Source organism: Rhinolophus sinicus, linkage group LG03, assembly GCF_036562045.2.
Source record: "Rhinolophus sinicus isolate RSC01 linkage group LG03, ASM3656204v1, whole genome shotgun sequence".
Classification (NCBI taxonomy): domain Eukaryota; kingdom Metazoa; phylum Chordata; class Mammalia; order Chiroptera; family Rhinolophidae; genus Rhinolophus; species Rhinolophus sinicus.
In genome coordinates this window covers 188039599-188183777 of record NC_133753.1, presented here as the reverse complement: position 1 = coordinate 188183777, position 144179 = coordinate 188039599, and the positions used below count along the sequence as shown (strand labels likewise).

The 144179-nt window shown below is 41.1% G+C and overlaps 1 protein-coding gene and 1 long non-coding RNA gene across 3 annotated transcripts; one reads left to right on the top strand and one right to left on the bottom strand.

Annotated features, from left to right (window-relative positions):
* Positions 1 to 70672: 70672 nt before the first annotated feature.
* On the bottom strand, positions 70673 to 88347 carry LOC141570727 (uncharacterized). Its single transcript, XR_012495174.1, has 3 exons — positions 87893 to 88347; positions 73532 to 73668; positions 70673 to 70874 (listed from the first exon to the last, which is right to left on the bottom strand). It is a non-coding gene; the product is annotated as an uncharacterized LOC141570727 (long non-coding RNA).
* A 233-nt stretch (positions 88348 to 88580) lies between these two features.
* On the top strand, positions 88581 to 136963 carry BASP1 (brain abundant membrane attached signal protein 1). Of its 2 annotated transcripts, none has more exons than XM_019739659.2 (2): positions 88581 to 88769; positions 135372 to 136963. In XM_019739659.2, exon 2 carries the CDS (start codon positions 135381 to 135383, stop codon positions 136071 to 136073), a length of 693 nt encoding a protein of 230 aa, XP_019595218.1. In that variant the 5' UTR covers positions 88581 to 88769; positions 135372 to 135380; the 3' UTR covers positions 136074 to 136963. The 2 variants fall into 2 exon arrangements, with proteins under 2 accessions (XP_019595218.1, XP_019595217.1); XM_019739658.2 differs by lacking the exon at positions 88581 to 88769 and adding an exon at positions 89272 to 89500.
* The last annotated feature ends 7216 nt before the right edge of the window (positions 136964 to 144179 follow it).

The window sequence follows — 144179 nt, the reverse complement described above, 5'->3', positions numbered from 1 at the left end:
CAAAATAAAATGAATGTCTTGTCGTGTTCAGGCAGAATTTAGAGAACTATGTTTTGGGAACGAGGTGGGATGCATTCCCGTATCTGTGGGGATTTGGACTTGATAATACTGCTTACTTGAGATTTTATGAATTCCATCCAGAGCCTTCCTTCTGCTCCAGGTCTCAAAGAGCGGTGTTTTGCTTACAGGAAGTACATTTCTGGCCTCCTTCAGGCCCCCCCATGTGCTTCCCCAAATCAGAATAGGTCCTAAATAAGCGTGGTTAATGAATCTGAGGGAATGTGGAAACCCTCAATGAAGTAAAATCCAGGGTTTTCTTGCTTTCTTTAGTAGAATATTGGTGCCTTTCTAAACTGCATCCATCTTGGCGCTTTAAACCCAAACAAGTGACTCTGATGAAGGGTTTTTTAAGGTTAAGTTGGAGAGGAGGACATGCTAGAGAGCGATATCACATATTTCGGTGAACCCGGCTCCCAAACAAGAAGCATTTTGGAGTGGGATGCTTTGTGCAACCTTAATGGCCGTGGGCAGTGATATTTGTGGAAAATGAGAGGGCTTCAAAAAGGAGTATGTTTATAATGTGAAAAAAATCTGTGTGTTACACCTAGAAACAGTTCTCTCTCAGTCTCTTGGTCTTTCTCTCTCTGAATGGACCTACATAGGGTTTCTGTGTCAATGTGTATAATATGCCCAGAAGATGTGTGCCGTCTAAGCATCGCCCCCTCCCCCATGGGCACTGAGGACTGAGGACTCTTCCATTTCCGCTCTAACTCCTCCCCCCCTCCCTTCCTGGGAAATTCCTTTGGCGCAGTGCTTCAAGGTGAGGCAATGGGCGGCGACAGTGGATGGGGAGGCTGGCAGTGACCTCTAGTCCTCTGTCAGTTGGAAACTGCATTTGAAACTTGAGCCAGGAGGTGCATGTCATAATACCTCCTGCAGCTGGGAGTTAGTGTCATAACCTAGAGGACAAAAGGAAAAAAAAAGTGGAAAAAGAAACTCTTGATATGAACGCCATGTAAGTCATGGAGCAAGGGTGCTGAGTATCCAGCTACCTCTGATCGTGTCCTTTTTCTGAAATGGTCACCAAGCTGGATTCCCAAAGTAATTCAGATGATGCAGAAAAAAGATCCAGGAAATTAGCTAAAAGGCAGCGCTATCCAATGGAACCTTCTGCCACGATGGAAATGTTCTATATCAGACATGTTTCAATGGTAGTGATAGTCACGTGACTTTTGAGCACCTGAAATGTGGCTTGTGTGATTGAGGAATGGGATTTCTAATTTTAATTGATTTAAATGTAAATAGTCACATGTGACTACTGAGCATTGCAATGTGGCTAGTGCGACTGAGGAACTGATGTTTTAGTTTCATTTGCTTTTAATGAATTGAAGTTTGGAAAGGCACAGGTGGTTAGTAGCTACCGTATTGGCCAGCACAGTTTACGGGCATCTGTTCAGGACACAGCGTGCTCTACTGCTTAGATGGTTTGCTTTTTCCCTTCCCTGTGGTGATGGGCCCTCCTCTCTTGGCTGGAGAAAAACTGCTCTAAAAGCACTTGTATTCCCCATCACCGTTCTCACCCTTCAGGCATCACCTTGTTTCGGGAGCCTGTATGAAAGTTCAATGAGAAGTAATTCAGGATATGCCTTTTACCTGTGCATGTTCTCTCTGTGGACACATGGACCAAATCCAGTCTCGTACATGGCTGCTTACTGGGCTGGTGTCCTATCTGTCCATGGGGTTTATTTCTGAGAGCCCAGCCAAGCTCATTTTCTGAATTCAAGATTCTCCAGGCTCCTGCTTCCTTTCATTGTTTGCTTTAGCTGCCGTTTTATTCATCCATTTTACCCTTCCTTTCACCTCTAAGTCTATACATTGAACTGTGGTCAAACAACGTGAAGAAGCTGTCTCTTTCAGTCAGATTCCCCCTGTGTCCATGACATTGATGAGTCCCCTACAAACATCACATGGAGGGATAAGCTGAATCGTCCTGAAACGCCACGTCATTCCTGGATGACCTGTCCCGATCAGTGACACCGCTAGAGATCACGAGAAAAGAAAGGAGAAGGAGATGCTATTGATTACCTTCTAGACTGGTTGCTTCCTTCTATAGTTGAGGAAACGAGACCTAGGGGGTTTAAGAGATCTACCCAAGGTCACACAGGTGCACAGGTGTTTGCAGAACCAGGACTACAACCAGTTGGATTCCCAATCTAGTTTTTCCCCCCATCGTATCACACTGCCTCCCCAGAGGGACCAAACCCAGAAGAACAAAGTTTACACGAAGCACTATAACACTGCATGGCAGTGTAAGAAATCCGCTAAATATGACATTTATTTTCAAATGGTCAGCTTTCTGAAGGTTCCCTCCTATTGTGTGCCATTCCTTCCGGGTTTCAAGACGAACCCCTCTTCAGCGTGTTTTGTAACTGCCGCCTACTCGGCCAGGCTCACTCACATTGCATCATCGGTGGCTGCTTGCCTGCTACAATGGCAGATCATGTGGCCTCTTGGCCCGCACAACCTGAAATATTTACTACCTGTACCTTTACAGAAAATGTTTGCAGACTCCTGATGTAAATTACAACATAATGAGGTATGTTTGTTTTTTACTGTTGCTATTATAAATTACCACAAACTCAGTGGCTTGAAACAACACACTTTATTATCTTATGGTTCTAGAAGTGAGAAGTCTGAAAATGGGTCTTACTGGACTACAATCAAGGTGTCAGTGGGCGATGTTATTTCTGGCATCTCTAAGGGAGAATCTGTTCCCTTTCTTCTTCCAGTTTCTAGAGGCCACCTGAATTTCTGGCTTATGGGTCCTTCCTCCATCTTCAAAAACAGCAGTGAGACTGCATCAAATCTCTCTCTGCTTCTCTTGTCATATCTTCTCTGACTCTGGCCCTCCTGCTCCCCTCTTTCACTTATATATATAAAGACATTTGTGATTACAGAGGGCCCACCCAGATAATCCAGGATAAACTTCTCATCTCAAAGTCAGTTTATGACCACCTTAATTTGATCTCCCTTATTTTGATTTCCCTTTGCCATGTAATGTAGTGTATTTCCAGGTTCTACTGATTAGAATGTGGACATCTTTAGTGAGATCAAAATTCCGCCCATCACATGAAGAGTGATGGCATTAAGCCTCCAAGTGGTATCTGGTGTTTGTAGTGTTACAGTGATGTGAAAAATGCCAGTGTTTGTTCCATCATACATTTACTTTACGTCCTTGAGCAGGTCAGTAAGTGTCAGCTTAGATTCCTCGTTAGTACCGTAAAGACAGTAACAGCTAATTCACACAGTTGTTTGATGATGGAATAACTGAAGTACCATTCCTTGTATGTGCCTTGCCGTGTGATACTACTCAATAAAGTCGCTTCCCCTTCTTTCATGGGCTGTGTGGTTGCTCCCAAGGGATGGGTCTTTTTGTAAAAATGTTTCCTAGAACCACATAGCCTTCCCTTCTCTCTTACTGAGAAGGCATTCCAGGATTCCTTTGCATTGCATCCTGACTAGCAGCACATATCTAGTTGTACAATGCGAGATGCTTATTATTTAGCCTTTCACTCCGACTCTTATTTTTTTACAAATAAAATCTGTGGAACACTGTTGAACAAATTGTATAAACACATCATCTAGCTTTATGCTAAGGCTTTGCAGATGGCCTTATGGCAGTCAGTTGTGGGGCTGCCAGGACAAAATGACACCATCTCCAGCTGCAGGGACCCTGCCCCGCCCTGCTTTGTCTTCAGGAACAAAGAGTTGTGCCCACTCATTCAGGGCCACCTAGTCAATGGAAAACACACTGTGGAGGAACTGAGCTAAGATCTTCTTCTCCAGTTTCTCTCTGGAAATTTATTTTCTTTATGGCTAAGTGTCTAGGGACAGAAACACAGCTGTCTTACGCCTTTATAACTGAATCTTAATTACATGCACTAATGGTAGGTGAAGAGAAGAGATAGAGCGAGTAGGTGAACTCCAAGAAAATCCCCAAGTTTGACCACTTTCTCATAATCAGGATTCTGAATCGCATGCCACCCTTCATACGTACACGGCCCGGAGTAAGACTCGCATCCCCTGACCAATTGGTGGTCAGAAGAGAGGTTCCCTTTAAGCAGAGCCATCCCCGGTCTAGACAGTAGTTGAGTGGCTCTGCCTCTGTGTGAGGGCTACACAGCTGAAGTTCGGAGGAGAGAGTGTTTTCGTTTCTCTACAGTCAATACGATACCAAGTCCTTGACCTTCAATTTATGAATAAGAAGCAAAGAAATCCCAAAGCTGTTGGGAATACTAGCTACCATTTATTCGTCACATTCAATGTACCAAGCATTGGTCTAAGTGTCCTGTATTTATTAACTTGTGTAACCCTCCCATACTCCTAAGAAGCAGATACAATTGCTATTATTTCCATCAGGCAGAGGGAAGTCGAGTGATTTGCCAAAGACGCACAGGTAGTGGGAGATAAATTTCAAAATGAGGGAGGGAGCCCCAGAAACTATTCGAGAGAACTGCTGAGGGGCGGAAGGTAATGAGTGTCATCTCTTTTCTTTATCTCCTTCTCACAGCCGGAGGAAGTTCTGGAAGAGTAAGGCAGCCTTAGCCAATAGGAGTAGAAGAAACAGGAATGAGAACTAGTGTGGGTTAGATCCAGAATTTTCTAGCATGTTATGAATTAAAACCATAAAACCAAAGTTAATGTCATTTCCCTGTTCTCATTGTTATCAATCTTCCCTGATAAGTTTCTTTTCATTATTATTTGGAAGTTGTGGTGAGGGCAAGTTTGTCTTGCTTCGCGTTCTTTCCTGAAACAATGGAACCCTGTCAGCCCTTTCACCCTGTTCCCTCCTTATCTTTCTCATAGAAATTTAAATTCCATATTAGCCTTCTGACCTTATGCTGTATCAGTGCTTTCAAGAAGGAACAGGAAAGCAAGATACAACTCGAATCAACACATCCAACCTCTTGGCGTTGTACCAGCAGGATTTGCCATATGTGCACACATCGTGCTAGAAGCACATTTTACCTCAGAGCCCCAGAGCACCCACAAAATGCTGAGGCAAAATTCAAAGAAGGGCTGCCACCTACATGCACCAAGATTGTCAACAGTGCAAACGAATATGTCCGTTGTTATGAGTGGGGTGGGTCTGAAGCCTGATGAGGTAAGCGTGGTGAGCTACATGTGACTGAAATGCATTTTTTAAGTTCAGCTCATGAATACGTTTTGATTTACAAAGGCATTTACAAGGTGTGATCAAAAACTACAGTGACTTTAAATAATAAAAACATTTTTTTGCAGTAAAAGACCCATTGCCATTAATCCCCCTCAAAATACTGCTCCTCGCTTCAGCTACATTTATCCCATCATCCTTGCAACTTTCTGAAGCAGTCCTGGAAGTCCTCTTTCATGTGTGGCATGGAATCTTTCCGTTGTGATCACAAAATACAGTGAATGCGGCTGCCGCATGTCATCCAACGGAAAGGCAGGGATCTTCAATACAGGAAGCCATGTGTGGACTCTTAGTAACAATGTGTGACAAGTTTCAACTTGTTCTGTGCAGTCAGTTGGGTGTGAGTCCTGGTTGAGAGAAGGTGTGTTTTAAAGTGTGCTATAAATCATCCTCCATCATGACAATACTCCGTGTCACACATCGCTTCTGGTACATGGCAATTTCTGTTAAATAAAAACATTACGGTGTGTCGTCATCCACCTTATTCACTGGGTCTGGCACTGTGCGACTTCTGGCTCTTCCCCAAAGTCAAAATGATTCAGGACATGGAGGCAGCCAACACAGCACAACTAAAGACCCTCATGAAAGAGGACTTCCAGAACTGCTTCAGAAAGTGGCAAGAATGATGGGATAAGTGTGTTCAAAGTGAGGGGGAGTATTCTGGTGAGGATTAGTGGCAATGTGTCTTTTATTGTAATTTATTTTTTAAAATTTAAACATTCATGGTATTGTTTGATCACACCTCATGTGAAGCTAGATGATGGGTTTCCACAATTTGTTTGTGTTCTATAGATTCATGCAAAGAAGAAAAAAAAAAAGAAAAGAAAAAAAATGATATAAGGTATCCCAGAATATTGGTAAAAAAGAAATGTGAAGTCATTTGTGCGAAGCACAAACACAGAAAAACTTAAAAAATACAAGAAAGGTTGAAAGAATGACTAGTCTAATAAAAAGGATATTAGCAATGTGCCCATTGTTCAGGCTAGAGCGACAGACCTAATGCCCACTGAATCCCTTTGGGTGTGGTTCTTCCAACATTCAGTAACTGTTTATTGAGCACCTACTAACAGGGTCTAAGTGCTGGTGATACAGCAACAAACAAAGCAGTTGTCTTCTTATCCACTTTGCATTTCAGTGCAAGAGCCCATATAATATGTTAGGTCGTGCTGCATGCAGAATAAAGAAATAAAGGGGGTGGGGGTGAGAGGAAGAGTTCTAGTTTATATGGAATGGTAGAAGAAGACCTGCCTGATAAAGTGATATTTGCGTTGAGACCAGAAGGAAGACAGGAACTGAATCTGTGCAGATATTTGGAGCAAAGTGCATTTCAGGCAGAGGCACAGCAGATGCAAAGGCCCTGAGGTACAAATATACTTGGGAGTTTCCAAAAGTAGCAAGGATGCAAGGAGAAAAGTAGAGGAAGATGAGGTGGGGGTGAGTGGAGAGTGTACAGTGCCTCATGCCATCTAAAGACTGTTTTTTACTCTGAGATGAAGGCAATGAGTGGTTTGGAAGAGGAGTGTCACGATCTGGCTTACATTTTACAAGGATTACTTTTGTTCTACATGGAGCCAGACTTTGAGGAGGAAAAGACTGTGTGGCTGTGAAAATTCCCTTCCAGATCTGCAAAATGTCAATGAGAGTAACTGTTTCAAATGTTTTTATGGAAGACTCTCTCCAGATAAAAGAAACAAGGCGTTTGGCATGATCTTTAAATGACCCAAGGGGAGGGGGGGAGTACTGGGCAAATATAAACATCATTGCATTCAAGAAGTGAGGTTGAGACATGCTTTCAGTCTAGCATGTGCAATAGCCAAATCATCAGAGCACAATCAAAGCCAGCTGGGACCACGGAAGATGACTCCATATCCTGTTGATGATGTGCTTGGCACCACGTGGATGGACGCCAGTGAGGATGGGAGGGATGGAAGGGCCCGTGGCTGCTGCCAGCCTTTGTTCACAGCTGGTGAAACTTCTGATTCAGCTCAACTCTTCTGTAGCTACTAATAGCAAGGGGGAAAGGACTTGCCGGGAGCGCACTGGGGCTGCCATGATAAATGTTATACGGAGCCATTTTGATTTTTTTTTTTTTTTTTTAAACTGGTGGGTCTTTGTGCTAGTAATGCCGGCCAGCACTAATTCAGCGTTTAGTCTGTGCTGGGTGCTGTGCTACAGTTATCGCATTCATGATCTTACTAAGTTTTCACGGCCGCTCAATGGGGAAGGTGCTCTTACTATCGTCAAGTTTTTGGAAGTAGGATCGCAGGTTTGGAGACTTTCGTAAGAACTGGGATTCAGAGCCATGGAATCAGAATCCTGTCTGTACCTTGAAATAATCACACAGTGTCTCTGATTGTTACTTGTCAATATCTAGCATGAAGAATTGCCTACATGGTGGCAAAGTTTAATCGTAATTAGCTCCCTTTTAATAGATGTTGGCATACGTTTTGTATCACTATGAGGTCTGCTCCTCCCACTGCAGGGGAAAAAAAAAGGCAACCAAGTATTAGACTGATGGGAGAAAATGCATAGAACAGATATGCAAGTCCGGCTTTAAGCAAACCTGCTAATGTGAAACAATAGACTTACAAAACAGGCACTAGAAAGGCATGCTTTTACCATAAAGCTTCTCATCACTTTGCCAACGGATTTAACAGAGTATTCCTTTAAATAGCAGACTCAATAATGCACCTCGTATACAATTGACATTTATCTGAGCAAACAGTGGTTATGACAAATATAATTGTGTGATTGCCCGTGTGGAGACAGTCCATGGTTGTTGGGGAAGCAGGTCATCTAGGGTCAAAAGCCAACAAGTCTGGTGTTGACAGTAAAGCCTCACAATTTCAAAGTGAAAGTTTCCTATGGAAACACTTTTACAAGTTGGTAACTTTTAGAGATGGCTGAAAGCTGTGCTTGCTACAGGTTAGCAGAGAAGGCTTGCACTCACCATCAGGTTTGAAGTCCATGTTACTTTCATGATGTGGGGACTTTTTCTCTAGTCTGGCCTTTCATAACAATGGCTAGGTATTCATTCGTCTGATAAATATTCTGTAGTTGATCATTTAGTAATAAGCTGGCTGGAGCAAGAAAGGTCAATCAGTTCAGTCCATCCATCCTTTGGGACCTAGGGACAGATTAGCAATGGGAAGGAGAGTCGGTGAGGGCAGGGAGTTACCCCGTTTCCCCGAAAATAAAACCTAGCCGGACCAGCAACTCTAATGTGTCTTCTGGAGCAAAAATTAATATAAGACCCAGTATTATTATATTATATTACATTACATTACATTACATTACATTACATTACATTACATTACATTACATTATATTATATTATATTATATTATATTATAAAGACCCGGTCTTATATTAAAGTAAAATAAGACTGGGTCTTATATTAATTTTTGCTCGAAAAGACGCATTAGAGCTGATTGTCCAGCTAGGTCTTATTTTCAGGGAAATACGGTACTTAGCCTCTCTCAAAAGTGGGAGTGGAATAACCTCAGCCAAGACACCTGGGTTCCTCGACCTACATGAGCTACACAAGCTAGGAAACAGTCTTTGGGGGATGTAAGTGAGAAAGGGGGGAGCATGTTCAGAATCCACAGCTGAGGGTCATCAGAAAACTGTGGCATTAGCCAATTCACCCCCCTGCCCTAAAGCTGAGGACAGCAAAACGGAGGGGAGAGTTCAGTGGATGGTTTAGAACCTCATTTCTGGACGACTATCCAATGTATCTCTGTCCACTTAATTCCAAACAGAGACTACCAATCTTTTATTCAATTTAAGTTTGTTGGAATACAGCATTATATTAGTTTCAGGTGTGTAATATGGTGGTTCGACATTTATATACCTTACAATGTGCTCACCACACGAAGGCTAGTAATCATCTGTCACTGTGCAAACTTATCACAGAGTTATTGAATCTGTTCCGCTTCACCCGGGATCACCAATCTAAATTCAAATGACACAAGTGCCATGTGTAATGCAATGTGGTTTCTCTTCTAGCACCGCACATAAATCTTCCGACTTGGGCCCTGTTGGTCATCAAGAAGCTGACGCTATTGGCTGACTGACTGATATGTAGGATGAGTTCTGTTTTCCCGTTTTCTCTTCCGGGATGCTTCAACACTTCAGTCACTCGCTCCATGTTTTCCCTTAATGAGAGCAGAACTGTTGAGACACTTTCAAGAGAGTTCCCTCTTCTGGGTAACTGTGAATTCTTTTTCTTCCCTCCTTTGTAGTTTTTATTTTCTAAGTGTTGATTTTTAACAATTCAGAAGCATTTCCTCAAACATTTTGAAAGAGTATTTAAAATAAAACCAGTACGTTTTCCCCCCCTTGAAGTTTAAAAAAAGAAATAAAAAAGAAAAAAGAGAAACAAGAAAATCACTGCTTTCCTGCACTCAGCTTATATTTAGGGCAAACCTTTTATCTTCTCAGTTGAATTAGCAACAATGGCTTGCTGCATGAGAGTCATAGATATGACAGCTGTAAAGAACTTAAAACATCTTCAAAAGCTTCAGCAATTCAAATTAGTTCCAATGTATTTATTTGGAGTCAATATTTGAATGGTATGAGTTGGTAGTTTTTACTTATCAATTTTAGAAAAAGACTTCATTTTGATTACTTTTCTTTGGAGAATCAATAATATTCTGTGCTAAAAAACCATGTATTCAACTTTTAACAAAGATATACTGATGTTTTTAAAGAGAGCTATTTATGCTGATTGACGTAAGTGTAACAGATCCTTTAGCCCCTCTGGGAAGTTTGTATTTTGGCTACAGAAATCTTTCTTTGGTCTGTAAACCAACAGAATGGTTGTACTTTTTTTTTTCTTTTAATTTAAGAAGAAAAATGAAAGCAAGCAATCGTTTCCCTAACAATTAGATCTGCCAATGGAAGTAACTGTGGCCCCTACTCTGTATTCACTTTCTCTCCTGTCAGTCAAGGTGGGTGTATCTTCGAGGTCAGGTTTTCACTGTGCATTATATTTCTGGTCTAGATGTCTAAACTCCACTGATTAAGTTGGCTGAACACGCAAATAGCAACTCTGAAGCAAAAATAGCCACAGTTTAGTAGCTACTATGAATACATTATACATCAGCCTTAATCCACCATGAAGACACCCCCAATAGTTTTTAATCATTTACATATGTTCTTTCCTGAACAGAGTTTGCATTATGATGACTCTATTCATAAGCCAATGGTCTATTTAAAACAGAATATATGGAGCAAACATTATTTCAAGCTTTGTTTACCAGTGTTTTTACATATACCAGTTCCCAAATCCTATGAATAAAAGGGGTTATTTTCAAGGAAACTGCTTAACCAATCAGTATATGCCATGCATTTTGTGCGGAAGTGATATCCCTCCTGAAAGGTATTTCCAGAAGTTTATTTCTATTTAGGAACAAAAGCTTAAGCTATGAGATACTCTGACAGTGTGTGTGTGTGTGTGTGTGTGTGTGTGTGTGTGTGTGTGTGTGTTTACCATAGAAAACAATATTGTAGTGAATGTTCAAATACACAATGGCACTGTCTGCAGATAGACCCTCTCTGCAGTTTTTGTGACAGGAGGGGTAGAGTCTAAATGCAGCATGTGCGACATTGAACCAACTTCCAAGAGAGAGGGCTGCATATCACTTAGGAGAAACAGGACTTTGCTTTCAGGAAGCTGAACTAGTCTGAACATCTAAAATATGATCTATGACATCATACATTTCATTCATTGTCCTGGTCATATCTTATTAATGATGAATTACTAACCTATCTTTCAGTTTTATCCCTACACTTAGTCTGCAGATTCTAAAGGGAACTTTTATCATCTGTTTCTTATAGCAAATCCATTCAAATCTATGTCTTGAGGGGAGGAAGATGAGTAAACCGCAGTTCTGGCCAAAAAGGCTAACTGATAATTATAATGTCACTTATCTGTAAAGCCCATTTGATCTATCAACATTTTGAGATGAGGAGGGAGATTCCCTTTATTCCACAGCTTTCAGCCTTTTCTCATTGCAATGTAAGACGTTTGTCTCATTCTATGTAACTAAATGTATAGTTATATCCCATTAAGCAGACAGCAGCTCAGGGGTGGGTACTGGGGAGGGAAAGATGAAGGGAAGGGGCCCTGGCAGGATACAGGGAAGCAATAGCCTCCTCCTGTGGGAAAAACGCTGCTTTAATGTCCAGGAATTCTGGGAATTTTCTCAAGCTTCTGGGCTGCCCTGAGGAAGCAGCTTGACCTTTGTGCGGCTGGTCATTTTTGGAGATGAGATTCCAGCCTAGCGACTCCCCATTTACAAAGGCTCTGAATGTTTGCTTTCTAGTTTTTCTTTCTATATTCCCTCTGTCAAAAAAGTATCATCTGGGGAAACTTCATAAATAAACCCTTTAGCATTTTTTTAAAAAAAGTCTGTAAAATATAAGCAAATTAGAGCTGTGTAATGTCCTTAAAACTATTACCATCAACTGCAAACATTTGCTATTGATCCTAATATGCTGTGATGTCCTGAATGCTCACTATCTAGAATTTAATTTGCCACTTGTCTTACAAATGATTTTTAAAAACTGTGTACGTTATAAGCATGCTTGGATGCATTACCAAATTTATCTGTATTTCCTGTCATTCATTTAAAAAAAACACAAAAAACATAATCCCCCCAAAATTCACAGAGTAGAATAAAGTCAAGATTCTTGTGGCATTAAATACTGAAGTTTTAAATTAGCTGTCTAAATGAATATCTGTATATAATGTAGTTTAACAACATCTTTGAGTGTATAACATGACTCACTGTATTTCCCCAATCTTATCCTTATTTCCAGACCTGGGCAGACACTTAGCAAATGTTCAATAAGTCATTGTTTAGGGAATTACTATAAGTCCAAAAGAAGTGGCACTTAAGGTACATGTTTGTTATACACTGAATGGTTATACCCTGCCCCCCTCACCCCAATTCATATCTTGAAATCTAACCCCAAGGTGATAGTATCAGGAGATAGGGCTTTTGGGGAGTGATTATATTATGAGGATGGACCCCCTCATAAATGGGACTAGTGCCCTTCCAAAAGAGATCCCAGATTGCTCCCTTGACGAAGGACAAAATAAGAACTAGGCAGTGAACCAAGCAGTAGCTTGTCACTAGCACCAAATCTGTGGGTTCCTTGATCTTGGACTTCCCAGCCTCCAGAAATGTGAGAAATACAAGTCTGTTGTTTATAAGCCACCCAGCCCACAATATTTTGTTATCGCCACCCGAATGGACTAAGCCATGTCTTTATGTCTAAATGCCATTTGTCTTGGATTTACTTTTAATCTCTTTCTTGACTGCCTTAGAATTTATTCAATGGAATTAAGACAACATTTGAACGTCTTATATTTAATATTAACAGTCATACTATCAACATCACAATTATTAACAAATCCATGTCATCAGGACTAATACACTAATTTGCACCGAGGTAGACAGAATGAAATCTATCTTATTTGTAGGACGCGCCTTACTTAGAATTGGAATTCAGCCTCTTATTACCAGCATTTATCCGTCAGGCTCAGCCTGAGTGGACAGTAGCTGGTTTGGGGCTGCAAGGCCGAGATAAACAAGAGCACGCTGAGTAGAGGCCAGTCCTTCACTTGGCGGGATGTGGCCTCGCTGAGATAATACAAGTTTGCTTTCTTCAATTATATGATTTAAAGAACACTGACCCTCTAGCTCATATGGTCTTGGAGAATCTTGGAAAAACAAATTCACATTCTTTGCTCTCAACCTGACTAACAACTGTGTAATTCTAAATTCCCATGAGGCCTTGGGTTTGACTTTCTGAGACTCGGCCCATGGTCTGGAACTAGGTGGTTTCTTTATTTGATAAGTTCCCTGACTAAAGTTTCAAGGAGACTGGCAATTATTCCTGAGGAAATGCTATCTCTTTATCTTAGGAAAAGCTTTTCATACCAACTTTGCAGTGTTCTGGCTGATCCAAATATTAGAAGCAGAAGTTTTTGCTGTCAGCGTCTGGTCCCTTTAATGGTGGAAAAGAAAAACAACTTAGTTGAATTATGAGTGGGATCGTAGAGATTTTCTATTCCCAAGCCCCTTCATTTTTTCAGATGAGGAAACAGAGGCCCAGAGAGGTTAACTGAAGTGCTTGCTTTGCACTTGGGGCAGGAACGGGATCCTTGGTTTAGGGACTGAAACACGATTCCTTCAACATCCTTGCCGGCTTATAAATTGCACTTTAAGTCCCTGATTAGGTCCAGGGTCTGTGAGCTTGGCTGAGTGTTACTGTTCACAAGTGTATCTTTTTACTTAAGGATTAGAAAGTGTGTGCTGACTTAGCACAGGTGAGCTTTGATCTTGCCCAAGGTCAACGTCGAAAACTGCGTCTTTTATGAAAGAGGAACAGGAAAATCCAGTATGAGATTTCACATACATATTTATTCTCCTGATAAGCTTCACATTTCCTAATGCTCAAGCTTTTTTCACTTCCCCTGTTAATGATTTGATAGTGGGTACTTCTCCATCATGATTTTGGGATCTCTGAAACGGTATAAGTAACGGTCTAAGTCTCAATCTGTCTCTGTCATTAGATATGTGACTATGGTCTGTATCATCTATTCGCTGTTTAACATATAATACTCTGTTGGTTGCTTTTTTTTCCCTGAGTGGATTTGATACCACCCCTAAATATAAGCTACTCAAAGGCACCAGGCTTACCCGAGTGTCCTCCTCATGACTGATTCTAAATCACATTCCGGAAGCTACTTGAAAATCAAAATTCTATGAGGTGAGCTACTTAAAAGGAATTGTGGCAAGGCACTCATTTATTGTTTTGGCGAAGATGAGTTTCCACACTTCAGAATCGCACAGAGCAAGGTATTCCTACTATCGTGCAAGCTCATTTTCCCCAGGGATTTCTGTGTACAGATCAAAGCCCCACCAACATTTTGTCATCCCTTACCTGGTTCCTTTCCTCCTGCAACCAATTGCTTGAATTGTCCGCTGCTTGACCATCTTCTAGTCAGGGCTGTTTTGGAAATTGCTAGCTAGTCTCCTGTTTTTCCTAATGGGCATGTGTGTTTTTAGAAGAAATGACCGAGTATTGGCCAGTCTTTCGCGGACAATGTCCTCCAAAATTCCTGTATATTTACTTTCAGATGATGGATTGTAACTGGAGTGGGAAACACTGCCTTTGGCCTGTTCCCATCCGGTCTATATGATGATGTTGCTTGGCCACTAATCCTCTACCCAGAGGTCATTTTCCCCTTGTGGATACTCCTTTAAGACAGCAAACTAGAAGGCTTAAAGCCACCAGGTAATTCCAGGAGGAGGGTAACTTTTTTGTTGTGCTTCTGTTGACACCTCTGTTCTCAAGGTTAATTACACATTTGGTTAATTGGTTTAATTAGTTAATTGGTTTGCTGAGTCTGCCCTCCTGGTGAGAATCACAAGACCGGCAAACTGCCAATTCACACATGGATATGCCCTTCTTGTGGTCTGTCACCAAGGCACATGCACTGCTTCCTATAAACAGGTTGTTTTTTATTTTTTATTTTTCTGAGGATGCGGGCTGGGGATTTACTTCTTATTCTCTGAGACAAGTTTTCTTTTTCTTTAGGACACAGTAGAGCAGATGCCAGTCTATTGCAATTTCCAGAAAAATCTGCGTTTCTTCAGTAAGGGAGGAGGTGGGAATGGCACTTCCCTTCCCAGGAGCAGGAGATGGGCTGTGGGCAACAGTTGTGGGCCAGGGGTGGTGACTATCAGCTTTTAGGTTGGAGGTGTCATCCTCCCAGGGTGTGTAGTGTGTCCTCCCCCCTCAGCAAAGTAGATGAGAAAAAGGAACACGATTCAGTGTCTTCATTCTGAACATTAACATTTTCTCCATAACCAGTGAAAGTGAATTCTTGCTTGATTGCTGGAGGAATAAAAGGAAACAGAAACATAGTTTTTAACCATAGATGAGTGTTGCAGTTTTAGACTAACTTTCTAATTCTTTCTATTTTCAATTTGCCTAAAACTGTATTTTTCACAGGATGGCTTTATGGATGTTGAATGAATTATTAGCATGTCTTGTTTGGCGTGTAGGGACACAGCGTGGAGAAGAACAGCTCCAGGTTTCTTTTTCTTGTTGAGTTGCACTGAGGTGAGGGCTGGTTTCACCAGGCATTTTCATTCACTCGTGAGGTTCTGGAAAGAACATGGTTAAAGATTTTAAAGCTGGTCCTTTTAAGTAGAAAATGGAGGCCATTCATTTTAAGAATGATGTTGTTTTGTCCTAAGCATCTCTAATTGTTGGGTTTCTCATTTCAGTCTGAGGGTTAACAAGTTTGTAACCTCCTTTGTGAGATGCCCCTAAAAACGTCTTTCCTTTCCTCATAATTAGAGAGCTTTTTGTAATCTTTAATCAAACTTTTCTTTGAACAAGCTTAATTGCATCTCTCATTCCAGCTTTATTGACTAGTGTGGCTAATTGATCTCTCCCCCCCCCCCATAATATTGCTGTATGTGCTTTAAAGGCAATTATAGCTCTTTTCATTTTCATTCTCTCAAATGCCAAATATTCCTTTTAAAAACTGTAATTATTTTTAAAAATCATAGAAGTTATATAATAGTAGTACTGTTTGGCCTTTGTTTTTCCTTCTGAATCAGCCTTCATACTGCTCCCTACAAATCATACTTCAAGTGACATTTTTCTTTAGCTTTGAGGTTTGAAAACCAAACATGAGACCAGCATTCTATAACCAGTGCGGAAGTCCGTGGCAGAAGTTACCACGCTCTGTGCCATGTGTGGAACTCTTGTTCATACATCCCAATGTCAGAGGCCACTTCCTCTTTCGTTAGGGAGGCTTGGGGAAGAAAGGCGGGTGGCAACAGTGTCTCATGGATGACTCACGATCCCGTGTCTGTGAGCCTGGGGGAATGGCAGAGCTCTCCAGAACAGTGTTCTCAGGGTGGGCAGCCTTACTTCAGGGGGTCTGTGGGGACAGAGCCCCAGAAAGCAGTTTCCAGGCTCTCGGCCTCACATAGACAGGTGCTGGCTCAGGTAGTAAATGGCCATCGACTGTGATTGGATGGTCATAAGCTGTGGCTAGTTGGCCGTCAGCTGTAACCAGTGAGCCATTGGCCACTAATATAACTGCTGTGGCTACGCTAGCAGAAAAATGGGGGCTAGCAAGAAGATGGTGGCTGAGCTAGCAAGAGATTGCGGAGAGGCGGGTGCCGCCAGCGAGAATATAGTGGTATGACTCCCCCATCTATGGCTCCAGGGGTGTTCTTTTTTGGCCTCACCGTGTCCTGCATTCTTGTGTGGGGAGTGGGAGCAGAGAACCCACAGGCCGCCCTGCACAACAGGGTCTGATTATTTCTGCTTTTTTTAATGGCTTTCCGCTGAATTCTGGCTAGGTGTTCAAATAACATCATAACCTTAGTGAGGAAGCAGGAAATGAGATCAGGACTCAAGCAGATAGACAAAATTGGTTTAAAAAAAGAAAAAGGAAAAAAAAAGAGTGGGAAAGAGGATGATTAACGGCAGAGAAAGAAATGAGATACATTGAAACAACACAGAAAAAGGTGAAGCCTATGGAATCACTTTGGAAAAGTTACTCTTGTCCTGGTGAGTCCTGCCTTTGCATGGATGGAAAGGAGATGGTTTGGTGTCCAACTCTAAAATGCTCTAGCTGTGAATTTATGGGCCCAGACATGTTCTGGGTGAAAGATGTTTTAATTGTCTGCCGGATCTTGGCAAAGGGCATGTCAGTAAGCTCTGTGCAGTAAGGTGGGCTGTGAGGTGGAGAAAAGGCGGGGGGAGAGGATCCCCAGAGAAGGACGAGATGGTTCTGCTCGGTGGTTCCCCTCCAGGGAAGCCAGCAGCCTGGTGAGTCAGAAAAGACGAGCTGTGGGCCTGAGTTGATCAGATGTTGAAGAATAGTCCCTGGCGGCTGGAGCAGGATGAGGTGATAGATGAGCTCCCTGGGGCCACAGGAACGATGCGGTTATATGGCTCAGTTTCCTGTCGGTGGCACTTTATTTAACAGAACAGCTAGGTGTGCAAGGGTTTCATGAGATTTCGCCGATATTCCCAGGCTGCATTTTTAACCCTGTGAAATTATTAACTGTGGGCGTGACTGTCATGGTTTGTTGTAACCTAATCACCTCTTGTGATGAGAAGATTTTGTTTTCTTGCCCTTATCTAATTTTAACATAAGCTGGTAGTGTCAACTATAAACTAAAGTTAGATATTTGCCTTGGAGTCCAGGAAAGTCAGAGATAAGACCGAAACTGGGGTCACTCGTGCTCGTGGTTGCACCCTCTGAAAAACTCTCAGGAGAAGTAACGAAGGTGACATGATTCCAAACTGGCTGCCAGGCCACTTCTAGCACCGACAGTTTTTCTTATCTTACGTGCCCCGCATGCTCCTTGGTGCTAGAGAGATTAATGCTGCTGCTGGAACTACTATGTCTACTAGTAATAGAAATAATGGCAGCTAACACTACATGTGCCTACTGTGTACCAAGCACTGTCCACACACATACTCAATCATTTAATCCTTTAGACTATGAGAACATTGTGTTATACTCTCCACATTTTATAAAGAAGGAAACTGAGACGCAGAAAGGTCACAAGTGTCCGAGTCCACACACTATGCTGTAGCAGGGCAGGGATGCAAAGTTAGGGGAGTAATGGCTAAGGAGATAGAGTCACACTCTGCCTTCTGGAAGCTGATTGTCTGGTAAGGGACATGCACCATTAAACACTCAATTGCAGTTAAGTGTGGTAGTTGGTGCCAGAGCAAGAGAACCCATAGCAGAATCAACTAAATATGAAGACCAGGCAAGGCTGCCCAGAAAGACTGTCACATGAACTGTGTGTGATGGACAGGGGTGGGGGTAGGTGTCAGCAGAGCACAGGGGGAACAGTCTGTTGAGAAAGGACATTGCAAGTCCAAGGACAAAAAAAGCTGACTGTGGTTGGGATGTTAAGAATGAGGTGAGGAGTGTGGCTGTGGCCAGAGGCAGCAGCCATACTAGGGAAGGCCTCTTTAGTCACGGGCAGGAGTAGACCTTATCTTCACAGTGAAGGGAGGCCATTGTAGGGTGTTGAGTGGGGACATGATTTGCTCAGACTTGGCTGTTGTGGAAGAATTGATGGGATTTAGTTTAGAGCAGAGCAATCTGAGAAGAAACTCTTTAGTAATTGGGATGAGAAAAAATGGTTCCTTGGACTAGGGCTGTAGCCATGAGAATGGAGAGAAGAAGGACTTGAATGCTGATAAAGACGGAGGTCTGATAGATTTAATGGTTTGCTGGAAGCCAAGGATTCAGGTCTGGGCAGCTGGGTCTATGGTGGTGCCATGTGCTGAGGGAAGCAGCAGGTCCGACCCTCTCATTCCCTTCCCCTCACAGCCCTCTCACGTCCTGGGTTCGCACCTGGAAGAGTGGGCTGTAACTGATGGCGATGGAAGATGTAAGCTTCTGTGATAAACAGGGGACCCTTGGAAGACCTCTGTCGAGGATGATATGGTTGCCCTGCCCAGGCCCTCTTTGTGTGGGGGTGCCACCCGCACCTGCACAAGTGCTTGAGTGGCTAGAGGTTTACCTCTAGAGGTGTGACCCTCTCCAGGAAAATGCTGTTGACTCACAGGAACTGTCTTGATCGGAGCTGCCTGGGCGGATAGTGAAAGATCCCCTCTGCACCAGACACACACTGGGAGCTGCCCAGTGAACTAACACATATGGTGATAGCGAGGCCCCGCCTCCTTATGTCAAGGTGAGGCCACTCTTGTTTGATTGATGGTGCTGCATGTGCCCCCTGCCCACCTCACGGGCCAGGCTGAAACTGGGTTTTCCTGGAGACCATATCCCATCTCCCCCACTTCCTCTTTCTTGTCCCCCTTCTCTCACTGCCTGTTATGGAGTGAGTTGTGTCCCCGAAAAATTCATATGTCAAAACCCTAACCTTTGGTACCTCAGAATGGGACTATTTGGAGACAGGGCCTGTAAAGAGCTCCTTAAGTTAAAACGAGGCCCTCAGAATGGGCCCTCATCCAATGGACTATTGTCCTTATAAGAAGAGGGTCTTCCAGGGGAACTGGTGCACAAAAGGACCACCGTGTTAAGGGGCAGCAAGGAGGCCATCGGCAAGAAGAGAGGCCTCAGAAACTCCAGACTTGTGAGAAAAGAAAGACATTTCTGTTGTTTAAGGCCCTCGTCTGGTATTTTGTTATAGCCGCCTGAGCTGACTAATACACTCCCTCGCGTTTTCCTGAAGAGGGCTCCCTCAATAAAGTACAAGCTTGTGATCCTGGTCTGAGGCTCTGCTTCTAGGGAACGTGACCCAGGTCTCCAAAGTGCTGAGGGGAAAATGTTTGGATTGTATTCCAAATGTGTTGATTATTTTATTAACTTGATCGTGGCGAGTTAATACCCAGGAAGCAGAAAGGTGGACCAGTGTCTCCCCAGATCGCTCTGCCTTGGAGTTAGTCCAGGCTTTAGAGGAGGGTGGGGGGTCCCCCAGTTTCATCTGGGACCAGAGCCTATCTCTTTTCTCTACATCTTTTTAAAGTCCTCGACTATTTAAAGTCCAAGTTAAAATAAGTTCTAATGTGCACATAAATTAATTTGTTTGTGGTTAACATCAGAAAGAAATGATTAAAACTAATTTCAGTCTATGAGAACATAACCATCATTTTTAATTTCTTGACGAGAAGTGCTTTCCATGGGGTTGTGCCCTGTGGCTGTGCACATGGAGAGAAATGAAGGAACAAAGTGGATTCAAAAATGGTCCAGGGTCAAGTTCTGATTCAACCAGGCGTGGGATTTTAGGCCCTTTACTACAAACTCAGCTTCAGTGTGTTTTTTTTTTTTGGTTTTGTTTTTTTACAAAACTAAACAAACAAAAAGTCCACAACCTCTCTAAGTCTTTTTTCCCTTTAACATTCTGATTATTCTGACAGTTAAACCGGGATATTTCAGACAGAGGTATTGTCGCAGTTTTCGGGTCATTCCCATCAGAATAGTCTCACTTCTTTACCGTCCCACGAGTGGTCACAACGCACCCTCTGGACCTGTTTTCACTCGTGAACTTCAACTCCATTTACCTTTCTGTCCTCAATTCCCCCGGCTCACTCTGCGTGTCAAATAAACCTCTCCAAATAGACTTGGAGTCTGGCTGGGCAGTGCTTATTGAAAAGCCATTATGTCCTGTTTACTTACGCTGCAATCAGAGCCTGCACATTTCTGATACACATTAATGGGAAAGTTTTGGCCAAAGAGGGCTTGATTGTTCATGCTCTGTCCTGTTCCGTGATATCAGACATTCATCTGTGGAACCCATCTGAGACATTTTGTCCCCTAGTAGCTGCAGTGGTTAACCTTGTGTGTGTGTGTGTGTGTGTGTGTGTGTGTGTGTGTGTGTGAGAGAGAGAGAGAGAGAGAGAGAGAGAGAGAGTTAGGGATGGGCGGGTGTTGACTTTATTAACTTGGGACACTTTATGCTGTGTTTTCGAGGAACTGCCCAAGTCCCAGAAGTAAGCCTTCTAGCAAGCAGTTTATTTTCTAAAGCCTCGGCTGTCAGTGAACTGACCTACAGACCTGTAGGTCCTGAAACATTGCAGGAAAGCCGTCTTTTCATCTTTATCTAGCAGAGCGGGCTCCTTATACCTCTCTAAAAGCTGCCCACTGACCCCCATTCAAAGCGGCAGGGGCGTGATTGATGAAAACTTACTAAAATGTGGATTAGATGCACTCACTTTTTTTTTAAATGCATAATGACAGTGGAGAAAGCAGTGTTGATTTTTTAAAAGCAAGGACTTGCCAGAGATCAGTAACTCCTAAAAAGTACGTTGCTTAGCATAGCACCCCAGCCTTATTTATTTTTGCATTGTCACAGTATTGAAGCATGCTTGGCACATAGTAGGCCGTGAATAAATAAAGTGATGAGTAATGAATTGTGGCTCTGAGACTCAATTGTGGGTCATGTTCCAGCCAACAGAGCAAGATTAATCCTGCATCTTGCAACTGCCATGTTTTCCCGAAAATCAGACCTAGCCAGACAATCAGCTCTAATGCATCTTTTGGAGCAAAAATTAATATAAGACCCGATCTATTAATATAAGACCAGGTCTTATATAATATGATATGATATGATATGATAGTAGGTCTAATATAATACCGGGTCTTATATTAATTTTTGCTCTAAAAGACTCATTAGAGCTGATTGTCCAACTAGGTCTGATTTTCGGGGAAACTGGGTGGCAGTCAGTTAATTGCGATTTAAAATCACCTACTAACCTGGCACTGTGTGAAGCCAGCCTCTCCCGCCCCATTATCTTGGTTCATTTCTTCACAGCATCTCACAAATGGTCCCATACCCTCCACTGTAGGGCACTTACTATTTGTCTCTCCAAACAGAATGTGAGGATACAAACTCCGTACATTGTGTTGGTAACTGATCCTGACACCTAGATAGTCTCAGGCACATATTGATGGACAATAATAAATTCCTATTGAATGAATGAATGTGTAAATGAATGAATAAATGCAGAGGATGTAACAGCATCACCTAATTTATTAAATTAATTAATTAAATATGAATTGAGAAAGTAACGTGTGCTCTGTATTGTTAGAACCTATCAAAGGACCAGACCTTGTTTTTAAGGAATTTATAAGCTTCTTGGAAAGAAATCTCAACACCCCCTCTGGCCTTCACTCTCCCACTGAATAGACCTGGCATCCCTGACTCCATTGTCAATAGGAAAATAATTTGCCATCTACTTGCTGGAGCCATACATGTTCCTCGAGCATTGACATGAATTCACACATGATTCCACACATATCAAGTCTAGAACAGGTAAAACTAATCCATGGTGACAATTAGCTGAGCAGTGGTTTCCTTCTTGGGTAAGGAGAGGGTAGAATTGACTAGACAGTGTCACAAGAGAACTTACTGGAGTGTTCAAACTTTTCTTGATTTGGTGGTGGTTTACACGTGTGTAAGCAATTGTCAGTCCCCATCGAATCGTAAAGATGTGTGCAATTCACGATCTTTAAAATTATGCCTCAATCAATTAATTAGTGGACAATGCTTGAGCTGAGCATGACAAAGCCCATTTCCATCCAAGCACACTTGTTCCCCATTAGATCTTAATTTGTCCCTGACCAAATCCCAATGCCTTGGTGGACTCCCCGCTCTAGCACTGACAAATGTTGGAAACTGTCAGAACATCTTAGGTTGGTTTGCGTTGCCAAAGTGGGCAGAAAAAATATTTCTCCAAAAAAGTTGTGAGCCTGCACCTTTCCTGAAGTTAAGTCTCTCAGAAAACTGGGGCCCAGATGAATGAAGCGATTTTTTCCTAAGGTCGCTTGGTACCATTGACCAGCAACACAACTGGGTTTAAAACTCCAGCTCCCTCACCCCTCCCTATAGCTAAGCCCAGTTTTCTTTCCATCATAGTGTCTTTCTATCATAGCATATGGTACAGGAAAGAGTGTTTCCTGGGTTCACGCAGATTCCAATTCCTGATCTACCATGTTATTACCCGTATGAACTCAAAATAATCTTCTTACTGTCCTATGCCTCTGTTTCCACCTCTACTAAGTGGAGATACAGTATTTACCTGTGGTTGGGACTAAACGAAATAATGGCATGTTTGATAACTGTCAGCCCCTCCTCCTTCTGATCCTTTTCATTACTAATTCTCCTTATTTCCTCCCCAGACTTAGGCCCTTGGTATGTTTATTCTCAAGGTTATGCTATAATGAATTAGCTATTTAAATAAATATTTCTCGTCATGAAAATTAATAACCCTAAGTGTTTCAGTAGAGTTTTTCAAACTCCCTAAGCCTCTTTTCCCCATCCCCAGCAAACTCCTGATCCAATAAGAAAATAAATCTTACAAATATGACAAACTACAGTGTATTGCAAAGAAACCAGATACCTTCTTTTTAAAGGAGAATGATGTGAAAAGGTAAAAACACTTGAATTTCTAGCAGACTTTCTGTCACCTTTGGCAAATCATTTCACTTTCCTTTGCCTGTTTAAGAACCCCTCAAAATAAAAATGGCTGCTTCTCTTGAAAATTTGAGAACCTTATGAAGACATAATTATTGCTTTCTCCATCTAAATATCTTTTAGGAAAATTTTGAGGTCCTGCTTCAAACTGTTAGGCGGTCCCTCAGATGACCTTGAGGATGTCCCAATGCTGACAGCCTGTTATTTGAAGGGACCAAATGGACCCTGGCTGCTCGGATGGCTGTCTGGTCCCATGAGCAGCCTCTTCTCTGTTGTGTGCCATTCTGTCCCTGCTTTTCCTCCCCATCAATTCCAACCTGGTAACAGCTCCAAAGAGGTTGACCAGACCACGATAGGCACACATAGCTAAAAGAAAAAAAACAAGTGTTAAAAAAAAAAAAAGGTGATGTCGACTGTACGGAAGAAAAACAAACAATTCAGAATAGAGTGACTGATGTATCCGCTGCCCCTCACGTCCCACCACGCGAGCCCTAGGCCTCGCCAGGAAAGCTTCTGTCGTCAGACGAGGCCAGGGAGGAGAGGAACCACATCCGTGGAGAAAGCCACGTGACAGACACTGCCCCAGCCCCCTACAGCGTTCCCAGCAGCTATAGCACTGGCCCACTGTGATTTAGTTCATGCAGAAAGAGGTGGCTTATAGAGCGTCCAGCAAGCAGTTCAATGGCTGCTGCTTTTTAGTTCAAGATAGACAATGCGCTCTGAGAAACAACAGTCTGCACACAGGAACCCACGAAACAAACACGCTGATTAATCCCCACCAGTGTCAGGCCCCACTGAAAAACAAACTCTGACCTTTCTCACATATATGGGCCTGAACTTGACCAGGAAACTTGAATGTTCCCTTGGAAAGATCAAAAACCAAAATTCAGTTCTTTCTGGGCCTATCTCTTAAACTATGTATCTCTGGGAGTGGGGTGGGGTGGGTGGGGCAAAGGGCTGGTGTTTATGCTAGTCACATGCTTATGCTTAAAAAATAATCGCATCCTGTAGATTCTCACTGAAGTTCTCAGATTAGTCTTTAGCACAAACCATTCTTTTCAATCACATGGGAAGAGAATTTGGCTTAAGGGCGCTGTTTTCCCCCAATATGTACTTGTTGGGCTGTACAGATCACAAACTGAGTCATAGGTTGAAGTTAGAGCTGGGACAAGATTTAGAAATTATCTAGACACAGTAATTTTGTATATTTGCTTTATTTCACATAGCAAGGAACTGGTATACGGCAAGGAGGTTGGTCAGGTCACAGAGGCGTGTGATGGCCTCAAACCTGGTGCTCAAGACTCCCTGTTGGGTGTTCTTTGCACAGGCCACAGGCTTTGTTTGTAGCAATTGTGTGTTGTAATCTGACCATGCTTCCCCAGAATGACTCTTGGTCATGTTTCCCAGAAGCCCATCTGATTGCCTGAACTCATCGTCCATAAGATGGCGACCATGTTGTAAACGAACCAGCACCTCCCTGTTCGCCTCCAGACAAGGTTCATTCCGTGTGTCTGTTGCTACTCCCCTCGTGCCCTCCTCAATCTTGGGATTGGGAAGCAGAGCAAGACCAGAGTCAGAGAAGGTGCCAAGTGACTCATCTTTCTCACAGAGATGGTGAATGTGGGGGCAGGGACAGTTAATACTAAGTCCCTCCTAAAGAAGATATAGTAGTGGATATTCATTGATTGGGTTCTCAATTGTATTTTCTAGTTAAAAAAGAAAAGAAAATAATTTGATGAAAACCTCTTTCAATTTGGTTCACCAGAAAACTTTGGGACTGATACCGAGCAAAAAATAGATACTTTTTGTTTCGTTTGCATGTGCTTTGAAAACTTCAGAGTTCCACAAATTGGGCAATGAATCAATAAATGATGGCAGTTTCTGGCTTAATGGGGTATGGTGTTTAAGCTCTACTATCTGTCATCACTAGTCAAATAATAGAGGAACGGGACCTTCATTTTAGGAGTGGCATATGTGGAGTGAGGGCAACCCTAGGCAGGATTGAGACAAACTAGGAAAACCCTGAAAACAAGACTATGCAGCAAAGTGTATATGCTTGTTAAGAGCTACCTCTTCCATTATCCCAGGAATCTAGGCTCTAAACTCTCATCTAAAACTTTGGGTTGCACCTCGGAAGGAATATGAGTCTTTCTTCCCAAACGTTTGCTTTATAATCGAATGGACTGAGATCTATTGGCATGGGAGTGGGGGGTCTGCTTAGGGAACTCCATTTTCGAGCGTGACAGAATTACCTTAAATAATGAATAAGGAGCCTTTGACTGTAGAGCTCTTATTGAACCACAGCAATATGCTGAGCTCTATATGTTACTAATAAAACTAACAAAAATAAAGACGGCGCTTGGCCCTACTTCATTCACCAACTGGGAAATGAAGTCATGAACATGCTTTATAAGTGGTTGGCTAGTTTCCATCAGGTAGATTGCCAAATTTAAAAATAGGACACCGAGCTTTGAAGTCCATATCACAGAGGTTCTTCAATGAATTCCACATTTTACAAAACTGTACAGTCAGCGAAGTCTTGCTTTTTGCGGGGGACACTTGGTTTTTAATTCTTTTTCCTTTGTAGAATGTTTGTAAATTCCAAAAGACAGACTACTCTGCTGTTGTTTTACAACGGGGACTAAAAGACGCCCTCGTGTGGTCAGAAAGTGCATAGATAAAAAAATGCAAACTGTTTTTACTTGTGCTGTTTTCAGGGTTTAGTTTTAACTAGACAAACGTTTTGAGCCTCAGCTCCGGTTTCTACCAATGTTTTACCGTTAGGAAAAAGATAACACAAATAAAGAGGCAATGTTTTAGCATATAATCTGAAAGAATAGCGTGCCTAAAAAGAAACAGATTCGTTACATAAGTAGTAGTTTTAAGGAAAGCAGAAAAACAATCACATTGTGTAGATTTCGTAACTGCCCCTTCCCTGCCGTGACTTTATTGTGGGTTTTTTACATTAGGTGGTGTGTCATCACGTGACCAGCAGCGTACAACTTGACTCATTGTCATTGATTTCTGGGTTTAAGAAATGGATATTTGGGACACCTTTCCTTTTTCGCTGCGCTTCTGAGAATCCCGTTGGTTCTTGGGTTTCCTACTAGAGCTGCTATCTGTAGTGCCTGGCTTTGCCAAGCAGCTCTTGCTTTCCCTAAAGATCTTTTCTTTTTGTATGTACTTTTTATTTTTAAAACAATGAACAATTGTGTTGTTTCGAGTTTTGAGCTATTACACTCAATAATAGCCGATATTGATTGGGCACTTAACCATGTGCCAGGAACTCTTCGAAGTGCTTTTTGAGTTAACTTGTTTATCTTTCATAATAATCCCATGAGGAAGTACTATTACTGTTCCTACTCTATAGAAAGGGAAACTACGGTGCAGAAGGATTAAGTCACTTTCCCTATAGGCGGCAGAGGCAGGGTTTGAACCCAAGCAGTTGAACACTCACTCACTATGCTCTTCTGCCCCATCAAGTCTGGTCTCTTCTGTAATAACTTCTAAAGAGCTCTTACATCCATTCACTTCTCTCCATCCCATTGCCATCCCTCAGTTCTCCGCCTTCTCTTGCCTAGACCTTTGTTTTGGCCCTCTCCAGTTTTTCCTCCACAGTGCAATCAGAAATTTTAAAAAAATAAAACACAATATATTTCTGATTTCTTTAAAAAACATTGAAATCATTATGAACTCATAGAAGTTGCAAAAAATTGAAAAATGGACAGGGAGATCCTATGTACTGTTCACCTAACCACAGGGCTCTATCAAAGCCAAGAAGCCACAGTGTCTGAGGGTTGACACTGGTACAACCCACAGAGCTCCATTCAGCTTTTGCCAGCTTTACAAACATTTCTCTGTGTGTGTGTGTGTGTGTGTGTGTGTGTGTGTGTGTTCTGTGCAGTTTTATCTTGTGTATATTCATGTAACCACAACCATAGTCAGGATTCATAATTGTTCCATGACCACAGGACTCTCTCTTGCCACCCCCTTTGTATCCACATCCAGCTTTTCCTCACCAACCCCTACTGTGTGTCAATCACTAATCTCTTCTCCATCTCCATAATACTGTTATTTTGAAAATTTTGTATAAATGGAATCATGTAATATGTAATCTTTTGGAGGTGGGCTTTTTTCACTCAGAGTATTTCCCTGAGAGCACTCCAAATTTTGTATGTCTCAAAGTTCTTTTTCATTGCTGAGTTGTATTCCATGGTGGGGCTATACTCCGTTTTGTTTAACCATTCGTCCCCTGAAAGACATTTGAGTTATTTCTGGGCTTTGGCTGTCATGAATAAAGCTGCTATGAACATTCTTGTATAGGTTTTTGCTAAATTACAAAATGCTGATGAAAGAAATAAAAGAAAATCCAATAACCCTTTTGCAGGAAAATCAGTTCAATTTCTTCAGCTGAAAGTCCCATTCGTTCATCTAATATCAGCCCCTTTGAAGGCTCTTTATGGGACGCTCCTCTTTACAGAAGTCCTCCTGGGCTCTGAGCTTAAATTCTTACCTTTATTATATGGCAAGATCAAATATCATTTACTGGTGTGAGTAGGCCTTCATACATGGCCCAATGGCATGTAGCTTTTGTCCTGGCCATTGTTTCCAGCCCTAAAGTGTAGTGTTAGGATCAGTGGTCTTCGAAAAACGAGGTGTATCCTAGACCAATATGGCCCAGTATGGTAGCTGCCAACCACATATGCCTGTCGAGGCTGCAGCATTCTTAATTGGGAGGGGCTGTAAGTGTAAAATACATACCAAGTTGAAGTCTTACGATGAAAGAAAGAATGGAAAATATCCCATTAGTGTATTTTTATATGGATTACATGTTGAAATATTACTTTGGATATATTGGGTTAAATAAAGTATATTACTAAAATCAATTTTATTTACTTCTCTTTGCTTTCTTTAGTGTGACTAGCAGAAAATTAATTGTGTATGTGGCTCGTATGATGTCTGTTGGACAGTGATGTCCAGTGAGGGGATGAAGGTCTAGGGCAGGTAAATAACCTGCTCACAGTCACACTGCAAGGAAGCACTGCATGTGATGTCATCTGTTACTGCTTGTTTTCATTCCAGTGACTGCTCATGGGCTGTGTGTCAATGTCGTGGCTTCGTGTTAAAGATATGAGGGCAAGAAGCGATCCTTCTGTTTCTCTTGATGGAACAGTTAGGGACAGGGACTTCCGAACACTTTTGAATGATGGGCTCCATTTCAGAGGACCACTGATGGTGGCCTTTTGTGCCTCCTCAATGCAACTGCCATATGGCAACCTGGAGGAAACCTTGATTCATATGTTCTACCTGGTATAGATATATTTAAACTGCCTTCTACCTTCTACTTTTCACCCATATCTTTCATTAGTCATGAAAGCAGATACTAGATGCTGTCCTTTTAAACCTACGTCAGAATTTGTATTGTGTCTAAGCACATCTGGTTAATAATGGCTAACATTTATTCAGCATTATGTGACATGCTCTATCATGAAGTATATGATTTAACACACATAACAACCCAAGGAGGTCCATGCCAGCATGGTTCCATTTCATAGATGAGTAAACTGAGGCTTAGGTAGATTACATAAATTGCCCAAGACGCACAGGCAGAAGGGGTGCACCCCAGAATTCTAGTTCTTGCTATCTGACTCTTGAATTCCTGGTCCTGATCACGAGTATGCATTGCTCTTTAACTGAGTGAATTCCTCTGAACAGAGGAATGAGTCCTCTCTTCACAGGAGAACTTTTACTGAAAGATCAAGTACTCATATTCTAAAACATTCCTGTGCAAACCACAAAGTGAAGTGTTTATAAACTGTACAGCAGTCACACAACACACACCACCTTGATGCTGTTAGAGTCTCTACTTGGCGCCTGTGGACTTTTCTTTCCTTCAACTCAGGGTGTATTCTTCTCAGGGGAAGAGCCTGTCCATAACTTCCCAGAACAACAGTGCAGGGTTTTGTTGAGTGACGTCAAAGTCCTAAAGCTTCTTTACTCTTCTCTGTATTTACATGCTTGCTTAAAGCAGTTTGTAGGTATGGAAGACTACTGGTGCAAAAGTCTTGGACATGCTGCTATATCCTGGAATGATTAAATATTAGAGCTGAAGGAGACTGGTTTTTTACTTTAGGGGTCAACAAACGTTTTCTGTAAAACCTCAGATAGTAAATAGTTTAGACTCTGCAGGCCATACAGTCTTCATTGCAACTGCTCACCTCTGCCGTTGCAGAATGAAAGCAGCCGCAGACAATTTGTAAACAAATGGGCATGGGTCTGTTCCACTAAAACTTGACTTACTAAAACAGGGGACACAGCTTGCTGACCCCTGTTCTAGTGAAATGCCTTCCTTGTATAGTTGAGGAAAGAAGCCCAGATTGAGCAGCTTGCTCAGTTTGAACTGCTGGCTTATTACAGAACCAAGTCTCAAAAATCAGACCTCCTGACCATCAGTGTTTTTTCCTACTGTTTTTTCACTTCTTCATATTTATTATCTTCCCTACCTCTTTTTTTAAAATTATGAAAATTTCAAACATTTAAGAAAAGATAAAGAATAATACAAAAATCAGCAGTGTAGAACCATCACCAAGCCTAAGAGAAAAATGACAAATGTGATTGAAACTTCCTGTGCCCCCTTCCCAGTTCCTCCCCTCCCCCCAGGTAACCATTATTGTGACTTTGATGTTTGTCATGTCCTTGCTAGTGCCCCTGCTTTACAACAGGTGTATATCTCCTGAAACAACATCAACAAAAATCCCCAATAATTTTAGAGAAACATTTTTATTTCCAAATAGCAAAAGGTTAGAAAACTAAAGTACCAGTAGCAGAAAGAAGGATAAATAACATTTGGTAAATGACCCGATTTTTTCCCTAAAACTCTGATTAGAAAGGAATTGTTTGTTTAAAGGAGAATTAGCAACAAGATATGCACAGAATATTTTTTGAATCTAAGGCTACTTGTGAAGAGGTGGAGCCAAACTTCCAGCTGAGTGACCTTGGGCATTGTTCACGTGTCTGTGTCTCCGTCTGTACCACTGGAAGAAACAATAGTACCCACGTCTTGATGCTACCTCTTGGGGTAAAGGAGATACGATACAAAAAGCCCTATCAACGCGCCTGGAATACAATGTTAGAGCTTATTGCTCTTAACAGCCATAATCTAAAGTTTAGGCTTGCATATTACGGATGAAGGTAATGACAACACACTGAGTGAAACTGCAGATGTTACTTAGCTAGAAGGAATTGCTAATTCTCTAGACCCAGAGCCAGCATAAATGTGAAAATGACCTTGATAAATCAGGAGTGTTGTTGAAGGGATTACTTGCTGAGGAACGTGGATTCAGTAAGTTGGTATGAAAAGAGATACCATTAATTACAATCCACAGATAGACACTGTGAAGGGCATAAGGCATGGGATGTATCTCAAGGGTGGGGACCCAGAGATCCAGCAGCTGGGTGACAACGTGGGAGTCACCGCTCAGGAACCAGATCGTCTCAGGCAACGTCCAGAATCTCCTCAAGCCCGTGTCCTTCGCTGTGAAATGGGGATAATGATAGGCCTACCACTTCGGGCGGTTCTGAGCCGTTAGCACGGGGCAATGAAGTTAGACGCCACTATTACTGTTGCTGTAATCGAGGTTATTACAAGGTACACGTTTAGTGGCAGAATGACCTGGGTGGAGCAGACTTTGTTTACTAAATGCACATTCCTCAGAAATGTAGTAGTTTTGTGGGAAAAAGCCAGGATGATACTGAGACACTGGAAGTGAAGCAGGAATGTTTCAGGAATTCCTCCTTTACGTGGTCCACCTTCATCTAAACTTCGCTGGGAAACACATTTTTTGGCTTGTTTATTTCCGCTGTTAAAAAATGATATGAAGAAACCCAAAGCACAAAAAGATGTGGTAAAGGATGACAAGTACTCCTGCGAGGGAATGTTCACGGGTGTGGGGTTGCTTGATCCAAAGAGAAGCCGGCTGAAGGAGGCTTAATGACAATCTTAGATAAATGAAAGGTTTGACCGTGGGCAATGTGCATCAGTTTTTCATCAGTTTTGTGGAGGACCAAATTAGTGGACATGGACTTAAATTAAAGAGGACACATTTCACATCCATGACAAGTTCTCAAATGTCACAGTGACCAGCTGTTGCAGGGAGCTGCCAAGAGAGAATGGGAGTTGGCATCAAGAGGTTTAAAGAAAAACGAAAACAATAGTATGTCATTAAGATGCTCTTTCCAAAAATTTCTTCCAGGCCAATAGGTCTGTTTGCCTTCGGATCTTTCTCGGCAAAGAATGTAAAAGGTAAAGCAAAACATCATGCAGTTTTCGTTCTTTTAGCTCAGACAAAACTGGTATTTTCTCATTGAGGCCTAGGATGTTGATCGAATTCTTCTGTTCCTCGAGCCACTTGGGTTCTGCCCTCTGTTCCTTTGGCTCCATCGTAAGGCTGGACTTCCTGTCACATGGGCCCCTGGGTGTTTATACCTAACAGATTTCTCTGTCCCACTGTCCTGGGACACTCCATCGTGTCTCCACTCCTTCCTCCATTCTCCAAATTCTCTAAGTTGCATGTGTTTGTTTCCTCTTTTATTACTTCTATTTCTAGGACTTAGAGTCAAGTGACACCTTGGCAGCACCTGTGATCACTGCTGTCACGTGCATTTACACTTTGTCAGCCAGACACATTCATTCTAAGTATATTTTCCACTTATGAAAATGTATATCCCAGCCCTTTCATAAAATAAAATTAAAGTTCATTCTAAAGTTATAATACTTCTAAGCATAGAGTAGCATGGTATGGTACATGCGAAGGTTTGGCAAACCCGGGCCACGGGTCAGATCTGGGCCTCCTCTTGTTTTTGTCCCTCCTATGGGCTAAGAATGGCTTTTACATTTCTTAAATGTTTGTAAAAACACTAAGCAGGCATCAACACTTTTAATTGGTACCTCCCATTCTCTTGTTCCTTAAAGTGGTAAAACCACATGGCAAAAGTAATAGAAAAAGTGTATCAAGAGGCTCAAGGAGGGAAGTTCTGCCTCATTTCTGACAAGAACTTAGTAGGTCTAGAAGTGGAAATTCACAGGCAGAAGCATTAAGCCGTGCTCATACTGTGTTCACAGTAGGTGCTCACAATAATGCTGCTGAATTTAGTAAAGCTCTTTCCCTGGACACACATGCGATCCCTCCCCCTTCCCAGGCCCTGCCCCATCCATAGTCTCCCCCCTTCCCCCTGTTTCTTCCCCTCCCTTCCCTTCTCCCTCTCCCTCTCCCCTCCCCTGCCCCTCCTCTCCTTCTCCCTCTCTCGATGTTATAATGCAGGATTTATCAACATTTGATTTTTATAATTTGGCTTTAGAGAACTATACAATGGACCAGGAGCCAAGACACAAGGAGATGCTGTTACAATGTCTTCTTTCATCGTACGTGTTAGTATATCACACAACAATCTATTTCCAGCACAGCAGTCTGTTGAGTTCAACAAACATTTCTGGGTTCCAGACACTGTGCTAGGTGCTGAGAATGCAAAGGAGAATGACTCCTGGTTTCTGGCTTTATAGGAGCTTGCAGGCAAATGACCTTGTAGAAAACCAAATCCTCTAAAGCCTCGTTTTCTGCTCTCAAGACTGTAGGTATGTGACCCAGTAATTCCATTCCTAGGTGTATACTCCAAAAAGTCGAAAACAGGTACTCAAACAAATACTTGTACATGAATGTTGATAGCAGTCTTACTCACAATCTCCAAAAGGGAGAAAATCTTTGCCCACCAGTGATGAATAGTAAACAAAATGCGATGTATACATAAAACGGACTACATTCACCATAGAAAGGAATGAAGATCTGACACAAACCACAATATGAATTAACCTTGAAAATATTATGCCAAATAAAAGAAAGGAGACACAAAAGGTCAGATATTCCATGAAATATCCAGAGTAGGTAGATCCACAGAGACAGAAAGCAGATTGGTGGTTGCCACGGGCTGGGTGGAGGAGAATGGAAGGTGGCTGCTTCATGGGTACAGGGTTTTCTTTTAGGGTGATGAAAATATATTGGAGCTACCTAGAGGTTATAGTTGCACAACATTGTGAATATGCTGAATGCCACTGGATTTTACACTTTGAAATGGTTACTTTTATGTTCCATGTCTTCTCCCTGGCTTTCTTCCTTTGGTTTCTAGAGCATCTTCTCTCTTCAGTTTCCTCCCTCCTTAGCCTGCACTGCTAGTTCCATTTTTTCTCCCTGACTTGTTAGATTGGAGGCACTCACAGCTGTATCCTTAAACCTCTTCTCTTTTTTACTTGTGTCACTGTCTTGGTGACATCATCTAGTCTCATGACTTTCGGTACCATCTATAGACTAAAAACTCCCAAACTTAAACCTTCAGCCTGGATTGCTCTCCTCAAATCCAGACTCACGTATTCAAGCGCCTACATGACATCTCCAGGTGAATGCCGAATGGATATCTCAAACTTACAGTATTTAAAACTGAATTTCCAGACTTCCCTAAAAGCTGCTTTACCCACAGTCCTTCCCATCTCCATTGATGAACAGTGTCAGTGCTCAGGCTAAAAACCTTAGAGTCTTCCGGAACTTCTCTTTCTCTCACTCTGCTGCCTTATCCTTCAGGAAAGCCTTTGTCTACCTCTCACCAAAGAAGGGACATTGTTTTCTGTACACAAAGGCCCTGCCTTCTTAGTTGCACAGAGTGGGATCCCTTAGAGGCTTGTCTGTGCAGAAGCCATGCCTGAAAGCTAGCAGCAGGACCACGTCTACTTAGAAAGAGATTAAAGCAATCATGGGTTCTGCGACTTGCCTAAAGTCAAGTGCAACTTAAGAGTTCTAACCATAGCTTCTAAACATTCTAAGCCCTGCTGCTTCTTTTCGTGTTCAGATAAGCAATTTGATACTGTAGTAGATTGTACAAATGGCCATTAATTCTGTCCTTCCCTGTGTCCATGTCCTCACAATGAGACAGCAAAGATCCTCCCATCAAAAGATGGAGTCTATGTCTCCATCCCTTGAATCTTGAATCTGGGCTGAACTTGTGACTTGCTTTGATTGATGATATGTGGCAGAATCTCTCTCTCTCTCTCTCTCTCTCTCTCTCTCTCTCTCCCCCCCCCCCCCCCCCCCAGCCTGGGCTTTCAGACAACCGAGGTGACCCAGTCAAAAAGCAGACAACTGCCAAACATGTAAATGAGGTCCACAGGGGTGAACCAGCTTGTAGAGTCCCCACCCACTGACCTCAGCACCAGCAGCTGATCACAGATATATGAGTGACCGTAGTGAGCACACAGAAGAATCACCAGCTGAGCCCAATTCAAATCGCTGACCCACACAATTGTGAGCTAAATAAAGAATTGGGATTAGATGACACTGTGTTTTGAGGTAGTTTGCTATGTAGTAGCAAAATCTTAAGTGATAACAGATAACTATCTTTAATTTATTTCTCGTTAATTTGCCTAATTAGATTAAAGTTTCTTTCAATGCAACTGATGTGGTTGTAAATTATGTTGTTTTATAATTTGAACTTAAGGCTTTTACCTTTTTAAATATTGTAACTCCCAAACCTCACAGGTGGGGGCAGGTTTTGTTGTTTTACCGTATTACTCTTAGGAACCACATCTCTGTAGTTACAAAAAGATTTGTATGTTTTAGAGCCCAAAGCAAAGGAAACAGGCAAACCCTTGAAGTTTTCAAACCCTTAAATTGACATTGTAACAGCTGGTGTCTTGAAGTCTTTTAATTTATACCCTGCAAATGCAGAAAAACACTCAAAGTCACAAGGAAGAAGAAATACCTTTCAGCCCACATAACCTCACTGACAATCTGTCCAAACATGTTACCTTAGAAATGGTTAAGTAGTTTAAAATTAATGGTAATGCTCTCTAATTCACCTACAAAGAAATTATTCTAAACATGTTTAGTGCCTATGGGACAATAATAAGGATACGATATTATCTTTATGTCAGGATAAGAAGGTTATAGTTGCTTTCTACCAGGTAGCAGGAATGACGGACATGAGTGCCTCATTTATTTTATGAAATCTGTAATAGATAAATAAATTGTGAAATCAGAAGTACATTTCCCAAGTGGCATGGGCAAAACCCATTATGAATATCAAAAAATTGGGGGGGGGGAACAATATTCTTTTCAGGAAACCCCCTCCCTCCAAAGAAAGAAAACAAGAAACAGCTGTTTTTAAACATTTGACGTGCAGAAAAACAAATTCCACCCTAACCATTGTTTCACAAAGTGCAAGAGCTCCCAAGGGGTACTTTGCATTGTAAGTGCTTTTGTGCCCATTATGAAATCATAGTATCTGCTTATAGAGTCTGCTTTTAATTTTCATCAAACCTGGAGGCAAAAACGAAAACGATGTCACCCTTTTTCTTTTGAACTTTAAGACGATGTATGTTGGCCAGTGTAGAGAATATTTCCACATATACAGTACTAATGTCCTCATTGGAAAACAACATGAAATAAAACGTATTTTGAAATGCCAACCAAAAAACCAGTTTCACAGGTAACACATGCGATCCTCACTTATTTCATGCTAATGTGGGGACGACAATATCGGTGTGTGCGAGTGTGTCTGCGTGCACGTGGGTATCACCTTTTAATAAGCATCCCAGAGCCTTCCATTGGGAAAAAACATACTTTCATGCTGCCATTTAACTAGGGATCGAAGTGAAATCTTAACAACGAATTAGGAGTAGTCAATGAAACCATTAAGCATAAACTGTCAGATTAGCAAACTAATTTATGAGGTGCTTGTTTTTCTTTAGTTTGTTCTTTAGGTAAGTGTTCTGCTAATCCTTATTTTAAGTTGTCATTCTTTGGAATGTCTGAGTTATAACTGATGACTTATTACTAAACCTGACACCCAGGGCATGCTACAGCTTTACAAGCACCCTGTGGGAGTAAGATTACTGTGACAAACAGCAGTAGAAATCATGTGCATTACACATACGAGTGAAGATAAAACTAGAACTATTCTCAGTCTATGTGTGCTTATGTCCTTTTGGCTAATGGCTCATGGACAAAAGCCTATGGTCAGCATATTTAAACTACCACTTATTCAAAGTAATGAGTATCCATTGTTGCCTTAAATTTTAATTTCTCACCACCTAGAAGAGTGAAAATATGCAGATGATGGAATGTTTGCAATAGGTGCTGTGTCATGACATAAAGGTTGTGCCGCACACTTTCTCCAATGTTTGTTTTACTCCGAATTCGTCACTTGGAATGATGCCTTTCTCTCTTTGGGAGACAGCCACGTGAGCGCTATAGCCAAGCCTTCCTCTGCTACCATCAGTGCGTGCTGCAAATCTGTGTAGGAATCAGCTATGGGTGATGGAATTTTCTACTTGAAGGTTTTGAAAAACAACTAAGGCGACTTTAGGAGATAGAGTTTTGAAAAAGTGAATTTCAGAGGGTCGGTGCTGCTGATTTAATTACTCATTTGGGGCAGTTTTTCACAAAGAGTTTTCTCTGGGCTCCTGGTACCCCCTCAGCCACTGATGGATTTCCGTTTTGGTGGGCAAATGGAGTGCAGGATCCCCCAATCCAACATTCCTTTTTGATCTGTCTGCATTTTCCCGTTTTAGTTTACTCTTGGTAGCTAGCCACAGAGCATATAAATATCTCTGAAGTCCATTACTGCAGGCCCAAGAATCAAGTATGCAGTTACATTCATTTCAGAAAACACTTATTTATTGCATGCCGTTGGCATGCAAGGTTTTATCCTGGGTCCTAAATGTAAAGCGTGGCTTTGCATTCTGTGCATGGAGCCCAAGTCCCCTTTGAGTCGGTGCGTGCCTGCGAGTACACACAGTGGCAGGTGCCCAGGCACCTGGGTGAAAGCGCTGCTGGGCTGTGAGTCACAAAATCTGAACACTGAGTTAAAAAGCCCCTACCTGAGGATGCGAGTTACAATTTAGGGACACCCAGGCTGCAAATGTATTCCAACTTGATATTCCAGAACTGACGACATGAAACGTCCACGAATGTGGGGCCTGCTGTGTAATCGCTGTCGGGGCTCAGCCTGCCAACTCCTTCTAGCTCACGTGAGACACTTTCTAAAGCTAAGTAGGGTGTAGGGCTCGTCTCTGAACAGGTCGAGACAGAGTTATTACCTACTTTGGTGTTTTGCTTCCTTGAGATATTTCAATCCTAGTAGATAGAAGTTAACTAGGGAAATAAGGGATGCTTCTGATATAACTTCGATTTCAGATTCTAGCATTCTTCCTTCAGAACTTTGGGGAGGTCACAGATTCCTTAAGCCTTGGCTTATCTGGAGGAAAAGCATGGATATCCTCTTATGTCAACTCATCAGTATTACACAACAGGGCAAGGACAACCCTCCATGCTATGGTCTAATTTAGGAACTAAAGACTAGTCTGTACATAGAAACTGGCAGAGGAAATGGGGAACAGGACTAGGGATGAGAGGAGAAGATTCCAGCCCTTGTCTCTCTTCAGGGGGGCAACAACCCTTGTTTCTCAATTCCAAGCACCCCCAAAGTTACTGACCTTGACCAACGTCCTCCAGACGTGTGCAGGGCTTCTTCAGGTAAGGTGTCCAACTATCCTGGTTTGTCCAGAACTGTCCCCGTTTTAGTTCTGAAGGTCATGCATCCCAGGAATCTCCCCCTGCCCCCAGCCCTGGGAAAGTGAGGATGGTTATCTAGGAGAAATACCGAGCACAAAATAGTGCTGTCATCAAAGAGTTTCAGAAACTTCCCTGAGAAAATATAAGATGAGGATTCAATTCCAAGTTCACGTGAGTGAACACAAGCTCTGTCCCTTTTCCCTTTCAATACCTAGCAAACGACATATTTTCTATAAACCGGTGTTGCTGTATCAGATCGGATTTCTCGAAGTTTTACTTTTTCAGGCGCCACATCATTGGTGGCTCCTCAGAACTCCGTGATGGAAAATAAATGAAAGATGTTCAGTAGGGAGTGTTTTTGAGATTGACACCTATAAAAACAAAGAGAGGCTAGAGGCAAGATTGAGGGAAGTTGAGCTGTGATGCAGTCCTGACAAATGCTGCAGCAGACCCCACTGGGAGCTTGGGAGGAGAGATGACCCTTCAGACTTGCCTCATCCTGGGGCGCGGGGGCTTGGCCTTTATGCTCCCTGTAGATCAGTCACCGATGCATTGGGGAAGGGTATGTGCCCTTGAGTGGAGAAGCTCCTTTTAGCCATGGCAATCCCCATGGGGTGACAACCTGAGGGTCTGGGGACTGCAGCACCGTTAGCAGCTGAGGAAAGCCTTCATTCAGAGGAGACTCTCCGCTGAATATCGCAGGGCTCACCATGTGACTCAGCCCCGCTTTCCAGGAGTCTTGCTTCCTTCCAGGCAGGAGATTATTAGATTAGCTGTTCTACATTAACTTCTGTAATGCATCAAAGAACACAGATTGAACCCAACTCGGAAGTTGCTACATAGCAGATTCCTTTTTGAAATGAACCCTGAACAGATAATACTAATTCTTTTAATGTCAGTTTTCTGGATGCTAATTCTATTTACTCTGGTAGAGAGTGGTGGTAAAAACAGAAGCCTGGATTAAAAAAAAAAAAAAAAAAAGACAATTCTGCCAGAGTCCAGGCATAGTTAATTATTAATTGATTGTTTTATTATTTTGTGTATTTCCACGCAATCATGTTTTACACACCAATTTTTTTTAAAAAGTATAAGTGCTGCATGATATAAGTACAAATTCCTGGCTCTACTTTTGAGGAAGTCTTTGGAGGCCTGAACTTGAGCAGCGGCGCTGAATGGTGGTGAATGGTCCTAGAGCCAGATTGCCTGGTTCAGTTTCTCCAATTCCACCACCCATGGGCTATGTGACCGTGGGCCTCAGGTTCCTGAGCTGATGCCTCAGAAGTTGTTTGGAGAATTTCACCCCAACACACTGCTCAAAATGTGGAACCCCTATTTCTCTCCCTAACTCCTACCCTTCTGTATTTCATCCTCTTTGTTCCATCCCCTCCCTGTTCACTTCCACCCTAAACTTTTTAATGGTGCCACCTAGAACCTCCCATGAAGACTTTCTCTGTATCTCCAACCCATTGTAGACGAATCTGTTGCTCCTTCATAGGGACACTGCTTTTCTTGAATTAGGCACTCTGCCATAGGGGCTGCTCTTTCGCCTACAGTCTATTCATCCTTAATCCGCAGAGGGAGCCAACACTGTCCTCAATCCCTTCTCCAGTGCCTCGCCGCGACTCCACTTTACTTGGTTAAAAACCCTCTTAGTTTTGGGTTATGCCATCCGCCTAGTCCACCTAACAGCCCTGTGGATACCTGTCATCCACTGGCCTGATCTCTCTCCTACGTTATTGAAAACCTTGGTACTTGGTTCACTGTCTCCTCTAGGTCACCATCTAAGACATCTCGGGTCAATTTGACATCGACGTAGACGACCCTGAACATGGTGGCCTCTGAGACTCCTTGATCTCAGACCCAACAGCATTCACCTTCACTACATTCAGGGAAACCTCTTTTGCTAACACGTCCTGCACCCTTTTTATCCCTGAACAGTGTCACCTCTGAAAACTTGAACAGCAGTAGCAAGCTATTTTTGGTTTGAGTCTCACCAGAAGCAGATCCTGAAGAGAGATTCCAGTATAAGTCATTTATTGGAGTTAATCTCAGCAGGGGAGTGGAGGTCACTGAGACAAGGAAGGAAAGAAAGCTGAACACCCCTCAGCTCTCCTCTCTGGGGGAAGGTAAAGGGGCTGGGTAGTTACCTAGCGATTTCCATCAGTCATTGGCTGAGGGCTGCTTCTAGGGGACATTAACTGCTTGGTATTTCTGTCCTGAAAAAGCACTGAGCCAAATGTAAGTACCAGTCTGGCCAGAGTAGGGAGCATAGAAATAAGGACAGCTGCAGAGATATGGGGGGACTGCAGCAGCCTCTGTTCACCTACCTTTTCAGCTTTCTGAACCCTGCATTTCCCCTAAATGTGTCTTTCATTTTTATGGCGGTCCCTAATCCTTTGCCTCATTCATTTTGAGCTAAACGATCAGGTCCTGGGAACCACAATTCCTTCCATATGCAGCCTGGGTCCGTGGACAATTTGAACTTTATTCTCTCAAGCCTTTCCACTTCATTGTTTGCTTGTTGTTTTTGCTTTCTTTTTCTTTTTTAACCACAATTTGGTATTTCCCAGCGAAATTCAGACTATGATCGCTAGAAAGCATTGCCCACCCAGGCAAACTATCCTGCTACAAGTTAATGGAAGTCTGTCTCCCCAGTTCATTACATTGTTTTACTTGTTCTAGGTTGGCTCTCTCTTTGACAACTCTCAGCTGCTTGTCTAAACTTTTCTTCTCTCTCCTCAAGGCAACTTCTCAGCTTTTATCCCTTTTATTCTCAGACAAATTTCTTGGTAGCATCGTCTATATTCACTGTCTCCATTTCCTTCTCCCGCTCATTCCTCAACCTGCCCCAGTGTGATTTCTGGCTCCATTACCCCATGAAAACAGTTTATGCTTAACCTCCGTTTCAACTCAAGAGACATTTCCACTCTCATCTTTCTTCTCAGCCATGTGCCTTCTTTCTGGAACTTCCTCGTCTCTTATGTTCTGTGCCACGAAACGACCTTAGTTTTCTTCTTATCTTTCCAACCATTTCTTCTTTCTCTTCACAGCCTCATCATCTTCTATCTATGCACGAATGTTGGAGCTCTTCAAGGTTCTGTCTGGGGCCCTGTCCTTTTCTCTATGTTGTTTCCATAAACAATCTTACTCTAGCAATGCCTACCCTTTAGACTTCTCCTTTGAGATCCAGGCTCATATGTCCTGCAGTCTACTTCATATTTACTCTTGAATGTCACAAAGACACAGTAAAAGCAATATATATATAGAAGTAATCTCACAATCTTTTCCCCAAGCCCAGCCTACTTCCAGCGTGTTTCATTTTAGCAATCCACCCATATGTGTGCAGACTGGAACTCTGAGAGTCAGCCTCAAGACTCTTTTCATCTCATTGAATTTCATTTCATAAATGTCTTTTGAAATCATCTTCTCTCTCGATTTTCAACACTGCTACCTTTTTGAGCTGTCATTCTTCCCAGGGTTGTAGAAACGGTCTAGCTTTTTGTCGCTTGACGTCTTTCATCTATTCTCTGGGCGGCGGCTGAAATCAACATTATGAAATACAAATGTGATTATGTGACTTCTGCCCCCAGCCCTTCTTAAAATTCTTCAATGTCTTCCTAGAGCTTTACAGATTAAGATGAGCTTTCCTGGCATGTCCTGCAAGGTCCTCCCTGGTCTGGTCCTACTTATGTCTTCAGCTTCCTCTTTTGCCACAGTCCACCCTGTTCTGCTCTGGCCACACTGTTTTTTTCATCCTGCCTTGGGCTTTTGCACATGCTAATCCCTCCTCCTGTCTCTTCTCTAGTTGATTCCAACTTGTAGATTGGAGTCACACCTCTTCATGAAGTGACATGTCCTACTTGGGATACCTCAGTCAGGAAGGCTTCACCGATACCTCAGCAGGTCAGCTTCTCTTACTATAAACTCTAGGTGTACCGTGTGAATCTTCATAGCATCTATCACAGTTGCAATTTTACATTTATTTATATGATTTTTTTGATTAACGCCTGCCACCCCAACAGACATTGTAGCATGCAAGCTCCAAGAGGACAGGGATGCTTCCTTTTGTGGTGCCAGGATACTTGGTAGGAGTTCCGAAAATGGTTATTGAAAGAATGACAATTACCGAATGACTAACTTCCTATTTCCTAGAGAACATAGAGGTCCCAGATATGACTGCCCTCACTTTCCAATGTGCATCTTAATGAGCTTGGAGTCTCAGAAAGGTCTCCGTTCTGCTGTTCTGAGGAACCTCCTGCAACTGTGGGCTTAATCATGGACACTTACTGATCTAGTTCCAGTAATTCCATCTTTCTCCGATTTCAATCCCTCCCTCTTGCCTTATTCCTTTCTTGGATTCCCTTAATATTTTCAAGTTCCATTAGAAAAAAGTGCCCTCTTCAACGTCGCTTTTGCCTATTTTCCTTTCCAAAGTTCCCCAGGTAATAACCCACACTAGCTATCTCCACTTCTCATTTTCATGTGCTGTCATCTTCTCTCATGACTTGGAAATGAAACTCTAACCTTTCTCTTGCACTCCAGACCCAACTGCTGACTTGATATAGTTATCGGCATGTCTCAAGGGCTCTTTTCCTTAAACCTGTTTCAACCCCTTCAAACCTGCTCTTCTCCGACTCCTATAGCACTGGTCAAAAGTACTATCCTTCACTCAGTTAAAAAGCCAGGGTTTTGATACTTATCCTAGTTTCCGTCAACTTACTCTTGACCTCAATTAGTCAATATATCTTCTCTAATGTGTTTCTTAAATGCTTCTGCAATTTCTGCATTAATCAGTCTTGGAACTCATCTTTAGTTCTCTGAGTACGGTGAGAGGCTCTGAGTGGTCTCCCAGGTCAGCCTGGCCCCACTTCAATCCAGTACTTTCACAGCTACAATGATCTTTCTAAAGCACAAATCTGATCATGTGTAACCCAGTCACCCAGGCCTAAGACACCCCTGCTTGCCCTGCCCCCACAGGCTCCCTATTCTCTCAAATGCACTGGCGTAGCACGCAGGTCCCCACATGATTATATCCTCAGCGTCACCTCCAGCTGTTCCTCCCATGATCCCCTCTGCTCTAGATATTCCAGAGCAGACTTGTGAATCTTGTAATGCCAGGATGTTGCACCATTTTTATGCATCATTGCCTTTTCACATACTGCTTCTTCTCCCTACAACACCCACCTCTGACCTTTGGCGGGATGGAGAACCCCGACTCCTGCCTCAAGATCCAGGTCAATGACTATTTGTTTTGTGCAGCGTCCCCTGACCTTCCCAGATAGATGTGAGCACTCTATCTACTGGGGTCTCAGTGGCCATGTACGCGCTCTGTGACAACACCTGGTGGCAGCGCTGCTACCGAGGGTTGAGCAGGTTGTGGACTGCACGCCTCTAGGGTCCTTCTTTGTTCACAAAATGGGACACAGTTAGCACACTCATCCATCGTGGCCCTGCTTTTGAGGGCCATTCTTTGTTCAGAAGGATCCCTGGAACGGAGGAGAAGGGATAAAAAGAAGATTAAGAATGTCATGTGTAGAATATACATGTGCTGGATTGCTCCATTAACTCCAGAGGAATGAAGGACAGCGACATGAGTACATGTTGGTCAGGATGCTTATGCATGTAACGCAGGAGTTTCTGAGATAAGTGGCGAGTTGTGCAACAGGTGTAACAAGAAGGGGCTGGCTTGGGGTGGTAATGTCCGTGCACAGTATCAGAACGGGAAGAGCTGGAAGAACATGAGCAGACATCTAAAAGTAACCCAAACACAACTGGCTGCTGAGTTGATGGAGCTGAGGACGTGCTGGCAGTGAGGCTGTCTCAGATAAATCTCTTTCCTGGGCTTGAGGACCCTGCCATGCACAGCCAAGGGCAATTGCTGCTGCAGCTTGGGTGGCTCATTTGTTGATATTTTTGCCTTTCCCTCCCCCTGCCCCCAATAGACTGAGAGCTTCATTAGGCCGAGCATTGAATCTTTTGATTTTCAATCATCAGTATCTTAGGTCCACAATGGGCCCTCCCACACTGGTCTTAGCAGGGGGACAGGGGAAGGAAATGGGAGGTTTATGGACTTTGACAATAGCAGTAATAATAATAATCAACACCAATATGGTATTTATTATGTGCCTGGCAGTTTTTAAAGTGATATACTATATATATATATGTAGGTTGTTGCAAAAGTAATTGTGTTTTAAAAGGTGAAAACTAATTGCAAAAACCACAATTACATTTGCATATATATATATATATGCACTCATTTTATACTCCTATGTAGGTATCATAATAGTTATTTCACAGATGAGGAAGCAGAAACTAAGAGACGCTAAGTAACGCAGCTAAGGTCACATAGCTAGTAAGTAGTGGAGTCTCATCTGTACCCCACTCACTGTGATGGCAGTTTTAATCTGAAGAGAGGTCAAGGATTTGAAATAAGGCTTCTGTGCAGTCTCATGCCTTGGATCCCCAAAATCTCAGGGGTTTTGCATTATTAATATTTATTTTCTCTTTTGTCTTTCATCCTTGGACACCCCTACTTGTGAATAGAGACAATCATCTCTGGGCCTTCAAGCACATCCTCTTTTTCCTGCACTGTCCTGGCAGGTGAGTGAGTGGGCAGAGAGGCTGAACCTTCTGTTCCAAGGGGATATTCCACTCATGTCCCCTGGGCTGCCTCGTTAGCCCTCAGGCTGCTTTCTTTAAGTTAGCATTTTTGTGTAGTGCGTGTTAGTAAGTAAGAGATTTGCCTTTTTAGTCTAGCTCAAAGGGAGAAAACAGGTGTTGTGTTTAATACGCATTGTATCCATCAACTGATGGCTAGACTCTGATTCATTCCTTGATTTAGATCTTAAAGAATATTTAGTTTAAAATAATTACCCATGTCCCTTCCCCTGAGTATTTTGTAGCTCTCTAGTTGGTTGGCCCAAGAATCTGCCAATGCTGGAGTAGACTGTTCCTCTTATAGAATTTGTCTTCTTGAAGGTATTCAGGGTTCTTAGATTCCTCTCTTCTGAAAATAGAACAGCGTGTGCTTACAGTAATGTAGCCTACACTTACATGTTAAGGACAAAAAGTCCATGGATTTATGGCCTTAATTATCTGGCCAAATTACATTTGGTTTGGTTTTTAAATGGCATAAAATTAATATACAGTGGTAAAATTGAGTTTCAGAATTAGGATTTGGTACATTTCCAGTGGTGGTAATAGAATCCCCTTTTCTAAGACTCTATAAAAAATTGAATGAAACTATTTTTCTAGGCTTAAGTCAAGTCCTGTTCGGAAGTAAGACTGTGATTAGGTGTGGCCAGGTTTCAAATATAGGATATTCCAGTCAATTGATTCTATAAATCATTCGTATTTGTCAGGTCATGCCTTCTAATTTTCAGTTTGGAAAACATGGTCCCTGTATTTTTTTTCTAGGGCTGCCAAAACAAAATACCACAGGCTGGGTGGCTTACTCAACAGAAATTGATTTTCTCACAGTTCTGGAAGCTACAAATCCAAGACCAAGGTGCTGGCAGATTTAGTTTCTTCTGAGGTCTTTCTCCTTGGCTTGGAGATGGCTACCTTTTCATTGTGTCTTCATGTGGTCTTTCTTCTGTGTATGCATATGTCTGTGTCTTAGTTTCCTCTTTTTATAAGGACTCCAGTCAGATTGGATTAACGCCCAACCATAGAACCTCATTTTACCTTAACTATATCTTTAAAGACCCTATTTCCAAAACAGTCATATTCTGAAGTACTTGGGGTTAGGACTTCAACCTATGAATTGGTGGGGGGAGGAGGTGTGGTACAGAATTTATCCCATAACAGTCCTTATAGGACTGGTCATCTTCTTTTTCTTTTTCTTTTTTAAAATTAAAGTTTATTGGGGTGACAATGGTTAGTAAAGTTACATAGGTTTCAAGTGTACAATTCTGTAATATACCACCTATATACATATTACATTGTGTGTTCACCACCCAGAGTCACTTCTCCTTCTATCACCATATATTTGATCTCTTTTAGGCTCATCTACCACCCCCTCTCTACTTACCCTCTGGAAACCACTAAACTATTGTCTGTGTTTATGAGGTTTTTTTTTTCCATTTGTTTGTCTTATTCCTTTGTTGCTCTCAGTTTTATATCCCACATATCAATGAAATCATATGGTTCTCAATTTTTTCTATCTGACTTATTCCACTTCGCATAATAATTTCAAGATCCATCCATGTTGTCACAAATGGCACTGTTTCTTCTTTTCTTATGGCAGAATAGTATTCCTTTGTATATAGACTACATCTTCTTTATCCATTCATCTATTGAAGGACATTTTGGTTGTTTCCATGTCTTGGCCACTGTAAATAAAGCTGCAATGAACATTGGAGCACATATATCTTTATGGATAAATGTTCTCAGATTTTTTGGGTAGCTACCCAGGAGAGGGATTGCTGGGTCATATGGTAATTCTATTCTTAAGGACTAGGTGGTCATCTTCCAGCCCTTCATAGGTACTTAGGACCTGAACTTCTTCATGATGTTCATTTCTACACTGAAGAAAGATGGAGACCTCAAAGGGTTGACATACTGCTAGATACCACCAAAGAATACAGAGTGTTTTGATCTCAGGAAAAAAGTATAATAACATAAACATAGTATAGATGATGATGGTGATGATTATTATATAATAAACATGAAAACCCGGAGAGCCTTTAGATAATCACTAGCTTAGTCTAGCAATCACAGAATCTTAAACCACTAACTATGACCAATGACATCTCAGTCCTTACTTATTAGTTAAAATTTGTGAAGTGATGCATTAATCTTTCATCATTTATTAAGCAGTCACTTTGCTCTGTTAGGAGAAAATACTTTATCTTCCTGTCCTTGAAGAGGTCCTAGGTTAGGATTTCAAAAATTTCTGATGCAATATGGTCACATATTTGAGTGAACCAGGTATCAACTGGGCTATCCGCAATGCTCTTCGTAAATCTAGATCCAATCTGCTGAAACCTCCATCCACCAGACAATGGGACGTCCAGTGCTGGTGCCAAAACTTCAGTACATTCTTGAGGTCACACTTCCAGCCACCTCTGCTTTCAGCTTCCCGCTTCTACTGACTTTTTGTCCTTCACTCTATGTGTTACAGTTGTTCCTTTATCATTTCCTTGGCGTCAACCCAAACATGGGACACAAGGCTTGATTGTTTGTTCCTTCTGTTAAAATAGAACACACATGATGCAGCGGTATGCAGTAGATTTCTGTTTGGCAATTTGGTGACAAATAGGTTACAGTGCAGAGCTGTAGAATGATTACTTTCAAATTGAATTCTAGATCCCCTTAGTCTTCAAATGTTTCTTGGGCATTTCCACCAACTCTAGTTCTGTTCCTCCACTCTTTTGCTGAATCCCTTTCTATTCTCTTCCTTCTTCTGCTTTCCTCTCTCCTCCTCTGCCTCCCTTCTCTGCTCCCCACTACTTTCCTCACTCCGTCCAGTTCTCTTTTATTAAATAAGCAGAGCTAATGAACTATCTTTCTGTACTTTGCTTTCAAATGACACCCTCAGGGCCTCACCTTCTACTCTAATTGGCATCTAATACTTTCTTATACAAATACAGTTCCATGCCCAAAGTGCTACAGCTAAGTGGAAATAAGAGTTTTCTTAACTTGATAAGCAAACAGATCGAATATTAGCCTCCAAGCAGTAGAGGTTTGTACACATTCTGTGAAAATTTAGGAAAAGATGTAACTAGCCATATCTATAAGTCTTTGAACCTTGTCACGGGTGGAAGTGACTCGTTAAGGAGGTCTTGAAAGACGAAAGGGAGGGTGGGAAGGAGGGAGGGAATGGCTCCTCCCCCATTTTACTTGGAGGAAATAGCCTCAAAGGTGAAAGGGATACTCTGTGTGGCTGAGCCAAGGGTCCTAGAGGGAGAAGGCTGGCATATGTGGGGAAGGGAGAGGTTGGGCCCAAATTTCTGATAGCTTCTGGTAGGTTTGAGGGTCAAAGCTTGAATTAGGGTTTTTATTTGTTTCATCCTTAACAAAGAAATTTCTGCAAAGGCTACTGCAGGTCAGAGATCAAAAGCCAGAGGCGATTGGCTTCTTCAAAAGTTTAAGTCCCTTCACTCCCAAACTGCAGCACCTCTATTTACTTAGAGAACAGCAAGGTGATGGGAAGGAAATTTCTTTTGGTTCTTTGCTTGTCTATCAAGAGGAGACTCTTTCTCATAATGGGACAAATCTCAGAAGCTTTCCTGGGTTCTTGGTGTTAAAAGATAAGATTTTATTAAAAAGGCAGAATTATGACTCTCATGAGAATGATCACATCAAAGATATTTTTTGACACAGTAGTTAACTGAGGGAACTAACAAGATGTTACACCTGGTTCAAAGGAAAATTCAAACAACGCACACATATGCAGGGAATCAGGAATGATAAAATAAATCTAAAATAACAAATGCAAAACTGGTCAGTGTCCGCAGGACGATATTATCAGTTGTATTCCACTGAACAGAATTCATTTGCAATTTGGTGGCCAGGAATCACTTGTGTTCCTTTCAGTTTTCTGCAATTTAGAGAGTTGTAAAATAGCTCAAAGACAATGAAAAATGCAAGCCCTTATAGAATTATACAACCTCGAAGGGAAGCAAGACAGGACACTCATTCAGTTTATGTAGGTCTATCCTTTCAAAACCTTTCATCGTTTTTCCTCACTTTAATAAATAGGCAGACTATAGGGTTTACCGTGGTGCAATGTGAGGTGAGGTTGTCCGACTTTGCGACCTTGGAGTCATTTGCTTAACATTTTTAACCACTAAGTGATTGATGTAGAACGACACCACACCTGGGAGAGGGTGCATCCCAATCTCTCCTCTGTAATCTTCATCTGTGGAGCTTCTCTCTATGCATATTTTTGGTGTTCCTTTACTTTGATAGGTGATTGTTACTTAGGATTGTTGGTATTTCTTCTCTGGACTGCCAGTGCCTTTCTCTGTCATTACTTTGGGCAGGTCACAAAAGCAAATTTAGATCAAATATATGTTCTAGAAGAGCAACACAAATAACCTTTAATTTTGTAATACTCAGGCACACAGTGATCTGTATTCACTTTCAGTATTTTCACAACACCGTGCAACTGAAAGTAGATTCATCACAAAATGAATAGAAAAGCTGTCCAATGATTTGAGGATTTTCTTGCTCTTTCTTTTGCAATAGCAGCCCAAAATGACAATCTAAGGTGTTTGAATTTGATGCTGTGACCCCCAGATTGGGTATGTGTACTCAGAAAATGCAAAAGGTAATCCAGTTAGGAGTGGGTAAATATATTAAAGCTATTTATTTTGAGTTTTATCTCAAACTTTTATTAAAATTTAATTTTTAAATTTACATGTAGTAAAATCAACTCTTTATCGGTGTGCAGGTCTCTGGATTTTAACACGTGTAGATTAGTGTAACCATCATCATAATCAGGACACAGGATAGTTTCATCACCCCAAAGTAGGACACAAGGAATTATGTCATACTTTTCAATGTGTTTTCATGTGTGTTATTTTTATAATATGCACAATACATTAGCACAGTAACACATGTTCATAATTTTTGAATAAATAATCATAGTTTAGAGGTGTGTGCTCAAATTTTCTTTCTTTCTTTTTTTTTTTACTAACAGAGGCATGTGAACCAAAGTGTTTGGAGACAACCTCTATAGACAGTAGTCATTAGGAAACATAACCTGATATTTTTTTAAGAGGGTAACTGGGCAACGGAGCTGAAACTAGTGTGCAGAGAACTGGAGGTTGGTGGACCAGATACGAGACCGTTGTAATTATTCAAGCAAGCAATGCTGAAGGCCTGGATTACTTAGTGTCAAAGGAGAAAGGCTGGAGATAAGAGACTTCTCTAAGGGAAGTGGGGAGGTGTTGGTAAATGGATATGGGCACGAAGGGGAGGGGCCATAGACATAGATGCTGGTCTGCTGCGTGGGACGCAGGGTGGATGGTGCTACCATTGATGGAGAACTTCACGAGATCCGGTGGAGCTGTGGGGTTCAGGGATAATGAGTCCATGTTGGTGCTACTAAACTTAAGAGAAACTGATTGAAATGACATGAGTGATGTGGAATGGTAAGGTTTTGGGTGCACACTGAGATCACCTTTTGGATTTATAGTTAATCGTTATAGCCAGTTGGAGCCAGTTAGAACATACGTGGGCCCATTTCCTATCTGTCATGTAACAGGTTTCATCTCACACTCCAGGATTTTTAAATGCTTTAAAAGAGTCTTTTAAGTAATTATTTTTTTTAAATTTATTTTTAAAATTGAGATATAATTGCCATGCAACGTTGCATTAGTTTTAGGTATACAACATAATGACTTGACACATGTACATATTGTGAAATGATCACCACAATAAGTTTAGTTAACATCCATCACCACAAATAATTACAAATTATTTTTCTTGGGATCTATGCTCTGAACAACTTTCAAATATAAAATACAGTATTATTAATTGTAGTCACCGTGCTGTACATTCTATCCCCAGGACTTACTTCTAACTGGAAGTTTATACCTTCTGACTACCTTTGCTAAAAGGGATACTTCTTTATCCTCCTGAAAAGTTGTAGTTGAGACTTTGGGCCAATGAAAACTCAGGGGTGTCCTCAACTGGAAAACAGCTTGGCATCTGGCAGGCAAGAACCACCAGAAGTTGGCAGCATCTTTACTATCTTAACTCCTTCGCCACCAAAAGCTCAGCAGGACTGGAGCAAAGGGCTGCAGAGGAGGGGTATGAAGATGAAAATGAGGAAGAGGAAGGGTGGGGTCCATTTATCTGAGCAAACACCCCTTCAGTGTTACAGCCAGTGCCCACATCTGAGGCTGTAATGGGCAAGAAAGGAACTTCAGAAGGGTCTTTGGTTCATTAAAACAAACTCAAGGAAAAGCTGAAGACTGTCAATTGCAGAACTTTCGACAGGGTCTTAATTATGATCAGATAGCATTTCAGAAAGTTTGCTGTGGTGGCTGTTTTGAGCAGTGGTCTCACAGTTGCAGGGAGGCCTGTACCCCAAAAAGTCTGCAAAAAATATTAGAAGAAAATTGGATGCAGATGTGGTCTTTAATCTGGGGGAAAAAAAGGACACTAAACGTTACTAATATTTAATATGCTACTTCAGAGAGTAGTACATGTGTATAATTTATAAATAAATGTGCACACACTGGGTACACCTGTTCAGAAATTTTTTCCCGATGGGGACACAGTTATGGTCTTTTGCTTGCTTTGACTTGAAAATAAATGCAAGGCCCTTCTGGATTTCCTTTTTTGTCCGTGGTGGGGTAGAGAGAAGGGAGATGAAGCAGATGGAAAGAAAGAGGAAGAGGCCGAAGGCAAAGGTATTTAGGATTTGGTGATTGATGGTTTGTGAGTGAATCTTTGATCAAACCCTTGCCTATTGGTGGAGAGTGTATTACCCTTCTAGTACTTCCACAGAACTGCCATCATTTCTCTTATCGCATCAGAATATAGTTGCTTGTTAGTCATTTTCCTCTCAGTCTTTGGAGCTGTATTCTTAACAATTTAGTGGATGCTAAGTAAATGTTGCAATGGGAATGTTGCATTAAATGTTTTCATAGCTCCAAAATGGAAGAGGTGCATATTTTTGAGTAAGGGAGTGTTCCGTATAATGGTAGGCACTCTTAGTCTTGGCTTCAAGAATGAAATAAAAATACATCCTGATATGCTGTGGAATTAAGGTGGTTAAGACTGGCCTTCTAATTCTGCGTCACAGGTTGGAAATTACTGGGGTTAGTCACTTATTGACGCCTGTCATTTGAAATTTATATAGTGAATGAACTGCAAGTCTAACAGTCCAAATGAATGGTAAAAGTTATTTTTTCCTTACAAAAATGTAATAATCAAAATTAGCCATAAAAGTTGTTTGCAAAGCATTTCCTTTTGGATACCTAAGGAATGCTGACTATTCAGCAAACAGTAGTTGCATAAAGAAGATTTTCGGTCCCATGATAGGGCTGAAGATTTGCACGAACAGCTGCTTATCTCATGAATGGAATTTCCTGTTAATATTCTTGCAGGCTAATTGTTCATCAAAAGTATAACAAATGTCAACAAATATCCCAAATGTGTTACATCTTAATATTTAAGCGACAGCAGAAATAGTTCAGATGTTTAACTTGGTTGTGCTTAAAAGGCAACAGCACAATCTTTAGCTTTTGTCACAAACTACTCTTGACAGGATTAATGTTATTCAGAGAAACCATTTGGTTGAAATGCCCTCTCCTTTTAATTTACAGCAACCTACGGCTTAAGATAAGACGAGCTAAGGGAAGAAATAAAATTGTAACTTCAAACATCGTTATTATAAAGCACCTTTTTTGAATGGATTTTATATAGTTTTCATCCCAAGTACATATGGAGATAAATTTTCTTAGAATAAAAGCACTTCAAATGGACTCTTAAATTTCTTGGCAGTAATCACACAGACATCTACTTTTAAATGTGAGAAGTGCGTTTCTCAGGGTAGAGAACGCAACGGTATGAAGTAACGTCACATGAACACCGGGGTTCAGATCAGAAGCAGCAATTTCGTGTCTGTAGAAACTTCCTGGAACACAAGACAAAGATTTTTAAAATGCATTTCCAGTGTTTTTTTTTTTTTTTTTCCCCATTCTGGTAAAATTAACATTTTGCACTAAGATGCAAATTGAGGAGCTGTTTTAGGAAGATGCTCAGGGAGGACCTTTTAGTACAACACTCTGGCCTCCTTCACACCATGAGTCATGCTTGAACTTCTTTGTCTTAGCCCTAAGAAACTCAGAGTGCCTAAGAGCGAGACGTGAACTACGGGGCTTTCCCATTCTCTTCCACATGGTATCAATCTTTATTCCTCTTTCAGGTATAGATGACAATGGGCTCAGGCTTCTAGAAAACACAGCTCCCTTCTCATCTTGTTGGCATCTTCTCCTGGGGAGGAGGTTGTGCCTTTGCAGGCACTGGGAGCCACTTTTGGGTTACAAGGAGGGAAGTTGAATTGCTCCCACCTCTGCTATCTTGTCTGTTCCTGTACATTTGTAGCCATTAACGCTCTTTCCTGGACAGTCCTGCAGAATCCCAAGAACCTTCACGTCCATAGCCATTAGCACTCCCACCACCCTCCTCTCACCCTTGGGAGAAAACATGGTAACTGAACACATAGGGTGCTATTGCCTACAGGGTATTGTCTGTTTACACATAGTGTTTTTATAGTTCTGTACAGCTCAATTTTCTGGATTAATAACACATTCTTAGAAGAATGCCATCTAATAATATTATATATTCATAAATTTAACAACCATTTAGGGATCGTTCCTTCCCATGTGCTCTGTTGTAAGTGGGGCATATAAGGATAAGTAGGACTTTTCGTGTCCCAAGTTATGTACTTGAAATAAGAACATGACATAATGGAGGTCTTGATAAATACCCAAGAGCCAGATCTGGTTTTGTTGGTCCTTCTAGCTAAGAATATAAAACATTATAAAAAAAAAAGAGTGTGTTACAGATGCATGTGGCTTGCAAAGCCTAAAATATTTACTCTCTGACCCTTTATGGCAAAAGTTTGCCGACCCTTGACTCAAGGACTATAAAGCAAGGTAGAACTTGAAATGTTTTATTTTGCGTGTAAGTCCTATCAGGAATGGTCAAAAGGTTACAGGCGTCCAGAAGAAAGAATTGCTATGTTTGACAAATGGGATCAAAAGAAGTACTACAGATGGAGGAAGGGAGCCTTAAAAAAAGGTGGAAGTTCAATGAAAGGAAATGGGAGAGAAACGATTTCAGGGGGAGGAAAAGGGGAGAGAGAGCAAGAAATCCAGTTACTGCTGGTCAACTCATAGCTGAATACTGCACTTCCCTGGGGAGCTTTTAAAATATATTGAGGCCAGACCATAAAATTGAAAACAATGGGAACAAATACACCTAATGGTATATCACGTTGGAAACAACCACACAGAGAAAGAATGATTTCAAGTGACTTTTGAACTTGGTACACTGACTGGACATACCTAACAGGAAATATTGTAAGGATGAAAAGAATTGCAAAGAAATCTCAGCAGTTTTATTATTAGTAATAATACTGGCACAGTGATTTTGATACTGTCTTATTTGTAGGATGAGATAAAGCAAATTAGTAAATATGTTAATTTTATTAAGTATCAAGATTTCTGGTAAATGGAAAATAAATACAAATAAAAAAGTCAAAAAAGTTAAGAAGGCTAAATTTTAATTCAAAATATTAGTATGAGTTCATGATTTGTATGCATGTGTATATCTTAGTTCTTGATTTAAAGTGTGTGTGTGTGTGTGTGTGTGTGTGTGTGAGTGTGTGTGCGTATTTTGACTGAAGGAACCTGAAAGTGTTGACACCCCAATAACCAGGAGACACCTGATGTCTAGACTGAGTTTCTAAATATTATTTAAAGGAATCCATCATCTTGGAGAAATGGCTAATTCTAGGCCTGGTTCAGGAAAGTTCAAGGTGAGATGGGTATCTTATTTTACCAGAAAGAAAAAAAGTGTCAAAAGCTAATGAAGTCATGTCAAAAGTTCATAGGACCAGTTTGACAGCATTCCCATTAGGCAAATTTGGGCCACTATGAGAATTAAAAAGAATGATAAATGTTATTGTCAAATATGGGATAAAAATTCGTAAGTCCATAGTTACAGAAAAAAAAAAAAAAGAGAAGAAACAGAGGAAGGAAAAGAAAAACCCTGCTTGCCCACCACTGGAGGTGGCTATTATAAATACTCTTCACTCTGAAATTGATAATTAAGCAAAAAGAATTAGCATTTACTTGGGAGTAAATGCTTTTTTTCGTGGGAGATTGCCAGCTAAGAAATATAAAGGATGACAGAATTTTAAAAACCACCAGTTAACACTCCTGCATTATGAGTGCCAATGGAAGGTAGTACAGCCACTGTGGGAAATAACTTAGCTGTTTTTTTTTTTATAAAGTAAACATATTTACTGAACAACCCAGAAATCCTATTCCTAAGTATTTATCCAAGTGAAATGGAAACTTATGTTAACAGGACGACTTGGATGAGAATGTTTTCATGGCTTTATTCATAATTGTCCCAAACTTGTCAACAACCCAAATGTCCCTCAACTTGGGAATGGACAAACAAACCAACACACTCCTACAACGAACTTCTATTCAGCAACAGAAAGGAAAGAACTACTGATAGATGCAACTAAAATGGGTGGATTGCAAATGCATTTTGCCAAGTGAAAGAAGCCAGACCCAAAAAGCTACATACACAATGTATGATTCCATGCATGTGACATTCTGGAAAAGGCAAATCTAAAGGGACAGAAAGCATATTAGTTGTTGCCAGGGGCTGGGGTTGGGGGAGGGGTTGATGATAACTGGATATGGAGGAATTTTTTGGGGGGTGGTGAAACTATTCTTTTTTTTTTTTTTAGTTTCAGGTGAACAAAACAAAATAGTGATTAGACATTTACACACCTCACAAAGTCATAACCCCAACAAGTCTACTACCCGTCTGACACCACACATAGCTATTACAATACCACTGACTATACTCCCTGTGCTGTACTTTACATTTCGTGACTATGTATTTTTTAAATTACAGTTGTCGTTCAGTATTATTTTATATTTCAGATGTACAGCCCAGTGGTTAGGAATTGATATAATTTATGAAGCGATCCCCCCTGATAAGTCTTGTGTTCATTGGACACTATATTATATCTTAATGGTTGTGGTGGTTGCACGAATGTACACGTGTATTTGTCAAGACCTACAAAACTGGATAGAAAAGAGAGTGAACTTTTTCCATGTGTGAATTACGCCTTAATACAAGAGTGAAAAAAAAAAGACCATTTTGCAACTCTCAACCAAACAATTCTTTCAGGCAAGAGTTATCAATGGATGCTCAAACTACTAGGTGGAATTTTGTTGGTGCTGGAATACCACCTCATAGATTCCTTGCTAATTGTAAACAGAAAAATATATTTTAATGAAGAAGTCTGGTGGTCACTCCCTTAATCAAGGGATCGAAGTCAGCATCACTAATAGTACGACAACTTGACATTCTATGTCACCTGGTGTGGTGCGACGTTCACATCTCCTGTGAGTTATACTTTCTCCAAATGTTTGATCTTTAGACTTAAATTTCAGTTTAGAACTTACTAGGATTAGACATATAAATTAAATGATACCATGAATTAACGATCAGACCAATATAGATTGTAAACTGTTCTACAAGACGGCTGGCCTAGTTGATTTAAAAAGTCAGTGTAATTTAACAAACAAACAAATAAAAGGGAGCACAATAAACCAAAACCTTAAGCAAATGTAATGTGTGAAATTTGATTGGATGCTTATTTTCAAAAAAGAGAAAAAGGAAATCTTTGAAATAATTGGGGAGATTTACATATGGACTGAATATTAGAAAATTGCTATTATTTTCTTAGGCATGATAATGGTACTGTGTTTATGTAGGACAATGCTCTTATTTTTGGATATTTCTATGCTTAAGCATATTGCAAAATATTGACCACTGTGATGGGTCCACACATTTCCAAGTATTATTCATTGAACTCCTTTTGATGTTTAAATTTTTTATAACAGAAGTAGGGGGAAATGAATACCAGATCCTACTCCAGACTAAATAAATCAGGATGTGTTGGGGACAGGACCTAAGCTATAGCATTTAAAAAATTTCTCCAGATGATTTGGGCTCCTGGATTCTGTGGGTCAGGAATTCAGTGGGCAAAGAGGGGATGACTTATCTCTGTTCCACAATGTCTGGGGCCTCAGCTGGGGGATCCTGGTGTCATCTGGGTGCATCTTCACACATGGTGGTTAAGCCCCGCTGTTTGCTGGAGTCTTAGCGGGACAGTCAGCCAGCACACCTCCATGTGGTCTCTCTGCATGGCCTCCAGGTGACTTTCATGTGAAGTCAGCAGTTACCCAAATTTGAACAATCCTAAGAATTATCTTAAGCATTTATTAACATCCAGATTCCCTGGTCCTTTTTCTGGGTCTACGATGAGGACTTCATATTTTCAGTTAAAAGCCAAACAAATGAGTCCAATGGAAGGGTAAGTTTGGAAAGCGCTGACCAAGGGGTCAGCCCCAGATCTTCCCAGACACCAAGTACTAGACACCAGAGAAGAGGGGAATGTCATACTCTAGTACCTTATTTCTAAAACTTTGTTCCAGTTTCTCGCTTTGATTTCTAGATTGTCTTGCTGCCTCCAGCTTTGTCTTTCTCATGGCTGTGATTATGGTTCTCCCAGGGCTATGTGGGTTTTGTGGTGTTAGTTGAAATACTTGTCTCATTTGACTAAGCTCTTAGTGCATCCTTCAAAACACGGTTATGTGGGTATACAAAATGGATAAGTTTGAGATAAACCGAGAGACAGAAAAATGAGCCTAGGTCATACCAGGTCTTGGATGCCAGGCTGAGGAGTTTGGCCTTAAATCAATATGCAGTAGTCATCCAGAGAGAGTTTCTTGTTCATGAGTGAAAAAGGACCAGTTATGTGCGTAAGGAAAGCTAATCAGGAGTGGTGAGAACTCTGAGGCAAGGAGAAGAGGTTAGGGCTAGGAGATGAGTTATGGGGGCATTTGCCAAGATGGTGGCAATCTCAATGTTAAGGAGAAAATGGGACATATTTCAAATTCCTTATAGACCATTATCACATTCTTTGCCATCGCTGTTGGTTTATAAAATGGAATAAATATTTTATCTTTATGAAAGATGACACAGAGGATTTATAAGCTATACTTTGAATTGGTTCTAGGCTAGTCATAAGCATTTGAGGTAATCAAACCAGGTCATGTTCTCCTGCTTGTCTTGTTCCCCTCTTGACCAAGAGAACTAAAGCTGAACTGAGCTTTGGCTCTGTGGACCTTTATCTCAGTAGCATGATTTTTCAGCCAACCAAGCCAACTGTCTTAATCTAAAACCATGGAAGTCTTTCTATAACCAAATTAGAACCAGATAAATGGATTATTTTCTGAGGAGATTCCCATTGGTATCTGTTAAGTGGTATACTCAGATATATTGATGTTTTGTGTGTGTGTTTGCTTTTGTTAAAATTCTGCCTAACGTTAAGGAAGGTTATTTAGGAATAAGGAGTACCTTGTAGGTGAATCTAGGACGGGTCATCAAATTATAGCCCACAGGTGAGCAGGGCCCAAAGCCTGCATTTGTAAACAAAGTTTATGTGGGACACAGCCACACTCACTCTTACATACCCTCTATGGCTGCTTCCAAACTACAATGACAGAGTTGAACAGCTGCAACTGATACTGTATGACCTGCAAAGCCTAAGTATTTGCTTACTATCTTGTCCTGTACAGAAAAAGTTACTGACCCCAAACCCATCAACTGGTTTCTCATCAACTGGTAATGTAGTCCTTCACTAATGTGAATTCAGGGTGTTGGTGGAAGCACAATGAGTGGGATGAAAACTTTACCCATTTTCTTTTAAGTCAGGAAAGTCTAGTTGGGAGAGACAAATTTGAATTCCCTTTCCTATGTGTGTTCTTTGAAGTACTTCCCTTTTTTATCTTTGAGAGAACTGTCACTAGATGTATGTTTGGCAATACTACATTCAGGTCTCACCTATGATGTGTGGTGTAGCTGTCAAGCTCACAGGTTCCGGAACCAGACAGCCTACGTTCACATCTAAACGACACCACTTGTTTCCTGTACAACCTTGGACAAGGCATTGGACTGCTCTGTGCTTTGGCCTCAACTATAATAATACAACCTGCTGTCTAGAGTTGTTGGGAGGATTAAATGAGTTAATAATACATGGGAAGGCTAGGACAGTAGCAGACTCTGGTCAATACTCTGTAACATTAGCTCTTATTCGTGTCAATTTGCTATAGGGTTGTTTGCAGCCAACAGTCCTTGATGAGACCACCAGCACTCTTCTTGCCATTGATGACTTATGTCTGGACAAGAACCTATTGTCCATTTCAGGGCTCGCTGAAACTTTGTTCTAAGTGGTTCTCAAACTGTGGTTCCCTGGACCAGCAGAATCAGCATCACCTGGGAACTTATTAGAAATGTAAATTCTCAGGCCCCATCCAATGTTTACTGAGTCAGAGACTCTGTGGATGAGGACTTGTCAATGGGGTGCTGAAAAAGATTTAACAACTGGCTCCCCCGAGTTTGCTGATTGCTGTGGTTTATATTCTCCCACTCTGACCGATTTCAAGCTACCACTGTGATGTTATTGAGTGTGGAGCTGGGAAGAGATGCACACCGTCAGTTCTCCTGAGCGGATAGGTGGAACCCACTGCAGCACAGCGCGGGCCGGGAGATCTGGGCCTTCGCAAGCGTTCGGGATGATTCTGATGCATGCTGGAATTTGGGAACCATGGCTCTGACAGATCCCCGAAGTGCTCAGTCGTCTCGAGTTCTGGGGAGAAAGCATGGCAGGATGCCAGAGCTTTGGCAGTAAAACATCTGGGCCTGAATCCCACTCTGCCATTTCCCGAACTCAGGCAAATCCTGGCATAAAGTTCAGCACAAATGCACATCAGTTGTTGTTATTACTCCAGCTGCATTTCTGCCGTGGCCGGAGGGCTTTCACTGCTCCCCAAAGCCTCTGGGGGGAGCCTATGATGATCCTGGTGCCGGGTGTTGCAGGTCTTCCTCGAGGCTTCTGTTACATTATCTGTTATGCCCGGAGGTGATTACGTGAAGTGGAAAATGTTCTTTATTACCCCATTTTACATGACAATCATAAACATAGCCGTCCTCAGCGTGGTGTTTGCAGAGCCTTGTGGTAGGCAGGCTGGACATCCATTTTGGTCCTGTCCTAACTGATGAGGGCCTACGAAGATGAGGGCCTACGAAGTCCTTCCTGATAATTCCAGTTTCCACCGCAGTCCAATAGCGGGTCTCCTGTGTGTAAGGGAGCCTTCTGGGCAGAGAAGAAAGCGTGGTCTGAAGTCTGATGGGCCTTCCTTGACTTCTCTGAGTCTCTCCCTGACTAGCACATCCACGCCCACTGTACTCATCTCACCAACGTCTTTGGGAACTCTCTTGTGAAAATGAGAGGATGATATTAATAATAATAATAAAAAAGATAAGAACTAACATTTCTGTAGTGCTTATGACACCCCAGGTCCTGGCTAAGCAGTTCACATATACAGCAGGACTTTGAATTCATTTAACATTATTTTGTTGTAACCTTGATGAGATGCTCTAGAAACTTAACGATTGCTTATATCAACTAGCCTACAGTAAAGTTGGTTTCCTTATATGTTGTTTTGCTTAAAGTCGCAGAATCTATCGATGATTTTAGATGAGGATCTACTGTACTAATCAATTTAATGCTAACAACAACCCTGGGAGGTAGGTGCTATTGGTATCTCCAATTTTGCAGAGGAGGGAACTGAGGCTCAGAGAAGTTGTGTGATGTCAGAAGCCCCACAACCAAGAAGCACCAAAGCTGGGATTTGAACCCAGGGGAACTGATGGCAGATGCTGTGCCCCTCATCACTGCACAAGGCTGTCTTTGTAGAACCAAGAGAACTGCACAACCCTGGAACCACCTATCTCTAGACTTCTTGTTCTGTGAGCTGAATACACGTGCTTAAGTTTAAAGCTACTTTAGGTTAGGTTTCCTGTGACTTGCAGCCTCAAACATCCTAACTGATGCCATATCTTTGAGTGGGTCTCTTTCATCCTGAGCTCCCGCCCACGCTAGTCCCCTGACTCACTCTTCCATCGAGGGCTGATTCACAGCAGTCATGGATTAGGAAACCATCCCAACGTAAGAGGCAGAACAATCCTTCTGAGGCCTGGGAGCGCCCGACTTAAAATGCCTACATGGAGACACCCACTGGGGAGTCTACCCCAGCCCCACCCAGGAGCTTAGAGCAAAGCCCAGCTTTCCAGCATCTGCCCATTTTCTCTGATTCTGATAAATAAAGTTTGTCCAGAGGTATTATGGAAATGAAAAACTCCAAGAGATAGGGAGACTTGAAAAACATCTATGAAAGCCTGCAATGTATAATCTTAAAGTTTATTCATTATGTTGTCATCGTGGAGTCAACGTCTGGGTTTCCCTGGTCTCCCAAGCTCTCTTTGTGACTAAGAATTCAGGCCCCCCGGAAGTTGCATTTCGCTGATAAGTAGGGTATTTGTCTTTCTAGGCTTATGGAAATTTGATGATCTATCAATGTTCAGTCCATTCAGTCAGAAGTAAACATGGACTCAAGGGGACAATGTTGAAAATGTCTTGCCCATGAAAGCACACAAGACATTGGACTGGAACAGCACAGGCTCCTGTTAGCAGATGCTGCAGGAAACCCCTTTCCGTCCCCAAAGCCGCCCTTCTTCCTTCCTTGCTACTGCTGGCCCTTTCTCCCTGCCCCCGACCTTCTCCACTGCCCTTCTCCCACCCCCCCAGCCCTGGTATACGTCGTAAGATTAAGTACTGCCAGGGCCACAACGGCAGAATGAATGGGGTGATCCAAGAGGAGAGCAGAACACACCTAAGTAGCAGAGTCCCCGAGCTCATCCCTCACCACACTCATTTATTCCTTCACTCATTCAGCACAGGATTACTGAGCACCCACCACTAAAAGCACTAGAGGTACAATGGAGGAAAAAGCTTTCCTGGGAGGAAAACGAAACAGCTATAGGATCCTGCTGGGTTTTATTCCTTTAACTTATTTTGGGGCTTGGTGTATCCAAAGACCTCACATTATCTTTATACCAAACCTGTGAGATAAATAGGTTAGGTGTTCTTGTCCCATTTCACATGGGAGAACATGAAGACTGAGGTCAAGTGAGGAGCTCATGGGATGTAGGTAGTGGCAGACCCAAGCCTGAGCCCACCTCTTCCGACTCAGTTATTTTCCTCTAAGACACCTCACTCGGTCTGGCCTGGGCAGGGCCGACCACCGCAGGTGTTCACACAGCTCTGTAGCAGACCCTTGAAAGTTATTTTTTCGCCATGAGCCCCTCATTGTAGGGAGAGGAGGGGCCACTGGCAGTCGCCTGCATGATCCCGCTGGCTGGTCTTTGAAGTAACAAAAAAAATATCTTGAGATCAAAGGAAATATTTTCTTGTACTCAGTCATTTGTCCTTGATCTTCTAGAAACCTTAATTTAATTAGCCATGTGAACTCTGTAAAGACTTCACTTTCCCAGCTTGGTTTAATGTATACCATTTCTTTTATTTCTAAGCCACTTAGAACACATAAGAAAAAAGAATATGTAAACAATCTCACATAATACAGGGACTATGCAACACGTCCATCTCATGAGTATTTTCCAGTAGGACTGACGCAGATTTTTGTGCTCCAATGAGTAATAAGTTTGAGTGGGAAATAGTTTGGACTAAATTATCTAGCTGTGTTCCAGAAAGGCAAATTTCCCAGATTCCTTCATGTTTGAAACCATAGCATTTTAGGAAGGAGGATTCTAGAATTATGACATATTCCATAAGTCAGGCGCTTTATATATGTTTAGAGGATTTAATCCTCAGAAGCAACTGTGACACAGGTATTCCTATCTTTAGTTTAAAGAAGGAATCAAGTGACGTGCCCACAGTCACACAGCTTTGACGCGTGGAGCTAAGGTTTGACACCAGCAGATGCCGAGCCCTCTGCTGTATTCATCATTTACCAGGGATGTAGAGCTGCCTTTACACCTTCGGTAATCAGCTGGCCTGCTTCCTGCCCTCACATTAGAAAGGAAGCCCCCAAACTCCAAGTAGCTGCACTTCCTAATGGAGTACAGACAAAACCCAGGCCATTAACTCTCCTGAGGGTGGTCTTTTCCCCTTACTTGTACAGATGGTCAAGAATGGGAAAAGGGCACCTCTGGGTCCTTGAGAAAACTCTTCCATTCCAGGGTGTTTGACTGACAGCAAGAGGTCTGCCAGGACATTCATGCCACAAGAGACTGGGTCTCTGTGTCTGGTGTTTGTGTGTGTGTGTGTGTTATAGATCCACCCTCCTCTGTGGGACTGCATTTATTTTACAGACATACCTGCCTTGAGCATTTTGTTCTAGAGAGGAAGTGAAGTGAAGATGCCTCAGCCAAGATTTCAGGCCCTGATCTATTTCATGCCAAACCTCTTGTTTGCTGGGATGTAGACGTGGTCAGTGTTTGGGGGCAGTCTGTTGATTCAGCAAATCCCACAATGGCAGCCTTCAAATGAGTCTGGTAATAAATAACCTGGCTCGACCTTGAGCTAGAATTGTCCGCTACTGCTCATATATTTTCCTTTCACTCTCACCTGCTAACAGAAAAGAGAAGCTCTCGGCGAGTGGCTGTGTGATGGCTAGTACTGATGATACAAATTCTCTTGTACTCCATAAGACCATGCTCTTTTAAAAACAAAAACAAACTCAAGGGAGAAAGGAAGGAAATCACACGCTACCTCTGAGAAACTCCCAACAGATAGGTCCTCTCTTCCTTACACAGGAACAGTGGTAGATAGTTCTTAGTCCTTCTAGAACAGTCTCCATTGACTCACCCTAAAATGGTCTTCCCATGGCTTCTTTTTCTTTAAACGCTCTGAAACATAAACCTGCATGACTTGGCTGGAGTTTTCTGAAATGAAATATTACGTGTACCACCCTTCCTCCCTGTCACCCCCTCCCCCCTCCAACCCCAATCCTGCTACCTCCAGCATTTCTTTAGCTGGGAAAATTTGTAAGCTTCTTACTGGAATTTGCTGCATGTGGTTAAAATCCCCAGTAAGTAAAATGTGAGCTTGGCATAAATAATCAGTTTTGTTTTAGAGTCACATTCAGAATAATAAGTTTCAATGAGATAAATTCCTTTTTAAGGAGGTTCCTAATTCCTATAACCTCATGATTTCTCTGAAATCTAATTGAGATTCAGAATCTAGGAAGAGTTTGCAAAGCAGATTGTATGTAATTTGTACTATTTCAATCTGGGTTACAACATAAGAGGAAATATAGAGGGAGTAGGGGATGTTCTCTAAATATTTTACATTTTAATGTATTTTTGTTTCTTTTTACCTTTTATCTTTTTCTTTCTTTTTTTCTTTTTTATAAAGGAACATTATCTGTTGAATACAGTGGCCAAAATGAGTTGATAACTGTTGAATCTAGCTGTGCATGTTTGAAACTTTCCATAATTAAAAAAGGAAAAGGAAACAGGCCAAGAGAAGTGATCACGGCTTTAGTATTGGGCTGTTCTCAGCTTTCAAGAGCCATCGACGAGAGCTAAACAGAAGCAGGAACGGCAATTTAGTTCAAATTCTTTTTCTAAGGATGCTTTTTTTTTTTTCTCAGTGTTTTCCTGGAACCCTAAAAACACACTAACAAAAAACGTTTCAACATGATCTGGGTTGGCAGGGGTCAGAGATGGCAGGAGTACAAAATGGTTGAGAAAGCCTCTGACATATAGTTAGTGGCTGGTTGAGATCGTTTCCAAATAGAAATATGACCGGAAGATTAGAAAAATAGACTGAAACCAGTGACCCAGAGATCAGTCGTGCGTCTGCCACATATTTCAACTTTACCTGGGGGCTGGGATGTGGGGCTTCAGTTTTAGGTTCTTCATCATGATAATTACTACAAGTCTTGCTCTGTTGAGTAGCTCCCTGCCAAAGCCCTTCCAGAGAAGCAGAAGGTACGGCCATGCTTAGAGCAAATTTTTCTCTGTTCCAGATTTTCCGGTGGAAAAAAGGAATGTATATTAGGGAGATTATTTACCTTCCCGCTGTCACGCCAGGGTAAGCTTCCTAGCCCAGCTAATTCTCCTGGAAGACTGGCAGCTCCCAGCCGTCAGCTGCGTGTAGCAGAGTTCCTTCTGCACCGTAACGTGTTCCCTTCCACCTGGGTGGCACCAGCTGACCCCAGGCCCCAGGGTCCTGACAGCCAAGAGAACGAGAAATAACCAGACACGTGTGGGGCTTCTGGAGGCTGGCGCATCTCATCCTGCCTGCCATCCTGTCGTCTTCAGGAATCACCCAAGTTCTAGCTGCTCCGGTAATGTCTCCTCTGTGCTCATGCACCTGCTTCTCTGTGGGTCTTTACTGTGGACTCCTGGCTCCTCTTCTGGTCCACGCCAACCTTTGCCACTTGGCTGTGCGGGTCCTTGTTCCATGGTGGGTAATTCCTCTGTGTCCTCAGAGTCTTCAAAGGCTCTAACTCTGGTGAAATCTGGCTCTCTCCAGATTATCCTGGTTTTCCACTTTTCCACATTTCATCAACTGGGTTGGGAATTCAGCATGATACCAACGGTCCATGACCACTTGCCATCTATGATTCTTCCTCCTTTTGGAAAATATCCCCCCTCTGTTGAGTCCTTGACGTCTTGTGATTCCTCTCCCCATCCCTTCCTCCTTGCTGTCCCCCATGGGATGTCCTGGTCACTGCTTCCTTCTCCCTCTCTAATTCAATTAAGATATGAGTGAATGTGTTTGTGTGTGTGTGTATATATAGTGTCAAGACTCTGGCTGCAATATGCTGTGGCTTGGATTCTCATTTCAGCGCTGTACTCACTAGTTTGTGTGACTTGGGCCAAGTTACTGAACATTTTCAGGATTATTACCTCACCTATAAACTATGGATAACAGTACTAACTACAGTGGAGGGTTGATGTAAGAATGTTATAAGAAAATCCATACAAAGTGATTAGCGCATTTCTGGTATAACAGTAATTGTTCGTTATTACCACATCTGGCCTGCTTGCTTTCCCTCCCAAATCCTGCCATCATTTGGGGACACATCAGTGTTCTTTGGAACTTCACAGCCTGGTCCCCACCAGAGATCCCTGCCTTCTTTAACTGGGGACATGTGTCTCCACCACATGCCTGTCTCACTTTTTAATGACAACCTCCTGGCCTACATGTCCCCCTCGCTACCCCCACCCCCATCCTCCTTCCTGCCAATGTTACTTCCTTCTTATCCATCATACCCTTATGTTTCTGGTGCACTAGCCTGGAACCCTTCAATCTTGGTCAGATGGTTTACTTCCCCTGCAGTTTACACAGGCTGTGATGTGTATGTATGTCACTCACTTGCACGAATATCATGTTTATTCTCTGGTTACATTTTCATAATTCTTCCATGATAAGGACCAATGTAGGGCTAAACCACTCCTTATTGTCCACCACAGGCCAGATCACATGTGAAGAATCACATCATCGACCTCTCATCTGGAGACTGGGTCTTAGACCAGTAATGGCCTTGGGATCAACCCAGGGGGGAAATGGTCTAAGAAACTGGCTTGGCAGCGGGGTGAGATGACACTTTTCACATGGCAATGACTCAGAGCTGGGACACCAGGAGGTGACACAGTGGTCTTTATCATCTGAATAGAGTGTGTGGAGTGGGTGAGGAGGAGTGGGACAAACCCCATCAGCTGGACAAACTAAGCTGTGTTTCCACGACTTTCATTAATTTCCTATGAAATATATATATATATATATATATATATTCTTTTGGAAATTGTGGTATGTCTCAACCCTTTTGAGTCACAGCAAGGATAAGGGATTTTGTCCCAGCTGGGCCAGACCTTTAAGATGGCTCTCCTCTTTGGGAGGCAGAGTATTGAAGGCAGAGGGACCAGAAAAAAAGCTGAATGACCTTGGCGCACAGAGTCAGAAAACTCATGGCTAACTCATACTCCACGAAGTAGGTCCAGGAAAGATGGGGAGAAAGTTTAACTGGGCTTGTGCCTGACTGGGAAATTAGAACATGACAGCATACTTGTACCATTTGGTTTGAGGTCTTATGAATTCCCATAGTATCAGAGACATTTCTATCCAAAATGTAGAAAAGGTACTCAAAAGGCAACTTTTAATTGATCATAATTTTGGAGGATGTATTCACTCTTCTAAGTGAATAATTAAGGATAAAATACAATTGTGTGAGGTTTAAAAGAGACCACACAAGGAGTTGGGGGGCTCTATATTTCCTGAGGTTTAAAACAACTGTCCCATAAATTAAAAAAAAAAATTTTACTTTAAGATGTCACAAAAAATAAGGAAAATTTATGTCAAATACTTTGAGCAACTCAAGGGAGTAAAATGCTTTAAAAATGCCGACTGGACTGTAAAGTTGTGAGGTATTTGAGAAGACCTACAAAATGCACAAGGAGAGTGATGAACATGTCTTTAGAAATCACTAAGCTGTGCAGATAAGTAAAAATAATATTTCATATTTGAAACATTGGAACATTGGGTTTGGATAGACAGGAAAGAAAGGAAAGAAAGGGAGAAAGGAAAAAATTCTCTAAAACCTCGTGCTTAGTCAGTTAACTATTTCTTCATTGCCGTTCCCAGAATTCCATCCTACTGTTTCTGAATTTGGTCCTAAATAATTAGTTTCCTAGGGATGCAGTAACAAAGTACCACCAACTGGGTGGCTTAAAACAACAGAAATTTATTTTCCGTCACCTCCCGACACTGGCAGTCTGGAATCAAGGTGTGAGCAGAGCTGGTTTCTTCTGCATGCTGGGGGGATGGGGGTGTGTGTGGGGGGGTGGAATCTGGTCCATCCTTCTCCCGTAACCATTGGTAGCTGTCGGCAATCTTTCATGTTCCTTGTCTTGCGTTACCCCTCTGTGCATATTGTTGTCAAAAGTTCCTCTTTTTATAAGGACAACAGTCATATTGGACTAGGCCCACTCTAATGACTTCTTGATTGCATCTGGGAAGACCTTTCCATGTAAAGTGCCATTCAAATGGAGGAGGGATTGGACTTCAACATATTTGGGGGTGGGGGGGGCACACCATTCAACCCACGACACCGACCAAGTTAAAAAGAAATCTTCCCTTTGCCCGGGAGACCCAGGCACTGACAGCTTCTCTGTGTGGGTAAGGCCTCTTGGTTTGCCTTCCAGGGCAGGCAGGAAGCTCAGGGACTCCGCTGTAATGACCTGAATTGGGCTGGAAGGGCCTTTAGGATGCCTTTGCGGCAGCTCCTGTTCTGGGTCCTCACCATGCCCTCTCCTAGCCTTCAACTATTCACCTCGCTGTCCAAGAAATTCATTTTTAGTTTAACAAATAAATGCTTTTAAGAGATGGAGTTGCTTTAATGAAAACTTCAAATGTTTTTTAAAAAATAGATCAGAACATGTGTTTCTAGCTTCTTACACTCCACCCCATTTTTTCTCCTCTGCGTTTGCTGCAGCCACCATGAAGCCCTCCTCTTGACTTTCCGTGCCACAGGGAGCCCGGCTCCCTGGAGGTTATGCCCTCACTCAGCTGCAGGCAGCTGGTGAGACCAGATGCATTATGAAATTCAAGGTCCTCCCTTCCTCTATCGTACTTTAAAGCTTCTCTGATCCACCTACATTTTCTTGTCTATGACTATCAGCAGGGGTGACGGGAGGGTGGGGAGAAGGGAGGACATTTTCAGCAGTGTGACATTTACAAGAACGGAATGTTATCTCTGGCCTGACCTTGGTTCACATTCTCAAGTGGGTTCAGGTTTCCTGAACACGTGTATATTGACCTTAGTATAGGACCAATTCTGTATGCCAAAAGTCAGCTATCTTTTAGCTTCTGCTGCCAGAAAATGGATTTTTTTTCTACAGCAAAAAGTGAAAATAGTGGCCTCTCATTTTGTTAAAACAATTCACTTTGACAGGATTAATGAAATGACCTGAGTTTACCCACACTTGAGTCCATTCTTGTGGGCTTTGACTGCAGTGCCCCCTAGTGGAAACTTTGATGTGTTCTATCAATTTTCGCAGGAATCTAAGAAGGCATTTTCACAAACGCGTTGTTTCCTCAAGTGGGTCCATATTTTGTTTCATGGTTTTTTTCCAACTAAAGCCCACTTCAACACATAACCATATTGTGTATGTATAACCTTCTGATTGATCCCATGAAAATTTCTGCACATGCCCCCTTCCTCATTTCAGGAAAGAGGGGAGAGAAGATGTAATAAAATGGACACAGAAGGAAGTCACGTTAAGGGCTATTGAAGTGGGGTTGGTAACATGCTACATGTATCTAGAAAGATAAAATGCTGAAAGTATGACTATAGTGAAGCTTCAAAGCTGAGACCATTATGATTAAAAAATATTTAAGCAAGATGGGGATATAAATTAATTTGGTGAGGGTCCGTATCTATTTGGTTCCGGAGGACTTGTGACAGGTGGATGGGAAGGGAACAGCAGGTCCCCAGATACAGACTACTGTGCAGGGGGCTTACTCCCCTGAGTGGGATTTGCCCAGTGGGCTCTGGTGGCTGTTGAGACCCCCTGTTGTGTGTACCACTTGTGGGGCTAGTTGAGCTGTGCTCTGCTGTGGTCTGAAGCCAACCTCTAAGTATATTGGTTCTGGGGCCTCTTGGGAGGGGCTCCAGTACAAGCTCAGGTCACCCACCACTGCCTGTGACCAGGCACGACTACCTGGTAGGAGCCAGAAAGCAATCCACAGTTGTTCACTGCTAAAGTTGGAGGCATGTGGGAGAGGCCATGCTGTGAACCGAGGACAGCTGTCACAGTACTGGGCCTGGGGTAGCTCTGCAAAAAGCTAGGACACTCCAAGGCCTTGCTGCCACCTGCTGTCTCACTTAAGGCTCAATCACTGATAAAGCCTCATGCAGTATACTAATTGGGCCTCAGGGAGTCACTAGAGTGGGAAGAGTTGTGGTTACAAGATTAATGTAGACTCTGGTTTGGTGCTAGTACTGAGCCTGGAGCTATTCAGCAAAAGTCTCAGAGCATACTGAGGCTAGTTGCAGCCCACTTGGGGCTTGTGGACTCTGATAGTTTTCCAAGAAAGAACGCAATGTGGCTGTAGCTGGCTGCTCTTGAGAAAGTGCCTCTGATGTTGAGGGGAGTTGTGTGGGGTGGGGGTCCCAGTGGAGCTCACCAGGCCAATCAGATTCAGATTTGGCTGTGGTGGGGGAGGTCTCAACACGGGAAAGATGGTTCCTGCCTGATGGCTGCATGGGAGCAGAACCCCTCACAGAGAAAATGGCGACTATCCTTCAGCCCTCGTCTCAATGCCACACAACTCATTCTGCCCCCCTGTATGCCTCTGACACCCCCGAGTCCCATCCCTCCAACAGAGCCCAGTGTGAGTACATGCGAGTGAATGAGTTTGTGCTTGGGCCATTTAAGAGGATGTCTGGGTGTCCTGCGGCCTTCCGTCCCACCCAGAGAGTCGAAATGCCCACTGTTTTTCACAGCCAGATGTTGCTGGGCTCGTGTTCCTGGTACCAGTACTCTGGGCTGGGTAGGCTGGTGTGGGGCTAGGGTCCCTCATTCAGGGGGAACCTCCACAGCTGAGATATGCATCCTGATTCTCAACTGCCACATGAAGGTTTGGAGCCAGCCTATTTTGTGTCTCCACCCCTCCTACCAGTCTCAATGTGGCTTCCTTATATCCTTAGTTATAAAACTTCTGTTTAGCCAGACTTCAGATGGTTCTTCATGTTGATTGTTCTACAATTCAGTTGTAAATTTAATGTGTTCATGGAAGGAAGCTTGCACAGTGTTTATTTACTCTGCCATCTTACATCTCTCAAAAATACGTTTTATATATGTTATATGACTATATGTATACATGCACATATATGCACACACACACATACAGACAGACAGACATACAGAGAGACAAATTTCCCGTCTTACCTTGTATTTCACCATGAAACACGGAAAAGTTTGTCCTGAACTGACACAAAAGTCTGTGACTGACTTTTGGGGACCGTGTGAGAACTTTGCCCCTGAACTTCCCATTTCCTGCATGATTTGGGGAGTGCTATTATGTTATTTCTTCGACATTAGCACTTAGCCCCCTCCTACTGTGGTGTAAGGAGAGATGAGCGATGAGAGAGAGTGGCGGAGGGCAGGTGAGAGCGTCAGGCCTCAGAGACTCTTGGGGACTATAAGACCTAGAGAACTGCTCGGTTCATCTTCCCAGTTCAGTGCAGATGCATGGGTCCATCAATCATTCCTGGCAGATGGGAACGTGCTTGTGTTCAAGGCCTCAGAGGAATGGTTTCCAAATATCCCAGGACATTGCATTCCAACACTCAGGAATGTTCACTCTCAAGAAGGAAGTTCACATAAATGTAGAGCCAGAATGGGCCTAAAATCACATAGTTGAATTTCCCCATGTTACAAAGCCACTAATTCACCTGAAAGAGGCAAAGGGCAAGCAGAGATTCACTAAAATTATCTTTGAGAGTCTGACACTACCTCGTAAGCTCTACATGGCCCTACACTACTGCCTGGAACACATGTGCTTCTCAGATGGTGGGTGGGCTGAGCTGGGGACTCCTGACACATATCTCACACCTACCCCCAACCCCTACCCTTAACCTGCTAGTCCCCCCGTGAGCTGAAGAAAAGCCAACATCAGAGGCCGTTCTTGAGAGCCTTCCCCTGCTGGGCTGGAATCTATTATTTTATCTTCTAAGCTTTGTCTTAGCCATGCTCAAACTTTTTACCCTTTCTTTAAAGGACTTATTTTAGAAATATTTACTTGTTGATTTTTAAAAAAAATTAGTTCCCTTTTCACAGGTGTTGTTCCAATTGGGCCACAATATCCTCACGTCCAATTGATATTGACCATTTACACAATTTATGCAGTTCCCTACTCTGTGCATTGAAAGTCTGTACATAGAATACTCTTGCTTATATTTTTATTTGCTGTGTATCTTTTAATTGGCCTTGTTTTGTCTTCCTAACCTTTAAATTAGTTGTATATTTCAACTATTTAACTCAGTTTGTTGCTTTCTGATGGTGTCTCTGTAGTGAGCTGAATGACGGCCCCTCAAAAAGGTATATCCACATTCTAATTCCTGGGACATGTGAATGTGACCTTATTTGGGAAAAGAGACTTTGTGGGCATATTCAGTTACTGATCTTGAGATAGGGAGCTAATCCTGGATTATGTCAGTGGGCTCTAAATCCAATGACAAGTGTCCTCATAAAAGACACACATGAAAGATACACAGAGGAGAAAGTAATGTGAAGATGGAGGCAGAGATTGATCAGAGTGATGAGCAACAGGCCAGGATATGCTGACAGCTATCAGAAGCTGGAAGAGACAAGGAAGGGCTCTCCCCTGGAGCCTCCAGGGACTGTGGGCCGCCAACACCCTGGTTTTGAAATTCTGGCCTCCAGAACTGGGAGAGAATACATTTTTGTTGTTTTAAGCCACCAAATTTGTGGTGATTTTTTAAGGTAGCCACAGAAAGCTTATATAGTCTCCAATATGCTAAGAATTTGTTCAACACATTTCCTATACAGTGATTTATTCTGCTATATGTAATCATTATCCCGACATTTAATGCTATTTTCCAACTGTCAACATTTGCTATACCTTGAAGGTCATGAATCTCAGTCATTTTGTGAATTTTCGTCACTGCTTCTTATTTGTTAATTGATGGGCTGTGTCCAGAATTGAAGGTTTCTGTTTCTCTACTAACCAACAGAAAATAAATTGGTTCTTTTCTAATTCACAAATTTTGGAACAAAGTCTGGAGAACATATAGAATTGAACAGTTTGACATCTCAGAGAAAGATATGAGTTATGTGAAGGTGTTTTAGGGCAATTACACTAATTGTATATCATAGCAGTTAGTGTGTGGTTTGGAGCTAGACTCTGTGGGTTGGAACCCAGCTTTACCAACTAATTGTGGCAAGTTATTTATCTTATCTGGGTCTTGATTTCCTCATCTGTGAAATGGGTCTAATAATTGTACCAACTCAAGGGTGTTTGGTAAGGATTAAGGAGATAATGTGTGTAGAGTTCTTGGAACAACACCAGGAGTCTGCTGGATGCCACAAAAGTGATAACTATAGTTCACGTGTTTATATCTTAAACATCCAATTAGTGTGAAACCCCCCAAAAAATCGGGAGGGACTAAATAGTGAGGTTATTAATAACTTAATAACCTTAAGTTATTCACTTGAGGCAAGGGCTACCAGGTATAGAACGTTGTATAAACCTGAAAATAAGGTTCCAAGCAGAATTATATATACTTATCTAGGGGTGAACAACAATTTACTCACAAAGCAAGTAGTAATTATTCTGCGTTATGCTGTTGATAGCCATTATTTAACAGGCGATGTAATGACAAATGCCCCCTCTTATTAAACCAGGCACTCTGTCTCTTTTCTTGACCTTTTGCAGTATTTCTCAGATTGACTTCATCATTTCAATTCAAGGGCTAGTAGATTAATCTCATTATTACTTCATGCCTGCACTGTTTGAATACTCATGGAACCCAGGCCCATATGACTAAATCTTTTCCCTCCAGCAGAATTCTGGGCATAGCATTCTGTAGCCCCCAAACTTTCTGAAATTCTCATCGCCTACAGCACTGGCCTTGAGCTCTTTGAATCCTGCACCCAATCAAAGGAAGAAAAATTAACAAGCCATATAAATGATATACAAATGCTATTATCCTAATCATCTATATGTGATAAAATATATGACAATGGAAAAGATGAGTTTAAGCTGAAACAGAAAGCATTTTTAGCTGTCTTTCTAGTCATGATGCTCAGCCCTGTCACGAGCTGCCCTCTAAAGGCATGTTTTACATTTAGGATAAAGTTCCTCTTTAATCATAATGGGTGCAGACCCTCATGACAATGCATCTTCCTGGTCATTTAAAACTTTTTGTCCAGCTTATTGTCAGAGGTGGTTTGATTATTGTTGTTTTCCCCACAGGCTGAAGTGTAGATGTATATACCTTCTGTCATTTTCTTGCTGTTTGTCTGTACTTGCTTTATTATACCATGTTCAATATGCCATTTCTTTCCAGGAATCTTTTTAAACCACTTGTCCATTTTTTGAGGGTTAATTAAGTTAAACCATGAGCCATCTGTGCTGCAAAACATGACAATAAATGGGCAGTGAAGAAATGGGGAGGAGCCACCACCCTCTGTCACTCACACCACTTTGGGATAAACTCACAAACTCATTGGCCATCGGACATACAGGTCGAGTGAAAGCATTAGCGTCAACTTCTATATTTAATGCTCACAAAAGTAAGAATCAATATGTTCTTATTGTCTCCCATTTTGTGCCCCTCCCCAGTGGACATTCATCTTTAGGGGACCACTGTCTACAGACAAAGTCCAAACTTTTTAGTCAGATTTTCTAGACCTTCACAGGCTGGTCTTCATTGGCCTTTCCTGGTCCAATGGTTGCATGTCCCCTATAGGACCCAAACTGGACATTTGCTGTTAGACTTTAGTCGAAATGGATTGCCCACTGTCCCCCAACATGCCTTATTTTTGTCTCTAACGAGTCCCCATGTTCAAATAAACAATTCTACCTTTCTAAGAAAATTCCGGCCAGATCTCACCTCTTCATTCTTCCCTTATAGTCTTGAGGCTGCAGTGAGCGCTCCTCTCTGACTCTGCAAATAGTCTTTTGGCAATTAGTCACACTTCTTGGTGAGGTGTCTTCTATTATTGTCCTTATTATTGAAACTTTTATTATTGTTCTATTTTTACATGCATGTATCTTTTAAAAATAATTTTTGTTTATTTTTAAATTACAGTTGACATGCAATATTATATTAGTTTCAGGTGTACAATATAGTGATTAAACATTTATATAACTGGTGACCACGATAAGTCTAGCACCTTCCTGACACCATACACAGTTATTACAATATTATTGATTATATTCCAGATTAGATGCTTGTGTCTTATCTCTCCAACTAGATTGCTTGTTCTTGATAGTGAGCCTGTGTGTTTTATCATGGTTTAATTTAAAATGTTAAAAGACTAATATGTGCACATAATTTAAGACATTATCATTGCAAAATAATGCAATGAAACACACCATCCTCCTACTGACGTTTTCCTCTTTCTTTTCATCTTCCTTACAGGTATTCCCTTTCAAATCTTAGTTGTTTCTCCTGACAATTTCCTCCAAATTTTGCTACCCATTCTCTAGTTCTTGAATCATTGCTTGCAGACATTATCTACTGAGTTTCTGCTGAGGGATATGAGCATAGGGTATTCTGATTGTTCCTCCTCCCATTTTTTCCTTCCCCTTTTCATCCTTGCATTTTCCTAATATATCACAATTTGTTTTTCAGTTATTAGTCAGTATTCTCATTACTATGACTACTATATAAATACAGTTTACCACTGAGCCAACTAGGGCATATAAACTCATTTCTTTTTACAAACTTTGGTTTTTCCTGAAGTTGCCACATTTTCCTCACTTGTTTTGTTGACTCTGAAGCTATCATCACATTTTTTACCAAATGCTGTCACAGCACTACAAAGTGCCTGTCGGTATTATTTTCCAAGTTCTCAAATGTATCATACAATCGTTTGGTTCAGGTTTTGCTGGGAGACCTTCCCCTCCCATAGACTTTGTCGACTTGCTCTAACTGGACCAGCTGTTGTCTGAATTTGTGGCACTGTTGTTACTCTGTGACTTTCCTTTGATACTCTCCTGTGTGGGACACCCTCCTTTTTGGATTCCATATTTTGTCTCTCCTTGGTTTTAACCCTCATTCTGGTGGGGTCCTTAAAGTGTGAAAATGTCTATTCTATCCTTACTTTTGGTGCATAGATTGGCTGGGTATAAAATCCTAGATTAAGAACATAGTTCCTTTAAAACATTCAAGGTTTTATCCTCCTCTTGTATTTTCATGTCTATTCCTGATTCCATTTGTATGTTTCTTCTCTGGAAGGTTCTAGCATCTTCTCTTTATCTCTGTTGTTTTGAGATGTTGTGATCTTTTCATTTATTGTGCTAGGCACCCAGCGTATCTTTTTAATTTGGGGACTTGTCATCCTCAGTTCTGAGGAAAATTCTGTAATCTCTGATAGTTTCTTCCTTTCTGGTCTCTTTCTGGAATTCCAGAAATTTTGGACCTCTTGTTTTGGACCTATATCTTTCCTTTTTTCTTCTATTTTCTATTTTTTGATCTTTTTGTTTTACTTTCTAGGATTTATTCCATAGTATATTATAACACTCTGTTGAATTTTACATCTTGGTTATCCTATTTTTAATTCCCAAGGAATCTCTCTTGCTCTCTCACATCTATCTTCCTGTTCTTATTTTATGAATTAACTCTCTTCTCTAATGGCTCTGAAGGTACACACACACACATCCAGATCCTGCACCATTTGTTTCCTCTGCAGTCCTTCCTACCAGTCTCTTGTAATTCATGTTGCAAGTTTTCTTAAATACCTGGTGATCCTTGATTGTCCTTTTATAATTAAGACTTAGATACTTGAAAGCAACTTGCTAGCTCTCTCTGTGTGGGCAGAGCTGTGGATAAGTGGGCTTCACAATAGGTGCCAAACTAAAATTTGGGGTTGGGGGCCAACTGGCCTTTTCATTAGGGATCTATTTCTTCAGTGAAGCATCCAGTCCTTGATGGGGGGTATTTTCCTGGCTGTGACCTTCTGGCATCAGGTTCTTGGAAGTGTGCTGGATGGTCTACTATCATTAGGTGGACTTCCAGTTAATTCCCTTATTTTCAGGTGTGTGCCTCACTCTTTCTTTGCTCACCAGTAACTATTAGACTGGCCCTTCCTGGAGTCAGTTTCTCTAAGACATGTTTCTAGCCAACAGTAAGGACCAGGAAGCATGGAGGTGTCTGCCTCTATTGAATGGTTAGGAGGGAATCTGGGGTACATGCCTTCTACATAGAAACTTTGGACCAACCCCCTGCACTGCCCCTCTGGGTCTAAGTCCTGGGCCTTTGAAGGTTCTGCAGGGCAAACTGGCTTTCAAACCCTCCTGGGAAAGAGTTACAGTTTAAAACCATATTTGTTGTTGTTGTTTTTTTATTTTTGTTTTCATGAAAGAGGCCCAACCAAAAAAGTATTGTTGTGAATTGTCTGATGGGGTAGAATTTGTGAGGCTTGATCTGGATTGAAAGAATCAGCAGGAACTGCAGGCAGAATCTACATCACTCAGGAAATTGGCTGGTAACAGGCAAATTTTCAAAACTGTATTAAGACCTCTAAGTTGTCACCAATTTGAAAGGAAATTGGATTCTTTGGGACATTAGATTGTATTCCTGCAGAACCATCAAGGGGATGTAAAAATGACCCCAATTTGGCACCAGATAGACTTTGCTTTGATGTTCTGCCCCCCTGGGTCGGGGGTAGGCTGGGAGGGGTGTGCACTTTCTTTCCTCGATGCCAAGAACTCACTATCATAAGTGGAGAGAACCAAATTATTTCATGGAATGGAATAGAAAAATTGCAATGTTTTAGGTTAAGTAGTTTATTTTTATTGGTTGTATTTAACAGTCAAAGAAATGTGTACCTTCTGAGTAACAGAAGCTGCAAAAGCATAGCAGTGGCCCCAGGGAAATTAACACTAATTGTTCAATAAATATTCTTGAGTATGTGCATCCACCCCGATGATGGCAGCCAATCATCCACACATTCCATCGCTTTCCATGTAGAAGACACTGTAGTCTCTTTATTGGACTCTAAATCTCATTTTAAACCTCTCCATGATGCTAACACCCTTGTAACACAAATTAGATAAAGACTAAATGTCTTTGTCATGAATATGGCAGGTAAAATGAATGAATAAATAATGACCAATAACATTAATAACTTGAAATTTTCCATTGCTTAACATATATCACACATGGGAGGAAGTATTTTACAGGTATTAGTTACTTATTTATACAACCACCATATAAGATATTGTGTCGCTCAACTTAGATTAAGTAAGTTATGCTGCAATAAAAAATGGCCCCCGGATCTCAGAGGTTAATGACAACTCATGTTTTCTACTCACATAACATGTCCATCATGGGGCTGCATGACTGGGGACCTAGAAGGTGGAGGAGCGCCAGGGAAAATTGGTAATCTCAGGTGGAGGGACAGAAGGGATGGTAAACCATGAGCTATTTCTTAAAACTTCTGTTGAGAAGGGACACATGCCACTTCTCCCTTTGATTCAATGGCCAAAGCAAGTCACATGGTTGCTCCTGACCTTCGTGAGTCAGGGAGGTTTTATTCTATTTCATGGAAGGGCATTTCATGTCCTGTGCACAGCCGGATATCAGTGGCTGGGGAAGTACAAACGTCCACCAGGGAGAGCAGCAAATATTTTGAATAATACAATATACCATAGAGAAAACAAAACACAAATGCAGTGTCAAGGATGTAATCATGCAGAAATTTTACAATCAAACCCTGTGTGCCACTTTATTAAAAGAGAAATAATTAATTTTCATCTGTATGTTATCATTCCAGGGTATAGTTAAAAAAACAAAAACAACAACAGCAGCACTAAGATATTATGAGCAATAACACCAAGAGATTGCCTTACAAAAGGGCCAATCTAATGTTATTTATACAAATGAAATCCAGGTTCTAAAATCTAGATTTCTGGCATCTTAGGTGGTCTCACAGAGGATCCTGTTTCACGTTGGGGATTCTCTAATGTTTTACATTCATCATGTGACTCTGAAACTTGCCAAATGTGAGAAATAGCTGAGAGGCAGTAAGTGTGATTGTTTTAAGGGGAGATAATTTTAAGAGGAAATAATTTCACATCACCAGAAACCTGTCTTAAACTCATGAGAACCTAGTCAGTCTGCATTTTATTTCCTTTCTCATGGTTGCATAAAGTCTTGTCTGTCACAAGACAAATAAGTGCATACACATCCCAATGCTATAATTTGTTTTCTAGTTTATTAGAATCTTCATTAAAAAGTCACCACTTCTCTAGAATTAGCATTTATTGTACTATAGAAATTAGCCAACCAGGTGATGCTGTTTTCTTGAACGAGCCTGCCACCTAGTGGCCATATGGAAAACCAGACTCGGCAAAACCAGTGCTCCGCAGTACTTTTCCTTCAATGAGTATTTTTTGAGTGCCTAAGGTGTACCAAACACTGTTCTAGGTACTGAACTTATAACAGTGAATGAAACGGATGAGAATCCCCGCCCTCCCAGAGCTGATGCCTGACTGCATAAGGACTTGTGTATATAAGTTAAAATTTGGAAATGTGGCCCACCTTCATAACCTGTTAACGTAACATCCTAATTACATGTGCTCCCATCTTCTCCACATGCTACATGTGCGTGAACTATCCCTGCTCCTATAAAGGTCAGCTCTTTCTCCTTCTATTCTCTGGATCCAAACACCTTTTCCCTTATCAATGGGTCAAGGACTTTGCCTCTAGAATGATCCCCTCTTTCTCCCACATTCTCAAGGGCTTCCTCTTCCTTGTATACACCGGCTCCAATGGCTGTCATTAAAACAAAACAAAACAAAACTAAACTTTCCTTAATCCTAAATTCTTTCTAGCTAATGATGCATTTCTCTGCTTTCTGTCACAATGAACCTTCTCACAAGTTTTGTTTTTATCCCTTGTGCTCTCAAGAATCTCATCAGCCTTGTTTATTGCTGAATCCCTGGCACTCAGAAATATTTTCTGGCGGGTAGCTGGTGCTCCATAACGATGTTTATTTTGCATATGAATTCATATTGCAACCATGGCAATTGCCCACCATGCCCTGGCCTATGGGTAATCTGGTATTGGGGAAAATAGAAGTAGATAGGGCATTAAATTGATGAGAGTCATGCTTAGCATTTGGGAAGATTGTTTAACCTGTGGGTTCCCAATTTGTAAAAGGAGGATTGGACTACACTGGAGATGACAATTACGTATCGTGTAAGAAATCTAAGCACTGGGATCTTGGGTATAATATTACAAAGAGTTTTTTTGGCCCCAAAAAGAATTCTATGACTGAATGATACTGATTGGTCAGCAGTGTCCACCCTCGATATGGGAGGCGGTGCTGGCCATGCATTCGTGGACTTTATGGTTTCCTCTTGCTCTAAATGTAAACAGAGATTTTAAAAGGCAGAATCTCATAACGTTGTTTCCATTGCATTTTGGATTTGAACTAGACTTAAACCTCTGAACAGTCTTCATCATTTAATGATACAGTAAGAATTAAACTCAGACTCAAAATGATAAACCGCAATCTCCAGGAATGAATCTAAGATAAATGGAAACAGATTTGCATCTGTTTATTTACCCAGAGTTCATCTGATATCTGGTATCATGAAGGAATAATATTTTATTGTATAATATTTAAAAATGTTCCTTTCAGAAAAATGTCCTGAACTAAGGCTGGTATTTATTATGCTTGGTATTTTATTTCCCACTGAGATGTTTTATCTTCCCTTTCCTTCTGGTTGGTTGACTTCACTTGCTTCCCCCCACCCGTTTTGCTTCTTCACAAGGAGATAATTCTGGAGTAGACTGACAAATATTTCAAGCTAGATTTCAATAACTGGGATAATAAATGTGAAATTAATGAGATTAAAATAAAATAAACCTCAAAAGAAAGTGTAAGCCCTTTTTAGTGGAAATTGGGATCAAATGCATATTTTCATCACCATATGTGTCAAAGTCATAAATCTCTTGGGTGGATGAAAAAAACTCAAAAACATCTGCATGGATTTGAAGATTTAAAAGAATGTATGGAGTTTATCATAGTGAAAGAAAAGATAGTGATGGATGATTTAATTTTTTATTTTTAAAATGTTTCCAAAATTAAATTTGTTAGGGTGACACTGGTTAATAAAATTATGTAGGTTTAAAGTGTACATTTCTATAATACATCATCTGTGTATTGCACTGTGTGTTCACCACCCAGTTTGACTTTGGGTAGTGACCAATGATTTTAGTAGCAGGAAATTATTAATGATCTAGATCAGAGGTTGGCAAACTTCAGCTGTTGTGTCAAAGTTGACCTGCCCTGTGTTTTGTAAATAAAGCTTTATTGGAACACAGCCATGTCCATTGGTTTTCACATTGTTTACGGCTGCTTTCCTGATACAACGGCAAAGTCCCCCAGTGACCCACAGAAATCCCATGGCTTGCAAAACCTACATATCCACTGTTTGGTCCTTTCTAGATTATAAGCTTTTCCATTAGATTGTATGTTTTTGAAGGCAGGGACTCTATGTTTAGCCTTAGTTTTGAATTTCTCTTTAAAAAGTATCGGGGCCTTTGAAATGATCAGTTAATAACAATTTTAAGAAATCTAGTGTAAAAATAGATTTACACAGTGGGTGGTATTTTTACACATTTCTATAGGTAGTAGTTTCATGTTGGACCATTAGGCCAACCCCATTTTTCTCTGCCCTCAGAGAAAGGTTTGTGTCCTCTGCAACTCTTCCCTCAGCTGGGTTCTTCTGCAGGCCCCACCCCAGAAGGGAGCTCGCACAGCAGGGCATCGCCCAGCATCTCCCCTCCTGACTTCCTCCTTCCCCAGGTGCCACTAAGTTACTTTGAGTCCATCTGGCTGGTTGCTAGGGAACAACTGCCCTCAAAAGCTCTTCGTGACTCAGGTTGCCCCTTGCATCCTCAGGGCTTCCAGCCTGCGGGGCTTCCCATCAGCAATGTGCAGGTCTGTGAGCAGATTTTAAGCAGCTGCCAACAAGATGTGGGGTGTCCATTGCCAGACTCCCATGGCACCCCTTTAAGCAGAAATGGGGGACCCCTTCCCTTGGGCCAAAATACAAGTTGAGTTTTAAAAGAAGAAGAAAACCTTAACATACAAATATTTCTTCTTATTTTTCTGTCCACACATACTCGAGAAGTCAGTTTTTGCACTGCATGTCTGTTTTGACAGCACAGTGTCTGGCACTTAGTGAGAGAAGCTAAGGGGGAGGGGTGAACTCCATGATGGTCACCCCTCAGTCCCCTGGGAATCTGGAGTTCCCAGCTCGAGAACCTCTGCTTGAGACTCCCGGGGGTGGGGTGGACGTATGTTTTGAATAGATCTTGCATGCCTGATGGACATTTTACCCAGTCTAAGGAGAGGCTTCTTGCTTTTTCCCTGCACCTCCCATCCATGGAAAATCTTTCTATGTGCTCCAGCACATAGGACAAGGTTGCCTGTCCAGACCACTTTGTTTTCACCTTCTCAGAAAAATGCTTTAGCAGAATTATAATACAATCATTTCTGCAGTTTGTAGGTTCATATCATAAATGGCATCATGAGAAAAACTCTGTATGTCCAGTAAAAATCATTACTGAAAATTGTCCTTTATGCAATTCAGTACCCTTTACATAAAGGGATATAGCAACACATTCCTTTCAAGTTGATTGCTAGGAAGACTTGTCCCTCCTGACACACACTGGAAATGTTTGCTTTTACTAGAGAAATTAATAGTCCCTAATATTTTAATTTTTGTCTCTTGGCTGCCGGGAAGTTCTTGTGCAAACATAGCAACATACTTCAGGTTTTCCGTCATAGCTCTCTGTGTCCTCCCGTCCTCCCTGATTCAGTTCTTAACTCTGATCTCCTCCTTTCTGATCCTACTGGAGGTACTATAAAATCAGGTTCTTTAGGACAGCTTCTGAGCTTGTTTTATGAATTGCTTAAGGGCATTAAATACATTTTCTTACATAATCCTCAGAACAACCCAGTGAAGTTGGAATTCTCCCATTTCCCAGAAGAAAAAGACTAAGGCTAAAAGACAGGAAGAATTGCGTTCAAATTCAAAAAGCTAGAAAGCGAAGTCAAAGTGAGGATTTGAAACTATTGCTATCTAAAACCCAAGCTTGTCAACTCAACCACTAAGGTCTGTCCCGGTCATATTCCAGTGGAGTTCAACAGATGTCAAAGAGAACTTCTTACAGAAGAATAGAATCAATTTTCCCAGACAAAACCCAAACAGTAAATCAATATCAGAAAAACAAAGTCTAATCTTGTTGGTAATTAAATATATGCAACTTAAAACCATTTTGCATCCTTGAAAAGTGGTGAAATGTATTGGTGTTGGAGCTCTGGGGAAATGGGTTCTCTTAAATTCTTTTGGTAACGTTGAACTTTCAAATTTCATTCAAAAGCCAAAGCCATAAAAATCAGCACGGCGATGATGGATGGATCCCATTGCTAGAAACTTAAACTGAGGAATTATTTTAAAAGATGAAAACTACGTGTTTAAAGCTGACACAGCAGCACTATTAAAAGTAAAAAACAGAAAGGAAGGTAATTGGCCTTCAAAAGAAGACAAAATGCTGATGTGATTTTGATTCAGCAACAATGATATGTACTGGAAGATCATTCAGACAGACCGAGAAAGAGACAAAAACCAGTTATATAGAAAACAGAACTTTGTGTCGGTTATGGGGCCACCAATACACTAAGTTAATATGTAGATGGCATAGTAGGGACTGAGTATAGGCTAAAACCTTCTTGCTCCTGCATTCACTTCAAAAGCTGGGGCTGAGAGGAGGTCTTCTGCATTAGAAGTGAACAGCCATGGGGCACCTCAGAGACCTGGATTAGCAGCTAAAAGAGAGGCCAGGGCTGGGGCCAGACTCTTCATCCAAACGAAGTCCCTAATTTAAAGGCGAAGAAGCAGAAAGATGCACGAAGCACAAGTACAGAGTTCACACACAGAGTGCAGGGAAAGCTGATGAGAAGGCAGTCTCCAGGTAGTGATTTCTCGGCTGGGGACAGGTCTCCTGAACAACCCACAAAATTATATATTCTTCCCAAAGTAATGAATGGCCATTGCAAAAGCATGGAACTTTAAAACATGGTCTTAGAAAGCTGAGCAACCCTCCACCCCATCTCTGACACGACGCCAATTCTCAGTGAGAGCTACTGGAAACAGTTTGGGGTAAAATCCTGCAGACATTTTGCCATGATTTTATTTAGAGTGTAATGGGACAGTGCCATGTATACTGTCAGCAACTTGCTTTAGGCACTTAAGAAGTCGTTTTTGACATCTTTCCTTCTGTTTGATTTTGATAGCGTGAACATTTTAATGACAATGAAATTGCTTTTTTGTTGTTGTTCCAAGTCCACCAGAACCACTGATCCTTTAAGATGAGAAACTACAGACACCATAGCTGATTTTTTTTGTTTGTCTTCTGTTTTTAGATATCCTGAACTGTTTAATGCCAGCTTTTTCCTTTGTACATTTTAAGTCTGGCTCTCTCATTTCTTACTATCTAATTATTTTTTGTTTGGAGAGAAATCATTCTTTCTGACATGAGTTTATCTGAGTAGGAGATTCCTGGGCTTGAGATGCAATTGGGTTATGACATCTGCTTGTGCGTCTTAGGGAGTCTATCTAAAGAGCGGAGGTAGGTAGATGTTAGAATTTGGACAGCATTTGCACTTGGAGAAGTAGGGAAAAGCCTTAATTAATTTATAGCGAAAATATGCATTCTCTGCATCCTGGGTGGCAACTTGCTTGAGCACTTGCCAATTTATTTTGGGCATCATTCCTTGCATTGGAATGAAAGTAAAACTATTTTAATTACCAGTAGGGGCTGATATGAGAGTAGAGAAGCATGTAATAACAAGGAATGCGGCCAGACTTAAGGCTCAGGCTATCTAATACTGGAACCTCTGTAGTCTTACTCATTTAGAAGTGGAATCATGTGAATGATTGTTCTACAGCATTCTTTATGCCGTTGTAAGTAACTTGTTCTTTGAAGGTTTAATGAGTGATTATGGGGGAAGGGCAGCCAAAGAATTAAGGACTGTTTCCCAGGACTGAGGTCCCTCTGCTCTAATCCCGTCCTGTAGAAACAGGTAGGCACTGCCTGGAAAAAGCCCTTCCTGGTTAGTGAGGCAAAGGGCCTCTTATCATTGGTTTTGTGTGTTTTCTTAACAGAAAATGCTGGTGAGTAGAAAAAGTACTTTGGGACTGAAAGGCTAGCTGGAGAAATTGGGGCTATGACAGGGAGAAGGTAGTTGGGAATAAGAACTACTCAGGTAGAATATAAGATTGCTTTTTATCTACCTTTTGTCTTAGGCAAATATGTTCCTGATGTAGAGCTAAGGCCAGGTTGCTCCTTCCATTTCAAGTCTAATGCTTCATAATAAACATGGTGGCCAAGGCTTCTCAGCTATCCCTTTACAGAACATAAGGAGGAAAGTGACATAGGGAACCGCAGTGAAGCTGTTTCCTCCCCTTTGCTCAGCATATAGTAACAGAGAGTGGAACTCCAAATCCAAAGGTGAATCTCTGGCGGTGCTCCTGGAATGACTGCTTGGATTTGTGCTACAGCCGAGGAAGGTGGTCAGCGAAGGGCTCAGGGTGCATTGCAGGACCCTGCTCAAAGGAGAATCTCTGATAAAGTTTTGTACCTCCAAACCTGCTGCCTGCTAAAGACACCCCAAAACCACAACAAGAGGCAGTTCCCCTTGGAACATGTGCTCTTAACAAAAATCAGGTCTTTTCCAACTTCATGCTCTTTTAAATCACCGTTTCTCAACCTCATGATCATTATTGACAATTTGTTTTTTTTTTTTTTAAATTTTATTGAGGTGACAATTGTTAGTAAAATTACATAGATTTCAGGTGTACAATTCTGTATTACATCATCTATAAATCCCATTGCGTGTTCATCACCCAGAGTCAGTTCTCCTTCCATCACCATATATTCGATCCCCCTTACCCTCATCTCCCACCCCCCCACCCCCCGCCCCCCCTTACTATTTGGATGGGATAATAGCTTGTTGCAGGTGTTCTATGCGCGTTGTAGGACGTTCAGCAGCAACTCTGATCTCTACTCATTAGATGCCAGGAGTACTTCCCCACTTACACTTCCTTTCCCCATATGCCTCCAGATATTGCCAATGTCCTCTGGGGAGCAAAAGAGCCCCTGCTGGAGAAGCACTGACTGAAACAGAGGAAGTCCTTCGCTTGCCTATGTGAAGGGTCAGGTTGTAATAATGTGTGTGGGGGGTGTAAGAAGGGAGAAAAATGGAGTAAATGCTATACAGATTTCAATGTTTTCCTGTAATTAAGAATCATATATATATATATATATATATATATATATATATATATATATATGAAAACAGCTGTACTCTTTCATGTAATATTGGCTCTCTGGCCTTGAGCTTCCAATTTGTAGATAAGATCCTGTGAACAAATTATAGCAATTCGGTCCTCCAGCCAATACTTACCTGTACAGCTGAATTTATCAAATTCTGTACATGAGTCTCCCAGGGTTTGGGTTAATTTAGTGGCCTTGGATAGAAGTTAGCCAAAAAGATGTGAAGCAAAGGTGGTTGGGGTAACACAGGTGACACTGCTGTCACGTGCGTTAGCTTCATTCATGTTGGTCGACATATTTTCTTTGGGACTTTCATTCTCTTTGAACTATTTAGGAGGAAAGGATGGGCAACTGAGGAAGACACCGGGACTTGGTAGATGGTATGGGAGGCACGGAGAGGGGAGTCATGGGTGAGGTTTGGAGGTGAAATGAGGTCTATATAATTACTGTAGACATTTCAATTGACAAAACAGATACAATTCAAAAAGGTGAACACACACTGAAATTTTTATAAACTGACTAGTAATTTAGGTGATGATGAGTCCATGATATTACAAGTAATTCTATGGCAAATACTTTAGCAGAAATCAGTAGTCACAGAATAATTTATCCTTTTGATAAATATGTTCATAATGCAGGTTATGTTTCACTGGCACAAATTATATAAGCAATTGAAAATGACAAAGGAATTCATTTTACAACCCAGGCAATCCAGCTTTGCTTATTAAAAATATATTTATTTCATTTGTAGAGTAAAACAGTTTTTATTTTCATGAGTATAATGTTGAGAGGTAATTAAATTGGTCATAAATCACACCTTTAACATAGGCTCCCCCGTCCATTAGTCTATAATCTAAATAGCTAGTGACATCCACAATAGTTAATGGTAACAATTTTCTAAATTCCAGAGCTTCAAATGCTTCTCCATTCATTCCCCAAGTGTGTGTTTCAAGATTTTTTTTCAGGAGCACACACTTTAAAAATGTGAGATGAACCACTAAAAACATCACCAAATTGGACTTTACATAGTAACATATTGACTACCACTGGATACGTGTCTATAAATTCTGGAAAAGCTTCCATTCTTCAGGTTAATAGCATTGTCAGCCAGTTACATCATTATTTCATTAAAGAATGCCTTAAAACACCTGATGGAAAAACAAAATTGAGAAGACCCGCAGTCTCATTGGTAGAAGCTTTTGCCTCCTGTTTCTATGGTAACCTGTGATCTGTAGTCCAGTCACACCTTTGAAAGGCTTGTTTTCCCTATCATGAAAATTTACCCAGAAGCACTGAAGGTACCAAACATTAATTTTTATGTTGTTGCCGTTGTTGTTGTTTTTTTAATTGGAAAAAGAGAAAACAGAACATAACATCCAGGGGCTTATCATGTATGAGTACTTATTAATTTTAAGATAATTTTCATGCCTAGAAGACCACAGGGCTAAAAACTGAGTGCTAAATGAAATAACTATTCTGATACCCTAACAAACACACTCAACAAATGTCTTGGGCATAAATTTGCAAATGCCCACTATTTCGATGGGGTAAAAATGTTGAGACTTGCTCACAATGATTTAAAGTTTTATAGCCAAGTAATTTTCGACCTGGAGTGATTTTGCCTCCCAGGGGACATTTAGCAATGTCTGGAGACATTTTTGGTTGTCACAACTGGTGAAATGTCTATGATGGTGGTGGTGGTTTGTGTGTGAGTGTGTATTACTGGTAACTAGTGTGTAGAGGTCAGCAATAATGCTAAACGTCCCAGTGCACAGGACAGCCTGCCCCCCAACAAAATTAGCAGCCCCAAACAGGAGGCTGAGAAACCCTGCATCTAGCCTCATAGACAGTGTGCTGGAATGTGGGGCACACTGGACATATAAATCACTGAATAAATATTTATGTCCAAATAAATAAAATGCTTTGAAGGCAACCCTAGTTATAATTTGCTTCCGTGTTCTTGTGCCACATGTACTTGTTTTATTTAAATGGCAAAAGGGAAAAGAAAAAAAAAAAAGAAAAAGAACAAACAAAGCCCCCACTTTTTTCTTACTGCTCTTTGGTTAAATGGTGAACATTTCCAGCTTGCATGCATTTGTCTAATTTGGTGTGGCCGCATATAAACTTTAAATTCCTGTTCAGTAGGGTACACAAGTGTTTCCACAGCAAAACCTCTGGCGTAGCTCTGGGATGACATGGCCACCCCGCTTAATTTAAATGTAGTTAAGTTCGGATAAGTTTTTTTTTTTTCCTAGTAATCGAAAATGGACTTACCTTTCCCCAGTTGAATGCGGATGCACTTGCCTTTGGCGACTGCCCCCCTAAACATGGTTACATTTTGTCACCAGGATTTTGGAAGACAATTTTGCCCGAGTAGAATCGACGCCTAGGTCAGGAAGGCAGATCCACCCATGAGGAAAAAAACCTGCAACTCGATCTTTTTCCTTGCTGGGATATAGGCGAGCATAAAAGCAACCCAAACACAGCCAGAGGGCGCCAAAATACCGCAAATAAAAGTTCCAAAGGTTCAGACCGGTTTTGCGGGAAGGTAAAATCGCTTTTGGCTAAAGAAAGAGCGACCGTTGTAAACGACGTCATGTTATGTTCTTTTGCATTTGCTTCATGCCAACAGATAAGCACCGTGAGCATACCTCCCTGCCCTGGTGGTTATGTTGTATCCCGGTATTAGACAAAGCGGCAGCCCCCCAGGACTCCCCGACACACCGCGGTTGGCCCCGGCTTTAACTTGTGCTCTTCTGTGCGGGTTGCCTCGGCTACCCCAGTCTTCCGAGAACTGATGGCCTCCATGAAAGCACAGACACAAAAGACAAACAAACAACCCGACGGTTCCATTCCTCGGGCTCGTGTCTTCCCTTCTTCCTCTCCCAAGTCCAGAGAGCATCCTCGCAGGGCGTCGCGCCCGCCCCTCCAGCTGGACCTTAGCGGTGGCGCTCGTTAGAAGCCGCAGCCTTCCCGGCTCAGGCCAGCGCGCCTCGTCCGCCCGGCGCCTCCGGGACATGCCTGTTGTTTGGAGGCCACCCTCAACCCCTCGGACATCCGTCCTTAGAGGCTAAGGGGGAACCCCCAGGTCACCCCCAGCCTCACTGCCTGCGGGCGTATAGGAATCTCAGCCGGAAGTAGCGAGCGAAAGGTATTTGGGTGCTGAGGAGGGTAGCAGGTGGCAGGGGGCGTCATTCATCACTTGTAGGCATCCCCTTAAGTCTGAGCGAGAGCCCGAGTACTTGTTATGAGAGAGAGAGAGAGAGAGCGAGATAGAGAGAGCGAGAGCGAGAGGAGAGAGAGAGAGAGACCCAGGGCAGCGCTGGAGTGGTGGGGGAGGGGAAAAAGGGCGGGGGGCACCAGAATCCAGAGGAGTGCAGGGGAGAGAGGGTGCGAGTGGGAAACCCGCATGGAGGGCAGATGAAGAGAAGCAGGAGGGGCACAGGGATGGAGGGGCGGGGAAGGGGGTCCACAGGGATGGAAAAGGGAGGTGGGGGGATTGGAATGGAGGGGAGGGACGTCAGGAGCGCACAGGGATGGAGGAGGGCGGGGCACCGGGATGGAGGGGAAAGAGGGAGGGAGGAGGGCGGGGTAGCAGGAGGAGGGAGGCTGGGCGGGCGGACGCGGCGGGGGAGGGCGCTGGGCAGGAAGGGGAGGGGGAGCGCGAGCGCAGGAAAGCAGAGGCTGCAGCCGCCGCGGCAGTAGCGGCAGCGGCAACGGCGGCGGCGGCAGCGCTCCAAGTCGCTCCTCGCTCCGGGTTCCGCCGTCGAGCCGGAGAAAGAGCCTCCTCCAGGGGCCAGACGCCAGGCCGGACGACACCAGCGACCCGGGCCCCTCGGCGGCACCGCGTTCACCTAGGGGCGGCGCAGGCACCCAGAGCCGGTAAGGAGGCGCGGACCTGGGGCGCCCGCAACCCCGGGGGCCTCCGTTACTCCACCGCACCGCGCCCCGCTCCCCAGGCCCGCCCTTCTCTCTCCGCGCTGCAGCCGGGTGGGTGTGGGTGGGTGGAAGTGCAGGGTATGATTAGACGGCGCCGGGCGTGGGGTCCTTCCACCAGGGCTCCGTCGCACTTCTGGGATCTGGGGTGATTGGGAGCCCCCGAAGTGGGTGGCTTCAGCTACTCGCCGGGTGGGGAGGATGGAGGGATGGCGAGTTCGATAAACCGAGTTGGGGGTGGGTGCGAAGCGGGAGAGAAGGTGATAGTTGAGGAAATTGCCTAATGCGAAGCCCTTTGAGTGCACTGAGTCCCAAAGGGACGGTTTTGTGGGGCTGAAGGGAGCGTATCTGTCATCGGAACCTTCCACTGCGGGGAAGAAAGCGTTTGGTGCGAGGGGCGCAGCAGCCGAAGATGGAGGGTGGGGGTGGGGGTGGGGTGGGGTGGGATTAGGGGAGAGGGAATACGCGGAATCTGGTCTGATCAGAGGAAGGAGGTGGTTTTTGGATTAGCAAATGGGTTTCCTCCACCCGTGGGACTCCTGAATCTTGGCTTGGGGTGGCCAAGGAATGCGAGATTCCCATGACAACGTGCCTCCAGAAGCACCTCTGAGTTGATGGAACAGCCAGCCTCGGACGTGGCTGAATTGCCTTCCCACTAACCCACGGGCCACCTCTGAACATCTGAGTTTTTGGAGTCTTCGGTTCAGAGAATGCACTGGGCGCCTACACCCGCGGTCCTGGCCGGGAGAGTGTGAGTTTGAACCTGACAGCGCGCGGTCCCTGACGGCCCAGCCCGGCTGTGAGCGAATGTTTGAGGTTTAGCAGATTTTGAGTAAAGCATTAACGCTGAAACCTGACACGCGGTTCCAGTCCCTTCCATCCCGAAAAATATAAATTGCAGAATCCCTGGATCCGGTCGTGCACACAATGCGCGGCTACAAACCGCATTCTTTTCATGAATATTCATCGAACGCTTGGCTGGGCTCCTTATCTGCTTCCCCAGAGATATTTCTGCCTTGAAACAAACTCCGTGGACAGCCTTTGCTTGTGTAATTTTCACCCTGCTGAAATTAGCACAGCGCACATGGGTGCATTTTTAGTACCTTGAGCATGGTTGACACACCTCGGTCTCCCGCGAGGCCAGTAGCACATACGTGGCCGATTAAAATGAAACACTAGCATCGAGATGGTCTTCCTACTATAGGGGTGTGACCAGCACCCCACACTCCCCACCCTCCCTCCGGGAGTACAGCCAGGGCTAACAGATCCCCAGTACTGCGGACAAAATGAATGAATCGGGACTGTAATTACCTATTCCTTTGTCTTGGCCTCGCGCATGCGCCACAGAGCAGGGTGTGGAGGGCCGAGCAGCCGGGGCTGATCTCTCCATCACCCACCCACCCACTCTCTCTTCCGAGGCCGAGGAACAAAGGCGTTTGCCCTAAATGTTGCGTGAAACCCTTGGGCGCAAATGACAGTCCTCTCTCCCCATCCCATGTGTATGTTTCTTCTTTATTAGGCCATCTGTCATCCTTTGCTTTCTTAGTGATTCAATTGATGAAAAATAAGATTTGCCGTTATAATGAGGACAAATTGTGAATTAAATATTTTTTAATCGAACACTGTTATTTTCCTTTCTTGTACTATCCATTGTTCTGTTTCCAGTAACATATTGCACTGCAGTGATGGTGACTCTCCTAATTTGCATTAATTAACTGTTTGACAGATTTTTGCTGCTGGTCATTTGATTAAGGGACATTAGTCTCCAAACGGACAGTGGGTATTGCCCCTAGTGTCACTACTTGGGAAAAATTGAGACATCTTGGCGTTTATAGGAACAAGATGGCCTACAAAACCCAGAATAGAGAAAATGGTTACCTTGTCAGGATCCTAACTCCTTTATTTTTCTCTTGATTCCTACCTCATTGTTTCATTAGAAATCCAGGCGAACCCCATGGAGATGGAAAGCCACTCTTGGGGGAGGAAGAAGGCAGTTAGGGTTGCTGGGGTGAATATGGTTAAGTTCATCACGCTTCCTTTTTTTTTTTTTTGCTATATCTAACAGAAGCCATGATGCATATACCTTTGATAGCTGATTTTCTTTCCAATAATGTATTATCCAGATTATAGCTTTGTAGATTTCTTCTTGGGCTACTTTGTTTTACTGTCCAAAAGGAGACATTGCGTATATAAAATAGGAGCTAAATATTATGTTTTTGCAATGGTACATATGCTTAAAAGAATTTTATACTTAAGTATTCTTGGTACAGCCTGATAGGACAACACGTGGCAGGAAAATGGAAATCATCTCTTTTGTTCCTTTTAATAAAAACTTGAACTTTGTATGTCAGGGCCTATACTTGGTACGGTAGCTGCCTGGTACCCTCACTATTCCTTAGTGTTGAGTGTTTTATTATGGTTTAGAGGGATATGTGTAGTATTTTTTCTTTTTTCTTTTTCTGTAGGTTGTGTTTTTGAGGGAGAGGTGAGCTGGATGGAATATAGACCAAATTCAATAACAAATATATCCCAATATACTCCCAATTCAATGAGTCTTAGGATTTTGAGCATGATAGTTTTTAAATGGAATAAGAATAAAAAAGATCAGTTACCTTATTCTTTGAGCTAGCTAGCTTTTTGTCAAGACTTAGCAGGTGGAGAAACGGAGCTAATTGGGCCTTTTGAAAAAATGCATCAAAGGTGACTATATGGACGGTGGTATTTTTGTCCTTAACTGATGCTTATGCTTTCGTTGTGGCATGTGGAAGAGAACTCCCCCCATCCCCTAATCACTCAAATTAAAATGTCCAATGGAAGAGCTCAGCTCAAAGGGCTTTAGCTACCTGTCCTTGGAGGCGACTTTAGTCTATCTTCCTGGATTTACCAGAACAAACCATATTATAGTGTAAGATATGATTTGTTGTCTCTTTAGTTTTTGTGTTTTTTTAAAAAATTCACATTAAGAACAATTTAAACCATTTTCATTCCATTAAGCCATGGTCAAGATAAGTGGAGTTTGAAAAACTTAAACATTTGGGGGATATTTGATCTCTATAAAATAGATGTTTTTGTTTTTCGTTGCGGTTTTGTAAAAAATTGCAAAACCCAAAACCATTTATATATGTACACATATATGTGTATGTATGCAATCATGCTATAAAATAAAATTTTACTCATAAAAGTAAACTAGTTGGTATAGAATATTTTATACGTGCTTCTTATTGGTCTTTGGAAAATAATGCATTTTCTTTCTAAATATGTTTGTATTATAAAAGGGAGAGAGCCTAGCTAGTCTACTAAGAAGTTTACTTCAGATTTCTACCAGTATACTCCTAAAACAAATGGGTTGCATTGTGTATCTTAAATCAAGATGTTCATTTATAGGCTTCAAAACTCACATTAAGCACCACTGAACATTAAAAGCTATAATAAACAATGCTATCTAAATAAAGGATTTATAAAATTGTTTTGTCTTTTTTTTGTGATATGTGGAAATTTTTGTTTTGGAAAATATCCCCCAAAAGCCCTGTCAACTATTATTTGTTAAAAACAACTGCTTTTGGTGTCTGGTTCTGTTGAAAGAAGTGCTTTGGTTTGTTTAGGCTTTTGTTTTTCTTATATGTAGTTTTTACCTACTCAGGTTTACGCCTTCTTTATCAAAAGATTAACATCTTAATGATTGTCTTCGCTGATAAACTAGAAACCAGGTAACCACTGAGGAAAACTCCTGTGTATATACACAAATTGAAGTTCTTGGGGAAATGATGTGGAAACTTCTTCATTTTATCAAGTTTTCTCAATTTACTGGATCATTTCCATTTATTCTGTCTCTTAAGGCTTAAGATAACCCAGTGCAACATGAACTTTACTCTTTGGCTTAATTATGGTGGATACATATCAGGAAATGACTTTGAGTTTGTAAATAGTCAGATTTTTTTAAAAGAGTACACTTGATGTGTTTTGGGGAGATTTTTTTGGAGGTGTCCTAGGGTATAGTGGAAAGAAACTGGATTTGGAAAAACCCGAGGCACTGGCTAGGCGACTTTGGGCAAATTATTTCAAACCTCTCTGGATTTCACTTTCTTCAGTTATAAAACTGGGATAATTATTCCTACTTTCAGGCTATAATAAGGACCACGTATATGTGTAAAAAGTACATAAGTACAATGCTGGCTCTTAGGGGCTCCAGAACCTCTCAGTCTGCATTTCAACACACAGAGTGTGATTGACACCACTAACTGAAATCCACATATTGAGCTGTGTTTTTGTTTCATGCTAATAATCAAGATCTGAGAGTTTTGGGTATATTTAGTCAGAAATTGGATATCTCATTCTCAAAGATGCTCAAATATCATAATTCCTAATTTCTGTCCTTATGGATTTATGTATTTGAAATTCTGAGATACTGTATGAGAATTTGCCCCAAAGTGGATTGAGTGAAACCAGGATGGCCACCCTCATTGAATTCCCCATGGCTGCTTATGTAACACAAGAGATGGCATTTACATTCTTTTGAAAAAAATACTGGAGTGATTTTAAAACCACGGAAGTTCCCAGCCTGCCAAAGGAAGGTTTTTGTTAAACGCCATTCCTTCCACAGCTATTAAGACAGACATCTAGGTAAGTGTCACATGAGAAAAATTGTCCAGTGAACCTTAAGAAACGTAGAAGACAATCATATAGAGCCAAATTCTTACCAGAATAGTTTAATTGCAGTTTTGAGAAGGCGCAAGCCCAAGGAGCCTTGTGATTAAACAGCATTCTGTTTTTCCCTCTGGAAGTCAGAAATTGGATGAAAGGGGATGCCGAGAGTGTCTCAGAGTGTGTGTTCCTTTTTCTGAACCCTAAGGATTTAAGTAACTTAAAAAAAATCAAGCTTTCCACAGGCAACAGAGTTTTGAACAAACACAGGGAAAGCAGATTTTTTTTGACTAGTCAAGGCCATCAGTGTGGGGAGGTTGCCATTGAGCAAGCTTCAAAGTCTAGGAATAAATTCCTGAAAGCTTCAGAGATTGAGAAATAGAAACCATCTGCAAGCACAGCGGGTACAAGGCATAAGGAAACATTTCAAGATAATATAGGAAAATGGTGTGCAGTGGGGAGAGCAACGCGTTTACACAGTATTTCCCCCTTATCACTTAAATATTTTATGAACTTGTTTTTGAATTGATTTTTTTTGTTGTGGTTGTTCATTTTGGTTGAGGGAGGAAGGGCTGGGCTTCATGGGTTTGTTTTTTGGACTTCTCTGTGAAATGTATATTTCAGCCATTGTACCTTGTGAGGGAGTGTGGTATTTAGAATGCTGGTTAGGAAGGCTAGGTGAGGTGGAATTGGACTCGAGCCAGATTCACTGGGTCAAGAATCTTGTCTCAGCCATTTTCTAGCTGTGTGAATTTTGGCCAATTACTTACCTTCTCTGTGCTTCAAACCCCATTTGCAAAATGGAGGTTACAATACAGAGTTATTATATGCATTAAGTAAAATCCTCCAACACTTAGGACAATGCCTCATAAATATTCTTTGCACCTTTACTTAGCACAGTCACCGTAAAGTGGTGAGAGGCCCAGCTTTCTTTACTTCATTCTCTAAGTCTGTAGCTGTTCATATGCTTATTTCAGAGAGGTCAGATTGCCAGACAGGCCATGGTGGTGCCTTGAAGAGTAGTTCGTAGGATATTGAAGTTTGTGGTTTAGAAAAATCCTCCAGGTGTAGCTATGACACCTTGAATTTGTTGCCAGAACACTTGTCCTAGTTTCAAAAGTCTAAAGTGGGTAGGTGAAGACAACCCCAGCCTCCTTACTGAATTGCTGTTAAAATGAAAAAAAAAGTGAAAGTACCGGAAAATTAAAGACCTTCAGAGAAAGGCTCATTGTATGACCTTGGGGATAGATATAATGCATTCAGATTCCTGAAGAACTCGGTTGGCTTTGTTGTGTCCCCAATCAAGGTGTAGCATTAGCATTTGAAAGGGTGTCTCATTAGTAGTACTAAGATTGATATAAACCAACTGAGATGCTTCAAATTCCAAGGACGCACATGGTATATTCCCTTTCCCCTTTCCCAAGTTGCTGTCACCCCCATTCCAGGAATAAAACTGATGCTTGTATTATGCAGGAATGTAAAGGTGTTGTCATCTGTTGACAAAAATCTTTGAAAGTAATTATCCGCATGGAGACCTTAGTCACTGTGTCCTTAGAAACAAAAAAGTGCTTGGGAATTCCAGATATTTGGGATTGGTACATCCTCCAATCAGTTCCAACCTGTCAGGCCATTAATTCTGCCCAGGTGATTGGTTTTTGGCCTTCTGGACACCCGGTTTTTGCTATTGAGTGAAGGTTAAAGTCATTATCATTTTGGTTAAATCATTTTTTAATAGTTTATTTAAGCATGTTTTGAATCGTATGGATTAGGAGGGAGATTATTTTACTTTGTCAGTTATTCACTGTAGGCAAGAGGTTTTGGATATGGTAGTTGTATCTTTTTTAAAAACTTTCCTCCAGCACAGAGGTGGTTTTTTTTTTTTTTTTTAATCTGGAACAGTTAAGGGATGGAACTGGACATTTGTTGACTATTTATTGTATGTTATATGCTCGAATTTTATTCTCTCAAGCAAATTATTAGATGCATTTTACCTGTGAACAGATGAAAAACAGCATTAAATAATGGGCATAAGATTCTAGAGCTACTAGAAAGTGATAGAATTCAAGCGTATGTCTGATGGTCCCTCCCCTCCACAGTGCTGCGTACACTGGGCTTCCCACTCGCCTTGGCCATTTTACCTTATGCGGCATGGAGACTGGAGGATAAAAATGGATAACCTTCTAACATACTAACACCTTCAATAGTGATGTAGAGAGACCCATACTAAGTTCTTCAATGAAACATGATGTATCACAGAAGAGCTGCATGGAATACACATTTAATCAGTAAATACATTAAGTGACATAGATTAGAAGTGCTCCTTGTCATAGTGACCATGGACTAGTATCCTCGAGTCACGCCTTTTCTAGTATGCTGATGATGGCCGCTCTTAAAAGGACGGTGGATGAATTTGGTGGGTTTGGTTGGCCACCTTCTCTTTCCTCATTATACTTCACAGGTGGAGGAGGTAGTTAACTCAGATACCTTACCTGTAATTCTACTTTCAGATACTAATCAGATACTAGTCAGCGCCCCCTCCAGCTGTATAGTTAGGGTTGCCTGATAGAACTGAACCAAGTCCTGTTAACCAGTTTTCATTCTGCTTCCATGCAGGAGTCACAAAAAAACTCGTGGCTGTTTTAAATACTATCCGAACTACAACCTGAGTCCTTGTAAATACTTGTGTCAGCATAACAAAAGGTTCGAAAGCTCATGACTAAAACATGTATTTTGGAGCTCAAAAGGATTTTTAGGAAAATTCTCCGCTTGCTCAAGGTCCCATTAGCTGGCTGAGTGGAAACCCAGGTGATTTCCCAATAAAGCTTCCTCCTACGTGTCCCTCCCTTCTGTGTAATTGAGTCAAACTTTTACTCACTGTCTGCTACTTCAAAAAAAAAAAAAAAGTCCTACCATTTTTTTGAAAACCCAAATCTGATTTTGTGTCCCTCCCTGCTACCCTCTGTTCCATCTTCTGCCTTTCACACGCTGCTGTGTCCCTTGTCTCCAGGTGCTACCTGTTACTGCTTTACCTATGTGCCATTCCCCCCTCGGCTTATCTCTCTGCTTCTTACATTATAGGCACATGATTTCCTCCATAAGCCAAAGAATTTGTGGCATGCACTACAATAACTCATAAAACTAAATTTTAGTGTCATCTTTGTTTTCCTCCTAAAACGAACAGTGGTACAAAGTTGGGGGGCTGTGGGTGGAAGTTACACATTTGAAAAGAAAGTCAGTTGGTTTTAGACTAATTTGGGGGCTATGGAGTGAGTGGAACAATCGGGCATTGTGCCCTAGAAATGCTCAGGAAACTCCTGGAAAATCCAGCATGCAGTATTGTGGAGAGGTGATGGATGGACTTGAGCTTTTATATGGATTACTAGCGTTATCTGTCTGGCTTATTGGTTTGAGAGCTGCATGAAACATGAGGTTCAATCTCTTTTCTTTAGGATTATCATTTACAGTATTTGGGCCAGTTTAGAGGATTCAAAAGAGCTCTAAGTTGCTGAAGTTGTCATTAAAATATGGAACTTAGGTACAAGTTGTTAAAACACTTTGCAAAACTTAACATTCAGATGTTTGAAACTGATTTTAACAGTGTTAACTGTTTACACTTGTATTTGGTGAAACTGTGACAGTCGTAGATGAGACACAATTTTAATTTCATATTTAAAATGATCTATTTAGACATTTTAATAGTGGAGAATAAGTTTTAATGAATTTACATTCCCCCCCAGGGAATCTGCAATAAACATGTGACTTCCGTTTCTATAATGCTGTTAATTATTATAGTTTTGCAGGTTCAGAAAAGGATATCTCCCTAAAATAAGCCCAAATCAGAACCTCTTTTTAAAGTTTATAAAGAAATAGATGTGAGAGAATATTTTTTCCTGGTTGAACATTCTAAATAAGTTTCCTGGATTGCTTGGCAAAGTGATTTTGAAGACTCCTATCATTTACCCGTTGACAGCCCTTCAAAACACCATGACCACCTAGGCTAATATAATAGCTAAGTTTAATTGTGACAAGATCTAATTAGGGAAATGGTATATCAAAAGGGAAAACAGGGGCGTTCCAATTTCGGGTATCCCCTCTCACAAGAGAGCTGTACTTTCGCTTTAATAAAAATCTTTACTCCTCTTAAAAAAAGAAAAGGGAAACATCAGCAACCATCTAGTAGCTGTGAGGACATCCCTGTTTCTTCAGGGTGCATATAAGAAGGTTCTCAGAATTGTTGAGTCTTTGCAAAGTACTGTCTTAAGCTTCTCTGAGCTTGTCTTGGAAACTGGAAGGGTATATTTGCTGTCTTTGACCTTTACAAATGTTCTTAGCTGTTTCAATAGAGGATAAACAGCTTCTGTATTTGCCTTAGTCATATTTAAGATGATTGGGGAAAAGGAAAATCTAGAGAAATTGGTGATTTACAGGAGATTAGAGGTGACTTTCTCCCTTCCTTTATCCTGCATTTCATCAAGAAGGTAGGGTGAGGTTATGTGACCACTTGAGTATTTGCTATATACATTGTATGGTTAAACTAGGTGTTCTGGAATATTCTCTGAAGGACTTATTTTCCTAAGGAAAGAAGAAAGGATCTCAGTTAACAATTGTGGTGACAGGTAGTTGCTGGGTCTTCTTGTGATCACCCAGCCTTGGTGACCACCCTGTTGACAGGAGGTTTCCTGTGGCAAGAGCATTTCCTCAGTAGCCCTGGTGCTCTTTTGTAGACACCTCAGGCTTTGAATTCCCAGGGCTCACCCAGGTGGACTTTAGAAACCTGATTCTAGAACTTTCAGTGTTTGGTTTCCAAATAGCAACAAGTATTTCTCCCAATACTCTCCCAAAGGTTGTTAAGACAAGATTGATAATGGTTTCCCAGGTGTATGTTTCTTCATGTGACTCACATCTGGAGGTGATTCTTCTACCTCATGCAGTCCAATGGTTGACGAATGAAAAGTGTCATTGAAGATTTCACTGGTGTAAGAGACACAAACATTAATAGCTCACTCCATTCACCTCTACCCTTTCTGTTCAAACTGGTTTTGTTTCCACCATCCAGAAAGCTTAGCTTTGATTTCAGCTGCGCTAGTTTCCTGGGTGAGCGGTTGTCCTAGGAGACCTCAACTGGCCACAATGCGGCGAGAAGTAACTACACAATGGAATTATAACACATGATTTCACTAAGGTAAGACTTGTAGTTTCAAATGCAATGCGCTCTCAATGGGTAAGCCATTCTATTAATATTTCTAAGATATTAGGTTTAATTTACTACAAACTCTGAGTGCAGCGAATACAACAGAAAAGTGAGTTTAACAAAAAAATGAATTTAAAAGTCAGCAGTCTTCACATCTCTCCCCCTCACCCATATAACTATCTTCGTTAGTCCTTTCTGCTTAAAAAATATCACTTTGTTGTACTTTAAACTTTAATGCTGTCAACAGTAACACATTTTTTGGCTATCTCCTTGCTTCCAGCAACAAGTACTACAACGTTAAGGGGAGAAGAAATGGTGATTAGAGGGAGCAGCTGGCAAATTAGCACAACTGTGTTCATGCTACCCCTTTCACTTGCCTTCTTTAGACCAGTAGACCCTACTTGTGGGTCTCTTTCTTATATTGATCCCATTGGCTATGCATACTAACTACCACAGGAGCATCCATTGTCATTTCTGTAGTGAGATAGCCAAACATATGAGACAAAGGGCATAGCAGTCCAGAATTATGTCATACTGCAAAAAAAAAAAAAAAAAAAAAAAGTTACTGCTATTTCTAAGGGGAGTGAAAAAAACTCACGCCAGTTTTGAGCTGGGTATGATTCCTGTTGGAAGAGGATGTGAACTGGGGGAGATAGATCTAAAAACCAAAACCCAAACCTAAACTCCTGTGGTATTTAGACAGTTGTTAACATTACCAGCATGCAGCGTAGCAAACCAGCAGGTCCTGACATGTTGGCAATTGTTTGCATAGTTTACTTGGTAGAGGACATTTCTAAGAGAACGAATGTTTCAGAGCACTGATATGCGCTGTGGTTAGTGTGAGGTTTAATTGGCCGGGGATGCATTTCCATTTAAACTGGATTCTGATAACACATTTAACTACCTTCCTACCTGATTAAACAGTCCAAACGAGACAGAGGGAGAGGCATTTGTGAGCAACAGCATTTCTTAACTAAATATTGAGGTTTTAAAAAAACACCCTTCTTTCTGATGAGGAAATAGCTGTTCTGGAGGGAAGTTCAACATGGTAATGTTGCAGCCATGTTTCTAGATGGAGAGAGCTGAACACCATTCCTCTCTAGTCCCCGGAATGACCTATTCCCCCTGTGTGGGCAGGGTTTCTGGTAAGTACAATACAGGAAGCAAAGTTACATTGTTCTGGATCAGCAGTTCATTACTTCTTGTTTCTGACCCCGACTGCTCCCTCCTCCTACTGTTTGCATGGACGGAAAGGAGCCGCAGGTGACTGGGATATGAGAAGAGGAAGGGACAGGGTAGAGGGGGTGAGCCATGGAAGTGGTGGAAGACACTGCGCTTTGTTCCTGCTCTGTCTGCCATAGCAAAATGCCACAGCCTGGGTGGCTTAGACAATAGACATTGATTTTCTCATAGTTATGGAAGCTAGATGTCCAAAATCAATGTGTTGATAGATTCGATTTCTTCTGAGGTCTCTCCTTGGCTTGCAGATGGCTGCCATCTTGCTCTGTCCTCCCGTCGTCTTGCTTCTGTGTGCTTGCATTCCTGCTACATTTGGTGTGTCCTAATCTCTTTTGTGTATGGACACCCATGCTGTTGGATTCAGGCTCACCCCAATGGCCTCGTTTTAACTTAATCATCTCTTTCAAGGCCCTCCCTCCAAATGCAGCCACAAGTTGAGGTCCTGGAGCTTAGGGCTTCAACAGATGAACTTTGGGGTGATATAACTCAGCTGATAACAACTCCTGTTGCAGGCCAAGAAAGGTGGTTTATTTACCGTGAAGAACAATTTGAAACTCCTGTGCAAAACGCTGCTTCATTTGTTCCCGCCCTCAAGAAGGGAGCGGGGAGACTCAGCAGTACTTGAGCCCCTGGTGTAATCCTCACTGGCCCATGTGGGACCAGGACACGTGTCCTCATCTGACACATGAGATACAGAGAAGTTAATTTCCTGAAGGTTCACAGTGCTAGAAAAGGTAGAGGCTGGTGTGGGATTCAAAGCTATGTTTCTGTGGCCCCATTGTCCTGGGGGTGGCATAGTGTGTGCAGATGCCATTCCCTCTGCTGTGCACGTGATGAATGCGTACATGAAAGAGGCCTCAGGATCCTCAACCAATCAATACGCATTAACACATAGTGAAACCTATTTTTCATTCTAGGACTATATTGTATATTATCCTGTTTTTCCTCTGCCTGAAAGCTTTTCCATTAGGTTATTTATATACTCAAGTATTACAAGAGAGTGAATAAAAGAAAAGAATTTACCTAGTGCATCCAGTGTAAAGAGTTAGCTTGTCTTGAGTGAATTAAAATAGAGTTATTCCGAGGTAACCCATTTAAAAATCTCCAACCAAGTGACAATGGTAAAGACCCTTCCTATTCTGGATGGAAGAATTGACCAGAAGTGCAGGCCAGTTTAAAAATCCTATTCTGGTATCCCTGCTTATTGGTAGGGATTCTCCATACCAAATATTACTGTGGGGCAAGTTTTATTGGGTGGAGACTTGAAGGCATTAAAAGATAGAGGCTTTAACAACTGCAAGTGTGGGGAGCATGGCTGGAGTTTTGCTAGGTTTCTACACAATGGGACACTGGGGAGCAGGAAGTAAGAAGTGTCAGGAATCATACGAAGTCTTGAAGTCTTTGACTACAAAAGTGAAGGCTAATGGATTTTTGGGCCTTTCCAAGCAATAAAACAAATAGTGATACTTAAGGGATTCTTTGAGGGGCATTCTCAGCAAATGCGGATGTGGGTATGTCTACATTTAACAGTTTTGAAAGACTCTTTAAAAAGCAATTTACAACTTTTGAGGGTGCCCTCTCAAGTGATGCAATCATTGCTTTCTGTTTCAAATTTCAAGTCATGTAACACTGTGAACTATGGCCCTAAAAACACTACCTCATTAATCCACAGTTTAATTGAATATAACAATTCAATTTGACCAGATAAACTACTGGCCCTACAACAATTGAAAGTTGGTGCTGTTTAATATCTTTCATTAAAAAAAGAAAAGAAAAATTCAGTGCTATATTTTTTGCATGTAACGTGATGTGAGTTAATGTTTTATCTCTAATTTCTACAGCATCTCTTTTCAAGCCAATGTCCATGGTCCTCTTTTCGTGCTCACTTTCTTGGTCAGTAGCAACTTCCGTTCATTCCAGAAAGCTGGCCTCTTCCTGGTAACAAAGCTGTATAGACTGTACCTTGTAATTATCTCACACATCCGTCCATTTCCCTTGTTGGGGAGAAAATATTTCCCTCTATCTTTCAAGATTCTTTTGGCTGGTCGAACAATCAAATTGACACGAGACAGATTAAAATTAAAGTTTAATAACACGTATATCTCATGTACACATGGGAGAGACCCAGGAACACTGAGAAACTTGCCAACATGGCAGAAGCCATCACCTTAAATACCACCTTCAGCTAAAGACAAAAGCAGTGAGTGGAGAGTCAGTTATGGGAGGTGACCAAGAAAAGCACAGGTAATGAGCACAGGTAATTGTTACTCAGATTTAAGTCCATGCCTTCTCCGTTGCCAAGGATTTCTAGAGATTTAGAGTTACCCTCTCTTCCAGGTATGGAGAGGGTGATCCCTCTCTTAATTTACTCAAGATAAGCTAATTCTTCACAAACGGAGATTGCCCTCACAAATGTAAATATCCTTTTACAAAGGATAACTTCTACTAGGTTTTCAGAGCTTCTCCCGTGTCTGATGTTTCTTAAAATTAACCAGCCCCAAATAACCAACATCCCCAAAGAGGCATATTGTGGGGCAGCAAACTCTGCTTCCCTTCATTCACTGCTCTAAGCCATGAACCTCATCGAAGCTTCTAGCCCTGTCTTTGGTTATTGCCCTAATACTCTTCTAAATCTGTGCATTCCTGTGCCTAAGGCTTTATATAGCAGGACTTTCAGGTACACTTAGACTAAAATACCAGAATCCTTTGCTGATCTGCAAGTTCCTGCAGTCACCTTCTGTTTTCCTCTTCAGCCTGCTTTCACCCTCACACTCACCTACTCTCTGTTCTCCAGCCACATGACCCACCTCTCAGTTCTCCCCAGTGCTCCAAGCTCTTTCCTACTGTTCCTTCTGTCTGGAATATTCTTTTTCTCACTGTCCAAATATTCCTCAGCTTACGTGCCACTTTCTCAGACACGCCTTTCCTGACTGTCCCCACACTTCTTGTAGCACTTGCCATTTTCGTCTCTGCATGTATTAAAAATTGATGTGATTATTTAATGTCTCTTGATGAAATGACCCAGGAGGCAGGGATGTATCCGTTTTGTTGACCCTTAACAGTTCTGGTACATACTAAGCCCTCCACATTTGTTCAGTGCCAAAGGTTGCCTACTGTACATTATAGTCATGGAGGGCACGTGTCTTGAAAGTCACCTTTGGCAGCTGAGGTGACTTCCATTTATGGACAGTAAATTTCACCTTATCAGTGGTGCTAACGATGAAGATGAATATCTGATGAACTCCAATTAGTGTAATTATTCTGTTTCCAGGCAGTAACCTTGGTAGTAATTGTTCTAAATCCCTGAGACATTACGAGTAATTAGTACTAACGGCTGGTGCATCTAAGTAAGCTTCCTTCCAAGGCATTCTCAAAGGAAGAATAAAATTGTATATTGTTTTTGGGGAACAAATAGGATGACACTATGGAATCTTTGGAAGTAAACCACAGGGACTGAAAGCTGGGATGACTGTCCTTGCATTCTTCATCCCTTCTCCCAAAACATTGAATATGACAGTTTTCTCCAGAATGGTCGTTACAGAGCAGCATTTTGTAAGCCTTTGTGAAGTTGTGTGCATGGACCCCCAGACGAGCTTGTGGCTTTAAATCTTTATTTACACATTGGTTTATTGTAAACCTAACAAAGTAAATAGGATCTAGCCCTGGTTTTGTGCTGTGACCACTTAACTCTAAATTGTGAGTTACTCCAGCCCAGGACCTTGCTTCATGCATGTCTGGATGTCCGTTTCTCCCACAGAACCTGTGGTTCAGTAGCTGGCTGAGGGCACAGAAGGGCATGTTTCATGGCTCTTGACTCTGTGCTGTACAAATAAGTCACATGTCAGAATGTTGTCCTTTGCTTTATTTTCACATCCAGGAACCAGTTTGTAATGAATCTTTCGCAAACATCCCAGTGTTTTCTTTGGGAGGGTGTAGGGGAGGAGAGGGGTGGCGGGGGAGGAACACAATTAAGACAACATTTGTGATTTACTCCCTGCCCTCCATGTTTCCAAGTACTCCCTGATGGTCTGTATTCAGTTTTCATGGTCTCACTCCTGGGTGTCATTGGCCTTAGTTTGAACTAAGATTATCAGAGATAATTTGAGTTAATGGAGACTTGAAGACGTTAGAAGATAGTTAACCCTGAGATCGCTCACAGAACCCTGATTTGTCTAGTTTTCTAAAGCCAATTCTTATCGATGAAATTCTTATTCTAAAACAAGTAGTTGTTTTTACAATGATATGAAATTGATTTCCAAAGTAACCTGTAGTTAAGAAATAATAACACAGGGTTCCAGTAAGTAAGTCTAATCTGATGATACAACTTATTCATTCTAGAACATTTCTGGATATATTTTAGTAGGCTTTTTCACATGTTGAAAGTATAGTTATAGTTGTGATTGCAGGGTCTTAACTGTCTACCTCTGTGAGCTGAGTTGGGGCATAAGACGTTCTCATACCATCTACATAATTTGTACCATAAACACTTGCTACTTTTATTGTTGAATCAGTACCGTGTCTCAAAATGGTCTCATTTGAAATGAATTCAGTTTATGAATTAGCCAGTGGCATTGCTGCAGCTTTGACCCCTTTTGCTCCCTGTCCTTTCCTTGCTGCCTCTCCCCCCAACATACAGGATAGCACTTCCATATGGATCTAAAGGAGCCAGCTATCAGGACAAGAAAAAGCACAGCGAGGGCCATCTACTCCAGAAGGTCATGTCAGTTTAATTTAATTTGAGTGGCAGAATAGAAAGGACAGTGATAGCTCTTTGTAACTTAAATTTTTTTGTTTTTATCTTATGTATTACGCATCCCTAACTCGCCATTTCAAACTTCATGTTTTGTTTTGAAGGCTTGGCCCAGGTTGTAGATGGTGTACTTGGGATACATAATTAGCTGGAATGACATGGTTGGTATCAATGGTTGAGCAGCACTTTGTGACACAAATGAGTAACTGGATGACTGATACACATTTTGATATGTATGTCCAAACCCTCTGATGTGACTTGCTAGGATGAAAGTGTCATTATGGCTTCAAAAATGGGGAATATAAGCAGAAAAGTTGCTGTGGCTGCGTGGCATGAGTGGTGTAGATGTTTAGATTCTGACATCTCAGCTCCAGGAGATAATCTACATGGGCCTCAGTCTTTGGGAATTGTGGGGACGTATTTCACCTCCCTTCAGTTGTGTGACGGTTATTCTATTTCTGCTCTATAAATTTGTTATTGGGTTGGACACACATGATGTACACTTATTCATTTGAAGTCATAAGTAAAAAAAAGTTTATATAGTTATAAAAGGTACAAATATTGCTTTTGTGATGAATTCATTCTTTATTTAAAGATTAGTGGCTTTTGTAAGCATTATTTCTAAGACTGCGCTTTTTAAAAACAGTTCAAATGAGCAAACACTGTGGGGTTTTTCTACTCTGTTAAATGCATTGTGGGGAAATACAAACCACATTAAAATATTGCACAATTAATGTTTGTTTATTGGATGAGCTGGAGATGCGAAGACTTGTTTCCTTCCTTTTAAGGAGCTTATAGTCAGTGAAGGCAAACAAGAACGCCAGTAATTACAACGAGACAAGTGTTAGTCTGTAAAGAACAGGGCTAGAGATATTAACTAGTGGAGAGTCATTAAATCAACTACTTGGATCAATCGTTACCTCTGTCCTTTCCCTACTCTGCTGTCAGAGCCACCTCTTGCACTTAACTAAGCCATGTGAGATATTCCAAGTTCAACAGGCCATTATTTAAAGAATTTTATGTGAATATCACTTTTGAGACTATGAAAGTCAGGATTGATTTCATTTAATTCTAATGTCTTAATCACTAGATAAGAAAGATATTTGCATATCTTAAATTTCCATGAAAAACAAAGTACTTTGGGATTATAAATGGAAGGAAAAGCCTTCCAAGAATAGTTAGTTCTTAAAACACAGTAAGAATATCCTTTGATCATGAGCAGCACTTCCTTACAGTAACTTAAGAACCATGTGGGGCAGCGTCCCCGCAGTTACTCCCTCCTGCCAGCCTCACTGCCATCGGACAGGCTAGTCAGCTTGAGAAACAAGAAGAATTGCTGTTTTTCTGACTTCAAGATTCCAAGAAAAGTGCACAGTGGTTTGCAGGATTCTTTAAATCTTTATTCTAGGGAACTTACTTCTTGAATCCAAGGAATGAGGGGTGGGGCTTTTTGTTCCAGAGACATCTCTAGGAACACAAGTTGAGGGTGCCCGGAAATGACTCTGAAATTGCATGTGACATATGATGAAAGACGGTGTCTTATACAAAGAAAACACTTTATTTTGATAAAAGCTACTTTGGAAGATGTTAATTCCAGAGTTTCTTTGGGGTAAGTATGCAGTGCTAAAGTTGACAGATCATTTTGCTGTTAATGTTGTGTCATAGGAATTATATTTCCCTACGTATCTAGTCCTTTTTTGCCCTAAAGTGATGGTTTCTCTTGACTCCTGAATTGCAAATCGCTTACAGAGGTAGCTGCGATGCTTGAACATGACTTTTTTTTTTTTAACTGAAGTCTCTCAACACACTTGGAAAGATTGTTAACCAGTCTCTTATCATTCCTCTAGCCTTCACCTTCTAGTCTGGTTTGTACGACCTGTCATCTGTAATGACTGATTGACAACTGATTACTTCTCAACCCCACAGGGAAATGCCTTGGACATAGGAGTCTGCTCTGCTTGACTGTCGTTTCTCCTAGAACTTCAGGCAGTAGGTAGCCCACAGTAATTGCTCGATATGAATCAATGAACACATCTTCTAGATTATTCTACCTTGGAGGAGAAAAGCAAAAATGATTTATTCTTACATGTCTTTAAAAGAATGTATACATTTGTAGGGATCTTGGACAAACGATTTAGAGACCTAGTTTCCTGGTTGATAAATGAGAATTAGAGTGTTGGCTTTCTGTCAATGTTCTCTCCTAAAGAGTTAAATGGCTACTGAATATATCCTGAGAGCATGTGCTCAGAGTTTAGTTTTCATTTATTGTTTTATAAAAACAGAAATGTCTTAATAATAGGAATTAGAGATTTTTATTAAGTCCTCATAGACCCTAATATCTAAAAGTTGAGTAGTTCAAGTCTGGTGAGTAATGAACACTTTTAATTACATCTATGTCTTAAGAAAAAAATTCTCATTAGGTCATCTTGACGTAAATGAATCACAATTCTGTGTATGAAAACACTGCTTGTGCTACTGTGTAATTCCCCTGAAATTTTCACAAGCTGGAAGTTTTCTGTATGTCTTGAAGGCTCATTAATGGAATCTTCCAGCCCAGGCTGTGGTAAACAGCCAAGAATTCTTCATAGAGGTGTTGTAAGGAGGCCTGCTATCAGGAAGGCTGTTTGATGGGGGCACAAAGAACCCTCCTTGCTCATCTGGAATGCTCTTCGGAATTAGAACACAGAGTAAGTTCTATTCTTAATATGAGTAACGTTCATAATTTTCCTCTTGAAGAAGGAAAGCTGTCTCAGTCTGCTGTTGAGCTTGCAGGCATTCCAGGTGTGGCCCTCTGGAAATGAGGGGTGTAAATGAGGATTCTGCATCCTGGCCCTCCTTACGTGTGCTCTTATGTTGCTTTCTAAAGCCAGGGTACTTAGAGTGTCATCAAACTAGTACGAAGCATAATGTGTGTGTTGAGTCTGCTTAATCATATAAATGCTTATTTGGGGGATTATTGTCTTTTCCCAGCTCTCTGTCACATTCTCTTGGATGTATCTAAGCAGTTTGACACGACACCTTATTTGGTTTGTGACTTGAAATTTTTGTGTGAATTATACTTTTTCTGTTGTCTAGGTGCCTTTCTATTTCTTCTCTATTTAAGTTGCTCTTTTTTTGTCAGAACAGCACTGGACTTTCCCCCTCCTTATAGTCAAACCAGATTCTTTTGGTTCTCCTCATCACCTCAGCCTTCTTAGACGGGAAAAGTGGTCGCAATTTTCAACCAACTCAGTTCACAAATAGCTGCCTAGCTGAGTTTTTATTGAAACCAAAATAAAACTTCAAAGAAACTGAAGAAGCTTGAGCCTCACTTTTCTCCCTTTCAACTAACACCTACCGATGTTTATCTTGGAAATAATTTGATGTTTATTTGCTGAAGCATGTAGTTAAGTGTTAATGGAGACTAATGTCAAGCTTTTGAACCGTGTGCAGAAGGCTTTAATATTCAGTGTTGAGCATTTGATGCTCTGTGGTCATGGGTTTCTATGGAATCCATGAAAGCGAGGGGTAAAAATGCTTACCTGGCCCCCACATAGTCTCAACTGAATGTGCTGAAATGCAGTCACAGGCGTTTCATTTCACATCTGAACTTGACCCACCTTTTCTTCATATCCTGTCATCTCTTTTCCTGCATTACACCATGTCCAGTTTGTCATCCGGTTTTCCAGCACCATGAACTGTTCACAATTTCTGATAAATATCTCAAGTGTGGCATAAATGATGTACCTATTTAAACATGACTCATTATGGATTGTGTTTAAATATTGATATGACGGTGACTTTTCAAATATTTGGAAATTTCTTCTTGAGGGCAAACTATTGATCACCTGCTTTCTATTCGAATTTGGTTATCTTCAGTAAACTGAAGTACCTTTCCACTCAAACGAGGACTGCCTGGTTATCGGATAAATGCCTAGACAAGGAGGATTTACTGCTTGCTCCTTTTAGCCGGGTAAGAAGCCAACTTAGTTGGCTCCAGCCAATAAAATGTATAAATGATTGGGGGGTGGGTGGGTAAAGTTACCCAGGTCCTTATTCTTACCTGAGTAATCCGTCAAACCTGACTAAATATTACCCACTACCTTTAGCTCCTTTTGAAAGGAAGTATGGCGTCTATGAAAAGTCCCCGCACTCTGTTTTTTCTTGGTAAACCATTTTTGAAGTCACCAAAGTCAGGGTCCAAATAAAATAGGTCAATGATAGATAGTACAGTCATGCCCCCTTATTTGCAGGGGATGTGTTCCAAGACCCCCAGTGGATGCTTGAAAACCTCAGAGAGTACCAAACCATATATATATATATATATATATATATATATATATATATATATATATATATATATATATTACGTGTTAGCCTATACATTCGTACCTTTTCACTTAAAGGAAGCACTTTATGACTTCTTTGGCTATTTGAATTGCTGGCATCACTACCCTTGTGCTTTGGGGCCATTATTAAGTAAAATAAGGGTTACTTGAATAACAGAACTGTGATGGTTGTTCTGATAACCTGGCTGGCTACTAAATGGCAGGGGAGAGTCACATCCCGAATGCGACTGAGCTACACAGTGAGAGATTCATTACGTTACCCAGAATGGCACACAATTTAAAACTTACGAATTATTTATTTCTGGAATTTTCCATTTAATATTTTCGGACCATGGGTAACTGAAACCGTAGATAAGTGGGAACTAGTGTACATGTAATAGAAGGCTGTATATTTGGGGATAACTCTTGACCCCACGTTGACCCTGGGATCTGGGCCTCAGTGTCCTGAAGGATTTGTTGAGCTAGCCCAGGCTTCTCAGTATTGCAGCTTCAGTTATATTCCTCCCAGGGCCTTGCAAAGTACACTTGATCCTAGCTCATACACAGATAGGAATTCAGAAATGTGTGGCACATTTGCATCTGACAGTATCCTCTTATGGTTGAAAACACAAGCTTCAGTTGGTGAAGCAAAGCTCTTCTAGTCTGGATGCCTCCCCGCCTCTCCCACCCCCCACCCCCCCCAATCTGTGACTTTGTACTTACTCAGACTCCCCTTTACCGGTAACCGCCTTGGTGGAAATGTCACCCCAGTCGTGTGGTGGTGTTTGCTTTTTCTTTTTCGATCTGTAGTTCTGTAGTTGGAACTGTTGAAAGAGATGTATTTGCAAAGACTGTACTAAATAAAAAGCCTGGATTGTTGTGATTTTGATTCTAGGTTATTGGTAAGTTACTGGTTCTTACGTTGTTAATAACGTAAGACCATTACAGGGAAGGCAAAGCTCTGCAAAGGTTTGTTTTTTAAATGCCATTCCCCAATGTTTTGTAATCTCTTTTAATTATAAATTGCAAAGAAAAGAAGCCCAGACCCCAAACCTTTTAGTTTAGTGAACACAGGCTTATTACTATGCGCATTGCAGGCAGTGTTCCTAAGCTTCACAAAGATGAACATTCTAAGATACCATAACCTGGTGAGGTAGTTACTGCTATTATCCCATTGTACAAAAGTGGTAGCTTTGGCACAGAAAAACAAGTAAAGGCTTCCGAAACCAGTGTGACTCAGTCCTTTCTGGTCCACATTCCACACTCTCAACTTGCCAGAAGCGTTCCTAGTAAATAAAAAAACTTAATTTATTGCTTCCAATTTGGGTAACTTTTCTTTGACTTTTTAAAAAAAGTGCCATACATTAGCTGCATTTATTGGAAATGAACGAGATTCTGACGCTTTCACAGGACCTGTTCCAGACCTGGAGCAGAGCCAGTGTGCACAGAGGACCCTCTTCCTGTGTGTCCCTAGGGGCCACCAGGGCCCCAGATACCACCTTCTCCAGACTGCTGGGTGGGTGTCAGGCCTCTGGGTCAGTTCACCAAAACAAAACAAAGGCTGTGGACCCACTGACCCACCTGGAGCTGATGGATTTGGGGACAAAGCTGCAAAACTAGGACACAGACAGCATGCGAACTTGGGGTTTTCTGAGATTCAAGCTTAAGCTTTTTTTAAAAAAATTAACTCAGGGAACTCTTGACTGAACAATTGAACCATGCTGTGGTTTCCCCACAGAATTTGAGGTGCACTGCATTTAAGGGTAAGTGGTTACCGCAAAGAAAACACCTCCCTCATTCACTCACACTCTATGCTTTCCTGAGTGACAGAGAAAGGCCAAGTGGCATTGATAGATTTGTATATAAATGCCATACAGTTGGCATTTAGATTTAACATTTATAAAATATCTAACCAAACTGTTGCTGAAATAGCAGTAAGCCCTTGTCCCGTGCCTTATTTATGTCTAGGTTGACTTGGGTCAGTTTCTCAACCATTCTTAGCTTCAGTTACTTTGGTGTCTAACTTGACATGAGTGATGTCTGCCTTCTGTCATGGTCATGATTAGCCAGGCACAGACTAACCCCTCAAGAAGAGGGGGGTAGTTACTGTCCTTCCCTTTCCAGCTCTAATCTAGATCTTTGTCTCCTTACAACATTTATGACAAATTGTAATTATTTGATTTGTGAATTTGTCTTATTTGTTCATAGACTATGTTTTATCGTATGATCTTATTGTTGGTGAACATTTCTTTGTATGTGACTGTCTCTCTTGCTAGCCTTTAATGTAAGCTCCATCCCTGGGTCTGTGTCATGCATGGCTGGATTTCCAGCACCCTGCACCTTGTACGTCCTCAATGAATATTAAACAAAACACTAGAGCTCTTGCCAAAATGGTCATCAGGCACAATTTCTTCAATGCAGTGCGTGCTCGGTACTATGTGAAATCAGGTAAAGCTAATTCTTTGTAATGTATCCTTACACTATAAACTATAAAACTGGGTAGAAGACTTCTAATTGACATTTTAGGTTCTCAAATATTGGAAGATAACTTTCTATCTGGTGAGAATCTATATTATTTCTGATGTATACGTTCTTGATAAGAATAGAGACTTTTTTTTTTTTTGCCTTCCCAAGATCTGGAGGACAGAATAACTAGGTGAAAAATTGGTCCAACATCATATTTTTTTTTCAAATAAGGAATTTAATTCATTTCAGTATAATTGTATTTATGCTTATGAGTGATCTGCTTTAACTTCAGACGGGGTTTTGTGACTTTGTATAGTGTCATTTTTTGTTTGCTTTGAGTGTACAGGTAAAAATTGTATTGAACGTCAAATGTGCACAAAACATAAGAGTGTTGTCCGGTATCAGGAAAACACATTCTGGCCTGTGAGTACATTACCTGTGAGGCTTGGGCTCTGCACTCTAGTTAGTAATTCCTGCCACGTTGGGTCTGACACTGGTCCTGGGAGTCGTCTCTTCCAACTCACCCTTTAGGGATGAGGGATTCATGACAGAGAATCTATGAGTTACCCCCAGGCACACTGCTACTGTACATACTGTCAGATCCTAAAGTTTTATTTTTACCTAAATGGGGCTTGGTAGATGGAATGGGCATTGAATTTATGTTTGTGTTTATGTGCATTGAAGATACTATAATCATAGTTTTTAAAAAAGATAATTAAATATCAATGTTGGGAGAAGACATTTTTTTCCTGTAGTGGCTATCAAATACATTATATTAAATTGTTTTTAAATTGAACACTTAAAAAGTATGAACATTATTTTCAAATTAATATTTGATTTCTTTAAAATTATTTTTTGCTCTCATTTTTGAAGATTAAGTTTATTTTATCATTATTGATACTATTTTGTCTCTGGAGCTGCACATTTCATTAACACTCTTTGGTTAAACATTTTATAAATGTTAAATCTAACTGCCAAATATATGGTATTTGTATATAAATCTATGGAAATCTATCAATACCACTTTGCCTCAATTATTAATTCATTGCTTTTGTAAACATTCTCACCCCAGCAGTTGAATATGTGAGATTCTGAATACATTTTATAGGCCTTTAAAAATTACCAGCTCTGCAAAGAAAAGTTATATAATTTTTTTCCCTCTAGGCAGAGCCTTTTCTTGGTCTTTACTGTTTTCTCACTTTTAAAAAATACAGAGAAAACTTGCTGGGGTGGGAGAAGACAAAAATAGAGAAAGGGATAAGGGAAGGAAGAAGAGAAAAAGGAGAGATAGAAGAAGAGAGTGAATGAAAGTATTGCTCAGATAACTCAGGTATTAAATGGAAATACCAGGATTTAGAACCATGTGTGATGTTTGAGCTTCTGTGTTCACTTTCATGGAGTCAAAACGTAACACTGGGGCTCAGTAGTAAATTACTGAGAAGTTGAATAATATCAATGAAATGTATGGACAGAGGAAAAATGTCAAGAGGACTCTAGAAAAGAAATTCTAGAATTTTTCTAGAATTTTCTGTAAGCATTGGAGATGGCTTCATGGTATAGCCCCATCATACTCAAAGGTGTTTGGAGAAGGTCTTTTCACTGGAAGTAATAGCCACAACTTGTCCCACCTTTGAGGATGGGCCGATGGGCCTAGCCTCTTCAAAGGACAGTCTCGATTGTCTTGGTGAAAGCAGAACAGTCCCTGTAAAAGACCTTTGGAAAGGTAGAGTTTCTATATCATAGGAGTCATGACATCCTGAAAACTAGGTTGAAAACTGAGCCTCCGTGGTGGCAGTAGGAAGCCGGTGGGACTGGTGTTTCATCAGAGCATGAATACTAATAGAGCTGTGCCGTGGTTCCAATCTGCAGCTCTCCAAGGCATATTCTTGTTAAGTGGGCGGGAGAGAAAGAAACTCATGAGCCATGGGCTAATCTACATGCAGGCTAGTGAACTGGAGAGGGATTTTTCGATTTAGAATGGGGTCCTGGTTATATTTCAGTTATTGCTATTTAATTTCAATGCTGTTAAATACAACTTATTATTAGAGAAATGGTGCTATGCTTGGATCTAATCACATCTCAGTAACTAGATACAGGTTTATAAGGATATTTGTGACTTGGCGAAATCTGAAGGAGGAGCCTAATTCCCTAATTGTCCATTTTCCAATTTGCTTTACAGACCTTCTGTAACGTGTCCTTTTTCAAAAGTTGCATTTTTCTCCCTCTGAGCCCCTGGGACTTTGAACTCGTTGGTTGTGACCACTGAGGACAATTGCCCTGTCTTCTATTAGTCATTTTGTATCCCCTTATAAAAAGGTCATGTGGCATTTTTGAAAGTGGTGTTCATCTTTTAAAAGTCATTTGGATTTCTGAATGTTGGATTCTTACTTGGATTAAAGTTCTGAACATACAAAGTAGTGGCCTCTGGATCTGAGAGGCCTTTGGTTGGGGGCCCACAGTGTGAGAAAGTGCTCTACAGACTCCACAAATGACATGGATCCAGGTTTCATACATACAATTATGTGATGTGATTGTGACATTTTCATTTGGTTTAGAAGACAGAGAAACATAAATGTTATTGTGTGTTCCTTCAACTAGGGAAGAAATCAGTAGAATACCAGACTGCCCAATGGTTGTGTGCTCCGTATACTTGCAGGCTTTTGAGACTGATCCAGAACAGTCACTTAACAGGAATGCTGCTTCTTCAAACAGTCCCGGTGGTTGGGGATCACCTTTGATGTGGCCAATGTGAAGTTCCTGGGCCCGCACTTAAGTCTGCCTTTGATGGAATAACCCCTCAGTCAAATTTAAGAAACTGGATCTCTTTCAGGATCAGACAGTGGCAGGAAACAAGCACAGCACTTCGATATGTCCCAGGTTTAACTTAAAAGAATGGGTGGGCTTCCCTTAACTTTGCTGCCACCCACAGACCACAATCTCTTGTGATTCCCCGAAAATGAGCCCCAGTTAAGATCGTCAGCCAGATGGACGCAATTAGTATGTTATGACAAGGTTCCAGAAGAAGATGACATGACTATATTTGAATAAATGTAGATTGTTGTACATGAAATAATAAGACATCCCCTGAAAATAGGCCCTAATGTGTCTTTTGGAGCAAACGTTAATATAAGACCCAGTCTTATTTTCGGGGAAACACGGTCTTCGTGTGTTGCACTTCGTGAGAGTGGTATGACCAATTGCCCTGTGCGTGCAAATACCAGGCCTGCTCTCCTCTCCTGGGTTTGTCCCCATGTTGTAATTGTGCAAACAAGTGCTCACTCCAAATTAGAGATATAGTTCTTGATACTGTGTTTGTGATACTTAAGTATGTGTTTTAATTCTAAATAAAAATTTATATTTTACTTTTTATTGATGGTTTAAGATAATTCAGAGTATCCTTGTACTTCAAGGAGTTTCTTATTTGAAGTTGTGGAAACAGTCTTAGGTCTTAACTTGGAAAGACAGGTATTAATCTATCCTGTTGCTCTAAAAAACCTGAAAAAAAGTGATTACACCTCAAAAAAAAAAAAAAAAAAGAACTGGTGAACTTCATGTTATGAGAATTGGATAAGTGTATGTGTATTGCAGAGGATTTGGAAAATATCTAGCATTTTGTGGTCTCTTTAGCAGCTTTCACTGTTTCCAGAAAGGGGGCATACGTGATCCCAGAAGGGGTGATTCTCTTTGCATCTGGGCCACCAGGGAGCTATCTTAAGCATAGACTGGTCGATAGCCCCAGGGTCACGAGGCTTCCTTTGTCTTGTTCCCAGTTGCTTATGATGATTTCAGTTCAAACACACCAATATGCCAGATCTGGGATGGTGAACAGATGGTTTCATGCTAGTCAGTATTCTTGTAAATCTATTTTAGATGTTTGCCTGTAGTCCTATTATCAGCATTCTCACTTTAGCTCTAAGTGTAACAAACAATCTCTCTGGCACACACTTCAATTTCGTCGTTGTTTGTAAACTATTGGGATCAAAGGACCAACTTCACATCCAATGACTATGACCTGAAGAAAGTGACCGATAAGTGTGAGTGTCACAGCAGCCTCTGTTGTGACCTACATCTATTGACTTGATGTGAAAATAATTCCGCCATACTTTAAAATAAAAGATTGTTTTTTCATCATATGCTGTTGCTCTGTGTGCTGGGTAAGGATTGTGTAACGAAAATTTATTTCGTGCCTCGGTTGCATATGTGACATTAATTCTCTAGGTGACTCTGCTGCATGAGTTTAAATGGGAGGTCACTTCAGCAGTAGCATTAAAAAAAATCTGCTTCAGCTCGAGTTGCGTTAGTCTGGGGTGTGGTGGGCTTTGGTAGTGATCACCATAAGGGCGGTCCCACGTGCTTTCTACAATTGAACATTCTCATGGCAAAAACTTGAGGAATAATAGAGCCAAGTTCAGACACCGGAAGTGTTCTTTCAAGCTCTCTGGGGCCTGTTTCATTAGAGGGCTAATCCCATTCATCAAGGCTCTGCCCTCATAACCTAACACCTCAGAAAGGCCCCACCTCCACATACCCTCATATTGGGGATTAGGTTTCAGCATATGAATTTGGGGGACATAGGGGCACAAACATTCGGTCTATAGCAACACTTAAACACTCCATTAAATCTGGAGGTCTTTTGTATTTTGGAGACAATTTTATTTCTTGGAGATTTCAAGCTTACAGGCCTTCCAGGGCCCTTGTGAGCTCAGACACCCTTGCCCTGTGCCTGCTGGGCCTGTCTCAGGAACCATCCCTGTTGCTGGCCTTCCATTGGGTGGGTCAGACCTGGGTGGGGTGCAGTAAATGTCAGTCTTTCCAAAGCCTTGTTTTTAACTCAGGAAAAAATGTGGTCAAAGGTGAGGAGCCACTGGCTCCTCTTCTGTGCAAACTGCAGCAGCAAATCTGAGCTGTTATCTCCTTGAGTTGGAATGTTCAGAGCAAGGTGATTACCTCCTGGGCTGTGAGGCTAGCAGAAGTCTAGATGAACGGGAGTATCTGCCTGAGAATTTGAAAAGCCAAATTCAGTTACTGCGTTTCCCCGAAAATAAGACCTAACCTGAAAATAAGCCCTAGCATGATTTTTCAGGATGTCGTCATATAAAATAAGCCCTACCTGAAAATAAGACCAGGTCTTATAGTAATTTTTGCTCCAAAAGACGCATTAGGGCTTATTTTGTATGATGAGCATCCGGAAAAATCATTCTACGGCTTATTTTCCAGTTAGGTCTTATTTTCAAGGAAACACGGTATTACTTCCATGAGACCCTTCCATCCCATTCTATGAATGCTAAGGCAGTTTCCCACCATACATTTTTCTAACCCAACCTTAAATCACTTTCTGCACACACAGCCTCTTTTCCCTTTTAAACTTCAGTGTAGACTCACATGTTTTCTAGGAATGGCTCTTCTTTCATATACTAACATTTTTATATCTTTGCTTGCTTTGGGCTTCCTACGTCATTGAGTTTTCTTTAGCACACAACTTGATCTGCCATCCCGAAGGCTTGCTTCTTGACCATCCCGAAGGCTTCTCATTTGAATGTGTTTTCAGGGTTCCTTTTTGTTTTAAATTGCTAAGTCTTGCTGGAGCTGCTTTGTCTGCTTGTACTAAATTGCACCTCTTTTAATTTGAGTATGTTCTACTTGACTACAAAAAGTCACTTTGCTTTTTATAAAAACGTTGTACTTTGTAGAAAGTGTGTTCTTTGATTAACTTGTCTGTTTTCTGAGATTAGCTGCGCTGACTTTATAGTAAGTATCAAAAAATCAACCTAATTCTTTGCTACTATTTCTTTTTTACAGCATCAGTAGTAGTTTATGTGGAAAATGCACTGAGAAGACTTGGTATTTTCCAGTGGTATCATAACCTGAAGATTAATAATCGTGGGGGTGGGGGAAATCATAGAATGATTTATTGCCAAATATATTAAGATATTTTAACCTGAACTTTTGGTGCTTGAAGAGTGGTTTTGAGAAATGTACTCTCTGTTAGAATTAGATTTTGCTGCATAGATAGAACAGAAAATCCAAAATTTTAATGGCTTACATGAGAGAGAAGTTTAATTCTCTTTTACAGAAAATTCCAGAAATGGGCTCCAGGGCTGATGTGGCAGTTAAGTGGTGTTTTCAAGACACTAGGCTCCTATCTTTTAGCAATTCCATTCTCATTGTTGATTTCTGCCCTCAAGGTTCAAAATGGCTGCTGGAGCTCCAAGCCATCTTTCTTCAGAAGCATATACAACACTTTAGATCATGTTTGTTTGTCAGCATTTAGCAGTGGAGTTATGAAGATTTTAATTGGCAGAAAGACATAAGCAATTGGATTAGAGAGGTCGTGCGGGGGCATGTTGGTCTATAAAGACCCCCATATTTCTGCCTAGGCAATGGAGTGGACAGTGGGTCTAGTCTCTTGGATGGGGATACAGGAAAAGGAATAGGTTTAGGCAGGTAGGAAAGGTAGCAGTGAGCTCCCTTGGGAAAAATCTAAGGTTTGAAGTACCAAAGGACAACTGTCAGTTATATGCCACTGTGTACATGTGTCTGAAGCTTAGGAAGTAACACTCAGTAAGCTTTAGAGGCTAGACCAGGGAATCATCAGCATCCCTGGAGGCTCTTGAAAATGTGCAAGTGGGCAAATCTCCCAAGAGAAGCAAGACGACTGAATTGATGAGGACCGAAGGCTGACACCCCCACGAACTTTTGAAGGAAATCATGGACAGAAGAGTGAGTTTAGGTTGGGATTGAAGATGAGAAAGACAGGTGCAAGGAAAGTTAAAGGGAAATGACAGCTGTGTTTTCTTTAGCCTCACTTTCACCAGTGGACTACTGTTGACATTATGGAAGTGTCGCAAAAATGACTTCAGAGAAAGCCAGGCATGGTATGTATAATCTGAAGGGCACCACAAGACCAGCTGTCTGCACAAGAGGACCGTTGAAGTCTTTATTGTCTTACTGAATTGTTATAAATTCTCTCTCACATGAAGTTATTATTATCCCCATTTTATGCTTATGAAAAAAAAAAAAAAGGAAAGAAAGAAAACAGGCCCAGGTTAGGCAACTCACTCTCTGCCATGCAGCAGAATAAGCTGGAACCCTGGCTTGGAACACAAGCAAATTTTTTGTTCCTGGTCTGGATATTGTGCTGTGGCATCAGGTCTCCTGAGAGGTGCAGTGACTTATCCAGAATTTTTGTCCAGAGTTTTTGATCTGGTAAGCGCTGCCTGATACTACAACCTAAGTCTCTTTCCTTTCAGGAAGTCAGAATACATGGAGTAAGTCATGAGAGTAAACAAAAGACTATCTTGTTCCCCATCTTAAAACATTCCCAAGTGATATTCTTCTTTACTGATAATGCTATTGCAAACCAGAAAGAGCCTGGTTAAGACGTGCAGAATCTTTTAGATTTGAATCCCACTCTCATCTGATGGTGGGAACTGAGTCACTGGTTAAAGTTTGTTCATCTAAGATTCTAGACTGGGGTCAGCATACTTTTTCCTGAAGGACCAGATAGTAGATAGGTTAGGCTTTGCCAGCCAGACGGTGTCTGTCACAACTGCTTTTGCAGCATGAAAGCAGCTGCATTATGTAAATGAAGGGGCCTGGCTGTGTTCCAATTAAACTTCGTTTTCAAAAACAAAAGCTGGAGGTCCAGTTTGCCGACACCCCTGCTCCTGAAGCAAGCTAAATTCCAGAATTTCTGCTTTTAATCCTGCAAGTAAAATCATGCGACAAAATTATGAAGAGATTCATTTTTTTTTTCATTTTCAGAACTCAAAGCATCTAGTTAATTTTGTTTTTAACAGTGGCTCAGCTATATTCTTGTGTAAGTGTAATGATCGTTTTGGGAGAACAGATGCAAAATACGAAATTTTTTTATTTTCCCCTGTGTCGTCTGGATGGAATTCTGAGTTATCAAGCTTCTCCCAAATGTCTAAAAATAATCCATATCTTTTGAATCAACTCTCAAATCATGGAGAGTCTTGATATCCAAACTGAGCTGTTGGTTTGCTTTGATCACCATGAATGTGCACCCCGACATCTGTGGGGTTACAGCCTGGAACCTGTGGCCGACAGAAAGCTTAGATACTTGCATCATTAAGAAGTTTCGTGCATCTTACTTACCGATGATGACCACTAGCACATTCAGCAGGTTTTATGAAACAAAAAAATCCTTCACCTTTAGTGACTTTATCTGGTGTTTTTCATTTGTATTATGTAAATGCACATACTGATCTTAGAAAAGCACTGTAAGTGGACTTTGCATGTTGGTCGTTTTCCGATATGTTCAAATTGCAAGTCTGCTTTTGTACCAGAGTTGAGTTTTTGGTAATAGGAACTACACTGGATTTTTAAGGGAAATGCCTTTTTCTCATAAAGGGACAAAACAGGAGGACTTTTGTATCTTGTGTACAAATAAGTGCTAAAGATGACAAATAAGCATAATTAAGTAGTAAAAGAATCATAAGCAGGTTCTGTATTCTTTTAAGCAGTAAGTCTTCATTTGTATTGAAAAAGAAGTTTTTGTATAGCATAGGGAATATAGTCAATAATATAATAACTACGTATGGGATCATGTGGGTACTAGACTTATCAGGGAGATCACTTTGTAAATTATGTAAATGTCCAACCATTATGCTGACACCTGAAATGAATATAAAATAATATTAAGTAACTAATTTTTAAAAAATGATTAATGAGGTCGAGCATTGCTAGTCATATGCTAATTGGCCATTCAGATTTCCCTTTTTTAAATTGCCTGTATGTAACCTTTGCCCATTTTATGACTATTTTTTTTTTTTTTTGTCTTTTTCTTATTTACTTGTAGGAACTTTTTACATATGCTGAATATAAATAATTTTTATGTCGTTTGTTAAAAAAAAAAGAAAAATAAACTTATGCTAAAATAATTGTAATTCCTCCTTTATTCATTTAGAAGCGCCCCTACCCTCCCAGAGAGGCTGTAGACATTATAGTAATACAGGATGCACCTTTCGCAAATGGACCTCTCACTGCTATTGAGCTGTTTATCTGTTTGACCTTTAGCCTCCTCCTGACTTGCAGGAAATAAAATGGTTCTGCTGGAGCAAAAGGTCTGAATTTAGAGTGACTGGGGGAGCTGAGAGGACTTGACTGGGTTTGGGGGATTCTAAAAATCTATTATAATTGCCTACAACAGTCAAGTTTCACTAATTCCAAGTAAAAAGACAATTTTGCCTGACTGGGAGGATGGTTTGAATTTTAGGATAGCCTACTTTCAAAGCTATGTTATAAATGGAATACATCTGTGTGAATAAGGAAAGCTAGCTAAGTTGATAAAAAGCTCCATTTTGCGATGGATCTTCGGTGCAATGAAGAACTCAATGATAGTTTTGAATAACTTTATTTATTTCTCAGATTTTAATTCAATAAGAACTTTAGACCCCATGTCTGAGTCATCATTAAATGTGAATGAATCATGTGATCTAGAATAAAGAACTTTTACCATATACCAGGCATGGTAGTGCTCGCTAAGACATTGTAGGATTATATCAGGAAGAGGTCCAATATAAAAATGGAGAGAATAAATCCTAAAGGACCGTTGATGTTGGATGTCCTTATTTCAGCAGATAGTACGTTGGACAGCCTATTCAGCTGACACAAAGGAAGAACAATGTTTTAAGACTGATCTTTATCTTAATAAATGCTCCCTCTTTTATGGGTGGTCTTAGGTAATTTCAGTTTACCCTCTGCTTCTTTTTAGCCTTCCAACTGACTGAAGGTATAGCTTTGATTTTTCTTTATGTTACATGATAATTTATTCTAACCAGCAACATATCTATTGATGTATTTATTTGAACCCATTGTTGCAAACATATAAACAGTTTGGGACATTCACATTTTTCTGTATTTGTTGGTATTTATTGTAGTAGTGTTTTAGACACATGAAATTTTTGAGATGAAATGGCTCAATCCCTTTGTTTTCTAGAAAAACTATGTAGGTCCAGAGACATAAGTGACAGGTGTACAGTCACACGAGCTAGGGGATGCTGTTCTCACAAAGATTCTCCCCCCCTTTGATTCAACTTAATCTGTTTTAGGTGTCATGGTAATGACAGAGTAAAATAATTTACCCACTTAATATTACAAAAAGTTCACTAGGATTTTCCCCATTAAAACACTCATGAAAAACAAACAAACAAACAAACAAACAAACAAAAAAACCAGACTCATGAGTCAGAGCATAGTATTACCTTCCAAGCTTTCATTCTACACTCTCCTTACATCCAAGAGTCATGGAATCTGTGGTACCTGTGCCAGTCTGAGGCAGCTGTGTTTTGAAATCTCTTGCCTCACTCTGATGCCTAGTGTCAATCAGGAAATGTTGTAATTTGTAACCCACTACCGCTGAGGGTGTTACAGGGTAGGAAGTTGTGGGAGAGCAAGGTTGGTGGCGGGAGTGAGCAGTGGAACCCTCAGAATCCTTACTGAGGCTGAATGTTGCCGGCTTATGGAAGTCAGATAAACTGTGTCATATTAAATACAGATCTCATTTCCACCTTCTGTTTAAAATGGGCAATATGTTTGCCTTGTCTTTCTCAGTAAGACAGTGTGCCTCTCCTCTAATGTGTCTGATACAACTCCAGGATTGCTTAAGACTCACGCTGTCACTGGTAGATTCCAGTTAGCAATGTCCTATAGATCAGAGGATGTTTACAGACAGTAAATGCCAGACATCCACATGCAGGAGACACGGTGTGGGCACGTAGGATATGACCCTTGGTCTACTAAGCAGAAGGAATTTGTGCCTGATCGAGTGAACCTTGAGGTGTCTATTGACATCTGGGGTTTCACGTGCTCCTCACTTGTCTGGTATCAGCGTGACTTTCTGTCCTTGCCATTCAGCACCTCACTTTTAGCAGCTCCCCCCTTGGTCCTCATTTCAGACAGTGCACAAAAAAATACAAGGGACATCCAAGGAGAGCCCAGAATGCCTCATTAGGAAAGATTTTGGTCCCTGCCTATGTATTTTCTGCTCTCTTGCAAAATAAATTGACTTTCTGTTGAAGTGAACTTGTTGAAATTGTTTAAGCCACACTCAGGATCCAGCCCACAGGCTAGCATTTGCTGTTACTTTTGACCTTTTTAAGAGCTATAGTTTTCCTATACTGTAGACTTGAAAGGTCTACGGGTAGGTCAGAATCAACCTTATTTTCTGCCGGATGCCCTGGGTCCGGCACAGTGTCCTGACGTTTGTGACATTTCTGAAATAAATGTGTAAGTGTTTTTCAGTGCTCAATACAATCTAATTAAATATGCATTTTATTACTGTGCATTTGTGTAAAGGCTAAAAATGATAGACTTAAGGAATACAATTCTAGTCTTTTATATAACAAATGAAATAACCAAGCCCTGGGGAGTTCAAAGTGGCTTGTTCAACATAAGCCTCTACTAGAGGTTATGGTGAGCCCAAGTTTAACAGATATTGTTTAAATATTGAAGTTCACAGAAACATGTACAATGCAGGGTGTGAGTTCTTTTTCTAAAGAGAGCAATTCAGGTGAGTTATTGTGGCTTGAACACGCTGAGAGCGATGCCATTGGGACATGAAATAGGTTCTAAGGGCCACATGTTGGGATGGGATTGAGTGCTTGGTCAACAAGCTGAATACCAAGGTGGGTTGGAAGGCAATGCCATGTCCCCTCGTGGCTCCTTGATTCCAAGAAAAGTGCTCATGGGTTTGGGCGATTCGGTTTTCTTGACTCACTTCTTCTAAACCTGTAGGAGAAAAGAGAGAAGTGGCTGACTTCTCCCCTGAGTTTTAGGCTGAGATTAAAGAAGGATACCTGGTAATTCTTTCCTTTACTTTATGTTTGAAAGTACTATTTAATAGCTGTAAATGGAAAATAAAATCTTCTCAGGGAAAAGGTTTATTGGTATTTCCAATTTTAAACTATTATTGAACTCCAAACAGGTAAAATGGGCAAAACACATTATTGTGTGTGGCCCTTTGCCACAGCCTTGCAATTTACCTAATGCAAGTAAGATGGAAATACAGTTTGGAAAAGACTGTCTCTCTCCTGAGATTGCTCTAAAGGAGCATTCTGCCTTTTGGTTTTCCCTGGATGTTCTTTCCTGTATGCTGGGCTCACTTAGCCATTTGATGTGCGTGATTGGCGTTCGTCTTTTCCCATCACGAGGCCTCTGTTCTTACCAGTGTGAGAATTTGCCCAATTAGTAACATTTACTTCCCCTTCAAATCTACAGGTTACATAATGGATGTGACAGTCTTTAATGTAGGATTTGAACATTTAAGGAATGCGATTATTATAACTGAATCAATTTCCATTTGTTTGCCTGTTTACAGTAATTTGTTCCACCTCTGTTTTTACTTAATCTTGAAAGTCAAAGTTAGTCTCTATTACATATTAAGAGGACTGAGAAATGGCGCAGGTAAAGCAAGATCAACGAAAATTTACTGAATACATACTGTGTGTCATGAGCTGAACTGTAGCCTTTTCAGCAAATACTACATCTATTGCTACTAACAACCTCTTCCCCCTCTTTTTTCTTGTATCGGCGAGGTTGAGTGTGCTGAGGCTAAACTCCCTGTCCAAGTTCACATAGTTGAACTTGGTTGGCTGACCACATTGCCCATATGCTTTCTCCCATAGAGTATATTGGATCAGGGCTCAAAACTCATTGGCAAGCCATCAAAGTTCCATTTGAACTAAAAGAGAAAAACCTGTTTTCTGAAATGTGAACTCTTAATTACGCAAAATGGATGCTTCTGAAAACAGTATTGTCTCATAGGGAGGGCTCTAAACTTTGAACTACAATTGTAGCCTCATGTTATATAGAAAGGGAGTTTATAGAGGTTGACTAGTCACTGTAGTGTGTTTCCCCACCGGTGGCTGAAGTTGCTGGGGGAACAAGGGGCCTCCCGAGGCCTGGTGTACACGCATGGGGGCTTGTCTGCAGCAGGTAAAACTGCTTTTTGGTCCGGAGACTTGCTCTTCTGTGCGGGCTGCTTGTGTGGTGCCCCTTCCTTGGCTAAACAGTGGCACTAGGATGGGGGCTGGGATGGAGAGAGGTGCGGAGGGTATAGCGGGATGGTGGGGGTGGTTGGCTGAAGACAATCCCTACCTAAACAACTCCATCAAACGCCTTCTCATCGGGAGCGTCTTTGCTGGATTCTTCATCACTAACACCATCACCCCTATAACCGTACCTCAAATAACTGTACCTCACTATCTAAAGATAACAGCCTTAGCCGTAACTGTCCTGGGCTTCACCATTGCCCTAGACCCAAATTCAGCAACACAAAACCTAAAATTCAAAGACCCTTCAACTCCATTTAAATTCTCTAATCTACTTGGTTATTTCCCAATCGGAGGAAGAATAAGCCCTGATAAGTGTATCTGTGATTCTAGTAGCAAAGAGAACTCAGAGACAAAATGGCTCAGTAGTTGAGATTTCACTGGGGTTGGCGACCCCTGTTTTGTCCACCCTTACCTCCAGGTTCCACCCTGAAAGCTAGGTGTTCTTCCCTGCTTGTTTTCAACTTTGTAACCACCAGTAATCACATTGGTTTAGGAGATTATCATGTTTCAGTTTTTACAGATGATGCAAAAGCATTAACTGACTCAGTGTCCCTGCAAACTCCATGTGTCTGTATTTCTCAAAGAGTGGCCGCTAAGCCAACAGCCTCAGCTTTATCTGGTCTACTTGTTAAAAAATAGATGCTTAGGCCCCACTCTATGCCCACTAATTAATCTCTGGAAAGAGAACCCTAATCTGCATTATGAACAAGCTCCTCATTCTAGTTGCTTCAATTAAAATTCATCCCTGTCCATTCATTCATTGAAAAGGTATGTATGGAGTTTTACCCTACGGGGTCTGGACATAAAAGACATCAAGTCTTTCTTTTCTAGGAGTTCCAAGGTTAAGAACGAATACCCCTCAGTTATGTGTTAAAAACTCACAGCGGGAGACTCCAACCTTCAGTGTTTTCCTCGAAGCAGCCAGGAGGCTCTCATTTGAAGGAGGCAAAAGTGTGGAGGGGAGTGTGAGCATGGACAGCCTGGGGTGCGATGCTGGCTGAGAAAGAGATATATTCAGATTTGTAAGGAGGGGCTGGATTACAAGTGACATTAAATGTTACACCGGGTTGTTTAAACTCAACATTACAGTAATCTCTTGAAGATAGGGAAGCACATACCATTCACTTGTGGACTTAATCCATGTTTCTTCATTCAGCAAATGTTTACTGAACCCCTTTTGTGCTACGCATGACACCAAGGAAAAAAAGCATATATTTTTTTGTTTAAAAATCAAGGATATGTATGAAGAATTTTAGGATGGTTTTCCTTGAAAATGATTAAAATATGAAACAGCTTTAGGAATGGAAATCCTGCATTTGTTTTTGATGCCAAAAAAGATACATTAAAATGTCAATATGTGACAATTTCAGGTGTTCATAAAAAGTGTGAACTAGCCCTTTATGATCAGAGATGGAAATGACTGGAAATAAAATTGCAGTTTTTCCTGGTATAGGTGAGCCGCCTCCCTTCTTAGCCGCCAATGTTTGTCGGGTGGGTTACACTGTGCAAGTCTGTTATGGCTCAAAGCCCGGGATGGTCTGTCGAGTCCATTAATAAGCAGCCAAAATATCTCAACTGCGAGAAGATTTTTTCTTGTGCTTTATTCTAATTCTATCTTGATAGTTATAAATTAGTTGTGGTGTAACACATATTAGTTTCCTGGGTCTGTGGGAGAGAAGAATTGTTCAGAAGCCATCTCAGCAGTTTGCATTTCCTGAGCTGGTTGCGGTTCACTTACTAGCTTTATTGACTAAAAGAGCAGGTGATTCATTTAAAGTCGTATGTTAGAATGCCGCAACCAGGGTTTTTGAAAGGACTACCCATTAAGTGCAAATAAATAACGATGTGAGCGCACAGCAGACTCTAAAAGCATATTAGACTATCGATGAGAATGAATAATACATGTTTTCTGATAGTGTTTGCTGTATGTGGCAGGATGTTTTAAACAGGGAGAAGAAATCCTGTGCATAAGGTCTGCATTCAGTCAACCTTTATATTCAAAGACAAGCTTAACTGTTATCTGCCATAGTTAGAGCAGCATCATCAGTTCAGTTTTATGGTTAAAACTTGTAGAATCAATTAGGAGATAAAACTTTGAAAAATTGGTTTCCACAATATGCACATAATGACTTAAAACTATTTTGTCCATATGATTGCATTGATTTCTGCATTCTTGTCTTTATGTGATGGGTCCTGGTGCCATAGAAGTTGTCATCGTGGATGATCCCTGGAACTGGCCGGGTTTCATTTAAAGGAATGGAAATTTCAGTGATAATTTAGCATAGTTATTTCTACTGCTCAGTGCAAGCTGAGTTTACATAACTCAATTTATAGTCCTGGTTGTATTGACTCATCTTACAAGTTTATAATTTTATGTTTAAAAATGTGTCATGAGTCTGCGATATTTGTCAAGCACCCATCGCGCACCAACAACCATAAAAAAAAAAAAACTTTGTTTCCGGGTCGTCAGATATATGTTGAGTAAATCTGAAGAAAGCCTTTTGGTCAATGTTCAGGTGAGACTAGATTTGTTTTACTGCTAAAACTCCCAGCACACTACAACAGAATGTAAGAGGGTTAAGTAGTAGTGATTCAGAGTAACAGCCAAAGATGGATAGCTTATCTAAAGACATGACAAGATAATAAAGAACAAAGAGAGTAAAAGCATTCTTAAGAAGTAAGCTCCTTTTTCTATTTTTATTGAAAACCCACGTCTGATGCCAACTGTGCATTCCCTTATCTCTTAAACCCTTTTATAATGCATTGAGAAGATTTGCTTTACTTTTGCACATCAAATTATTTAACAACAAGGCCTCCCAGGTTTAGTGGTTACTATGTTAATTCTTTAACATTTTGGTTTATGAAATGTCTATCTTTTTCCTCCAAGTACTTGAGAACACCTAAGTGTTGTAATATGAAAGAAACTGAGAAGATAAATGAGCGGACAAATAAAGACCTAAAGTACTGAGAGATAAAGGACTATTTCAAAGACACATGATCTAACATTTACTATAGCGAGATCTTATTGAGTCTTTGGTCTGGAATAATTTGGATTTGACCATATTCGCTTGAAAGAGAGTGATGCTGGGTCTGGGAACAACCCGTGGATTTTGAATTTACCTCACTCTGTTCTCCCCTTTCCCCACCTGTATTTTGTGTCCTTCTCGGCCAAGCTTAATTTTGACATATTTTTTCAGTGTTCCAAAACATTGCCCTATTAATTATTTTCCTTCTTTTTACTTTAATTTCTCTATTTTTGTCTCATTCCACCTTCCCATATGTATCAGTTCTTCCAAAGCCTTATGAACAAAGAAACAAAACTCAGTCTTACAAAATTGCAAGTTTTTGCCTTGATTTTTGCCTGCACTCTTTAATGTCGACCATTGTGGATCTCTTTTCTGGCTCCTCCTATGCTCTTTGAGCCCTTCCAAAGAGAGGCATATGTCACTCCAGGGTCAGTAGTTGACAGCACCTTACCAGATCAAATCGCACATACCTGTTCTTATCTTTCTTAACCTTTTTGCAGCAGCAGGTAACTCCATCAAGCTGCTTTCTAAAATTCTCTCTCTTTTTGGTTTTTGAGACATATGTTTTTTTTTCCTTTCTAACTTCTTGAAGAGCTGGTTTTCTGCTTTCTGCCACCTAACTACATTCTCCCTATTAATAATGCAATTTTATAGATTGATATTCCGTCATCTCTCCCTCCAGCTCAATGAGTCCTTACCTGTCTCCTAAATGTAAACAGGGTTTTCTGATAATCTTGACTGGAACCCTTCCTGTTTTTGCTCTGACATAAACACTACCCACTTCACCATCTTCTTCTATAGAGATAGCTTAGCCATCTTTCAAGGCACTCGATCGTGATGGTTAATAGACCACGTAAGATGAGCCAGAGTGCTTTGCTTCACCCCACATCTACAGACTGCTTCCTGTATGATCTTGGGTACATTATTTACCTGCAACATACCTTAGTTTCCTCACAATAAAGTGGAGATAGCAATAAGTCCTTCCTTGTAGGATTGATGGGCCAGGTAAAGGGTTAAACATGTAAAAACTAAGTAGTAAGACAGTCCTAGGCAGAGTGAGTACTGTGTGTGTGTAAGTACTTTTGATATTTCTACCATCACAAACTTCACCTCTACAAAACATTTTCCTGATTCCCTAAATCAAATGAAAACTCTATTGCTTTTCATTCTCTTGTGACACTTAACTGACCCCTATTTTAATTGTCTCTGCATTCCTTGTCCCTCTGGCTAGACTAGAGTAGGCTTTTTGCTCACTTAGGTTCCCTGTCATGGCTTATAATTAGTACTCAGTTCAAAAAAGTTCTTTTTCCCCCACTATGATCAAGTCTACCTTTCTAGAATAATTTCTGAACATCTGAAGATCTTGAGGCCACTCTACATGTTGGGTTTTTGATGAGAGATCTGCAAAGATACTTTGAGGATGCTTTTGTTGAGCTAGCCTGGACTTTTATGAAGGAGAAAAATGGAGGGGTCACTTGTGATGGATGTTCTATTGTACTGGAGGGTTTTCTGATTTTGTAGATCTAAGTCATCTTAACGAAACTTCTTTGGGAAAATGGCCTTTTAGAAGTATGAATGTGTGTTTACTTTTTTCCAAGTATTTCTTATACATTTTTACAGTGCTGAACATTTTTATTGTGACAAGGGAATAAATTTTCTTGAAAGTGTTTTCTCTATAATTTTACTCTTGATAATAGGTATACTTTAGAAACTTAGACATGGTTTGGCAATTCTTACTATAGTTTCCTCTCCCCAAAAGATCCTCATTTCCTAATTGTTGGTGATGTTGCATTGCTAAATAGAAGCTTTTATCGAATCAGACGCTGAGAACAATGTCTAACATGGAAGTTATCATCAGGCATTGATACAACCTGACAGCAAATCATTATGACTGAGCACATTCTGGTAGGAATAACAAAAATACACACAGGCTACATTACCTTTATTTCATTTTCCTCTTCTAGAATAAAGGTTTTGACCACTTAAAAGAAAAGGGCCAGTCATTTGTTGGAAATAGAAATTGTTTTACATAACCAAATGTTTTAACTTTTTCCCTCTATTCTTATTGAAAATATTTTTTGAATTTATTGTGTTTCCTTATGAAAAGAATCTGTGTAAATTCTTAAGATCAAAAAGTGTTTTTCCTTTCTCTTATCTCAATGTGTTTGACCAATAACTTGGATTTTTTCAGCCTGAGTAATTATAAACCCAACTTGTCTGGTGATGAGTTTGTCTGCAGCTACAACTCATGAGTCATTCTAACATGTTATCTTTTTTAAAATTCCTAATAGTTGCCTTGTATATAAACCTGTTGAACCTTTGCAGCCCTGAATTCTCAGAGTGACAATTGCTTGTTCAAGGGTACAGTTAATATGCTGCAGCCACATATTTAACTATCCAGAAACATTGATCCATTCTTAGGGTCCTTATGAGGCAGACATGTTTTCTTCTGGTTGTAAGATGGAAACAAAATCAAAAGGATACAGTTTCTTGTCTTGATCACATCGTGAAGCAGCAATCAAACCAGAAATAATACTCTAGTCTTTGACACACACTCTTGTACATTCATGTTGGGTTTTGCTATGGACTCGGGGTCTTCACTGTCATCTGTTTGCTTTCATCCTTAAGAAGTATATTCTCTTTGTTCTAGATTAAATTGTTAATTAATCCAAATTTGTATTTTCAAAATAGAAACTTGTCAATGAATGAGAGCTTGGTATAATTCAAACTGTCCCATATAGAAAATACCTAGATATTATTAGTGCAGAGACAGAAGATGTGACTAGGACTAGCTTGTGAAGTCATAAACATAGTAACTTTTGGATCATATGGGGAAATTCTTTTTCTTGTTTTACACATCAGTTAATGTCTGCCAGTGAATTTTAATTGTCACAGAATTTTGTTGTTCATTGACAGAGTAGCGAAAGTGTAAAACGATGCTGATGAGAAAAGGAATGGGGGAGGTGTCATGGAGTACTAGTAATTGCAGGAAGAATACAGCACATACAAATCTCCCATGGTTTGGGGATAGTTAATTCCTGGAAACTGTCATTATGCCATGTTGCATTTTCTGAAGAGGGACAATGCTATAACTGGGGCTTGCGTTTTTTTTATGCAGACTGCTCAACACTAGCTAATGGATATAACCAACAAAATGCTACCAAAATGAAGATTCAACGACTATTATAAGTGGTGATTATCTGCATATCAAAACATCAAAAATTCAGTATGTGGGCTGAGATGAACATTTAATTACCAATAATATTGCTTGCCACTCAGATACAGAAGGGTTCCTGAAAGCTGTTTAGATGGCCCAGGAGTCTAGAGGGCTTCTTCTGGGACGCCTGATGGCATGCTATCACTTAGACCTGCCTCAAAGGACTGAAGTTTTAAAGTTGGTGATGACAGTGCTGTCGTTGTTCCTCTTACTCAAACTCTTTTTGATCCAACATGTCCCCCTTTCTCCCTCACCTCCATCCAACTAGACTAGTTAGTGTTTTAATTCAAGGAATAAATAGAGGAAACAGTAAAACATAGCTCCCAGAAACCTCGTATCTTCATTTACAGCTAATGTGGCCATCTTTCAAGGCACTCACCTGATGGCTGAAATATTGATTAGACACTATCTAGGTGTGTAGGGCTGTGTCTTCCTATGTCTTAAAACACTAGCTTAGATTTAGGTTTAAGTGACTTTCAGGGTGGATTCCTAGTTTCTGGGGGTTTTTTTTTTTTGCCCCCTAACTGCTTTTTTTTAAACTTCAAAGTTGCAGCTTCCAACTTTCTATACCAGTTGATTTTTTTCCAAAATTAGAAGTGATAGAAATGAGAAAAATAATTAAAATATATGCCCATCACTCTGATTTTGGAAGGATCATGATACAAAGCTCCATTGGCAAGTGGGACAATGAAAAGTTTAGGGACAGAGAACACCTGAATTTCTGGATTTTCTTTATTATCTTGTCAACATCTTGAGTCTAAGTCACCCCAGATCTGTACCATCCTGTGACCAGGGGCTAACATTCCTGAGATGAGAGCTCTGCCCGTTTTTCTGCTTCTTAGTGGAGTTCTCTTTGACCTCCTAGATGGTACCTTCCTGCCTTACCTAATTTTGTTGGGCTCAGTCTCTTGCTTATTGTACTGCTCCGTGAACTAAGCTGGTTAGAATTTCCAGATGGGGAGGATGCTAATGATATACTCACTGCCTTGTGGTAGTGTTGAGAAGATTAAATAAAAATAACTTAGTAACATGTCTAGGATTGGGATCGTGCCTGAGACCCAGGAAACAGTTAATAGATTTTAAATTAGAATTTTAATTTAACCCTGGGTGTAGGCAAGGTTTTCACCCATATTGTCTTGGGAAATAACCAGCTGCCTTGCTTTGCCAAGGTTCTCTTGGATTCTCTAAGCCTTCTGATACTTTACTATAATACTAGCAAATCCAAGAACACTAGCAAAAAGTAGAAGTGTTTATTAACTGTGAGTTTGAAAAACAAAGGAATGGAGACATACTTTCTTACTTACAACTTGGTTATGTGTGTTCATGTCCTATCCAGAAACAAATCACAACTGGGCTTAAAACAAAGAATAGAAAGTGGCCTTAACTGAGTTTCAGAAAACCAATTTTAGTAACGTAGATTTTAGGTTTGTAAAGCAATATGATTTTAAGCCTCTGGGGATAGCTGTATAGAATTTCACGCTGTGTGTGTCAGAAAGCGGCACTCCTATGTTACGTTTACAGTGCACACTACATTTACCCTTTGTCGTCTATTCTGTAATTTCTAAGTTGGTGTATGGGTTTCTATTATTGAATTGGAAGAAGATCCTAAAGATGGACCTGTCAGGTTTTTTATTTCTTAGTTATCTTGACATGAAATCTGAAATTAGTTTGACATGCACCATTTATGTGTACTGGCTAATTAAGAATTCAATGAAAGATTTCTAACTACAATTTAAAATACTGATCTAGTTGATTTCTTTACATTTTGATTTATTGCCTTTGTGATTGTTTATAGGATAAAAGTATATTTACTTATATTTTTACCGTACATGATTGTTCCCACTTCTGAGGGAGAAATAACCACAGATTAAGTCAAATACAGCCTGCTGGTGTCTGCAGTGCGTTATGACCAAAAGCCAGTCCTTTTTAAAAAAAGATATGTAAGAGAAATTCTTTCTTTGATACCATAATAAAGGTCTTTCTTGAGAATAGGAACTAGTATTTCAGTCATCTTTCAGTTTATTGCTTTTTTTTCTCTCCCAACTATTAAAGCCATCCCAGACAGGAAATCAGCATATAGAGTGAGGAGACAAGTTTTGACTTCAGTCAAAATTCTTCATATTAGCACTTTCCTACCCAATACCTGGCTTTTAAATAAAATACGTGTAGGTGATTTCACTGTCGTGAATTATGATTTCAAGAAATGTAATGAATAAGTAGCAAATTTTCTGTTCTAATAGATGATACTTAAAAAAAAAAAATGACTGGTCATGGAGTATTTTATAATTCTGTCAGGAGTGGGCCCTCACCTGAAACCAAATCAGATGGTCTCACCTGTATTTGATAATCTCCACTGGGTCCCAAGGCAACTCTTCCTGTCTCTATTGGAGTTTTCTTATTTGTGGGAACTAAAAAGGATATTGGAATGTGATTTCTGCTAGTTTCATCAGGAAAAAGCAACTGACCTGATTTTCCTCTAGAGAGAGACATTTCAGTGGGTTCCCACTCATATGATGCCATAAAAATGCATTTGAAGGGGAATAAAATGAAATGCCTGTTTAGCTCTGGCAACAGTTGTGGCCTGAGTTTATTATTTATAAATTTATAAATTATTATTTATCTGGATTAACGTTTTGGTAGCAGAGGAGAAAAATTCAGGATTCAAATACAAAAGCAGGTTCTTACGCCCAAAGTGTCACCCTCCAATAAGTTCAAGACTTAACTTTGAGTGAAAAAGGCTGTTAATGACCATTGAACTTGTTTGAATTCTAGTCAGGACATTGATAATGTCAGAGACTTTTATATTGTTATGGAACTATTTATTTTAAGCCAAAAAAAACCCTTCAAAGCAATGAATGCAAGTCTGACACAACTAATAAACTAAATGTAACTGGAAACACTATGCTTTTCATTTCTTAGGGGATAATTTTCCTTTAACTGATTCTACTTAATAACAGTATATACCAGCTCCTGCTTAACTTTGGTGTTTAAAGATGTGTGTGATTATATGAACATATATATGAATAATGGAGTTTGAAAGGAGTTTGTAGTTTGAGGTTATTTTCTTGAAATTTGTGCTTTATTACAGCTATGCCATTTTTCTGGATCATTTTAAGATTATAAAGCCTATTATTAGCTATACTGTAGGTCTAAAATGGCTGCCACTGCCATTTTGTACACGTGTTCAATATTTGGTGTTTGAGTCGGACCTCAGAAGGCTGATAGGAAACCAGTACTGCTCCACTTCTCCTGACAATGGCAAACTTAGTCTTTAATCGCGGATTCTTTGATCTCAGCTTCTTTCCTCAACGTGCTGTGATTAGACAGACATTCTATAACTGAGCTCTTATTATGATTCACTGTTTTATTTATAATTGTGGCAAAATGCATGTAAAAATTTTACCATGCTAGTCATTTGAAAGTGTACGGTTCAGTAGAGTTCTGAAGCCTTTACTTTGCAAAGGGAAGCCTCTTTTAGTTTTTGTAGTTGACAAGCATCTTCACCCCTTCCCCTGCTCTAACAAATCGCCACACACTGAGTGACTTATAAGCAATAGAAATACATTTCTAATAGTTCTGCAGGCTGGAAAGTCCAAAATCAAGGTGTGGGCAGATTCAGTGTCTGCAGAGGACCTGCTTCCTGATAGGTAGATGGCTGTCTTCTTGCTGTGTCCTCACATGGAGAAAGGGGCAACTGAACCTAGTGGGGTCTCTTCTCTAAGGGCACTCATCCCTCCCAGGAGGGTCCCCTCCATGTCTTAGTCACCTCCCAAAGGCTCCCATCTCCAAATGCCATCACTCTGGGAGTTAGGATTTCAGCCTTTGGGTGTGGGGGACACAGCCGTTCAGTCTAGAGCCTCAAGTGACTCCTTTTTGTTCTGTTCTGTGTTGTGCTGTGTTACAGAACTCCAAGATGGGAGGCAAGCTGAGCAAGAAGAAGAAGGGATACAATGTGAATGACGAGAAGGCCAAGGAGAAAGACAAGAAGGCTGAAGGAGCAGGGACGGAAGAGGAGGGAACCCCGAAGGAAAATGAGGCCCAGGCGGCTGCAGAGACCGCCGAGGTGAAGGAGGGCAAGGAGGAGAAGCCGGAGAAGGATGCCCAGGACGCTGCCAACAAGCCGGAAGACAAGGAAGGCAAGAAAGACACAGACACGGCCAAGGCAGACGCTCCGAAGGCAGAGCCCGAGCAGACGGAGGGAGCCGCCGAGGGGAAGCCGGAACCCCCGAAGGATGCGGAGCAGGAGCAGGCGGCCGCCTCGGGCCCGGCTGCAGGCGAAGCCCCCAAGGCTTCCGAGGCCGAGGCCCCTGCGGAACCAGCAGCTGCCTCCAAGGTGGATGACAAGAGCAAGGAGACAGGGGAACCCACAAAGACTGAGGCTCCCGCAGCTCCTGCCGCGCAGGAAACGAAAAGTGACGGGGCCCCGGCTTCAGACTCAAAACCCAGCAGCACTGAGGCTGCCCCATCGTCCAAGGAGACCCCGGCAGCCACGGAAGCACCCAGTTCCACGCCCAAGGCCCAGGCCCCCGCAGCCCCAGCAGACGAGGTTAAACCTGCCGAGGCCCCGGCAGCTAATTCCGATCAAACCGTAGCAGTGAGAGAGTAACAAGGACAGCCTCTGGAAAAGAAGATTACAGCTTAAAAACAACCTGTTTTTCTCTCTCTCTGTCTCTCTCTGTCTCTCTCTCTCTCCTGTACTAACTTGTTTCAAATTGGAAGTAATGATATGTATTGCCCAAGAGAAAAAAAAAAAAAAAAGGATGTTGTCCCATCAAGGGAGGGAGGGGGTAGGGAGAATCCAAATAGTATTTTTGTGGGGAAATATCTAATATACCTTTGGTCAACTTTACCACTCAGTCCTGGATTTTAAAGATCAGTGTCTGAAAGTACAGTACATCTTTTGTACGTGAACTGCTGTTTCATGCCCTCCGCCACTAAGATCCGGTATCTTGTCTTCTGCAAGGGGAGTTGGGAGTGATGCGTTTGATGCCGCCCCGCGGGCCTGTTCCAAGGCAATCAGATCTTTATGAAAACAGTATTTTCTGTGTTTTCTTTTTAATTTTTAGCCTTTCTTATTTTGATATTTTTTGAATGTTGTGGATGAATGCCAACTTTCAGACAGCCCACTTTAGCCTGTCCACATGTATCTCGATGCCAATACTCCATTCTTCCTCCCCAGGTATTTTTGGGAGTAATAAACATTCTCTCATCTGACTTAGCCTCCCTAGATTTCTCATGACGAGTTAATGCATGTCCGTGGTTGGGTGCACCTGTAGTTCTGTTTATTGGTCAGTGGAAATGAAAAAAAAAAAAAAAGTCTGCGTTCATTGCAGTTCCAGTTTTTCTTCCATTCTGTGTCACAGACACCAACACACCACTCATTGGAAAATGGAAAAAAAAATAATAAAAAAACAAAAAATGTACAATGGATGCATTGAAATTATATGTAATTGTATAAATGGTGCAACAGTAATAAAGTTAAACAATTAAAAAGAAGTAATAATGACTATTGGTTTTCTTTTGCCACCCCTTTCTCCTCCATAATCATCTCAGAGAACAGAGCTCTGTATCTGGCATTTTCCTGGATATATTTGGATACAAGGCTAAAGCAATAGCCTCAAATTTTTGTGAACATTATTTAGAAAGTTAGCTGGATCAGTGTCAATCTTGGGAAGAGGCTAAACTGAAAACTTACTGTGTCTATGAATGTGCACCTTGTAGAACTGTGGGTGTGATTACTATACTTAAAAAGAACAAATACTTTGAATAAAACACATTAAAAGACAGTAAATTGATTTGATCTTGAAGGTTGGGAAGAAAAGAATTATAAGATCTTACAGAAACATCATATGTATGTAAGTTGTGAAACCTCTGCTGATCATTTTGTTTTGTCACCTTTTTATCATATTTGTGGTAGAGCCTGGGAAGGGGACTGCATGTCATGAGCAGGCAAGGGGACAGCAGCAGTGTGAGAGTTGAGCATGCAGCTGGCTTTTATGGTGACCAAATTCCTGTCTGGGTTTTGCCACTCTTACCTGGCTTTTAAGTCATTTCTAATTTCCAGGTTTCCCTGCTTTATCTACAGGAGGGCAAAGGCTTTCTGATCTCTAAGGAAAGACCTCTTATTCAACTTCTGGAATATTTAGTATTTTGTCTATACCTGGTGTATTATGATTTGTATAGGCACCTAGTAGTTTAAACTATAGTTTGTAGGTGTGTACCAACAGGTGTGTTGTCACCTCCATCCCCAATATTTCCCCCAAGCCCTTAGTTTGCTCAGTTTCCATATATTCTGCAGATGGGGAAGCATGGGTGAGTTGGTATAAGTAGCGACTTTTATGGAGTGGCCAGGCATGCGTAGCAATTCTTGAACGTAAGAAGGAATCGTCACTAGGACCTTGGTAGTAATTTGGATCTTTTCCATTTGGATGTTAGAAACCAAATCTGAACTATAAAACACTTAGAAATGAGCTTCACCCTAACCACTGTAAAGATTGCTCATACTTGAATCAGTTAAATATCAGGTTTATGGCGAGAGTAGGATTAGGTGATAATCACCCAGAGTAATGGTGATACAATTTATACTCTAACACAGGACATTTTCGTACTCTAACATAAGGAATTTTCTGTAGAATTTGTGAAGGACCAGTAAGTATACTGACATGTATTCCCAAAGGGGCATTAGCGATACAGTAGATGAGGATGAACCTGATTCTGTTCTAATAGGTTATGTTACACATGGTTAAATTTAAAAAAGGGGGGGGGGATCCTCTCCACTTATCTACTGAGTGGTCTGTAGTCTGCACCTTAACTAAGATGTTGCCACTGCGTAATAACTGGGGAAGAAGAAATGGTGGACCTGAATATTAGGCAAATATACCTGTTGGGTTCAATTCATGTCTTTGATCACTTTAGGGCACTTTTAGTTCTTGTTTTTATAGTGAAATGAATTTGAACTCGTAATGCTTGAAAGCACAGCATGGAAGAAATACGTAAACACAGTAACCACCAAGCAACTGTTTTAGGTATGAAAAACAGCACAGGGCTGTCCAGATTGTCACCGATGTGTCCTAGCATATGTAAAATAGCTTGGGGGCGGGTTGGTGCTGGTGGTGGAGAGACAACAGATTCAGTGAACCATGCAGTGTATTTATGTGGTTACTAACATTGCATAAATAACATGCCCTTCTTGCAGATAAATGTGCTTAGTGGAAGTAATATGTTATCTATTCACTGTCTTTTCATCCCTTTTTAATTAAAAAATTCACCAGGCGTTTTGGTGACTAGAACAATCAAATCAGCCTCCTGGATTAGCATTTATTACTATAAATCACTGTTTAGGGAGAAATGAAACAAAGTAGACATTTTTCTGTTTATTTACACTTTGAGTTGCTGAATAGAGTATAGGAGAATTAAACTCTGAGCTACATATTAGGTTGGTGCAAAAGTAATTGCAGTTTTTGCAATTATTTTTAACCTTTTAAACCGCAATTACTTTTGCACCAACCTAATATATTTATTTTTCTCTTTTCTAACTCTATTAGAATTGTGGTCAAGCAATTAAAGAGTACAGAAATGTAGTCACCAAAATATATAAATCGGAATTCTAATGTAATTGTGGCTCATGATATTTAATTTTACCATACCTTAGAAAAACTTAAGGTATAGTTTGAAAATGTATATTCAGCAGAAAATGTAAGTGTGGGAGTGATTGGTTCCGCCAGGAAGGGAACAGTGTTGGGCATCCAAGTTAATTTTGGATTAACTTAGATTGTCCCCTCCTCATGAACCCCCTAAAAGGAAGGGAGCTCGCCACATAGTAAGCTCACTAACTCACATGTGTATAGCATCTCAGGAATGAAAGGGTTCCAGGTCTAAAGCGTGTTGGGTGTCTATGAGCAAGGAGGACATTGACAGGAATTAAAATTAACCTGTTCAAGGTTGCCAGCTTTGTCCCCATACCTCGAAGTTCCTGTCCAGTCGCTGACACTGGCTCTGCGTGATGAGGATGGACCCAAATCCTAAATTGCTGATGTGCACCAGGCATCCCAGGATGGCTTGACCTGGCCTCAACCCTAAGAGAAGACCATCTTCAGCTTGTCCCTGGCTACAGGATTGCCATTCGCCATTCGTAGAGTTTCCTTTCAGTGGGGTCAAGACCCAGGTTCATGTACAGTAGAGAATTGGTTGTCCACTCTGGTGTTGACAAGATCTAGACATCCTTCAGCGACCTAAGTTGGGTAAGTTATTAGGTGCCAGCAGTTACACAAAGTTTGTTTTCATAAAACATCCTGAAACCTTAATTTTCATTAAGTGAAACACGGTATATTGAAACACACACATCTGGTACACCTATCTTGTGTTGTTCTTTTACAGATAACAGGGTTGTGACATACAGCAAATTTCAATGGTTTCATTTATAGGTGAAAAATCTATGCCATTTAGTATTTTGTTGTTACTGTGTCGCAGTATTGATGAGATTAATCTATCCTTTTGGTCTCTATTTTGCTTTTCGAGAGTAACAGTGCAGTTATTTTGAGCTTACTTTAATTTGCAGAATATTGAAAGGTAATCTTAAGAATATATCAAACAGGAGTACCACTAATAGTTGTGGGAGTAATCAAATGAAGTTTTATGTGCATCCTTATAGGAGGAGGCAAAATTTGCTTGTTTATAACTAACAAGTTTTTTTTTTTTTGTCAGCCAAGTTAATATCTTAAATATTTAACTCAAGCATTGTTGTTTGGCCAGGGGGTCAATTTTTTTACCCACTCTGCTAGTGGAAAAGTAAAAAGGGCAATATAGGCAGTTTCTGATGAAGGTATATGTCTTTGTTTTTTAAAAAAGCTATTCCTTATCATGTGCTTCATGTCTTTTTAATGGCAGAAATTTTATTAGGGTATGAAATCTCAAAGTCTAGGAACCATTGGTTTAGTACGTTTCTCCAAGTTTTCTCAGTTTTCGTTTTAAGAGCAATTTTCGTTCTGAAGCTGTACACTTCCACTCACATACATGATTAAGTAAATTCCTAGAGCAAATATCTTTTTGAAAAAGACCTGTGATCTTTAAAAAGAATACCCCTAGTACAACTGTACACATTGAAATAAAAAAATTACATAACGATATCATATCTCTATCTCATGTACACTTGACCTTCGTATTTTTATAAGGTCCTAATGTCACATTTGTTCCTCACCTTGTTTTCTTTGTGTTCCCCCTTAGTTCCCCTCTGAATCCAGAAAAATTCACCTTTAAGGGCTGGCCCGGTGGCTCAGGCAGTTGGAGCTCTGTGCTCCTAACGCTGAAGGCTGCCGGTTCGATTCCTGCATGGGCCAGTGGGCTCTCAACCACAAGGTTGCCAATTCGATTCCTCGACTCCCGCAAGGGATGGTGGGCTGTGCCCCCTGCAACTAAGATTGAACATGGCACCTTGAGCTGAGCTGCCGCTGAGCTCCCTGATGGCTCAGTTGGTTGGAGTGTGTCCTCTCTACCAAAAGGTTGCTGGTTCGACTCCTGCAAGGGATGGTGGGCTGCGCCCCCTGCAATTAATAATGGCAACTGGACCTGGAGCTGAGCTGCTCCCTCCACAATTAGGATTGAAGGGGCAACAACTTGACTTGGAAAATGTCCTGGAAGTACACACTGTTCCCCAATAAAGTCCTGTTCCCTTTCCCCAATAAAATCTTTAAAAAAAAAATAGTAAACTTGGTTAACTGTTTGTCCAGTTGGTACAAATTCATAATAAAAAAAAAATTCACCTTTAATATCATTCACTTATAAATTAATTGGCCTTATATAATGTATCATTTATTTTGTTTTCACTCTCAGGTCACTGTGTTAAATGGTCAAATGACAAAATGATGGAATAATATGCACAGATTTAGAATGATTTAGAGAGCATTCATATTTGCTTCTTCCCATATGCTTTTGCTTATATCATCCAAGATTTGAGAGAGTAAAAGCGTCTCAATAAAAATGCTGTTTTGGGGAATTCTTACCTTGAGTATGATTTTCCATATATTTCCCTAATTCTGAATGAAGAGTTTCACATAATGAAAACCAAACATTGTTAAGCTACAGGCTTCTGTGAAGTTGTGGGTGTAGAAATGTGTACAAAAGCTTAAAAAGAAATGTATTTGTTAAAACTGACTGAAATATTCTGATACATGTTTTGAAAATGATCTAAAAGACGGAGTTCCAGTCACTCTCAAGGAAGCCTTATTATTGGCAACCTCACTCTCTTTTGGCTTTCTCAGCTATGAATTTCTTCAAGTAAAACTATGTTTGAACAGGCCCCAAAGACTTGCCTCATAATTAAATAAATTCTTCCTCCCTGGCGATCAGGTTGTATTCAAGCGCCACACAACCAGAAAGTCATGCCCATCATATCGGTACTCAGAGGAAAAAGCCACTTTTTGTTTTTTAACTTGAGGAAAATATGTTCACTTGTAACACACTTTTGGTCACAAAAAGAATGAAAAAATGAAGAAAAATGAAAAAAAAACACACCAAAAAACCACTCCTTGAAAGGAAAGCAATCCTTCTAATGGAAGGGAAAGACTGCATTTCAGTATGTTACTGACAGGAAGAGCCCTGGTCTTGAGATTTGCCATGAAAAGAAGAGGATGACATGTCTGCTTACAAGAGGTTTTTGGGAAATTTGATCTGACAGGTAAACCCCATTAAAAGAACTGACGAGAAGGTCCTAGAGCAGCAGTGAACAATTTCCATCTTATTCTGCCTCAGCACAGACATCTAAGAATAGAGCTGCCTCTCAGCCGGAACCGCCCACTGCAGCACACCAAGTCTGACTAGTATGCAAATTCCCCAGAGGGCTTTTTTTCCCCCCTGAGGATAATAGAGACTAGTTGCTTGCTACCTATTCAGCTGCTTTCTCTTGCAGGAGCTGGAATTGCCTTGACATTCAGAGAAGATTCTACCTTTTCAAAATAAAACACACATGTACACAAAATAGTAAAACAAAACAGCAATTAGACAAATTAATCAGAGTACATCAAAAAAGTTGCTTACATTTATGATGCTAATGGGAACTTCATTATAACTTTTTGGGTTTTATTTCGTCTCTTATTCTGTTTCCTCTATATTTTGCCTTTCCCATCAAATTTCCTACTTCTACTTTTTGTCAGCTAATTAAATTCTAAAGTAATAATGTCCCTTCTTCCTTTCTCTCTCCCTCTCTCCTTTCCTTCCTTCCTTCCTTCCTTCCTTCCTTCCTTCCTTCCTTCCTTCCTTCTTACCTTCCTTCCTTCTTACCTTCCTTCCTTCCTTCCTTGTTTCCTCCTTCCTTCCTTTCCTTTCCCCTTCTTCCTTTCACTGTCTTCACACTGAGACAAATGCTTACACTGGGCCAGAACAATGAAAATGATATAAAACTTTAATGTGCAGTTCTTAAATACACTTTAAGTTTACTGTTCTTTCTGACTTTGCACAACTCTTATTATTCATTTGTTCAGGAAGAACAAATATAATTTACTTGGAACTCTACTTATCTCCCTCCCCACCCCTGCACCTCATTATCTGTAGGAGTAACAAGTGACTAGGAAACTTGCTCTCAAACTTGCCATGGTCCTAGCCCAGTGTTTCTCAACTTTTATTCATTATTACTTCTCTCCCCCCAACTGAGGGTGTGTGTGTGAAACAATGAATCAGGACTGAGGAGGAAGTTCATGCCTGTGGTACTTGGATATATTCAATTTGAGTTGCTTTGGAAGTTGACAGGCTGAGCAGTCACATGGATCTCAAAGGCTAGAGGTAGACCCAGAAATGGGAGTCAACATTCTTCAGAAGGTAATCGACACGATGAGCTGGATTAATATCACTTGTGGAGGGGACCAGGGAGCGAATGGACTGAGAAGTGTGCCTGGGATTGAACCTTTTATTTGATGATTAGATAAAGGATCTTGAGCCTTCGAAGATTGGGAAGTTGTACTGATGAAGGGGAGAGTTGGGAGAGCGTTGGATGGCAGAATAAAAGGAACAGAATCTTTCAGGAAAAAAGGACGGAAAAGACTGTCAAAAGTTGCTAAGATGTCAAATAAAATAATTTTCAAAATGCAGCCTCAGGCCACTGGCAACCTAACAGCAGCTGTCAGATTAGGGGGATAGAGGCTGAAACCAGATTATTGTCACCCGAAGGAGTTGGAGGAGAGGAGATTGAGCCACATTTCCTAGAAACTCTTTTGAAAGTGTGGCTGCAAGGGGCAAAAGAGTGACAGCACCGAGAGTCAAGAAAGAAAAGGACATTTTTTTTTTTTAAGATAGGAGAGACCCAGTTTTTACATGGATGCAAAGGAATCATTTTGGGAGGATTAGTTGAATACCAAGGAGACAAAAGAATTGGTTTATGAGATTTTTGACAGGCAGAGAAGATGCAAAGCACAGGTAGAGAAGGATGAGCTGTGGTTCCAGAGCACATACAGTGGCATCTGGGAGGTGGCAGAAAGAACTCAGCTGAGTTGGGACAGGGAGCTAGAATGTGACCCAATATTTTGCGTTGCTTCAATATCCGGGGGGGTCTAGGGCTCTTGAATGGCAAGGTGAGCAAGGTGCCCTAGCCAGTGAGCCTCCCTCATCCTGGGGAACCTGCACTGGTCCTGCTCATCCCCGAGTAGCAGCCAGTTCCCTGCCAGCTCATGCATTTGTTCAAACAAGCCCATCACATCCTCCCGTGGGAGCCACCTCATCCTCTTGT

Coding starts and splice junctions, on each gene's coding strand:
- BASP1 (XM_019739659.2), top strand. CDS start 135,381: ATGGGAGGCAAGCTGAGCAAGAAGAAGAAGGGATACAATGTGAATGAC.